Source organism: Corvus moneduloides, chromosome 6, assembly GCF_009650955.1.
Source record: "Corvus moneduloides isolate bCorMon1 chromosome 6, bCorMon1.pri, whole genome shotgun sequence".
Taxonomy (NCBI): domain Eukaryota; kingdom Metazoa; phylum Chordata; class Aves; order Passeriformes; family Corvidae; genus Corvus; species Corvus moneduloides.
This window is the reverse complement of record NC_045481.1, coordinates 56,427,126-56,571,304: the sequence shown is the minus strand read 5'-3', so window position 1 is coordinate 56,571,304 and position 144,179 is coordinate 56,427,126. Positions and strand designations below refer to the sequence as shown.

Below are 144,179 nucleotides of genomic sequence, written 5' to 3'. Positions count from 1 at the left end.
ACATTCCCTGCTACCCGTGTTCCCTAGTGCATTTTTCCTAATTCAGATTGTTCCTACCTCTCACTCCAGCTCTTCCTCAAAACTTTCTCATTTTTGCCCTGACTTCTCTTTTCTTTATTTAAAACACTGTGGCCAATACGATTTTCATGGACTTAACCCTTTGACTCTCTCTTGAATCTCTATGATTCTTTCTCCCTCACCTTAGGATGAATATTCAACCTTCAGCTTGTGCCTAATTGTCTCCTTGGTTGTTTAATCTCTTACCTGACACCCTTCACTCGTCCTTGGTCACACACTGAAATCCCACAGTGCCTAAACTTACCCTGGTTTGGAGCCCTCAGTCTGCTGGAGAATTGTGACTTGCACCAAGAACAGACATGGGTCTCTAGATCTGAATGTTCAGTGAACCAACAAGGCCTTGAGATGGGGAAAGGGGACATGACCTGGGCTTTTCTTCTGCAAAAGTTCTGGCCCCAGCTGTTGTGTCTGGGAGCATTTTGCTCTGGAAGATGGTCACATTTTAAGAATCCAAAATAATTTTCAACATCTTCTGGTTCATGGGTACACTCACAAGTAAATACTAAAAGAAGGCCATGTATGCAGTATTCACACCCATAGAACTCACATTCAAAAGGCTGTGGAAATGAAAAGCTTCTGAAAAATCAGGTGACCTTTCTATGGACCCCTTGACTCACCTATTTAGCTACACTTCTCTTGCCTCAGCTACTTTTCCTCAAAGGCATCAGAAGTTCTTCAACCTCTACATACCTCAGCAGAAGGCACGGATACTCGATGTCTTTTAATGATCAACCTATTAAGTTTGATACCATTGACCTCTGCAGCAGTGCTTACTAAGCACAAAATATGATAATATTAAACATTTTAAAGAGGTTTTTTTATGTTTCATTTCAAACCAAGTACTTCTGATTAAGGCAGTCAGTTCAATTCCTACCACAGTTTACATCTAAACCTTTTTGGGGTTTGTAATAATCTCCTACACCTAAAAAAAGATTAATGACTAACATTAATTGTGCAAGCAAATATTTTTAACCCCAGAGCACAACCAAAGGAGGGCAGGTAGGCTTTGCTGCTCTCAACTAAGCTACATATGGGATTTGTGATGTGATCATTCACATTTACGATGAGTGTCAATCCAACATCTGCTCTTACCATATTGGACTGTGAATATTTCAGATCAACAACTGAAATCCAGATGTGTTTGTGTCACGAGCTCTATGCACTCTACTTGAAATGATTTGTCTTTAAAAACAGAATTATGTATGCACTCACGCTTGCAACAGTATCCTGAAACATTCCTCCTGCACAGCAGAGCTTTTGTGGGAGAATTCAGCCACCTGGGTCCAAAGTCCCTGACATTCCAGCAAGAAGCGTGTGCAGATGGGGACTCCCTCCCTTCTCAGTGCAACAGCTGGAAGTAGAAGACAAAACCATCATCACATTCTACACCATTGTTTTCCCCACTTCTAATTTGATTCTTGCACTAAACCTGCCCACAAACTTTTACTATGCAGTCTCCCTTCTAAGGATAGCATAACACTTTATGTACAGTCACAAAATCCACAAAAGCCATACTTATTTTATCCCCATGTCTCTCTACACAGCTGAGTAATTTTAAAATGATTAGTACAAGCACTATGTGTGTGAGCTGCTACACTTTATCACTTACCCTGTCTTCTTTTTTTACTATTCAAGTTGAGAATTTCCATCCTGCCCCAAACACAGTGACTATCTCTGGTTATAACAGAGGAAAGTTGTTGTTAAGGTTTAACAGAATGTCTTAAGACCAATTATTAGCTTTTAATTTTGTTTTCTCCTTCCTCCAAGCCTGGGTTCTAGCTGGTGCTATAGATGGGGTGGACGTGCACATATGGAAGAGCCACACATCCAGATGTTCATCTGTATATGGAATCAAACATGGATGCCTGGACACTGGTCCTCAACTTTCAAGAAAAAAAATAGATATTAACAGATTTGACTAACGCCATTTGGAGCTCAATGTATTGCTGCTTTCAAAGGAATATGGAGGGAGCTCACTGCCCTGTGTGTGGTAAAACACACAGAATTGCTCTCTGTCTGCCATTAGCATGGTCCAGAGTAGCTCTCAAACTCCCTGTGACATGATGGGGAAGCACAGGAGTGAGCACAGAAATGAGCACAGGAGTGAGCACAGTTACACCATCTTCCCCAGCCACAGTCAGCTGTGCACAGCCCTGCCCAAGGCTGTGGATAAACCTGTGCCCAGAGGACACAGAGCACACTCCAGAACTGTGCCACAGAGCTTAAAAACACTGCACTGAGGAGAGGAAAAAGACAGGAAAGAGCTACAGGGAAGTGCTCACCACAGTCAGGGGACTTACAGTTACCCATCTGGGTTACTAATGCAGTTTATTTTCCTAATTCTGCTCATAACACATTTATTGGAATACCTTGTTCAGATGTATGTAACTTCAGAGGCATGTCCCTTGTTTGTTAAAGGTAAATGGCACTTCCCATATTCTAAGGAGAATTTATGTTTTTAGACATGAGCCTAAGCAAAAGTGCTCTTAAGAAAACAACTATAATCAATCAGGAGTATTATGAAAAAAAAAATCACTAGAAAATACTGACTCATGGAATCCTGCTCTCTTCTTTTTTTTTTTTTTTTGGTAAGAAGAAGGTCAAAGAAATATTTTTCAGAACTCTAACTTTTTGTAAGAAAAAAGCTATAGAGAATAAAGACATTACTGTATTCACCTGAGACACAGGAGACCCAGATTCAACTTGGAGCTTTACCTGATTTAATTTTGGCCTCAGCAAATCCCAGGTGAATGTCATGACCAACTGCATACATCTCAGCCTTTGGTATTGGCCCAGGGAATTCAAGGAGCCCAGGAATTAAAAATGTTCCTTGGAAGCTCATCAAGAAGTCAGGACAATGGCAGGAGTGGGACTCAAATCTGCACAAATAATGGGAAAGAAAAACAGGTGCAAAACGAAATTTGCGAAAATGAAATGAAAAAGATCTCATTTTACCACATGTCAGTCAGGAAATGCTCTAAAACAGTAAAAAGCTGAGTTCTGCTACTATAAAACCTGGTAAAACAGAATGTCTTCTATGAGGTCACTGCACTTACAGTGATAAATAAGCTTTAAACCATTCTCTTGAAAAAAAAAGTAAGGACCATTAAATTCTGATATCCCCAAGTCTGAGGAAAACTCTCAGTGACTTTACTGAGAATTTTGTCTTGATGAATAGAGATTTTGGAGTTCAGGAGGTGGCCCTGAAATTTTGGGGTCAGATCTCTTCAGTACTACAACTGAACACAAAACAACCAAGCTCAAAGGAATCACCCAGGACTCTGAAATTCTTCTCCTACCCCTAAGGCATCATGCAGCAATGTACAAGTCACAAATACCGTGTGAGATTTGCCTTCTATTTGCCAAGCTCTGGGCTCCTGTTCTGCTCCAGAATATTGTGCTATCACACTGAATGCCACTGCAGGCTCAGTAAATGCCATAAGACGCCAAAGTCCGTGGTTTCTCAGACTCTGCATTTCCCACGCTGCTTAGATTTGCTTGTCACTATTTTCCTGCTTGATAACTGCAGGGATGAGAATATTAGGAGTGGCAGTCTAATCAGTGACCACTCTGGGCATTCAACCTGTCAGAGCTGAAAACTCATGAATGGGCTGCAGTGGGTCAATGAGAAGCTAACTCATCAACCAGAGCAGGAGGCTCCCCTGCAACAGGGCCCTTCCTCCTCACACACCCAAGACAGAAATGGGAGCCATACAATAAAACAAATTTAAAAAATCTCAAGCCAAAACCAAGCAAGGATCAAAACCCACACAACAAAGATCTACTTTCGGCATACTGAAAATACGACAAAATATTTGCTAGCTCTTTAGACACAGTATCAGGCAGGTATTGCACTAAAGATATTTTTTTTTGCAGAGTCTTAGCAAGGATTTGACCCTTCCTCACACAGTGAATCCAAATATCAGATGTGCACAAATCCTTATAAATCTCATCAATAACTATTTAAAAATCTATAATCTATCTATCTATCTATCTCAAACCCTGCAAGTACCAGCAAATGAATTCAAATGTTCTCATTGCTCAATTAAATCTCATCCAGAGATGGGTCTGGGCAGCCATGGCCCCAGTTCAACAAACCACTTAAGCATATGCTTAAAACAAGCTCTGGATCAATTCCCAGTGAGGATTAATGCATATTCGTAAATGCTTCACTCCTTTGGAGACCACAAATGAAATATTGCTGGAAAAGCCTTAAAAAGTAAAAGCACAATTTTAGTCACTTGTTTTCAAATTAGCTTAAGCCACACTGAATATTCTATACTCAGCAAACTCTCCACAGACAAATGTTTATTTTCATTCTATAGCACCTTGTGCAATGAAATTAAAATTTCAGAATGTAGCATGGGGCGGCCAGAGAGAGAGATGAGGACAGAAGGTGGAGGTTAATGCAGAAGGACTGTCTGAGGTTTCCAAGTATATTGTAACAGAAAGCACATAAATAGGATGGCCAAGCCAGTAAATAATGATAGATCAATCTACTGCTGTTTCTGTGGCTCTGCAAGACGTACATGTCCTGACACTCCTGTTTATGTATTAAATTGAGAATGTGAATTGATACAAAGTGAAATGCTTTCTTTCCCTCAAGCTTCTTTTATGCCTAGATGGACGGATGTTCACACTCCACTTTTTTCCTTTGGTTAACCAGAGAAATAAACTCTTGATTAGACCCACATTATTCATGTTTTGCAGGGAATTTTTTACCTACACATACAAGTCCTGCTGGGGTAAGCCAGCAGAGACCTATTGACTTAGTGTCGTGGCAAATTACATGGCCCTATAGTCAGATGAAATATTAACTCAAGGGACTGATATTTTCACTGGATCAAAGACCCACTAATGAGAAACAGAACACTGGTTTTCAAAGAGGGTTTAAAAAGTTAGAACAAAACACAGATCATTTAATATACTGCAAAAGTTGCAGTAACTTCCTGACAGTTTGCTTGCCTACAAACCTCTTAGCCCTGATTTATTAACATGAGCTGCTGTGCCAAGTTCGTGTCATAAAGGATAGATGCTGTGTGCCCACGCTCTGCTTGGAACTGCATAAACATGATCATCAACTGCATTTGACATCATAATCAAAACAATGAAAATAAGATAAAGGTGGCAGGCAATATCCGAGAAAATGTATTAAGAAGCTCCTTCTACATTAGGAAAAATAAAATTTGTCTCCACTGATAGAGGGGAGGACCTGTTTTTTAAAGGAATTCAGGTGCTTAAAGGAGCAGATGGGTGCACAGTGGGATTTTTAGAAGCTCTTTGATGGCAACTCCCACTGAAATCACTGTGTATTAGACAGCTAGGTATTTCGGAAAATTCACATTACCTGCATCTTTAAGCACCTAAATACCTTTAAATATTTGGCCCAAAGACAGCTTACTGTAATGTCATCGGAAACAGAATAGTCCCTGCTCAAGGGAAAATAGTTTATTGTATGGTCAATTAATCTTCTAGCAAGAGAAATCCATATAAGCAATTTGTAAGAGAAATTAGGCCAGAACTCCTGAGCTATGACTTCTAAATAGTATTTTGTAACTGAAATAAGAGATCTGGTACACCAAGAAACCTTGGACGTTTATTTTTGCAAGACCATAACAGCGATGATACCCATACAGATAAGGTGGTCACCTTAAACTGGAGCACATCCGGAATCCACGGGCCTCAATCCCACCAAAGAGGGAAAGATAAATGTGGTACCTTGGTGTTTGTGAAGGGAGTCAGGGGCTGGTAAGTGCAAGGGCTACGGGAGGGACACACTCCCTGCAGAGGAGGCAGGCGAATGGTCGGAGGTGTCATTTGTCTCTTTGGTCTGGGAGAAAGACGTCAGCAGGTCCCGAGGAAGCTCTGGAATTCCAAAGGTGAATGTGTAAGATTTTGCAGGACATTTATGTCCACCACTGTGAAGGGAAGGGGGCATTGCAGGTGTCACAGAGGTGAGACACTGCTTCTAAAGTGGCTCACTGCCACTTAGTTTTCTAATTCTATATGTCCAAGGACAAACTGGAGACCTAAGATAGCAAATGCCACACAAATCCTTGGAGTCCTAATTCAGGAGTAGGAGTCAGAATTAAAGAAGCCCATCTACAGCCTGGCTTGCATCCAGGTGTTGCCCTGTTAGCCTGAGGTCCAGAAAATCAAACAAGTTTCTTGGCTTACCTTTTACAGAAAGGGCAAATATCAGTTCTAGTGCCCGCACCATGCCACCTTTCAGTTGCAGTAGATGATTTCTCCTGCATCACCAATCTGTGTAGCCCATCCAAGTCACTTCATTTAAAGTGGAAAAAAACAAGCAGTGACAGAACAGGGCCCTTAGAGTAAGGCTCCCAGCATAATGCAGCCACAAGAATTTAACAAGTGGGATTTACTTAACTGGTCACTAAGTGTTAGCATTGCTCTAAAGATATATGGCTGAAGGTGTTTCTCTGGCTATAAAGAAAGAGAACTGAGGGAGCAGAGAAAATTCCTGGCAAGCAAACTCTCTCCCTTTTGTTTAATAGCTCTCTTCAGACTTGTAAGCCCAGAAAAAGCTTCGTTAAAGTTAATGGACAAATCTTCCAGGAAAAAATTAAGCACTTAAATGTTACTAGTTTTGGTCTGAGCATGCAAAATTTCTCTTCCTTGCTGCGTTCACCCCAAGATAGCAATCTTCAGGCAGAATTACATAAATATTGTCAGCTCTCAGGCTGGCTTTGTGTCTCAGACCTGATGAGTGACTGGCAGAGTTCACGGGCCAGGTTCACCAGCCTTGTAATTGGGCACAGCTTCACTGAAGTCAGTGGGAGGCCTGAGCACATCACAGGAACCTTCCATAAATAGAACAGAGCTGTGTCCATTTGTACCAGAAATGACTGCAAATTGCTGCCAGCAACGTTGCAGAGAACATTTTTCACCCTGTAGACTTCAGGCAACCCATTCCTGAAGATACCATACAAAAAATACTGCCCCCAAGTCACCCAAGGGGTGCCATTAGCTGCTGCCACGGCATCCCTTCCCTTAACGTTTAAAATCCCTTTAACACTCCAATGCCAACCAGCCTTGCTATGCCTCCAGAGTGCTGCTATGCTTACTTTTCAATAGGTGACTCAGGCACAGACTGTGACCTTCACCAGGTCCCAGTGAGTCGATGGGGAGACACAGCAAGGTGTAAATATCATCCTTTATATAATGTATTTAACTCCCAGTCTTTACCCACACGGGGCATTTCACTGAAGAAATGCTTTAAATAACTTCTTTTTACATTCGCAGTACAGACAGAAAACTTGAATTTTAAAAAGTTCAGTTAATACATGCTGCCATTTTAGATCAGATTTTAAATGGGTGGCCAGATAAAAAAACCAGCAGAGCTTCCACCCTAAGCCAGGCAAAACTGCAGCTGAGGATGGGACTCTGCACAAAGACAACTGCACTCTAGTACCACACCTGAGGTGAGACATAGCAAACATAATCTGCAGCTCCCATTTGGGTGTTGCAAAGTGTAAAAACAGCATTTGAGATGTCCTGTTCTTGCCAGACATGAGAGATGCAATCAAAGATAAAGTGTCCTGCTGTGAAGTCTGAAGCTTATACAGGGAGCACAATGTAACCGAGACCACTTACACAACATGAGACTCCCGACTGCCCTTGGAACAAGGTTGGCAGAGACCCCTCTGGATGAACAAGGAGCAACAATTTCTCATTAATTGACTGTTTCTAAAATTTTACATATTCTCTTATTATTACTTACAATATCAGTATGAAACTGCTATCTGATGTTTGTTCAAACTAATACAGTTAAAAATAGAAGATTAGATGCATTTTGATCTATAAGTGACCTGTTTTGGCAATTTTCAACAGTACCTAAGAAAAGTGCATTGTGTCATGGCTTCTTTAAGCACTTTTTCCTCAAGTGCAATAGCAGAAAATTCAGTAAAATACTCCAAGAGAGATTTCAAAAATCTGAGAGGATTTAAGGGGTCTATTGGTGGCACTGTCAGGCTGCTCAGCAAAACACACAATATTTTAATACTGACTGTCAACTCTCCAGCTTATAAGCAGAAACCAAAAAATATGAGTCTGAGGATCCTCCTGTGAGGAGGCAGAACAGAAGGCTGAGCACTTTTGTAGCCACAAGGAAAACTGACTCTCTTTGACAGAAGAAAAAATTAAAATTTGGGGGGTGGTTCAGCTCAACAAACCTCATGTTTTTCCCATCAAAATTAAGGGGAAGATATCCAATACTTCACTGTGCAAACTTAGCAGTTCAGGCTGACAGCACTGTGTGCACTACAGGACAGAATCCAGTACACAGGGACCTGATGTTTGTGGCTTTCCACTTTGATCCTCAGCATCTGTTGAAGTTTCTGCAAAGTTATTCTAATTTACTCCCCAAAACACACTGACCCAAACAGGCTGTAGGAACCAAGGCTCTGACTGCTCTGGAGACCTACAAGTTCATGTCCTGATCGACCTCCTAAGAGAGTTGATTGAATACCTGCTTTTCAAAGTTGAGCTTCATGTTTTAGGCAGAATCTTGCCACAATGCATAATATAGTTTATGTAGACTCTAAAGGTTTCACACTTTGCTTTCAAATCCCAATATTTGTTAACACTGACAGTTACAAAATGTCCATGGTGGTGACATTGCAATCCTGGAAATAAAATGCCATAAGGCTTCAGAGCTCCCAACAGCCTTCAAATATGGAAATGAGTATGTATGAGCCCATGAAGCACAAGGAAAAGTTATTAGCTAATAACAGCTTTCATTCCCCATTCCAAACCAGGACTCTACTCCTTATGAACAGTTGTGGTCGCTGCAACTTTCATGTTGGATATTCCTGCACTTTGGGGCAGGGACAACAGGGACAGCTTTTTGTTCTGCTTGTACAGTGACTCCCACAAGGGCTTTCCTAATAGAAATAGTAAATGTTACCTCCATGTCATTAAAGAGAGTCACTGGCCAAAGGAGGGAATGAGTAAGTGCTAATACCCACCATGCTAATCTGTGCACTCTGCTTCTTCTTAACACCACAGTGAGCCAAAGGAATAATTAAAACTGATCGGTGTAATTGTTTCAACATTAGATGCAGAATTTCAGATCAGAAACTGAGCAGCTGCAGAGATCGCTGGAAAGTCAGTGTAAGTATCACCATCCATGCCTGTAGGTAAAGTGCTGAGAGAGAAGATAATATTCTGATTTATGGCGTGTTAAAAATAGTCCAGCATTTTCCAGTAGGCTTCTCTGCAAAGCTACCATGTCTAAAGTGAACTTGAAAAGGTGTTCTTCAAGATCTCCATAGTAAAAGTGAAGGGGGTAGGATTTTACTGCTTTTTTCCAAAGCATGCTAGCACCACCTGACAGTTTTTTGTCATATGGATTCAAATTCACTTTTTCCCCTGAGAAGTACAAGAATTCATCAGCTTTTCCTATCTGATTTGTGCTGTCAAACGCATCAGGAAGTATGTACTTCTCCGTAATTCAAATGCTTTCCTGCTCACCTTAATTGTGTGTCTCTTTTCTGGATGGAACATAGGAAGAATGGGCTGTCTCGAAGGGAGACTTCCCCTGGATGTCCTTATAAGGCAGGTGTACATGATCACTGAAGGGTAAGTCCTACACATAATTCTTCTGTCATCAATTTACTTTACATCTCCATGCCTCATGACAGCCATTTTAAAGGCCTTGTCTACAGGGAATATTGCCATGAACTTCCTTAGACTCTGCAAGGAGTGACAGGAAATCTATACCTCCAAGCGTAAGTAATCCCAGCTGTTTCAGGAGAAAACAAAATGGTAAATTCATGCTCTTCAGAAGCAATAAAACAAATCCTGATTTAGCTAATTGTCTTAACATAGGAGTTGAGAACAACTGCACATTTCTGTGGAAGCCAGTTACAATCTCACATATTTCCATTTGCCTTTAACAACTTCCAGTGAGCGGATAAGAAGCTCTGTTGATAACAAGAAGCTGGTGAGACAGACAGTAATTGCTAGAAAAGAGTAGATGTTCATCTCCGTGCTTCAAGTTTCATAGAGCTCTAATAGACTGTAGACCCTGGAATCTGGATGTGCGTGGATATTTGGTTTTTCTGACTCTGTCCCTAGTGTTATGCAGAAAGCATTATTTGTGCTACCTCTTCAGGGATTAGGACTCTGCAGCTCTGCATCCCTACCCTTTTAACTCCAAATGTCACACATTGCTAAAGAAAATCTTTAAAAATACCTAAAATTCAGTCTGCATCACTGGATTCCTTCTAGACAGCAGCTTTCTGAAATATCTTCACCCTGGTATGCTGCGTACCCACTGAAGATTGTAAACAGCAGTAGAGATAAGGACAAAAAAAATAAAAGAAGTGCCATAAAAATATTGAGCAAAAAAGAAAGGGAGAAGGATGTTAAGGGAAGTAAGACAAGCCAACTGTAATGAGGAAAGATGTTCTTACCCTGATATACTGGGGGCTTCTGATAAGAGTTCACAACTCAGTGGTGTGAAAATGTGTCAAGGTCATTGAACCCAAGGCATGCCTCTGCTAAATAACTGTTGCTTGCTTTGTTTGCCCAGCTTCCCCAGGACTGTGTAGAGTACAAAATGCATCCTGTGTGCTGGATGACCAGTGGGCCAAATTCCCATTGTTCACTGAGCAGCCAAAGAGCTGTCCCCTTGCTTTGCTCCCACATTTAAATCAAACCAACAGCCATCATTTCTAAACTTCATTATAAACATATGGGTGCCTCAGAATAAAGTTATGTACCGGTAGATGCACAAAGGAGGTGGTAAGCTTGTTTCTATCCATACAGGATAAACATGGCAGAGGGGAGGATGTGTGTGTGTGTGTGGTGGTGGGGAAACTACAAAGCTCGGCCATCAATTAAATTAAATGTCAATCCCATCAACAGAAAAAAAGGAAAGGAAAACGAAAAAGAAATAAGATGTTTTTCCATTCTTTTTCATATTCTCTCAGCATTCCAGAATTTCTTTAGTGGAGATTTACCCTCTCCTCTCTTAAAAGAAGAAACATCATAAGATATCGGATTCTATGAGAATTTTTCAGGCTTATAATTATTCAAGCAATTTCTCATTTAGTTAAACAACTGCATATTTTAGAAACCTGGCATTCAGTGCTGTACATTATTCCTTGATGCTCTCAGAATAAAAAGTTATGACTGTATGGAAAAAACCCACCACCCCCCCAAAAAAATCCCTCTCAAAACCTGAAACAAAGTAACTGTGCTTGAGAGATGCTACTTTTGCCTTTCTTTTCCTTGCCCTCTTTAGACAAATTCAACCTTGATATAATCCTGCCACTGCTGGCTGAAGCCCCTTTTGCTAAAGTCAGAGAGAATCAGAACAAGGTTTGAAAAAACCTGGGAATAAAAATAAAACAATCACCCAGCAAACAGAGTAAAAAGGAATTGCAAGCAAGTATTTGTATCAGTAAACTTGAAAACCATCATCTGCTGTCTTCACTTAATGTCAATAGTTACTCATGTCCACTTTCATAAATATCATCTTGTAACTGGCTTTTCATCCCTTTCCACACATGCCACCCCTCCCCCTCAACAAGCACTCAGTTGTAATATGTGGGAAAATTGAGCTTGGTAAGTAAATTCCAGACTGTATTGGCCAATCTTAAGAGATTTCCACACAGTGTTAGCTAATTTTACCATTACAGAAGTTATTCTGGTCAATGAATTAGTTTGTTTACAAGTAAAAGGAAGTAGTAACTGTGAACTAAAGTGCTATTTGAATATTCCTTATTTACAAACTCTGGTTCAGCAAAGCTTACACTGGTTACATTTGATTGGAACGGATTCTGTGGCGCAACTTGAGTACAGGTTATTTGTGAGTATCTAATTAAAATAACACACCTTACTAATAAACTGTAACACTGTACTCTTCTTCTTTTCCCCAAAATCTTTGAGAAAAAATATAAAATCCATAAATATACATACATTGTTGATATGCCTGAAGGCCAAGTGAATATACTTAGTGCTACTTGAAATAAGATAGTTCAATGTTGCTGAAATCTTACTGAAGTAGCTAGCAAAAGGCCTGAGGAGCAGAACACAATAAGTGTTCAAAACCATCTCACAATGTAATAATCAATGTGTAATATGAGCTAGGGGTTAGTTAAATAAAATGTGAAAGCTGTATTAATGAACCCTTTCGCTGTCCAACACAGCATTTCATTTTCTTTCATAGGCTGCATAATGCAGGGCTTGGGAATAAATTATAGATGAAACCCCCATCATATGTTTATAAATACACTAACATTAGCATTTTACTTCCTCATAAATCTGCACCAAACATTCAGGCACAAGATAGAAAGCCCTGTAAAACAATGATATATTCTCTGCTTGCAAGACTTGCCTAGTGGCCCATTCATTTTTACCGCTGTTCTTCAAACATTACTTTCTTCGCTCATGCCCCCTCATTTAAAATCCATTTTAATTTAAAGATGTTCGATGCAGTCCTAGTGGTACATTTACTCATCCTGGTTATACATCATGGAGCAGGGAAAAGAAAATTGTTTAATCTAGAGATACGGTTCACTGTGGTCACCACTGAACAGTGGAGTAATTACCAGATCAGCTCCGCTAAAAATGCACTCAGGGTGTTCTGTGACCTATCATCTTCTAATCTGCATAGTGAAGTATAGCTTCATAACTATAAATTGCTGACTTAATTAAAACCAGGACCTTTCTGTCATTTAATTACAGGGAGAAAGGTTATTGCTTAAATGCAATTTTCCAAATGTGATTTCTTAACAGTTATTAACTGCTTCACCATCATTTATTGTTTCAGATTTTTCAATTTGAAAATAGTCCCTGTGACAGAAGTAATGACTTCATGAAAAACTCAATCTAGATGGAGCTGAGCAGACCCATTTGTTTCTTGTAAGTGGAGCAGACAGAAAACTTGAAAATGTCACAGGAGGATCCTGTGATTGCTCCACTTTACAGGAGTAATTAAAAACCAAGAGGTTGTATTAAAGGTGAGGAGAGGAGGTTTATGACAATTTCAAGGTTTTTCCCCTTACCAAAATGTTGTCTGTGCCTTTTCAACTCTGTTAGGAAAGGTTTGGATTAATAATTAATAGTTTATCCCGATCCAATACATAATACTAGTACCAATGCACTAAGGTAAGCCTGTTAGCTCTGCAGTTTTCTATTCATCTGCCAAGAGACACCTTAATTTGAAGATAAACAAGTTCCATGTAATTTTCCTCTGCATATAAAGCTTTTCGTTTCCAAGAATTGTTGTTTCCATGAAGTGTGTAAGTGCATTTTAACTAAAATTTGAGTGGCTGCCCATTGTTTAAGACAGACCTTCTCATCCAAGAATGAAATTGATTCTGTGAGGCCACTTTTATACCAATCTGAGTCCCATGAGAAAAAAATCAGGATAAAAACCTCCCCTGCAGAGTGCTGCATGAAGTTCTACTTGAAGGACCAGCCTGACCATTACAACCCACAGGAACAGCTAAAGCCTGAAAGTCTTCTTGCAGGGTACTGCAAATACAAGGCAAGGTCCCTCTCCCAAAAAAAAGAAAAAAGGCAGAAAAAAGAGAGGGAAGAAAAAGAGGGAAAAAAAAGAAAAAGGAAGAGAAAAAAAAGCGACCAAAAAAAAAAAAAGAGAGAGAAAAAAGAGGGAAAAGCGAAAAACAAGAGGAAAAAAATTTAAAAAAAAAAGGAGAAAAACAGAGATGCTTGTTTTTGCCAGGACAACAATTTCTTGCTACCAATAAGAACACATTTTTAATCTGAATTTTTCTTCCATCCCTTTTGTTTAATTAACAGTCCTTCCAAGATATATGTGAATTTTACATGAAAAAGGTTTTGCAGATCAAGGGAAGCTTACTGTTCAAGAATACCATAGGAAGATAAGCTTTCTACCAGGCAGTCACACATCACTGATGGGGGCTTTAAGGTATCAGAAGAGGTGGCAGTGGATATGACAGGCAGCACTACAGATCCATCAATTTTAAACATCTCTGTGACCCCACAAGCATATTATAGTCTTCAATTCATTAATCCTTCACCACCTGCATTTGTGAGGAGAGAGCTGCTACCCCAGGACACTGGAGCTGAGGGATAGAGACCACATCCCCGTGGTCCAGAACCTTCAGCTCCAGGCTAGGGCCAGGAGAACAGAGAACTTCTTTCCTGAACAAACGAGTCATAAGGATTCCTTCTCTGCCCAATTTTCCAAAGCATTCCTCTGCATATGAACTAACTGTGAGACTGAAACTGAGTGGGAGCTGTTACTTAGTAGGCAAATTCTGTGAAGGAGTTTGGTGCAGATATTCATGGTAGGCACAGGGCTGGCTGCATTGCATGAGCCATGTGGTGATGTTTGCTCTCCCTGCAGCAACACAGCTGAGTATTACCCATTCAGAATTTGCTCTGCTTTTACTATTAACACAACTACCAAAATATTTTCAAACCACATGTCACCTCTGTTCCAAATTGCATTACTAAGTGGAATACAAGCTTTTGACTCTTCCCCCCCCCCCGCTTTCTTTTATTGTGAGAACAAATCACGTTTTTGGTTAGTCACCAAACATATGTGGTATTGGTTTTGTTCCCTCACTGGTAGACTTGCATAACTTAGCAATGGAATCAAAACTCTAAACAGACAACATATGTGCATGTACGATGTGCAGTTTGCTTTCAGCTAATGATCAAGCACTCTGGGTTACAGTTTGCCCTTGGCAAGCATCTGTACTAGCATAGCTTGAAGCCTTACATGTTTACACTCCACACTGGCAGGGGAGTGGCAGTGTGGCACAGGAAATAGCATGAGGGAACGCGAATTATCTATTTTTGGACTCTGGAGATGGCCTTCACAAGAATAAAAACTACAGGGAGAGAAAATCAAAGAGAGAGAGAGAGAAAGAAATGGAAGATTTTAATAGAAAAGGAGGAAAAATAAAATACAGCTACCATAGGAAGAGAACAGGAAAAGGGACAGTGGGATACAGCCACATTCCTTGGAACAAAAATGCAGCAGCTCTGAGCAGAAAGCACCAGGCACAGGCAGTCTTGACTAGGACTCAAAATCTGGACTTTCCTGCCAGGCCAAAACATCTTAGAGATACACACTGTGGCCCTGCCTGCTTGTTTAGAGAGCAGTGTTTTTGCCAGTTTCATGGAATTCTATGGTAGGGCTAATAAATTACATGATTTTGGTGACCTTTTCCTTATGTAGAGGAAAGTCTCCCTTCTTGCCAAGAGATCTGTCAGAGTGCAGGATTATGTCCTAAACAGAACAATACACCTTCCACCCCCACTTCAAATTAAGCTAGAAATTGTACTGCAAGGACACCAGTGCAATTAGGGGAGTTTAATAACAATTTTCCAGTCTCACTTCTACACTCAGAAAACTTCTGTGTCCTTCCCCAATGCCAACAGCTACTCTACAGGTGGAGGAAGGAAAGCCAGTGCCTGACACTGCAGACTTCCTGCTGAGTTGTGTCCTGTGCAAGTTGCAGCAATTTCCTTACTATCACAACAATGCTGGGTTTTCATAAAGCCCTTATATTTGCACTGAACTTCAAGGAAACTGACATTTTCTAAAAGGACCCAAAACATGCTTATAGAACATAATTATGGGTATCTTTTGTTTCCAACCCTTCTCAAATACTTTTTATCTCTGATGGCATTGTAGATGGGACTAATCTGAGAATCAGAGACCAAGCTCCTAGTATCAGAGGACAAGTCCCCTCCAAAGGAGAGAGAATTTTTCAGGCTTTGATCCCTCCTACCCAAGTTTAATTCACATGCAAAAGGAAGCAAACCTAATAAATTCCATGTGGCATTTTTTATTTCCTCTTGCAGCTGCCGAGGTTCACAAGGCAACAGGACACACAGCACAGTTCAAAGGATTAGAAGAATGAGGAGAGGAGAAGACAATGACAGTTACTTTACAAATACTTTAGGACTCAATTCAAGTCACTAACAACCCACTAACATCAAACCTGTCTCTTCTTTAACACCCAAGAGATTCTCACAGGTTTCTGCAAAGTAGATACTCTTTTAGTGAACACCAAAATAGTAAGGGATGCCCATAGGTCATTTAAATTCATCATTTTACCTTGGATAAGCTGGGGGGCACCAGTGACCCTCTCTGAAGCAAACTCCTCATGATCACATATTCAGAAATATGCAGTCCTGTTTCACAGACAGAATTGGCTTGATCACGTGAAATAAGACTCCCTTTAGGTGGAGTCTGCCAAAGCATGTGCTTACAAAAATCATCACGCCATGCTGTCTTATGAGCCTTCCATGTTTTCCTAAGAATATATACTCTCAGAGAAGCAACACATGGATTTTAAACCACACCATTATAAACAGGACATACTGGCCATGCAGGTTAATAGCCTGAAAATATAGAATGAGCCCTTTTTGTAATCTCCTACGGCTTGTTCTTTTGATTAATTGAGCCCATTCAATTTCCATTTAAGACTATTAAGAAGTCTGTAGCTTTAGCTATTTTTGTCTGCGAGACTCAGCCTGGAGATTTCAGAAGCTTAACATTCTAGCTGCATGTCACTGCAACCATTGTCTCTTGTCACAATTCTAATTCTATGTTCTGATAATAAAATTTCATTAGTGTCTGCACATCCTTTGCCTTACCTTTGAAGCACTGTCTTGTGCTGAAACGATTAGCAGTACTTTACGTCATATCACTTGACTGTTTGACAGCCATTGTGAGTGAGCTAAACGGGGAGAAATTAAAATTTCTGACAATTTCCATTACATCTAAATTGCTGAGAAATTAAGGGATATTTACTTTTACAAATATTAAAGGTTGTTTAAAATGTAAACTGACTTCATTTTATTAGTAGATTCCACAATGTGCTAATTCAAAATGACTACATGGCCTTATGTGAATAAATTACCAACTCATTTTCCAAAAGCGAAGGACATTTCCTCCAGGCTGCTTTTTGACTGTGTCAGTAGAAAAAGAAAACAAAAAAACTTATGAATATTTCAGAACAGAAGATATTCCTTGGTGCCTGTATTCCGTGCTTCATTTTAACAGAATGATGAGGTTATCCCTGTATGATATGATTTTTTAAACAACTTAACAAAAAACATGCCATGAAGCATTGAGTTTATCACATGACATTAATTTGTCTTGGGAGGGGCCCCTCCCTGATCAATGTCTTGAGCCCAGCTAATCCAGACCATCACAACCCACATGCCTGTCCATACAATGACTGAGCTTAATTTTGAAAGTAATTTAGATTTTTCTGTTCCTGAGGATTTACATATTTGGTGTCACAGTTTCTTCCACGATTTGGTGTTTCCTGAAACCTAAGTGGTCATTGTCCCTGCAGACTCCAAAGGGACATGAGCAACAGAGATGGTGAGATGTTTAGCACACCTGCACAGGCTTGTGTGGTGTCACCAGTCAGAGTTCAGACACAAATACATTGCTGAAGTCTTTTATTCCTTTAACCACCCAGAGCTGCAGCTCAGTTGTGGTGATTTAAAAGCTGAGTTAGCACAGCTGCCTAGAGTTATTTAGGTTTCAGGTTGGGAATGAGCATGGTTAACAATGTCATGACTTTTTTTATCTCAGCTGAAGTATTATGGGGTGACCAGATGCTCCTGTACAGTTTGAATTGCAGCCAAGAAAATCTAGTCATGGTTCCTCTACTCTAAAACCTTTCCTTTGATTCCCCAGACCATCTTCCACACTACCATTCTTTCCAGACTGATGGACCTTCATTTCATCATTTATTAGGGTTTTTCACCTTGAATTATTTCCGAGACTCTTCTTGGTGTCTAATCACAGTTTTCTTCACAATTTTTTTAAAAGCTCTCTGCACAAGGTCCAAAGACAAACACTGCTCCTGGAAGTCCCAGTGCTTTGCCTTGTAGATACCTCTTTTATAGACTCCATTGTAGACAGCATTCACATGATCATTCTGGGATGAAACCCCGAATGGCTGTTCACAGTGTGCTGGCATGTTGAATACAGCTTATTCTACAAAGTCCAGCCCCCACAAAAGGGGCATAATACTTACCTACCACATAGGATGTGGTAAGGCTTAATTTATTAGTGCTGTAAAGCATTTTAGACCTTTAGAAGAAGGGTGTTACGAAAACATAAAGCACTATTGCCATAAAACATTTGTCTGGCTGAAAGCTCTCACTGGTCTGCTTGAAAAACAAAGAGGGTTGTGGGGAATAAGTGTCTTACCAGGCATTTTCCATTAAGAAAAAAAGTACTGCTTTCATTTATTTGGTGTCAGCATACATATTCTAAGACTCTTGGTGATGGAGAAGGAGGAAGAGCTGTAAGTCTATTGCATGAAGCATTACTATTTTATTAAAAGATTACTAGGACATGGAAAAGCACACAAGCTATTTCCCATCACCTAAGCACATTTACCAAAAGAAGCAGATCTGCAAATGCAGGAACTTTAAAAACTTTAAGTCCTTCTGATTAAAGCAATTCATTATGAATAATGCAAACTGTGTAAGAAATGCTGTGCAAGGATGTGAAAATGAAGAAAGATTACAATATTTTTGATGGCTTCATTGTTGGCAACTGTTTTCTTTGGTTAGGATTTTTGAGAAGCAAGAATCCCAGCAGTAAATGCAATCATGTTCACTGGCTGCCACCAAAGCTCACTGTGTCTGAAATTATTTCTTACATGCTTTGCTGAATCAGGACTCCAGTACATGAAATATACTTTGATCTTGACAGTGGTTCAAGTCTTTTCCTTAAAGTCAAAGCCTATTTTGGTTTTTTTGCTTTGATGCACCATCAAGCTCATGCACATTCTTTGTCAAAATATATCCATATAATAGGGTTATAATAAATAGTTCTTTTAACAGTTCATTTAGGATTCCAAAATGATGAGGTTTGCAAAATGCAAAGAAAAATCACACAGATTTTTTTAATGCAAACAAACTGTAACTACCCCCAAATTAATACTACAACTGGAAGAAAATTAAATCTGAGATAAGTTTACGTGACCAAAAGGCTTTGGGGCAGCACACTGCAATATGCTAAAGACAGACTCATAACTCCAAAGCTGCATTTGGGACTCAAATCACATATGAGTGGCACATTTCAAATGTTCTTCTTCTTAAAATAGATATGTACTTACCAGATGCTAACAAATGGCTACTCTGTAAATGGCTAAAGAAAGATTTCTCTTTGTTCATATTTCATTTTCTTTTTCATTCTATGTCATGTCCAGCTCCTGCTCATTTGCTACTGAGTCAAAAATAGAGTTATTCCATGAGAAATGTTGATATTTTTGATCTGCCCAGAAGACAACACAGCATGTGACAGCACATATTTCATACAAGATTTTCATTGAGGTCACTAGAAACCCCCATATAGGTGTTCATAATTTGGGCACTACATTTCAATTCCAAGAATCAGAGGTTGTAAGTCTCAAACAGACCTTTAAGACCCTGGGCTGCCCTCCAGCAAAAAACCCCCATCACAATATTCCTCCAGCAAACTGGAAAGATTGAGAGGAACATCTCAACTTTTGGGAATATACTTAGATCAAACTTCCAAACCTCTTCCAACAATATAAGAACAGAAGTAAAACTGGCAGGTGCATCTTTTGCTATGTCCTATAACATAAAAATCATGGGCCACTTAATTGAAGTGATTGGAAGTCAAGAAGATAATCTAAATATATATATATACAGCCATTCTGTGAAGTCTGCTATTTGCAGCTGGATTTCCAAAAGTCTGCTAGGAAACTGGTAATAATATCTAAAACTAAAAAGCACAAAATGAGCTTTACTTTAAATTCTGATGACATTTAAGACCGGAATTGTATCCTAGAACACAGCTACAGGAACAAATTATTGCAATACTTAGGTGAACTCACTGTGCAAAGACCAGCTGCATAGCAACCTGTCTGTGCTCTGCTCCCCCTCACTGAAATTGTGCTGGTGCTGCTCTATAAATACACATAAATGTATAGATAAAGGTATACTAACTCCATACTTTTCCCTGCTGCACAGCAATGTGTAAGGGTGCCTGAAGAAGGGATTATCCTCATGATCACATCGACAGACATTGACCTCAGGGCACTTACACGGAGCTGCTCCTTGCCAGTAAAACCATGGCTTGCTCTAGGTTGAACATGGGATATTGCTACCAGGAAAATGGCAGCACTAAGCTCCCAGGGAAGCTGCAGAATTTGTGTCTGTGTGATACCGCTCAGCAAGTGTCTGCCTCAGTGATAGCAGATCTCTGACAAGTTTCTAAACCATGCAAGGGTGGGCAATTCTGCCCCCAGGGCACAGCCTTTCCCCTGAAAGTATTGTTTATATAAATAAATTTAGCCCCTCACTTGGCTGGAGTGCTGCCTGCCCCTTATCACCAGTCTTACAGTGTCATTTCTCTGTTTGTTTCACGTAGACTAACACATTTAAGAAACCTCCCCCTTTAATTGACTTTAGCCTTGAAAATTTCGATCTTAACAGAACATTTTCACTGATTGCATAGTGGCAAATGGGAGATTGTCACTTGTTTTTAAAGTGCTTGCTTTTTACAGTGAAGAGCATGAAGTGTACCAGCAATGTTAACCTTCTGGAAACACACAATATTTAAATTACACTGCTCAGAGCACAGTAATTGAGCCAAACAGACATAAGTTCACATCCACTGAGCTTTCAACACAGCAAATGCTGCCATCAATCCCTCTCAAGTGCCCAAAGGATGGTTCATATGCCCAGAATGCTGTGTATTTTTTTCCCAAATCTAGCTGTAGATTTAATAAACTAAAAACTTCCTGTTACAAATCTTACCTCAGCCATGTAATCTAGGGATAGTCAGATTATTGGCTAACTCAGACCTCTCTAACATGCCTAGCTAAAACCTTGGGTAAACAAGGTAAACTCAACACACTTTCTTTGCCACATTCTTGAGCGAGCAGACTGACAGGAGCCTGTGCATAGACATGATTGTACATTTGTTTAACTGCCATGTTTATAAAAAGTCTCCAACTTATTAACAAGCATTTGAAGAAGAGATTAATCAGTCACTTCAGAGTCCTCTATTTGGTTATGAGCTGTGCCTAGTAACAGAAACAAGACTTTCTACAAAGACTGTCATGATGCCTCATCCTTCAGAGGTCCAGATTCCTGCTTTTACTACATTACTTGGAAACAGAAGTATAGTAAAGGATGACCCACTTGCCTACTGAATTCCTCACAAAAATATACTTTTTTCACCCCTTTTGCAATTTTCCAAACATCTGAATCTACTTTGCACTCACATAGGAATATTACAGACACCAAAACACTGAGTTGCCACACAGCTGTTGCTGCCGGATGTCTCAGCCTGGGTGCTGCTGGATTCTAAGATAAATGAACCTAATATTCCTAGAAAGGGAAGGACTGTCCTGCCTGTAAGGTAAAGCCAGGGCACATTCTCACTTGTTACATACCATTGCAATGACTCTGGCATCAGAGGTGCCTACTAAGATGCTTTATACTAAGGAAACGATTCCAATTCCAGCTATTTAGTACTAAGTGAAACATCATATATATCTATATGGGTCTATCATAGGTAATTTCTAATGTGTAGATATGACCTATGCTCATATTTCAAAAGACATCAAGAAAAGCAGCGGCTACATTGTTCCCTCTCCTCTTCATTTTGTACATCTTGCACTGAGTTTCTGGACTTACTGCACTTTGTGGCAGTTGTGACATTTTAAGTTCTTGTGGGGTAAAGTGTAACCTCTGTGGAGAACCTGCATATGGCACACGAACCACTACTGTGCCTCCCTCATCTTCAAAGCAAGGTACATTCACCCTGTCTGAGAATATCAAAAAGTGCTGTGCTCTTCCAGCTGGGTTACACAGGCACAAAGCAGATCAGGCAGAGACACAGGCAAAAACATTTACTCATCTAAGAAATCCAAACACCCTTTTAAAAATTAAGGTCTAAACTATCTTTTGAGAGGAAGCATATTATATTAATGAATAAAATAAATACCTTTGCTATGTGTTCAGAACGCGTGGTTAAGCATTTTTTGGTTTAAAATATTTTAAAATCTTGCTTCACTGATGAATCCAACTCTCAATGTGCAGGAAATGAGCACATGCTCAACATTGTCTATTAACTGTCCTATCAGCCTATCAAAATGACATATGGAGGCTTAATAACAGATTTTTTATAAAAATTTTATAAGTCCAGGCGTAAAACAGATGCTATGTCACAAATACAAAGGGTTTCACAGTGTCAGCTGAAGCCTGCTTCACTGGCCTTTTGCAGAGCAGGTATCTTGGAGGAAGCTTCATCCATCTCAGATAATGCCTGAACTTTAATTCTACTTGCTTTGGAAACAAAGTGTATCAACTATCCCCACACTCCCCCAAACTAAATAACAGCACCTTTTCACTCTACTTCTACCTGTGCATACCATATCCTACAAGAAGGCATAACAACACATACATGCATGCACTCTCAATTTCACATTTCTAATGCATGAATCTAAAAAATCCTCACAAACAAAGTGTTTGGAATCTCATTTCAGAGGCAAGTTTTGCTGTTTTGAGTCCCTCCCTACTCCCAAATGCAATGCAATATGTCACACTGTAGGCTAACAAACTCTTCTAAAATAAGATACTTGGGGAGGTAGCGATCATTGCAACTGTAGAGGAAGAAAAGTTGATGGTCTAGATCCTGATTCAGCAACATCCACATCAACTAAAACAAAACTGTTGTTGAAAACAGGCATGAGCTGAAGTATCTTGCAGAATTTGTCCTTAAATATGTATAAATTATATATATATAAAGAAAGCCTTTAGACATAAACTCTTTTTCTGCTCCAAAAGCACCCTCATCTCAAAGTAATTCTGTGGTGTAAATAAGCCTTACTCCTGATCACTCTGCTCATCTCAAACTCATAAAAGCAGCAGCATAATTTAAGGAAAAGTACCTTAATACATCGGTTATCACCCTGTCCTTTTTACAAGCATTGTCAATTAAAAAATCTCATTTATTTTCATTCGTATTCTGGGCAGACTTGTATGTACTGTTCTCATTTCTAATGAGAAAAAAACCTTCAAAACACATAAAGTCACTCTCCTCAGTTTAGAATAAAACCATCTCAGGAACCTTAGTTATACCTTTGCCTTTGTAACTTTTTCTTCACTGAGAGCTCTTGAAATCAAATGCTAGTAAAAGCAAAAGATTAGTGCTGTTATTATTATCAAGCACCTACAGGGTGTGCAAATTTACTTAGCGCTTTACAAGCAGAGATAAGATATCCTTAGAGTCAACATAAGAGGTGACAAACACAAGGACCGCAAAGAAGTGAGCGTAAAAGGGAGCACGAGGTGCAAGAGGGCGGAGTGAGACGTGAAGCGGGTCCCGGTACGGCAGGGCCGGGGGTAGCCGCGTCCTGCCCGTCCGACAGCAGGTGGGGCTGCTGCAGTGCGGGCTCGGCGGGCTCCCAGGGAGGGAGGGAGGGAGGGAGGAGGCGGAGGGAGGCTCTGGAGCTCCCAACTCACCTGCGGGAACTGATGGCTCCAGCTCAGAACCGCAGGACAAACGGCCCGGCTTTCACATCACTTCTTTCATCGCTCCTGTTGGCCTCGGCAAGCTTTACCCGAATCCCGAGTGTTTTTCTGTGTGTGACTAAAACACTGACACAGAAAGATCCAGGCCAGACACCTGTCCCAAATCTGGATCACATCTCTTGTGGCAAAGCTCCACTGGCTAGTGACACACAGTCAGTCTACATCTATGGGGAGCACACTTGAAGGACTCCTGAAAAACTTCAGTGCAATCTCATTTAGAACACCTTGTAGACCAAAGCAAACTATTTTTAATACAAGGGCCATCTCCATGTGCAGGTCATTCCCATTGCCCTATCAAATTTAGGAGCATGTAAAAATGATGCTCAAAGTAGAATGCCAGTAAAAGTCCTGAGGACAAATCTTATTAGCTGAAAGACTGAGATTATTTTCAAGTCTAAAGGTCCAGTTATGCTGGACTGAACAGGAAGCTGAGCTCTTTTTCAGGAATGAGAATGGGCACAGAAAGGTGGTGCCTGGTTTAGCACCCCAAACCCACCTGCAAGGATGACAGAACCAAGCTCTAGGCTTCAGGAGGCAGGCAGAGCTCAGTGAGAAGCCCTGGCTGGCAGTGCCGAGCCCAGGCGCTCCGTTCAGCTCTGCGGGCCCTCATTAGCCTGACAGCTTACATAAGCCATGCCACGGGGTGAGCCAGGAGAGCCCCAGGGATCGCTCTGTGGCAGGTAACAGCCGCACATCGTCAGGCGGGCTTTGAGGCCCACTTTTCATGCTCTATTTCTACCACTTCTGAGCCCGTGGCAGGTTGTTCTGCAGCATGACACAGCCTCTGCCAGCACTTTGTCTCTTCCACAGTCAGGCACCGTGGGATGGTTTCAACAGTTCTGGTCATCATTTTTCTGGCATCAGCTCATACTTCCAGCACTGGAGTGGAACCACTGCTTTGTCCCCAGCCCTCCTCTGACATAAAGTTGCTTTAGATAGAGCCAGTCTTCTCTTTGTTTGCCTCATTTTCCATCTTTAGTCTCTTAGCATTGGTTCCATATGTGCTGAGGATGTGTCTGGATGAACATTCATATTGCTCATGCAAAACGCTATCCCTGTGTCCTGCTAGCTAAAACAAGTGCATCTCATCCACAGCAGCAGGGTACTCAGGACAAGCTGAAAAACCCACCCAAGGCACAGAATAAACCTGTGACAATTCTTGAACTCAGTCATTGCTAAGTAACCATTCATGTGAAATTATTAACAGCTATCTCAGGGTATCTCTGCAAGCAGCAGTTGCAGTGTCAACATACTTTGAGATATACACACAAGGTCTCTGGAGACTTTATAACTTGGTTGCTGGCCAGTGCTGCTGCCTCCTCACTGCTGCTATTACCTCTGACGGTTAAATTAAGACAGGCCAACGTGCTACAATCACACCTTCATTCTGTCGGGCAGACCTATGGAGATAAAGACAGACCCAAACAAAAAGAGTCTCTGATCACAGCGAGAGACAGATGCATAAAGACAGGCCAAACTGTAATTTTTCCAGAGAACCTAATAATTCCACTCTTTGAAGAGCAGCACACAGAATCAAAATATACAAGAGTGGGGCTGGCCATGTCTCAGACACCACTGAGGTAGTTACAGCTGCTTCTTAACAAGTGAGCCTCATCAGACCCAGGGTCCCTGCCTGCAAGCCACAGGACAGCAAGGGGATGCAGGGAACAAGAACAGTAAGAGGGCATGATGCCAAGTTAGGAACTCCTTGACTTTTTTTCCTTTTCACTGGATGATGCCACCTTTCCTCACCTTTCTACCACCTGTGCGATGCCCCTGTGCAGGGCCATGCACAACTCCCTGATGACCACAGGGTCTGAACTTGGAGACACAGCATGGTTTTCCACTCACACAGGAAGAAATGGTCAGACAGAAGCATGAGGGACAGCCAAAAGAAGAAATAAACAGTCACTTTCAGAAGGAAATCAGACAGAAGAAAGCACTGCTCTTTACCCAGCAATTTTTGCACTCCCAGTAAAATGCCTGGCTTCAGCAGAGCACTCCTCTGGGAGAGGAGGAAGAAGTTGCTGTCTGGAGGATGGTAAGCGCTAGAGACAGAGCTTCAGATTTGCATACACCCTCCTTTGACCAGTCTCTGCCTGGCAGCCTTAGCAAATGTGCTCCCTCCAATACATGGCCTATTTTCTCACTGACTTGTGTTGCACTAGGACTGCAAGAAGCCTCTGAAACCAGGGGGCCTACTTCTCCCCCACAACCATTTTTACACCAGGTTAGTTTCATTTTTCACAGCAGGCTTAGCCCCAGTTTGCACTTTGCTTGAGAGCAGCATCTTTGCAGATGCAGCAATGCTGAATCAGTGTCAACATTCTTTCCAGAAGCATCATTCCAAATAGACGCCTACCCCTCACAGCAGAAGGGCACACTCTTAAATGTGGTAATTAACAGGCAGGACTACAACAAATGCTGTAAACATTAATAACATGAAATCTTTAGTAGACTTCTTGCATCTGCTGGTAGAGGGTTTGTTTTTCATGGGAGACAAAGCAGTGACTGTGTGTAAATTATGCTCATGTCAAGTGTTAAAATGCAATAATGCACCACCCTAGAACACGCATAGAAATGACTGCTTTGCTAAGTATTTTGTACTAAAAGCAGTAACCTAATCATCAAAGTAAAGCTGAATGGGCTTTTACACACCCTCATCACAGGAGCTCTTACATGTTGTTATTTGGAATCAGCAATTCACATCTCCCACAGAAAGCCAAGACCAAAGGGCACAGAGAAATTTCCTCACTCACATCGGATGAATGCCTGCAATGAAGCCCAACTATACCACCTAGAATGAAGTCCACACTTAGTCCCTGCAGCAGTCAGGGCCACCAAACAACAGAAGTGGCTGTCCACTCTCGATCCAGCCTGGATATTGCTAGCTCTACCTGTGATGGACAAGGAGCCTCACCTGTGGACAAAATTCCTGTAGCATTACTGCCTCAGGACACTCCAAACTCCTTTGTGCACTACGTCAATACAGAAAGCTAAGATGAGGTCTTTGCAAACAGAATTTCTTCCTTCTCATCATTTGTGCTTTGAAGCAGTGAAGAAGAATGTCACAGTCTAAACCCAGTTTCTGGTGAAGAATCTGGTCTGGTGGAAGGTGTTCACACTAGGCTTTGGAGCTAGATGATCCCCTAGAGGTTCCTTTCAACTCAAACCATTCTATACTTCTATTGCTCCATGATTTGCCAATGCAACAGCTCTCTTCCTCCAGATGTTTTGTCCTATTTCTCTAACTCTGTCCTCTGGAGTTGCCAGCGCAGGGCAGAATTTCTGTCACTTACCTTCTGGGGAAACCCCTGCTGGGAAGGGTGAGGTATGGTTTGAAAACTGGCCCAGGCAGCATCTGACATTTCCTCACTGAGGTCACCCTCACAGGGGGAAGATGACTTTGGCTGGAGCACTGTGTGTTCTGGCTAACCCAACTGGCAGACAAATTCCCAGGGACTCCTGGCAGGGTGACCCAGAGCAGCCTGCGGCTGCACTCCCATATTCAGGAAAGTCTGGGGCAGAGACACTGAGTCCAGTGCAGAGCCCAGCCTTCAGTGCCCCCATAAAAGCCTGAGCCAGCTTACAGGGAGGTTGGTGCCAAGGCTCCTGTACAAAAAGGAATCCAGCTTGTTCAGAACAGCGTCTTCTGTGTCATTGCCAAACCCCACAGGATCTTGGGTCCAGTGTTAGTCATGCTGCTGGTAGTAGTACACATTTATGGGGCCTGTTGTCGAGGATCTGCCATTTACTGCTTTGTTCATTCAAGAAATTCAAGTTGGCTTAATCTTATCGTGTTAATAGATCTAAATATGGACATAAAGAACTTGAGCACACATAAGCACAATGAATATGAGTCTCTCATTCATTCCTACACAGTACACGGTAAATTGCCAGTGCACCCCTTTCAGCTTACCAACATCTTTAGACTTGGCCTCACAAAGATTACACTCCCCACTCAGCAATTCAACCTCCTTCTAACACTTTTAAAACAGAGGAAAGGCCAAGACCTCTAGAGAAGATGCCAAAGATTGAATGCTTGGCCCTGGAAGCAGACAAACTGCAACAGCCAGCAAAGCAAAGCAAAGAGGCCATGCCAACAGTGGTGCTCTCAAGGAAAGGAAGTACAGTTTCTGTTCTGGCATCCACAGCACCCAAACACTTACACACACAATGCAGGTCCCTGCAAGGCAACAGCGAGTATCTGCTTGGAAAGGGTCCTTGCTACTTGGAACTTTTTCAGGCTTTCTTTAAGCTGTGGCTTTTCTTAGGATTCCCTCACCCTTCTGGTCATTATGGAAAAAACAAAATCGCTGGAGCCCAGGCTCCTGCACTTACTGGGCCCCAGGAAGCTGAAACAGCTAAGAGCTGGAATATACAGGGTGATACTTTGTTTTCTTTCTAACAAGAAAGAACTTTCACTCCCCTCCAAACCACAGTAAGCCCACAGCAGGAAATGAGCATTTGCAAGGCTGAAATCTCAACATCGAGCATTATTTAAATTTGTAGGGCTATTTAATGTTCATCACACATTTGATCCTAACAGTGCAAGTGATTTTGTATCAGAACATTTTTTTTTCCACTTCAACAAGGAAAACTGCCCCTCCAAATATAAGCACTGCTTGTTATTTTGAGGCAGTGAGGCAAAACATACAGCACATAGACCACATTTGGCTTGCTTAGCAGATGTCTACAGATCACTTGATGTTAATTTCAACATAAAAGCTATTATATTTCTGGCCATGCCCTATTAGTTGTTAAATAATTATTTATGCTTGGCAGATAAATTCTAGGAACCTTGAATAAAGCCCATCAACCCTACTAAACTAACCATATTTGACACAACAGTTTTCACTCACAGAAGACCCAAGAGGTAATGTTTGTTGCCTGTATGATTCTGTTTCACAATCTAAAGGGTAATCCCATATTTACATTTAAATGTAGACTGCATATAGGATGTGTTCCAACACTACTTTACAGGCAAAGAATGAGCTTGTTTGGTTCACTGACATTTGCAACTATACTGTAGCCAGTTTCAGTTCATAACTCAGTTTATCTAAATCTCCACTTCACAATTCTGGCACTGGTTAATATGTTTTTCCATAGGTGTTTTGGCTTTGCCTATCTACTTTGCCTGTACCTGTCATTGGTTAAGCCCTGGTGTGCTGCAACCTTGATGGCTACAAAACGAAACAATAACTGGAAATGTAGACTTCCCTTAATTAATTACTTTAAGCAGTTAACCCAACTTACAGGAGCGCTATTTATACACATTCAAAACTGCAGTTGTTGTGTATCCTGCTTGAATGGTTTGTAAATTCCAAATAGCCAATCTACAACAAAACTTGGAAAAGATACTGAGTGCAAGGCCCTGTATGAAAGGCTTCCAACCAAGTCTTTGGACATTCATATGCTGTTGTCTGAAGAAATTTAGTTGATGTGTTGTCCTTTGAGAGCACATTTTAGTGTAATTGCAGTTTTTTTGTCCTTAACAGACAAGTTAGACTTATAAATTTGGAAAAAATAAGGAATTTGAACACTCCACTGAGGAGAACTCATTCAATATGTCTATTTCTATTTCATCTGTCTGGTTAAAGGAGCACAGCTTCTCTGTTATCATAGTAATGTACATTATGCCTGCATTTAAGTTTATGTGCAGTTTATGATTTTGTGTGATAAATAAAAATTAGTGATGCAAAAAGGAGCAAAAGCAATTCACATTGCTTCCCGTATACTGCACTTCCTGCCCTAAAAGCTGTGTGGCTTTGCTTTGCATCATTGACAAAATAGAGCTACTAAGATGCTTTCAGCTGATTTTGGTGGACATTGAACAGACCCCTTTTGCCCTAAGAAAGAGCTAGGAAAGAATTCCGAGTCCCTCCGTTCCCCTGGATACTGCCATTCCAGGCTGTGCTGCAGCTACAGCACTTTTGCATCTCTCAGCCCTGTGATGAGAAATCCTGCCTACACCCGACCTTTGCACCTGGAGATTTTAAGCCTGGGTTAAAAATGTCCAGCGAGAGCTGTGGGCTGCGTTTCACTGCTGCAGCCAGCAGGCAGAGGTCGTGACCAAAAGCAGGGTTTATTGTAGGGTTAGTTTTACAATTTTTATTAATGACAAGCCAATTTCTCTCCACTGATGTCTGTGATAATGCAATGTATCCTTGAACTTCATGTCATAAAGTAACAAAGGTGAGCAACTGGTGAGGCAGAAAAAGTGAGGAGAAAAGACTGTAAATAAAATCATGTATATCAAATAATACTTCACTGTTCAACAGTTGCCTTTTTGACATATGAATTTATGTTACTATTTCCTTTTCTTGTTGATAACACATACCTACTTGTCAAATAGAAACTGCCCAGCTGGCTAATACAGCAGGGCTTCACATGCTGGCAGGTTCCCTTAGTGTGGTTAGCTAGAAGCAAACCAAAAAATGTGGAGACTATGCAGCATGGAGGCAGGCAGCACCCTCACTAAAGCAGGGAACCAGAGCCACTAAATCCAACACTAGCCCTACATGTGGCATTAACCTAGACAGATCTTTTCTCATGCACGCTTTTTTCCCTGTGTTGGAATGGTATTGCAGCTCTGAGGGAAACTTTGCAATGTCAGCAGATTCTGGATGAACTTTTAAGATCTTCAATTGCTACAAGTTTCATTAACGGCTCACACCATTGCTCAGTCATTCCTAGGTTGCCTGCAGCCATTTCATTTTTAAATTTTAAACATTGTTAATCATACCTCACTCTGTGAATAATAGCAATAAATCAAAACAATAGAGAGATATACTTTCACAACCAAACCACCAGGAAACAAAAATTATGCTGGTGTTGATCCCCACTATCCCCTGGACTTACTTAGGAAGAGGTCAGCTCACTCCTGAAGAAGACACCCTAGCCATGGGAAGCAGAGCACTGGATAACTGCCATCAGGTGTTTTCTCTGACTCTGGTACTGGTTAGTCAATGAAACTGGCCTATGAGCAGGGTTCCAGTAGGTCTAGCAGTGCAGCTATTACAAATTTTATTTTGAAGAAGCATGTATTTAACTTGCCAGGGCCTTAGTTACGCTATCCCTGTAATTCCAAGGCACCTATTGTTCTCTTTGATGTGATTTGGGTTTTAAGGAGAGGCCATTCTCAGACAATCACATGCTGAAAATAGAAATGACAAAGAAATAGCCATTACATGCAAAGTAGGCAGACAGGCAAGACCTCCTGCAGATAATTAGGTTCAATAGTTTCTGTCAGATGATTAAAAAGCCTGACCTTATATAATTCTTTCTGGTACAGTTCGTTTTTCTTAGTCAGGCACCATAACAGGTGGTTTTCTCTGAAAGAAATACTCCAGTGTAAGTCAGGGGTGTCCATAACTTCAAGTGCTGTTGCAAGGTTTGACAACAAACTGGATTACCTGGACATGGGAACCTTTCAAATTCCGCTGCCATCAACAGCTGTGCTTGAGAGGCTGGCAAAGCTGAACAGTGCTGTTAGTGTTACCACCAGGCAAAGTACTGAATTGTTAATTCACTGGGAAATTAGAGGGGAAAAAATTAAACTTTACACTCTGGGATTTGCAGGCAGACCTGTAAGAGTGGCAAACCCTCCTGTGCAGGTATCAAGGGGTACAGAGTAGGAGAATTTTAATCTCCAGTTAATTAATACTCTCTATGTCTACCACCTCTAGTACAAATAAAACTTCTCAGTGACTTTAATAATTTTGTTTGCACTCCCCACCATGGTTCTGTTCGAGACAGACCATGTTTTTATGATGAAGACTATTCAGTGCTGGCCCATTGAAGAGCACAACCTGCTTTGGGGTCATGTACCTTACAAACTAGGATCTAGCTGTGCCTGTGGCTGCCTGCACCAGCCTTTCTGTAACTCTCAACAGATCTCCACTCCCTTTTATCAGGGTATTTCCTCATTTAAAGGCTGGGGCAGTGCAGCTTTCAGTAATCAGCAACTTCAGCACCGATTGCAGCACTAAAACCGCATTCTTGCTATTTAACTCCAAAGCAAAATGAATTCAGCAACAATTTCATTCTTCACCAAAAAAAAGCAAAACCTTATTTAACCAATTTCCTTGCGTGCTTGTTTTATATCTTTAACAAAAGACTCTAGTTACAGGTTAGAGGCGTATACCTTATTTTCATACCTCCAGGGCTCTAAGGTTACACAAGAACTAGCGTATAAGCAGATCAGCTCTCCTACAGATTTTTTTTTTTGTTGCTCTTGCTTATGACCAAACAAGGGATAACTGTTACCAGCTCCTTCTCTGCTATTTCCTCATTTCAGTAACAATGCATGGGCCCTGATAAGTATTCAGCTACAGCAGTGTCTGCTTTGAGCAACAAAGCTGCTCTCCCGTATCTTCCATAACTGATTTGAGGATGTTTACACCTCAGCCCAAACGTCTGTGGCTACAATTCCACCCCCACATGCTCCTACTCCATGTTTGCAAATGCAACAACTTGGGTTTAAGCACAACACGGCCCAGCAGTGTATCCAAGTCTCTAGACTTTTATGCCCTACATACACTGTGGAATTTCCACTGCGCATACAAAATTATTTATGACAGAAACACCGAAGGACCGTCCTCCCCCTCCCTCTGTGAATACCAATGAGAAACATAGCAAGAGGTTTTCTTTTGCTTCCCGATCATAGTGAGGAAAGGACATTTTAAACCAACATGTTTTGGGGGAGGGAAAGGGAAAGTCACTGCAAAATATTGAAGACCAGGGGTGCAAGTACATACTTGTATTAACATCTCCCATCCCTGGAGCTGCAGTAATTTGCATGACATTATCTACCTGGGATGTTGCTATGGTTATCACCATACATAAGTAATTACCAGGGCAAATTGCACATACAGCGCACAGATTCACGCTGTCAGAAGCAAAGGATCTTTTTATACACTTGAAAGTGTACATGTTCAAAAAAACACTAATCACAAAGATTCCTGATAAGAGAAAAACTTCAGGAGTGCTCCAAAACTGTTCTCAACTACACTTATTGACCCCTTAAGGACCAACTCAGACCATGTCCAAGTGAAGAAAGACACTGCACAGGCTCAGTAGAAAACCAGCAGAAACAGTCACCAGTAGTAGTAAGCAGAAACTAATCAGTAGGAATAGTAGAGTTTACAGGATAAGCAGATGAGAAAGGCAAAGAGAGGGAGAAGTGGTGTATCATACAAAGGAAACGAGATTGTCAGCCTCATAGATAGCACAGGCCATGTTTATTTTGGGTTGATTATGTCGTGAAGCTTTCTTCTGGCAACTAGGCACAAAAAGATGAATAGAAGAGAAGGAGGAGGGAGTGATGTAGACTGCACCCATGCTAGGAAAAAGACAATGCTATATGGTGCTGTGATGAAGCAGCTAGTCAGGACAAGCCAAAACCAAGTCTAATCAAAGTGGTTCTCTGAAAGTTCCCCTATTTCCTCTCCTACAAAGTTTCTGCTGCTATTTGCAGGCTGGCATCTGACTGTGCTCTGAGCTCTTTCCCACAGGAGCTGAGACAAAAGTTACAGTCCATCCACACTTGTATACCCAAGCTGAAGGGAGCAATTAACACCCAGCAGAATTTGGATGAAAGTACAAACACAGGCTATCTAACGCTAGGTCATACAAAGTAAATTAGACGTTAAAAGCTCATTTTGAAATACTGATACTGTTACATTTTCAATAAAATACAGCTGCACGGTAAACAAACAGCTTGAGCTGCAATCTATTGGTGTCAATGAAAACTTTCCAACAAGTTTGAAGAAGGCGCTCTGTGTCCTCAGGAAAAGACAAAGCTCTAAAAAATAGTGCTGATACTGTGACCTAAGTAAACCACATTAGGCTAACTGGAACATAAAATATAATTCTGGAAAGCACAAAATACGTTTCTATAATTTAATTTGAGGTGGCACACACAAGTCTCATGTCCATTCAGACCAACTATATTTTCTGTGTACAGAGAAATATTGCAACCAGTCCTGATTTAACAAGGTGTAGTAGAACTGAGGAGAAAAAAATGTTATATTTTCCATTTGTAGCTTCTCCTAAAAAAAAGCTCTTCTGTTCACTGAGAAATCATCTGCTTCTCTCAGACATGTATTTTTACTTCCTAGTAGTACCAGGATACTATAATGCCATCAAGTATTTTGACTATTTTAGCAGATACAACTAGAAAAACATACTGATAGAGGTATGCTCTGAGATGAGCTTTGCTACTGACAGCGTGACAAGAGCAGGTATTAGCCAGCAGGCAGTCAGAAAGCACAGCAGCCCTTAGGGATCATTCACAAGGCCTCAGGGAAGTCACAATTAATGATGTCCAGAAATACTGGCTAAAGATGCAAGACATGCGTACCCTCATTAGGCTGAAGATAGACTGAAGACAAAGACAGATGTGAAATAAGTCATCTCAGGCTTTCTGCCGGTGACTGGACACCCATGGTGACAGGAGTATTGTAACTTTGAGTATATTTCATACAAAATATGCATGTTGGCTTTAAATACATCAGTGAAAGGGAAAGTAAATATGAGAAGAGCAAAATGCAAGAAGGAAAAAGTGAGATAAATATTGTTAGATTCAGAGGAAAAAGGCTATAAACAGTAAGCAAAGCTCTTTGATTTGCACTGTTTTCTAGCCCATAAAACCCTAATATCTGCCAGCATTTCATTAAAAGCTTATAAAATACCCAGCATGCCTGCTCCTGCATAAATGTATTGTTGATGTTGCAGACCTGGTATTTTGCAACGTTTCAAAGAAACCTTATGTGTATAAAACTCAGATGCATTATTGAAAGAAGCATGGATGGTGAAAATAGCACTACAAACTCTAAAACTAATTAATATTCAAGAGCAGTAAGTTTCTCTCAGACATGTTCAAAATAATATCTCTAAACCAGAAAATACAAATATTTTAAGAAACAGGAATCGTGGATAAAGGACTGAAGAGAAAACTACCATTTTGTGAATTGAGTAAAAGGAGTCAAAGGCATGTCTTCACAGAGGATGGAGAGTTCAAGGTCACGACAACCCAACAGCAAAATCTGTAAATGTTAATCTGAATGATACAAAGATCTGGCAATGCTAAGACTGACCAGATCAACAACTGTTTTGACTGAATGTGCAGCCTATTCCCAGCATTACAATCTAGGACTTCAGCCCTCTAAGGATAAGTAATGGTAATATCATTCCTTTTCCACAAAAAGTCATATTGGATCAATCAAATCTTTATTGTTATTACCAGTGGTCCCAAACCAAGTCTGGAGGGATCAGAACATTCATGATTTCCCATCTTTCATAAGACCACTGCATTTCAGGGCTCGTTCTCACTGGAACCCAAACATAAAATGTTCCGATGGGCAGAACCCATAACCCTGAGGCAAACCCTCCCAGTGTCTGGAGGCTTTCCAGTGAACGACCATGTATGCACTTAGCCCATTCTGCATTGCTCTTACTGTAGCTTTCCTCACAGAAGTGCCTCCAAATTGTTCTGACAACAAAACATACAGATTCACTTCCCACATCCCTCAAATAACTTCATATCCCTCTGCAACTAAGATCAAGCATCAAGCTGATGTTTCATTACAACAATGATGGGGTGAATGGGCAGTAAAGCCTACCTGTTACCCATGCAAATAACTCATCTCTTAACTAGCAGCACACTCCAGCACTTGTGGATATGCAAGCTAAAAATTCAGCACCTCAGCACAAACCCACTTCTGGGATAATGTGAAAAACAATATTATAGATGTGGGGATCAGAGACAGGAATATTAGAAGACTGAGACACAAAAAAGAGCCATATCTGAATTGTTGCACAAATATGAGATTCCTGAATATGTTAATGAAAACTTTGTTTTGAAGGTATACACTTAATAACAAACAAACAAACAAACCCAAACACTGCAGAAGGATTACATTTCACTAGCTTTGGAAACTCAAACACAGCTGGTCTGATCAGCTGAGCCATTTTCAAGCTGCCACATGCATATCACAGCTCTCACCAAACAGCACTGAAGCAGTTGCTCAGCTGTGGATGCACAAACACCCCCAGAGGACAGACTGTCCAGGCCTACAGGGCAGCTCGTGTGACTGACCTCAAGGGGGTGCATTAGTGTTCCTCTCTGTTGAATTAAGTAACAAACCAGCACATTGGACTGTTTAAATGTTTGAAATCTGCTGTTGTTGCCAATGGTTCTGAGGCAAACCAGCACTAGCCCTGCATGGCTCTCATTTACTCTTTGCATGAGTCACAAAAGGCAGAAAACAGCACATGTGGAAATCTCCAACACCACATTTCTGCAGTCATTACAACCAAATCCTCTACCAGGCACAGCTCAGCTACACGAGGTTTAGGTCAAAAGTTCTGCCAGTGTAACAACAGCACAAGGGGAAGCTGTGGTCTGGTGCACCTCCGTGTTAGTGGTACACCCCAAGGCCGCATCAGACATGTGGTTTATATACCCTGTGGGCTGGGCTGACAAACCAGTTGCTGCAATCTGGAGCTAGTAACACCCTCAGGTCCAAACTAACAATGGACAGACCAGCCTTGGTGGTGGAGCACAGTTCACCACAGGACCCTTTAGCAACAGGGTCATGATGCTGCCATGTACTGCACACAGTGACAATCCTCTCTGTAAGCTCTTTCTCGAGTTGTGAATGATGTGTTTAACATAGGAAAAGGAATCACACTGGGGGCAAATTTCAATTACCTCTGCCTAGAGACTTTCACAACTGTGAACAAAATAAATTGCCATTTAAACAAAACAAACCAAAACCTTTTTCTTCGCTGTATGGCTTGGGATTCCCCTCTCCTACATTTTCAGGATCCCAAGTTCGACTCCCCTCACAGTGACGGTGACAGTGACCCCATCATGATAAATATCCTTTGTGAGAGTGCTGGCAGCCTTTTCTCCCCACATTTTTGGGTTATCAACACTCAAGACAGCATGGAGGGTTTGTTGTTGTTTGTGGGTTTTTTTATAGCCGTATTGTTACTTGGCACGAAAAGGAAAAAATTAGACTTTTGTCCTTTCCCGACCGATTTAGGATGACAGCACAAACCATCATCAACCTGGTGCACTGGATGAATGAACAGCAGCGACGGGACAGCCCCTAGCCGCTGTTTCGAGCTGCCCTGGTGTTGATGAGGCCGAGCTCGGGGAGCTCCGGCGATGCCGAGCGGACCGGCCCGTGCGCTGCCGCGGTGCCCCGCGCTGGCTCTGCCCGCGGCCCCGGCCCCGCCGCCTGGGCCCCTGTGCGGACGTGGCGCGGCCGGGCCGGGCGCGCTGCCAATGGCCGGCCCGGGGGCGGAGCGGGCCCGGGGCGGGGCGGTGCCGGGCCGGGCGGGCAGCGAAGCGGAGCGGGGCTGCGAGAGCCGGGCCGGCGGGGCATGGCGGGCGGCGGGGCGGTCTGGGTGCTGCCCGCGCTGCTGCTGGCGGCGGGCGCGCTGGGCAAGCCTACGGTGCGGCAGGAGCGGGCCCGGCCCGGAGCCGCGCAGCACGAGGACCGGCCCGGCTTCCAGTACGACCACGAGGCCTTCCTGGGCAAGGAGGAGGCGCGGAGCTTCGACCAGCTCAGCCCGGAGGAGAGCCGCGAGCGCCTGGGGTGAGCGCCCGGCCCGGGCGGGAGACGTGGCAGGGGGTGGGCCCGGGACGGAGGAGGCGGCCTGGGGCTGCCTCAGTGTCCGGGGGGTGCGGAACCCTTCCCAGCCGGAGGGGCTCGTGCAGCGGGACCCTGTACCCCAGCGTGGCCTGCGGGTCGAACCTCTGCGTTTCGACTTCTCTCACACCCCGCTGCTTTTGCAGAGGAGCAGCCAACAATTCATGGCTTTGGTGTTTTTCTCTCCTGCTTTTTCTGGCCCCACAGGAATAAGCCTCGCGGAGGGAGCTGCTGTACGTGGTGCTGTGCCCCGGTGTTGGACCTGCTGCAGCTCCCTGCCTCTGGAGCACTTGCCCACACCGTATCAGTGTTAATCGAGTTTAAACCATTCCTCCTTTACAGCTACGTTTAAAAGTCCACTTCAAGGATCTTCCCACAGCTTTTCCACTTGTGACTTCTTTGCTCAGTGTTTCAGTTGCTCTTACTTCCATGCTGCTCTTTATGCCAAGAACAGAGACCATGCCTTACTTCTCCCTCCCTTGCTTCTCCCTCCTTTACACCAACAGGAAGCCAGATCACTGAGAAGAACTAAATTTAACAGAAGTTAAAGAAAGATCCTTGGATGTAGTTACCACAAGGAAGATTAAAATATCTGCACGTTCTCACTAAGATTCCCCTTGCCTTCCCTTCCATAGGGAGTGGCACTTGCTAATTTTCTCTCTAGTCCCATCATAAGCAGTAGCACTGTAATCTCACCAAGTAACCTCTTTATCCTTCTGAAAGCTGTCACTACTATTTGTGTCTCAGCAAGTAAACAGATAAAGTGGTTACCAGAAGTGACCAACTTCATCCTCACTGTTTCAAGGAGGAGCAAAAGAAACCATGTTCTCAGCATTCATGATCTATTCTCGAGTTGTATCACCAAAATGGACATGCCCTCTTAATATTGGTCCGAACTTACTAGTACTGATAATGCAGTCAGGGTTATGATTTAACAATAGAGCTGGTTTTAAACAGTTTTTACAAATGTTAATTCAGCAAGGGAAGAAGTTTAACTTCCAGTGATCTCACTGATTGCCCTTTGGAGAGGTGACACAGGCACGTTCAAGTACAGCCACAGTCAATAACCTTTTAAATGGAGGTGACTGAGATATGGCCCCTGAGGACACACTGTGGGATGAGCACTGTGCATCAGAACATCAGGGATGTTCCTGGGGGGCCTTTGGGAAAGTTTCATAACTTTCAGCATTTCCCAAGCTTGTAATTTTGGATAGCATACTGGGAGGTAAGGAGAGGATTTAAAAAACATTTTGTGGCTTGATAATCAGATATACTGAACCACTTCCACCACAGTTTTGTTATGGGCAACTTCTGTAGTGGGTTACAAATAGAGTCACTTCTCAGCAAGTGATTTGCTTTTAGGAAGAAGGCAGATTTAATTAAAAGTTATTTTAAAATTATTTCTGGGAGAAAACAGAAACATGCAGTCTGCTGCTCTAACCAGTGCATGCTGCCATATTTATAAGCCATTTTACTTTGCTTAGGAAGTGTGGCAGCACATTGGTCATCCCAATAGTAACAACAGTAAAAAGAGAGGTCCACAGTCCATACAACAGCTTTTTACCTGTGCCTTTGGGAGCCTGTTGGCAAGACTGTTTCATTGACCCCATCTTCAGCTGAGAAGTGGGGTGGAGTAGTGCACATGGATGTAATGGACCTATAAAAACAGGTGAAAAGGAGGAGGCATGAAACATTTTCTGGTACACAGTCTGGCTTCTTTCATGTTATACATTGCCAAGAGCTACTAGCATAATCATTTAATACATTTAACAGTAGAAAGAAATACCAGATAAACAAATGAAATTAAATTCATTGTGGGGAAAATCTGGTGACAAATAAAAGGGACAATTGGCAACCAATTGATACAAAAGAGAAAAGGGTTTCTAGTCAGTTAATTCATACTTTACTAATTCAGAAAGGAAATTCAGCAGTCCCTTTTTTGCCCCGTAGCTCAGAAACAGCGTGTTTATGAATTCAGTCTGATGCTGTCGGACTCACACAAGATTGCTGGAAGTTCAGCAGAAGCTGCTGCTGTTATTTCAGCAACCACTTCTATAGCAAAGGCTTGGGAAGAGACATAGCTTTACTACTTGAGCAGTCCAGTTGGCCAGGTGTGGTTTCTTTGTGGAGAACCAAGATGTGGAATTGAAAAGAATGTTTAAAAGTGCAGATCTTTTCCCTGTGTCCTCTGGTTGCCTGGAGGAGCTCACCTATTGAATGTCAAGTCAGGATTTAGACAAGTCAGCTCCTGCTCTTACCCCATCATTCCAATGGCACGTCAGTATTCCATAGGCATGGTGTGAGCCGGCCACCAGATGAGGCGCAGGCCACCTGCAGACAGGCTGCCCCTGCACCTCATGAGCTGGGTGAAGGGTGCTGATGTCCCCAAAGCCAATCTGGATGTGCCAGAGAACCAAGGTGCCCCAATTCCAAGAGCAGGGACAGAAGCCAGTTTTAAAAGCTCAGCCCCAAAATGGCGGAGTTTATCTATTGCAGAGTGATTAATTGCAGAGAACATAAATGGTAGAGAGAGCATTGTCCTTTTTTTAAACTGCAGCTGTGTGCAGAATGTTTCAAAGATGGAGGTTCCCCTGGGAATACACCCGGACCTGTTATTCCTGCTGATTCCAACAGGGCTTAAGGCTGGCAGCTTTACACTGGACAGAGGTTTATAGCCCAGCTGCCAGCGATGGCTGGAGACCTGCTGCAGACTTGGTATTGCTTAAGTGAGTAATAGGCATTCCTGGCAACACCAGCAATACTGCTTTCCATTGGGAATGAAAGAAAAGAAACAAGGCATGGAAGGGGAGACTGTACCTGGTGTACATCCCCAGCATTACACAGTCATATAGCACACTTCACCCTGGGGTCAGTCTGCTGAAAAGCCAAAGGAGAAACTGCGGGTGTCCACCAAGTCCTGGATTTTTGCCCTGTTTGCCTCCAGGAAGTTTGAGTACAGGGCTTGTCCTGAAGTGAAATTGGTGTCTCCTGCTCTGAGCCAGCATGGCCACGCCCTATAGGCAGTGAAGAACAGGTCCCCCTAAGATAGCAGACACAACCTAAGAAAGCCAGGTGTTCTCTGTTCACTAATTTTGGTTGTGCAAGTTCCCTCTGAATTATTTGTAGCAATGTTGAAAAACGAATAGAGACATATTCCTTAAGATGATGTGTAAAATGCAGGAAAGCCTTAACCAGTAGGACAGCTTTATGAGTTTGGGACAGTCCGTCTTTGTGGAAAATCAGGGCCAGATAAAGATTACTAAAATTGGCCTGACATGCAGTTGGGTTTTCTGCCAGCTCTTAAAGATTCTCTTCCTCTTTTTACAGGAAGATTGTGGATAGAATAGATGACAACAAAGATGGCTATATCACAACAGAGGAATTAAAAACCTGGATTAAACGAGTACAGAAACGCTACATCTATGAAAACGTGGCTAAAGTTTGGAAAGACTATGATCTAAACAAGGATGATAAAATTGCCTGGGAAGAATACAAACAAGCCACATATGGTTATTATCTAGGTAAGAGAACATCTTCACATTGTATGAGCAAGGATTTTTGAGATTATAAAATATGATTTCTTGCCTTACAGTCAACAGGAGTTTGGTGTCACATTTAGGGCTCTTGAAGCTCACATTAAATTTTATAGATGCTCAGAGGTCAAAAGCACTTTTTAGTTATTTATTGCAGCCCTTTGCACATGGGTCATCAGCGCACAGAAGGTTTTGTAGAGGTATCATTAAATATACTGACACAGCTGAATTAAAGTCTCCTCCAGTTAGATATGTATTATTTTTAACATTAATAAGGGTACTTTAATTAAAAAATAATATATTGTCTAATTAACTGTATTTGTGAATTTAGTCTCTAAAAATCTTATGTCTAGATGTTAAAAATTTAGTCTATATCTAAACTATAGCAAAGTTATTGATTAAAATCATTCTTGCAGAATAACATGCTTCAGACTGATCAACTGCAAATGAAAATCCTTAACAAATCAGGCAAAAGAAACATTTATTTTAAAATATACCTGAATTCCCCCCGCCCCCCTCCATGTTCCCGTTGCTTTTATAAGTTAATGTAGGAAGAGGAGGAGAAGAGATCACTTAAGCTAAAGGGCAATACTGACAGAGCAACAAATCAGTATTAATTGACCATTTATACTTACCAGAAATGAGAAGACAATATTTACCTGCCACAGAGGCAGTTTCTAGAGCAAACTTCCTGTAGCAGTAATAATTCCAAAGTCTACCTTAGAGTTAAATGGAGCTTTTTGCATTTGTGGAAAGAAATATTTGACACACAGTCCCTGCAGCATTATCCCTGGAACCCTTCTCAGACCTTTGTCTTTGCTCTCTCTAAGCCCCAAGATTTGGAGAGCAGCATTGTGGGCTAGTGTTAATGAATACTTAAAATTGCCATCTCTAATTCCTGGCATAGTCTTTTTCACCTGTGTTTGTCTCTCAACATATGAATTGTGAAATTGTTAGAAGTATTTTTCATTTTAAAAGTCAGTTTAATGATCCTATTTTAAAAATTATATCAAATACCATTCCTTTTATGCCACTGAACACCCTGAAAAAATGTCATTGTTTTAAACTGAAAATAATTGTTAGGTTCCATGTAGCAGAGGCGTAGCACTGAGATAATTTCAGTCAGTCTGCCACCTTCTGAAACCACGTTTCCTTGGTTTGCTCTTCTTGAAACTGAAAAGTTGTATGGATTGTACTGATTCCTAAAGAAGAAGAAAACTTCTGTGAATGAAGTCTACCCCGACTACTGCCTAAGTGGTGCTTGTAAAGGCAGATAAAAAAAATTTGTGAGGGATAATAATACTGCAAAATCCATTAATCTGGATTGCAACAGAAGGCTTGCTCAGAAATTTACCTCTACTACTGTCGCCTTTAAAAATCAAACCAAGTACTTGACCCCTGAATTTAAAACTTCACAGGGAAGAGAAGTTCCATTTAGAACAACAGCTATTCTGGCAATAAACCCTTCTATTTGTAGACTCAAACAGCTTTGTTTCACAGTATGTTTTAAAGGAAAACACTTCTGAGATCATCTTGATTTATTTGCAGAAAATCCAGAGGAATTCCAAGATGCAACTGATCAGCACAGTTTTAAGAAAATGCTGCCCAGAGATGAAAGACGATTCAAAACTGCAGATCTGGATGGAGACTTGGCTGCCACTCGTGAAGAATTCACTGCTTTCCTTCACCCAGAGGAGTTTGAGCACATGAAAAACATCGTTGTCTTAGTAAGCAAAGCAAAATCAATGCCATTGTTTCTACTTTTATGGATGAACTTTGAAGTCTTCTCTAACCTTTCCAGGCAGGGTTTAGAAAGAGACACACACGTAATAGCTAAATGGGGAACAGAAAGGGATGCCTTTCATGATACTGACTTGATTTAGAACTCTCAATATAAGAAAGACTTGTTAAGTGCACTTAGACAGCTCCTGAATTGAATCAAGAAACAATCTTGGGGCACAGACTTAAACCAAAATAAAAGGAGGGTGTGCTGACATGCAGCAGCTGAGTATTCCATGCAAGCTTGTATCTGCCCCTAACTTAAGCAGTTCATTCATACACGGAATTCTTTCAACGTGAAAGGATATTTGTATATTCATTGTATAAACAACAGTCACCCTGGACTTAAGTGAGACTGCATTCAGTTGTGTACAGGGGCAGGTCAAGGCCTCAGAATATTAAATGATCAAAAGTAGACAGTCAGAACTGTCAGTTTTTTCTTGATCAGTTTAATGCAAAATTGTTTTCCAGGAAACCTTAGAAGACATAGACAAAAATGAGGATGGTTTTGTGGATCAAGATGAATACATTGGTAAGTGCTGTTACTTGTTTCTTATATAATCTCAGTCCATTTTTCCATCTTCTCTCAAATTTGCAGCAACATTAACAACTCAGAGATGAACAGTTCTGTGTTCCAGTTCAAGTATTTTACACCAGCCATCCAACCCAGAACGTTTAATTTCATTTTAGGTAGATAGCAACATGACCAGGAAAAGTTCCTCACACTTCACAGCACCAAATTCTCCTCTTGCTCTCATTTAACTCAGCTAAGAGTTAATATGAGAACAAAATAAGAGAACTTGGAATAATATTTTTCATGGCAGGGATATTCTCTGTATATTACACTATGTTAACTGCTGTTTGAAGGCTTTGTTTAGAAATGCAGGAGGATCAGAAAATGAATTCGTCTTTTGCCAAGGTTGGATGGTTCTCAAATATCCAAAACATCTGGGAAGCAAACATTGCAAAAAGAGAAAATTCACCTTGTTCCCACTAGTTTTTTTCCTAGTTTAATTAGTAAGTAAAACTCCTACTTCTGTAGTGATGATGCCATTACATTTTGATGAATTTTACATCCAGAAAGTAGCACTAAGAAAGCATTAGTGCAAAGTTGGATGAATCTTTCTGTTTCTGGTGGTGCTATAAAGATCACTTCACATAGAATCAGGAACAATATACACACACTAATTAATGGCAGGGGGGTTCTGTTCCTTGTAAATTATATTTAGCCCAGAAAGTGAATGCTATTCATCTATGACTGAAATAACAGAGCAGCATAATTTCCACAGTAATTTCAGTTCATTCAGTGACATTACCTACATATAATTATAAGGTAATTGTCAACATTTGTTACCATGTGAATGCTGGTTTTTCTTGTCTTCTATAGATAGGAACATAGAATGTTCTAGTCACGATCACCCCACATTGGCAAGGATGATAAAAATCAAATTGACAGGACATGTCAGTTGCTTCAAATAAACAATATAATTTGCACTTTAAAAAATGAAAAAAGAAAGTGAATGTGTTGTCTGAAGTTTTCTTCATGAGTTGAGAAAACTATGCTTAAAATATTCCTACTTTCCTTTTTCAGATGTAATTTTTTTAAATTTTGATGAAGTTGGGATTAAGAAACCAACAGAAAACTTAAATCTCTTCTTTGCTAGCTTATAAGGAACAACAAAAAGACATCCAAAAATTTCGGTCTCTAGATCTAGAGTATCTGTTGGGGAGATTTCATGAAGGTTATGGTATGATTCCACCCTCTTTTTCCTTCTTTCCTCCCATTTTGTCTTTTACAAAATTTGGTTTAGATTTACACAAGCAGCAGAGCAAAATACCTATAAAAATGTTGAGCAGAGAGAACTAAATTCTCACTGTGCATGGGCAGGTGACAGAGTATTTCAGGGACACTGTGACAAAGGAGAACCTCAGCCCAGTGTACACACTCACCCTGCAGGGTCGGGGGTTATTTCTGGCTTTGAATTCAGCATTTATGTCTCCCATAGATACCAGCCAGCCTCTGGCCCTCAGACCATCCGTGTGGGTACACTTCTTAGCACATCCTTGAAAACCAAACCCAAAAGGCACTGGAGAGGAGAGGAATAGTATCACAAAGCAGCTTTAATTCTAAATAGAAAAGTGGAAGGCTTGAGGAATAAGCAATCCTGATGAGCAGGAAAGGATTGGCCACAGTGACCAGAAGAATGACATGGACACACCACTCATCATATGGAAAGCCCTGTGACGTAAAGAACAGTTACAAGTCACTTGGTTTTAATAATCACTGCCACTCTCCTGTGTTTATGCAGAAAGCAGCTGCCACTGTGGTGTGGTCCTACCAATGCTTCCAAAATGCAGCACAGGACTGATGTACAGAGCAGCTCATGTGTGTAATCTCTGTGTCCTGTGTCACAAGTGGTGCTCCCTCCCCAGGTACCAATCTGTGACAAGTGCACTGTGCCTGTGGTTTCTCACAGAACGCACCATGATCCGTGCCTTCTCCAGGTCTGTCTTTGTGGAAGAGTGTCTTCTACTGCATGTGCTACAGAACTGCTTGGTTAAAAGAGAACTGATCTAGTAAGCTGAATGTCTCTTACACAGACTTCTCTAAGAGCAGTACAAAAGCATGCAAGTTCCATTTAGCAATTTTTGTTTGCCTAAATTCCCCCTGTACCTTTTTTCCTTTAATCACTCTCTGCTGGCTGGAGTCTGATCATTTGCTGGCAGGGACAAGATAAAATGGCTGAGTTCCTTTCTCCCCATGTGACTGAGCCTAGCACTAAAGCTTATGACTGCTATTTAACCAAAGATCGTTAGAGGATTTTGTTCATTCTGAAATTCAGCAGATGATGGCCTTTGAACACATTCACCTCTCCTGTTAGCCTCACCAGCAGCACACAGGTATGATACAGGGTAATGTGAGAATGGGCAGAATCACCAGCACTGAAGAAATAGGCCTGAGAGAAGGTACACACAGCTACTCTATTTACACCCCACATTTCTTTTTCTGTACAGAGACACTGTGCATAGAATGAAAAGTTTGGTCTTTCTCTGAGGAGCACTGTGCAAATATCTTTAGTTTGTGCATAATTTGCAAAGTAAATATGACTCAAGTAAGACCCTTATTTCCTCTCCAGCTGATATGTTTGCAAATGAAGAGGGTGGACCGGAGCCTGACTGGGTGATTACAGAGCGTGAGCAGTTTTCAGATTTTCGTGATCTCAACAAGGATGGAAAGATGGACAAAGATGAGATCCAGCACTGGATCCTCCCCCAAGACTATGATCATGCACTAGCTGAAGCCAGGCACTTAGTCTACGAATCTGATGTAGACAAGGTATGTAGTGTTCCAGTATAGTTTTTAAAAAAGTTATATGAGGTGGTGTGGGTTTTTTAAAATATCAGCTTGCAAGAATTTATTCCTAATATCTTTTCTTCAGAGGCTAGAATTGCTAGTAGATTAGTGTTTCCATGCCAGTTTCAGTTGGTAGTGTTAAAGTCACAAAGTAAAAGTAGTAAAATACCGTTTACCAGCTCTAGAAGTTCCCCTGGCTTTCATTAGGTGAGATAAGAAACTGGATGTTCAACACAGCAAAAATACTCTTTTTCCTTTAAGAGTGGTCTTGACTTTTGTATGTTAATATAGACTACAAGAGGAAAATAAAGCTACAATTAGATGGGGGGTAGCAAAACCACTTTCAGTTCTATAATCAAGCATGTTTCTTTCACTTAAACACCATTTCTGATGTGTGACAGTAGATTCCAGATGGTGATCTTCAGAAGCGTAATGCAAGGAAAGTTGGAACCTGAAAGCCAAAACACTCAACACAGAAAGTGTAAATTGCTAACATGAGCAACCGTCTTCCACAAAGCATACCAGAGGATTTTGATTTTTACTGTCAGGAAGATGAACCAAACCACAGGGCAAAACTGTGTACCAGATAATCCACTGTTAACCTACTGCTTGGCAGTGAGTTCATTACAAAGAACTTTCAATTAGCAGTTTGACCCAAGTGAAGTGTGTGGGACTTCTATCTTCCATTGAGGTCCAAATTTCACTCACTGTGACAGTTACAAATGATTGCTGACCCTGCAGTCTGCTGCTGTGAAGAACTGTCTGCTTCCCAGGGCTCTTGCAAGTCTGTGCTGGTGTGTCTTTGACTTAGCTTTGAAAATATTCTTACAGAGGTTTTGTTTTCCTCCTACCAGGATCAAAAACTAACAAAAGAGGAGGTTCTGGACAACTGGAATATGTTCGTTGGAAGTCAAGCTACTAATTATGGGGAGGACCTCACAAGAAACCATGATGAACTATGATACACTGTACCAACCAGCATGCCACACGTCTTTTCTCCACTTTACTGAAATCAGTGTCCATCCCCTCTTAGAGGAAGATGGGCAAGGGACACTCACAACTGAATGACCTGCGTTAATATTATTTTTAACATGCCAGATTATTACCTCAGAAACTGCATAGAAATAGCTTTTTTACTCTTTTCACATGGTTAAATACAGTATATAATTACTACAGTTTTGTTTTTGAAAAAATAAGAAGGTAACTTTTCTGTATAGGTTAGAGCCTGACACAGAAAAGGCACTTCTAAAAACGTAATTGCAAAAATATTTAATAGCCAAGTATTTTCTTCAAATACCCAGTTTTACCATGGTGAAATGCACCTAGGATTAGAAACCTAATGTTTAAACAGACTTAAGTTATTTAGTTGTCTTTTCTAATAGCGTGTAACAGTTTAGAGTTAACCCTTTGAGCCTCCTATCCAGAGAAGAGTTCAATACCAGCTTTGTCTCCACACAATTTCTGTGTCCCAGTTTGGGTCAGTGGTGCTGCAGGAGTGTCCAGCAGCCCCCTGGCTCCTGCTTTCCAAGTGCAAGGTGGTCCTTGTCCCTGGCCCCACGACAGTGCAGAGATAGCACTGGAGCCCAGCTCCAGCCTTGCCAGCCAGGGATGCAGAGTCCAGCGTGGCAGCTGCTCCTTCTGACAACAGGGTAAGGTTCAACTCTTTGTGGGCCCTCAGGTTTGCTGTTTCCTGGGAGGAGTTGTGCCACATGGAGCATAATTTATCTCCCGCTTTTCACACTTTACCCGAGCCATGCTCTTGTTCACACAGTGTGAATGGCAGCAGTTCTGTGATGGAGAAAGAATGAGACATATCACCCCTCTGGGCCTTCTGTCTCCTCTGCCACATAAGAGGACAGATTTTTGTGGCTGAAGTTTTGGGTTTGTGTGTATATATGTTTTAAGTACATGTTACTGATGCAACTCTAAAGACAGCTCTCCTTCTAAAAAAGGGGGGGAAGCTTTCCACACAGGTGCTTTCTTTTTTACTGTATAATGTGAGTTGTTACATGTATATTTTTATATACCCAACTTATCTAAGTTTGGTTGTTTGTAAATGTACTGGTTTTAAAATAAGCACAATAAAACCAATACCTTTTTGATACTGTGAAGGTGCAATAATGCTAACACAGATTAGCAGAGAGAGATGATGTGAAAGCACAAACCAAGCCTCTAAAGCCAGTAGTTCCCAAGGCATTGGGTGGTCATTTCCAAAAGCATCTGGCCATACAGCACCAACTGTTCTTCCTCACCTCATTAAAAAAAAGCAAAGCCAAAAAGGAGTGCAGTATACATCGTTGCTCTGGACACTAATACTGGGTGCTCAGGGCTCCACAGCAGCGTTCTCTGGGAGGTTCCTGGAAGGTTTGGTGTACCAGCCTCACACACTGGTCCCATAACCATCCAGAGGGGAGCTTTGAGACTCCCACGGTGTGAGACACTTCAGCAGTTCAACACATTTGTGAAAATCAGCAGGAGACAATGCAGAACTGTGACCTCCATAAACAGTGTCATTTTTATAAGGTCATAGAAGAACTGTGGTGTAATATTTTACATCTTGCAGTTGAAGATAATTAAATCTAGATTGCTGAGTCTGACAGAGATTACATGTGCTTGCTGGCACCACTACTAAGCTTTTGGGGTGCACTTATGACATTGCCAGCAATGTCTCTGAAAAATCCCTACCTCTTCCACTAACATACAGTAGGGCAAATGTCATAAAAGTGAACTGGTTCTGCTTTTACAGTACCCTCAAGTAAAATAAAAGCCTAAATGCAGTGTTATCTGAGAAGCAATAAAATTGTATCCTGGCACATGTAAATCATTATATATTTTGTTTATGGCTTGGATTTGGAAAGGTTTATTGTACTCAATAATCCTGACAATCTTTATCAAACTAACATATTTTCCTAACAGATTTTCAGTACTCTCTATGTACTCAGATTATCTTCTGTTTCAGGAAACAGTACCTTAAAAGACCTCAAAAAACCGCTTGTTTCCTACAAGTGAAACTGCAGCTCAGACTGGATACTAAGCCAAGGATTTTCACTGGAGCCCAGGGGAAGGTTGTTTGCTCACTCTTGTTGAAATTCAGTGGGAGTTGGGTGCTGAGACACTAAGCATTGTTGCCCTCAGCTAAACATGACACTTCCAAATGCACGGTGCACTGTCCCAACAAAAAAACACATCTGTGCTTTGACAAGCAATCACATTTTCTTCCACATTACTAAATGAATTTGGAACAGAATTAGCAGCACATAAGAGAAAAATTGTGTTCTCATATTTGTTCTTGATTCCTGTTACTGCTTGGAACACATTGATATTTTCCAGGATAAAACTATACTTAACGTGAGTAAGAATGCTGAAATCAGATGAGTTGTTCATGGAAACAGTAAGGGAAAATTTAGATCCATAAAAAGCTTTTCGTTTTTTCCCAAAAGAATAGTATTCGGGTAGCATATATCCAGCTAGGAAAAAGGCAAACATGCCAATTAGAATGAAGTTTAAAATAATGAAATTATTTATCAATAATGGGTAATGGGGTCATATTAAAAATTAGGACCTTTTTTAATAAAGCAGAATGTAGAAACACTTTTTTAGAGAACATAAGTATCCCTGATGTGATTTCATTTTAAAGGCTCTGCTGTTTCTGCAGTTCTTCATGGTGTTTCTCTTACCAACATTCAGTAATGGCACAGTACATTCTATGCACTAAATTTCCCTTTCAAGCTCAATGCACTATGGAAGAGTAACTCCAAAAGAGACTAGAGCTTCTGGGTTTAAATTTAACACTATTTAAAGAAAGCAAACCTTTGCTAGGGGATATAACTGTTAACATTGTGATTTTTCAAGCCTAAGGTTTCTAATGGGGTTTGACTGTTCCAGAGATAAATTCTTTTTCCTAGGTAACATATTTCAACTCATATTATGAGCAAACGTTACAAAATTTTAGTGTAATGTGAAATACTGTAATGTCAGATAGCATTATTTATCTGCTTAATATGACAAAAACCATTAATTGCTGGGAGCCATACTTCATCCCAGCAACATGAAAATCCATTTTGTGCCTATCTTGTCAGTTATTGCCGATTTTCTTAAACAGTTGTGACACAGTGAAATTCTGTTGGGAAGTGTGTTTATATATTTCCAAGTGCAGGTTCTTTATGGTAACTCTTATTACACAGATCCTCCATTAACTCAGAGTTTTCACTATGCCTGTGCCACAGTACATCAAAGGTGCATTTTTCTTACTTAGATATCTGGAAAAGCCATTATTATTGCCCGTGCAGTTTTAATTATTGGAATTTATGAAATGATCTAAGTGGCTAATGTTCATTATCTTATAATTCCATTTAATGATTCAGTCAGGTTGAATCTGTCTCCTATTCCAATAAAAAGTGCTGTGCATAACTCCCTGAGGAAAGGAGATCACAGCCCATCCTGATCTTGTTACACTTACATAGGTACCTTACAATAGTTGCATAATGCTTTACTATTTGCAGTGCAGAAGCTGATCTGGATCCAGTGAAGTTAACATGAACTAGATCCTAAGGAGTCTAAGAACTAGTCTAAGTCCTAGTCTAAGGGCCTTGGCCACCCAAAGGCAAGCAGAACAATGGGGTGGTGGGACTGGAGGTCAGAAATAACCTTACAACCATCAAATCCTGATCTCCTTACTACTACTGAGCACTAACATTTAGGAACTTAGACATTCATACTCCTGTGAGATAGTTAGGGTGTGAGTCTAGTTCATGGAAGACAGTGTGCAAAGTCTTAGTGGTCTGTTCAAGGAGCCTGAGGCATTTTATTGAGTCATAGTGGCATCACTCCTAGCAAATGAAGTGAGTTTTACAGTGACAGAAGGACCTACAAAAAAGATTTCATAGCTAAAAATTTTCCTAAACCTGGCTTGGCCTATAGTCAAGCATTTGGAAGCATCCACCACTTCTCTTTGCATCGCTCCAATTTAGTGTGTACTGTATTCCATTCAATATGTCCAGCAAGGAGCATTATTAACCATATTCACTAATTACAAAGGGAGAATTTAGGATTATTTTCCACTGAAGTTTCAGGCGCCATTAAGGCCGATGTCCCTGACACTCAAGTGCTGTATAGATTATCCCAGTCGTGATAAATTTCAAAGCAACCTCAGAAGAACAAGTTACCAGCTTTCCCCTAGTGTGAAGCTGTTATCAAGGGGCACGTGTGTATGTGACACAACAGGCAATTTCACACCTGCATTCTGCCTCTCCACAGGATAAAGGAAAATATCTCCAACAGATGGGAGCGTTTCTTCACTATGGCAGTGACAAGAATACAATTATCCTGTGTATGCATTACTATTCCTAAGTGAGGGATATCCATCCTCAGCACAAGTGTTGGCTCTGAGGGCAACACAGACAACAGAGCTCCGTTTCATATACTGCATATTAGTTATTTTCCCTGTGGAAGAATTTATTTCATAATCACAAATGGTCCAAATATGGTCTGTTTGGCTAGATTTTGAAGTTTTTTGTATTTTTAAGTGTTTCTTAGTTGACCTCGTTTGTAAAGTTGGCCACATTTGTGGTCTGAAACTACCACACACCTGAAATTCCAGAACAGCTGTACAGAACAAGTCATGACATGATCCTGAATGAGTACTAATTAAGGGTGACACATGCATTAGAAATGACAATGTTTCATCATATCAACAAGAATTAAGATATGCATCGAGACGCTTAGGAAATATTTTCTTTATATGGGAATAGCCTGACAGCCTTTAAAAAGGACCAGTGGGTGTACTAAAAATGAAAAATTAGTATATCTTTTGAAGACCTACTTTGAAGTAATTACTGTACTTACTGAACTCCCAAAAGCATGATGTTCTCAGGACTTCTCAGGACATGCCTTCTGTTTGGATAAAAGCCAGTGAATTTAATGTTTCAGGAAGAAAATAAAAGGGATGGGCTTTTATCATTAGATCAACTGTAAGATAACACAGACATACAAAACATAGTATTGACGAGATGGACAGGTTAGAGACATCCCCCCAAATTACTCCCAATGCCCCCCTCCATCTTTAAATTCAGCTGAAGTTCTGCTGACATGGCTTTCACTGCATCACAGAGGGCCTTGGTTGCTGGGACACAAAAGGAGGGAATGCTAGTTGAGAACCCATCAAATGACAAGAATTCAGATGGCTAAAACTTCCTGGAATCTTTACATGGTAACATGTAGGTGAGACATTTTAAAATCATACGGAGCATCTTTTTTAAAGGGTGAATTCACAAGGAACTTCCATGGGCAGCAGGAATGAAGCAAAAAGAGTGGCTGGAGAGGTATCCTAGAATATAACAAAACCAAAACCTTTCTTCATTCCTGCTTTTAGTTTAGAAGAATTTGCATGGATTCCTTTGCCTGTCTTTTTTATTTGTCCTTAAGTTTTAAATTCAGTTAACAGTACAGATGTAACATTTCTGGGGACCCCCAAACCTCCCCATATTGCTTTGAAATATTTTATGCCAAAGAAACGAGGTTTTAACAGCTATTACATCTGCTCCAAACTGGATACAGCAAAGTATAGTTAAACAATCAAAAAAAAAACCACAAATGCAAGAGACTAAAGAAAGTATTATTCCATTATTCCCATATATACTTATAAATTTATCTAACCTGAAACAGACATATTTAGGATTATACTAAGTTGAAATATTTAGTTTCCTGCAAAATAATTTAGAAGTTAGCTCTATACCAGAAAAGTGTTTGTATACTTGTAGGCTACAGAGTACTGTTTTCATGGAGAAAATAAATGCAGTAATTTACACTTGAGTTCAGTCAAACTAGCAAAGGTTTCTTGCATGGGTCTTTCTGTAGGGTAGCTGCATGACCTATTCTTGAGCTAACAGTCAAACCCCATGGCTTTGTGCCAAGGCTGCCTACTCAGCTTCTTAATAAAATTGTCTATGTTAGATCAGCTCTACGCATGCTGCGTGTTCTGGGTGCAGACTTCGGAAACTTTCAATCGTCACAAAACCATTATGAAATTATTTCAGTATAAAAAGGACCTTTCTAAAGCCCTGTTATCCACTTGCAGTAGGTTTACAGAACAATTCTGTAGACATCTGAATGGATGCAATAATTTATTTTTCCTCTTTTTGCAAGGAAATCCATTTTCTGCACTTGTTACCCCAAAGCTTGTGAAAAGTCAGCTTGCATACAAGATGTTAAAATAGGTCCTCTGGGATAAGGAACTTGGGGATAAGGTAGGTTTTTCCCTGAATCAGGGAATCAGACTGTGTTCATGGTCCTGCTTTGCTATACTTTCAGAGAATTTTCTAGGCATGTAACTGTGATGTAAATGAACATAAGTTTAATAGTGGGAACCTGTGTCCAAGATGCAGTCAACAGAGAGAAGTAGGGCCCTTCAACTGTGGCTTCAGAAGGTATAATTAAGGGTGCATAAAGCAGACAGTGCAGACATCCTTTCTTTATATTCCTGCATCCCTTCATAACATACACAAACACAGCTGAAATGAAACAGAAGAGATGAAGAGCGATGAGAAACGACATGAAATACTGGCTTTAAAATCTACTTTATTCAACTGGAAACAAAACATTTTAAAAGGTGATAATGCTCTAAAAGCTATTTAACTCACCAGCCAAATCAAACTGACCAAAATCTAATTTATTCCTTGTCTTGTTTAGCAGATGCTTAAAAGATCAATATAGTTGTCTCTGTAGATCGACATGAAATATTAAGCAGCCTGAGTGTTCTGAAGCTTTTTACAACATATTCAGCCTCATTAAACATTAAGCAGCCTTGAAATATAAATATAAAATAACTATCAGCTTCCTATCATTCAGACACAGAACAAAGGTAACTCAAATGTGGGAAGCACGAGGAAAATATATTAAATGAACTGGGAATTCACAGAGAAGTTAACTTAGGAAAGCTGTCAGTATAAATTGGCTCAATCAGATACACTTTACCATAAGGAAAGAAAATATTGCAGTATCAGAAGAATATCTGCTATGGAACAGAACAGTAGTGTGGCATATATATAATGACAAATTAATAGAAATAAACCTCTGACCACAACTATACTAATCTGAGGTCCAGTCATCGTTTATACTCCAGTTCCTTTCACCCCTCATATTTGCTGTAAGACCTCCTCCCCAGGTTCAGTGAGAACAGAGCCCTCTTTTCTCTGCTTTTTGTTACTGCCTGGTATGTTAAAAATATCTAGGCAATACAGCAGAAAGGAGTTTCAGGTTCACTAAAGGGAAATGTCAGCTTTGCAAATCACTGAAAGTAACCGGACATAAACTGTCAAAATAAGTCAGCGAGACAGCGTGGTTATTGTCAGCACGTAACTCAAGCCTGCAATCCGAGCTGTGGCTAAAGGTTAGAGACAATATAGCAAGACAGTCCTTCTAGGATGTACAGATCAACTAATTTAGCTTAAAATGCTGTTTAATTTTAATATAGGCAGTATGTTTAATACCTTTTTCTGCCACTTAGCTGCTTGCTTTACTATTACTGCACACTGATAGTGAAGAATAAAATCCAACCTCTCACAGTATCACCCTTACCACTGCTGAGCCTGCCAGGGTTTACAGAGAAGCTTTTCATGTTGCTTTCTTACTGCTACTTCTTGGCCGGTATTGGTGTCAGAGCAGACGTACCAGTGATAAAATTCATTGCAGCAACCTTCTCTCAATTTGGCAAAAAGTGAAATTGTGTGGGATTCATTCCACTGCAGAGAGACAAGATTTTGTAAACAGTATATGGAGTTATTAAGTTCTAATTCTCTTCTACAACATAAAGGTAGGAATGCCATGAATTAGTCAATGCAAAAACCATAAGGAGTTGAGAATGAAACCAAGAAACTAATTTGGTACACCTAGAGGCAAAAAACCAGTAAAATTTAATGTAGATATTTTTGAATTTTTGCAGCATAAGCAAGATAGCAGTGGGCTCACATAAAGAGTAAGTGTATCAGACACATTAAGAAGTGATATTCAAATAGCATTTGACATTGGGCTATTTTTGCTGCATTCTCAGAATACGACTGGAAAGATACTTTTTCATTCCACTGCATTACACCATATTTTTATACTTTCTCTACCTGTATGCCACACTGTTAACAAGCATTGATTTGAACAGCATCAAATCAAATGTTTTACACTCACCTGCATGCTGAAATTTCAGATGTGCTTTGTAGACAGGGTTACACTCTTTCCAAATATGTATTTTAAAATTAAATTTAAAATTATGTGTAATGAGAAAAGATTACACACTTTGTGAGCAAATTGTTAAGTCAAAGGGTCAAATCATAGCCAGCTGTGACAGGCTTGTGGAGGGCAAGCAAAGCATCAGATTTCCTGTACCCTCTTCAGTTCTGCACCATCCCTCCCTGCTTCAGCAAAACTCAGAACAATCCCAGATACAAGCCAGCCCTGCACCACCAGAACCATGCTCATCCCTTCTCTATGTTATGGCTTTTTTTTTGCTGCCTGGAGATTCTAGGAGCTGAGCTGCCTCCTCAGTTCCTCAGTTCCACTCAGCAGTGACGCAAGGAGTCGCTCACATTTCTTACAGCCACGAAGGAGCACAGTGAGGCTGTAACAAGGCACAGGAATGAGGCTGCACGGTGCAGGCAGGAATGCACAAAAGTCTCACAGCAACTTAAGGAGCAGTGTGGTGACTTGCTTGCTTCTTTAATCTGAGTCTTTGCCTAAATTGCAGGTACTGCAGGTTGCTTGGAAAGAAGGGTAATTTGACAGTTATGTCAAGCATTTCTTTGATACCGTGGTACAACACTGAGGCATCGAACAAGGAGGTTTTCTTGCTGAGATTGTCACAGCTCTTTTATCCAAAAATCCTCTTTTCTCAAGGGTGTGCTCATTCATGTGTCATCCTTGTATCTCACTGAGCTGCTGGCGTGTAGGAAACAAGCCAAAGACCACAGTTAGAAGGTCACCTAAGTGTTATGAAATTGGCATTGAAGCTTAGGGTAGAATAAGCAGGCACAAAGATAGGGATAGGTAGACAACAATAGTCTTGTGAAAGGAGAAGAATTTTCCCTGTCCAACTGCTCTCCAATCAAATCTGGAAATCAAGCCTCTGCACAGATGAAATCTGCTTTACTTTTGTGCTTTGCTCCCCTTGAAAATCTGAGCAACATTAAAACCAAAATGAATGCCAAGTTTACTGTAAATACTTGCTCAGACAAGGTATAACTGCTTGCTTTGATCGAGTTGCACTTGCACTTCTCTTAAACATCCATCCAAACCCAGTTTCTGGAATGCAATCTTTGAAGTCTTGCAGGTTCTTTTCATACAAGACCTCTCCTGTCCATGCACACAGCTAAGCCTTTTAGCCAGGCAGTCCCTCATTACTCATAACTTTATTAGTATAGTGGTTTTTTCCTGAATGCACAGCTCCAAGAAACACTGCAAAGCAGAGCAAATACTTTACTCCCTCCAGTTCATCCAACTCCATGGGACTCATCTTCACCTTCAAAACTCCTCACAGTCCCCCATATTGCTGATCTCTCAGCCACTGCTGAAAGTTTTATTTCTATTGTTCACCTACCTATTGTTCACCGTTATTTTTTTAAAGACCAAAGAGAAGCAAAAAAAAATGTGTGTATGGTCCCATGCTGCTCCTCATATTTCAGAGGGTTTTCTGAAGTTGTAGTTAGCTCCAAATGCTCTCATCAGTCACATCTTCTAAGAATATAACTGCCAACCAGCACATTATTATGCCTCCTCTATCCGCAAGACAAAACAGAGAGGAAGAAAGGAAGATCTAATAGAGCAATTGACATTTCAGAGAGTGGGGAGGAAGAAACTTCCTACGACTCCCACCAGTCCCATCCAGGGTGTTGAACTCAGGCTGTGCATTCTTTCTTTTGCCTCCACCCCCATGCTTTCCTTTTCCTTGTGTTGTAATTTCTTCAGCAATCTCTTTTGCTTCAGCACTGCTGCAGTGGTTAGGACAGTGAAATTATGCCTCATGACTTGGATTCCTAAGAATTACAGTAATACAAGTAATAAAACAACCACAGTTTTATCTTTATTTGACTAAAATTCATACCTCAAGAGCACCAAACCATGAAGAAACAGCATACAAGGGAGAAAGAAAATAATCACTGGGATCAGAATGGCACACCACAAATGCATCAACCCTCAGCTTGTATTAATTGTATGGTCCTAAAAATGATATTTTATCTCTCTTTCAATGTTCCTATTTAATGTGCTCATTTACATCCACAGGCACTGTTTAAAATAAATTCAAAATAAGTTTGTCTGTAAACAATCCTCCTAGAAAAAAATGACCACTGAATGAAACATCTCTGCACATGTCTTTTTGCTGTTGTAGAGGATATGTAATGGATGTATGTGCAGCAGCACATGAAAGACAGATGAGAAAGCAAATTATTCAGCTGCTTGGTTTAAAACAGAACAAAAATGTTAACATATATGCAAATTTCTTTCACTGAAAATTATAAAGCTATCTTGGTACAGCTCTGGCTTTCCATTATCTCTAGAAAAAATGAAAACCTGTTTTAAGATTAAGACAAACACAGGCACACACATATCTCTGGGCAGTTAGAAAGCCATCAAAACATGCCAGTAGGAATGTGTGCTGGTTTTGACTGGGCTAGACTGATTTTTTTCTATAATAGCTGGTATAGGGCTGTGCTTTGGATTCGTGCTGGAAATAGTGTTGGTAAGTCAGGGATGTTTTCAGTATTGCTGAGCAGAGATTACACAGGCCCAAGGCCTTTTCTGCCTCTCACCCCACCCCACTAGAGAGGGACCAGGGGTGCACAAGGAACTGGGAGAAGACACAGCTGGGACAGCTGACCCCAGCCAACCCAAGGGGTATTCCAGACCATATGTCCTCATGCTCAGTATATAGAGCTGGGGGAAAAAGGAGGAAGAGGGGTATGTTTGGAGAGGGGGCATTTGTCTCCCCAAGTCACTGTTATATGTGATGGAGCCTTGCTTCCCTGGGATGACTGGGCACCTTCCTGCCCATGGGAATAAATTTCTTGCTTTGCTTTGCTTATGTGGATTGCTTTGGCTTTCCCTATTGAACGGCCTTTATCTCAGTCCATGATTTTTCTCACTTTTCCTCTTCCAGCTCTCTACCCCACCCCAATGTGGTGGGGGTGAGTGGCTTTTTGGGCTCAACTGCCAACAGAACATGTGAGCTCTTTTAGAACACCCTAATAGAAATCTATGACTTACTCATAAGCCTTTGAAACTCTGCTTGCTATAGGTCACTGAAAAAATTAATTTCTGCAGCAGACCTTTAAATAGAATTAAATTTTTCCCTTAGGAGTTAAATGACTATAAGACATAGATATAATTGGGTACAAGTACACACTTGCACCCAGTTATAGATGAACTACCAGCAGCAAAGTCACTTGATCACTTATTTTCTTAAAATGTCTGATATTCTTCCGTAAGTTTGTTTTCAGAAGATATTGTGCTAGATTTGCAAACAGGCTGGAAAAAAACTATTAGAACTAACTATTGTTGGGAAATGTTAATGTGGAATGGAAGGCATTTAAAGAACAGTAACAGAGTTTAAAATATAAGTTCATTCCAGTAAATCAGTGTCAAAATGACAAGAGAAGCCAACATAGCTCAAGACAGATATATGGAACAATATGTAAGACAAACAAAAATGCTTTTGAACCCATCCATAGAATATCGGAAGTGAAAGATTTGATCAAGTATTAAAAGAAAAAGGCTAAACCAAATGAAATAAAAACTGTGAATCAGACAGTCAAAATCTCTCAGTATGAGGTTTTTTCCCTCATTTGTGTTTTTTAATATTTCTTTTTTTTTAAAATTGCATCAAACCCAAAGATTTAAGAATTCACTTTCCAGAATGAGAGTGAAAAGCATCAAAGTAAAATGCAATGACTACTTGGACTATTTAAAGAATTAATTTACAACTGTTCCAAGATATAACTGCATCTGATGCCTCCTACCTGAGTACTCCTATAAGCAGCTTTTAAGGCTGTTTCCAATCTTTACTACTTTCTTGTATCAATGCAAGTTATGCACTGACAGCCCTCACCAAGCAGGTAGTTTGGCTCACGTTCAGGCAAACTGAATAAGCAGCCCAGGTTATCACTGCCGGTGCATTAGCAACCTCAGCTCTTCAGCAGCAGCACTTGAGAGGCAATTTCTTCCCTTGATTTCTGCAGGAAGTGCACCACATCTTCATTCAGTGTGAGTGAAGGGAATGGCCCTTCTTCTCCCTGGCTGTTGGTATCGGTGCTGGGAGCAGTATGTGCTCCCTGGTTAAGGACCTTCAGAAGCTTTGGTGGAACATGGGGCTGTCACTCCTTGTACACACTGTCCTTGCCCAGCTCAGCCCCAGAGTGCCCCCAGCACATCACCTCTGGTTGACATGAGGCAGATGGCACAGACTGTGCCTGCCCTTCATGATGGTACTTTGCAGCAGGGTACTGGGGCAAAGTGGCTTTCTCAGTCCTGTCTGGCTCCTTATCCTGTCATAATGATCAAAACTGGAAAGGTGAAGTGTTTCATGGTAGCTGATCTTAGGTAAAAAGCTTATGATAGCATTGGGGTTTGCTTGCTTTTTCTAAATCAAAATAAACTGCTAAGAGAAACAATTTAAAATTACCATCATACTGGGTGTTGTATAGATCTTCCTTAATCTTTCCTACAAGGCTTCTCAAATGTTTGACTTTACATGTAAACCAGAGCTATACCTGAAAGCTTCACTGGTACTTTAGTCTGAGTTTTCTAACTTTGATAAGACAGCTAAGGATGCAAGTACCATATGGGCATATCCTGATATAAACAGTGAAAAGAACTCACAGCTTAATCCACTGCTATGGCACCAATGCCAACCTTTTCCTGGTACAACATAACTTCCCTATCGGTTCAGTGGCAGCCCATGCAAGGGAGCAAGGTAGTGACTTACACCCCTTTCTTCGCTCGCAAAGGGATGCACAGCTACTCTCAACTGAGCCCGAAGGAAGCCCACAGACTAGACACCAGATATCCAAGAGAAATAAAACTGGGAACAGAAACTGAGAGAAGTCTTCACTGACACTTTACAAGTTCATGTAGTTCAAGAGAGATCCCTGAAGACAGGAGACCATCATAATGCCATTAGTTAAGGGAAAGGCTAGGGAAACTGAAAATGTATGTAGGGAAAGCTTAAAAATCATTTTAGAAAGCCAAGCGAAGGAAACACTTTAAACAAGCACATAAGTGGTTCAATTAAGGGTTTCAGAGATGCCTGTAGGAGAAAATCTCAGAGGATATTACTGCTAGGATAGACAAAGGGACGCAATGGGAACCTGATGTGGAGATGTTCAGAACCATTTCCCCAAGTTTCATATTGGAAGCTAAATGCATTAAAAAATTTAGAACAGCAAATGTATTCCAGAAATGTGGACAAAGTGCATTCAACAAGCTATTCAATCATATATCAGCACAAACAGAGGGGCTGAAGCTATAATTTTATAAACAGAAACAGCATTGAAAAGCAAAGCAACAGAAGCGTTGATTAATAAGGTAGGCAGATATGAGAACAGATAATTTACTTTTCAATAAATAATTTGGACATTTGTTAAAGAGAAGATGCAAGTCCTCTTAGGAAGAACTCTGCTGGGATCTATCAAAGAATCCAAACTGAAGACAAAAAGGCAGAGAAAAAAGTCATAATGAAATCTGTTTTAAATTATTAATGAAGAATGACCAAGTACTTTCCAAAACAAAGAATACAACTCAGTGTAAATAATATAATGCAATTAGTATATTTTTACATAACAATAATTTCTTTTAAAAACAATGGCAAGGTTGTTTTCTTTTCTGGGAGCTGGGGGTTGGATGCGTGCTGGTGGTGAAGGTGGTGTTGGAATTTAACACTAAACCAGGGTACAGAATTAAAAAGATGAGCAAACTTTATCATTTATCCCTTTCTTTTCCAAAACAAGGTTACATTTCCCCTAGAAGCACAAACTGTACACAGGTATTTTCCATCCACTGATTAGTGTGCATTTTACAGCCCCAGTGTGAGCCCTACACTTAAGTGCCGACTTATTCAGCAGAGAAATGTAAGAGCTTTCTTCTCCTGCTCCACATACTCCCACATCCATTCTCCATGGTCACAGCTGCGTGGCCTTCATTTAAAAGTAGGTCTGCATTTGCTGTTGCCTTGTTCACAGGGAATGGGAGGTTTTCACTGGAACTACAAGCCTTTAGCTCTAGCCACAGCTTCATGCTTTTAGCTTGGAGGAATCCGGTTAGATTTCCCATGTGTTGAACAAATATCAGAGGTCACACAAAGAGAGAATATGTGACCCTATAAGAGCATAATGACTGGGGAGGAGGGAAGAAGAATCAACAACAGATACTACCTACCACCATAAACAGTAAATCAAAACAACTTATTTAATGGGATTTAAAAATACTGATGCAAAATCTAACTTTACCCTGTGTCAAGCAAGCTGAAATACTTAAAGGTGTAGTGCTCAGTTTTCTCAAAACAGTAAATATATAATAGACTTTTCCCAAAGATTGGCTTCTAAATAATTTGAGATCAGCATAGTTTGACTGATTTGCAACTGTAGCAGAACAATGTAGCACAAAACAATCCCCACACCTTTTCTCCTCTGCCTCTTCATTTCGGAGTCACATTCCTAAATGGAGCCCATCAGCTTGCCTCGTGTTGGCAGAGGTAGGAAGCATGAGGAACAGCAGAGGATGGTGCTCTGCATATTCCCCTGGCTGGAATGGTTATCCAGCACTCTCCTTGGTCCTTGGCAGTGACTGCAGCCTGCAAAATAATGGCCTCAACAGCTTCGTAGGCCACTTGCTGTTATAATCTGTATAATAAGTATTAGTTTAGCTTTTCATATGGAAAGTTAATCCCCTAATAACATTTCAAATTACTAAAGAGTGTTTGGAAAAAATCATACCTACTATTCAGAAACCTGTGCTGCAATCAGCTACACGAGATGGACAGCATTCTGTAATTAGTGCACACCTTTCAGACTTGGCTAATTACCTCTTATGAATTAAAAATGTTCACCCCCTCCCCCACCACTATACTTGAAAGGAAAAAAAAAAGTAAGAAAAGATAAGCTCTATACTTCTAAGTTAGCTGAAAATTCAGTAAGATAATGTCACTGATGTGGTTATTACCAGGTGAACATCAGGTTATTCAACCTAGGTGAATTTAATGACTCTGGACAGGTCGTGCAATGAATTTTCCTATAAATCACTTATAATTGCAAACATAAAAATTAAAAACCAGTCTGAAGAGAGAGATAACACAGTATAAATGATGGAAAGCAGTAATCTACAGATAGTGGTGCTGCTGTTTTAATTGAGGCCATTCTGATGTGAAGCTTCAGAACCTCACAGGGACAGCACTAGGATGAGGAGCCCAGGCTCTCTAACTTGCAAGAGCTTTTAAATGACTACACATATTAATAAACATGTTTTTAATATACTGACATAAAAACTTCAGAGTTTCTCCTCTCTAATACAATGTTCTTCTACATGTTTTAGAAAGACCAAGCTCGACTTGGCTGTCCACATTTTCTCCCCAGTATCCATTATCAGCTGGCTATTACTGCTGTGCTGAGCCATGCATTAGGATTAGGTTTGCTTGAGCTAGATTCCCAAATCAGTATTTTGAATGACGCAGAGCATTTCAGGTTCCAAATTCCCTAGGTAGAGTCCACCTCTTTTTACCTCTCTCAGTGCTGGTCAGACCAACAACACCGTGCCCTAATCATAAACAACCTGGATCAGTGGGAGACTTGTTCCCCAGCTTGACAGCAGCGCCAAAGTCTCCAGTTCAGTGATGGAGAGAGGGAGCCCACCACCCCTGCCTGCCCTTGCCATGCTTTGGAGCACAAAGGCCTATTTCATTTATAGGTGTTAAAACAAAAGAGCTGGCACAACACCTCCAGCCCTGCCCTGCAGCTCCACAGTGCTCCTGGAAGCCATCACTGCACAACCCACACAGGGCCAGGATGACAGACAGCAAAAGGACAAGGGGCTCCAGACCAGTCACAAGGGCACTGTTACTATTGAGAATAGCAACTGGAAAATACAACTGTTCTCTTCTCACTGGAAATGGGAGTGTGATGGGGTCTCCTCCCCTTACCTGCCAAGGGCCTGAAGCAAAGGGCTGAACATGCAGCAAGAAGGGTCCACAAGTCCTCTGACCTGGTGTAAATACGTTTCGTCACCTTCTAGCAGGGAACCCAGTCTTATTCATGGATGTCATCTAATGAAGCAATCATGCCCTTTTAAAAATAAGTCTGCTTTAATTTATCACCTCTTTGCAGTTTTGAAAGGTTTTGATCCCTTTTATTTTAGACCAAAGCCTTTAGGAATGTTAGCTGCATCAAAAAGGAAACATTGAAAACCACATTTCAGATTTTCAGAATTAGAGATGACTTGAATTTCATCTAGGAGCCAAACTCATCTGCTTTGTCTTGTATAAAGTTTGGTGCCAAGATTAAACCCAGGCTTTTTCTGGCCATAATTTAGATAAGACTGAACATTTCAAACATTATCCATTTTTATCAGATTTTGGCTCCAGATGAAAGAAACCTTGCAGGTACAATCATACAGCCAAATGACTAACTGCCACCCTTTGTGCCTGTTAATTATTTCTGGCCACAGTATTCTGTGCATAATGGAGCATGGACACAATATGATGGCTTTTCTTTTTCCTTTTTTTTCCCCTCCCCCATATATATATATATATATATATATATATATTTTTTTTTTTTTTTTTTTTTTTAAATTTGGCTTCTAAATCAACATTTTGAGAAGTCAACACTTGCTTTGTTGAAAGTAAAGGAATAATCAGCCTGGAACATCCTGGGTTGTTTTGTATAGGTATCCAGTATTTGCTGCTCCCAATGACTTCTAGTTAGAAATGGGAGAACAACCATAATTATGAAATCAAGCCCAAAGTGCTTCAAAATTAATCACTTCAAAAATCCAGAAACCATTAAACAAATATAGACATGATGTTGGGGATGGGGAGGGTGAGGGAAGGAGTTTCATCCCTGGGAAAAAAACTCCTTGTCCCAAGCCATTATATTTTATTTTATTTTTAACTTCTTCCTACTTGCCATGGGACAGAGGTATTGAAATCTTTCTATGGTATCACATTAATATAAAATAATTCTGCTTTTTTTCTCATGTGATAGTGAAGTGTAGTCACGTTAGCACATTTCATTGTAAGTTAGTAAAAACGAACGTTAATATGACCTGATACTAATCCACCATGACAGAAAATTCCTAATACGATAAAACTTTCATATCATATTAGTAGAAAAAAGTCAGTTCCTGCCTGTTCCAGGTCACTTTCAATGTTGCCTTTGAGCACAAAGTAATGACAAGCATTTGTCTATCTAAAAAAAAGGTCCCTAGCACTGTTCAATGGCAAAATAAAATTATATTCAAATGTCCCTTTTTTTTGGCTCTGTGTGATTTAGTCCATTGCAGGAGAGCCCTCAAACACATCCTCTGAATTTGCCTTCATTTCTAGGCTTTAATTTTGAGATGTTCAGAGTGCTTCTTGTATTGAAGAACAATCTCTCTCTGAATGGTTGTTTCTGTATATTGAAATTATACCAGCTGCAAAGATAAACTGTCAGTCCAGCTTGGCTCCTCTATGCATTTTCGTGACCAGTCTCTGGCAGGAAACAGTCACCCATGGGCAGCGTGGTCAGTGAGTCCCTCAAAGCCAGGTAGATAAATACATTTTTTTTCCTGCAAGAACTCAGTAGAGGTCTGGATGAAGCAGAGACAAGCCACAGCTGGCTCCAGAGCAGCTCTCCATGGGGCAGCTCCTGGAGGCTTTGTAGGCTAACCACCATACCAGTTAAACCTGCTGGTTTGAAAGCTGCCATCAGTTCTTCAACGTGCCTGTAGTTTGTAGTTACAAAAATTTAAACTCTGTTCCCACATGCTTGTCATCTCTGGGATACCTTTGCTTGTTTGGACCAGGATTTAATTGTTGCGGTGGCAAAGTCCACTTTACACCCCCCATGTTCCTTTGGAAGTGGTCTCTCCCTAAACCACTGCGCTAGAAAGTTCTCCCTTTACCGAGATTCCCCTGGTCACTGTCTCTCTCCCCCCTCCCATCCCTTCTCCCATTGGCTCCTGTTGTGTCACTCGCCCTTGCCTCTGCCCCCTAGCCCTCAGACCATTGGCTTCTGATGCTCTGCCCGCCTCTGGGACCCTTCAGATTAAAACCACACGCGCCTTTTTGGGGGGGTTCTTTGTCCTTGCTTCCTTGCAGTGTGTTGGCTTCATTAAACACCTTGGAGCTGCATACAGAAACCCCTCTCGCCCCTCTGTCTCCGGTTCGTGCACAGCCTGTGCGTGTGAGCGGCTGTTCGCAACCACCTGTGAAGGTGAGACTGTGTGCACGCGTGGGTGCTGGCAGAGCGCTGCCTGAGTGTGCCCACCAGGGACCCTGTGCAATAAACATCGATCCACCGAAGCCCTCTCTTCATATTTAATGAACAGTCATCCCTTCTGTAATACCAAAGTTGTAAATCTAATCTAAAATGTCTAAATAAGATGATAGGTGCCACCTTAATAAGATACCACACGCAAGTAAGAAAGTGCTTCCCAGGACTTGGGCATTTTCCAGAACCTGATACAAGACTTGGAAGAAACACCACCAACTTACTACAAAACTTTGCAAAATCTCTGTTGAGCTGAGTCCATCATTAAATCCATTGCCTTTGTCCCTGGTGACTCAAGTGAGTAGCACTTGGGTCATTCTGTCACGTGATGTAAATTCAGGAGGAGCTCAATTTAAATCCAGATCTCTATGGCCATTTCCAGCAAACTAAGGTCTGGTTTTCTTGCTGTAGTCATTTTTCCATTGCGCTCTCATTGCCCTGGACTGTAAGAATTACTGTATGACCAGGTAATCCCAAGAGCTGCAAATACTGAGCTTCCTTGCATAGGTTTCACAATTCACAAGTTAATGTTACAGAGAATTAAATTTTTCAACACAAAGGTTTAATTTTATCAACTGAAGTACATCCAAGCAACAAGAGCAAAACAATCTACTCATTTTACTTTTCCTCCAGAAAACGAGAGGAACAGAGTTCAATTATGCTGCAGTGGAACTGGACTGAAGACAGATGACACAGTGGATCAGCTTAGCCTACAGAACATCTCCCAAGTCAAACAGTGTAATACGTACTTCAATTTGTTCTTCAGCTCTGTTCTTCAATTCTGTGTTGAAGATGCAAAAAAAGCCCCAAAACTTTTGAGTAACTTCACTGCTCAACCTTAGAAAGAAAAAGAGAAGAAAGCTCTGGTTCTGGTGGGGAACGGCCAGGTTACTATAAGCAAAAAAAAAGAGTAATTTTCAGTTATATTCTTGCCTGTGAAACATTACAAGTGCAAAATGTAATTACCTTAATGCTATTTTTGATATCATATCAGCAAATTACACTGAGTCCCTACTGTGACACTTACATCAGGGTAAGAATTATCCTGTTGTGAGTGTCGATCCCAGGGGAAAATGAGGCAGCACAAATGGCTGTGATTCTTGAGCAATTAGCTGCTTCAAGGCTGCAGATACTCTTATTTAAAAGATACTCATGGAATGTTTAACCTGTAAACATCTTGAACATTTACCTCCTGTTTGTTTTTTCAGTAATTAAGCCTCCAGGGGATCACCCTATGGAACAAGCATTTCTTCCTTATTTTGCCACCCATTTTTCTTTTTAATCATGAGAAAATCCCTTTCTGCTATTAAGATACACACCGTGAAATTTGGAATTGTTTGTAATAACTATGTCTTTCCATTAGTACTAATACCCTAATGCCATGGGAGAACCATGTAATGTGCTGAAGGATTATATAACTTCACGTCGAGCAAAACAGAATTACAAGTTTCAATCACCTTTGGGAGTCAGTTTTTCAGTTTTCAAAGTTCTTTAAGATTTATTGAAGGAATTGATCATTGCAACTTATTTCAGATCTTAAGCCTTTACTCTGGAGCCAGAGGCACTGGCCTGAAAGAGCCAAAGTACAGAGCACTGCCTTAGGCAAAGGCTACCTTAATACATTCTGCAGTGGGCATCAAAAGTACACACACAGCTCTTCAAGGAAACTTGTATACACAGCAAGGGGAAAGGGATATAAACTTATGAATGGTACCATTTCAGTATCAAACTATACAATAATCTCTATATCCTTACTTCAAATTTTGAAGTTTAGAAATTTACATTCTGCAATAAAAATTCTGGATGAATGTGTACCTTGAAGTGTTCTGGTTAATCAGCACAGGCAAAAGCCAGCCAGCCCTTTAACAGAAAGTAAAAACATATGAAAATACACTTCATAATCAAAACCATTTTCACTTCTAAGCACAAAAGGAAAAATGAACATTCACAAAAGAATCCAAAAATCTCTCTTTAAGGCATAGGCAATAACTTTTTGTAACATTAATTTATAGACAAAACACAACTTCATAGAAACATCAACTTATAATTAGGTGCTTTTAAAAAAGTAAGTCTTTCTCCTTGTAAAAAAAAAAAAGTCTGGTTCATGACTTAAAAAACACCAGTTCAACATCTCCAAACTTCTGATTTAGGATAATTCTGCTAACAGCCATCCTTTTAAATTAAAAAAAAATCACAACTGTTATGACACTTTTGTTATTTTAATGTACCACTGAAGCAAGCTGAAAGCTTGTGCTTTGGGAAATGTGGAAATGATTGACTTGTTAAATGCTTTACATGCCACATGCAAGACTCACAATATCACCCATGTACATGCCAGCTTATTCTACCATCTTTTACCATGATTTCCTTCCTTCACTTACAGTTGCCACACAACTAGACTTTTTTCCTGTTTAGTAACTACTGATTTTTTCTTACATAATTAACTCCTTAGCCAATGCTATGCTCTGTTTGAAAATATCAACAAAAGGATTTTCTTTACAGTAGCTAGAGCCTTGAAATACATTGGCAAATGCAATATGATCTGCTCCACCTGTTGGGAATTTTAAATCCAGGCTTTGGGCTGTTGTTTATAACTACTTTTGTGTCACTGCAGCTGCCACAGAGCTCCATGCTGCTTGTGTAAAGCATGCCATGGAAGGACAAGGCTGCCTTGTAACATATAGGTGAATTTTGTACATACACATGAAACCCATTTGTTTTTTCTCTTGGCAGGACAAAGGTGTTGTTAAATGAAAAATATTTTAAAACAGCAGAAATACAAAACAATGCACAATTCTGACATCTGTTGAAACATTTCTGCGTTCATTCCTGCACTTGCTGATGGCATCAAACTCTCATGGGTCCTGTATAATACAATAAGGAGGTATGAAGCAGAAAAGATTTTTCTCAATACCAAGACCACCATGTAAACAGGAAGCTTTCACTGCACTTTATTTTTCCACTCAGTATATTAAAGACTTCATATTATTTCTTTCATATTAATTCTGACATCACTGGCAATAAAAATACAGCTTCAAATTCACATTTGGTGATTGGTAGAGTTAACTTAGCCTACACTGGCAGAGGAAAAAGGACGATTAAGTGAAAACTTCCTCATTATAACGCAATCCTTTGAAACAGTGCATACCTGCAAATATCAATAATACTGCCAATTACATTTAATGTACCAAGATTTGTGCAAGGCCATGTTTAATATGCACTTGAGGAGAAAAGGTAATAACAAATGCTTGAGAATTATCCAAACATTAACAGTATAATAAAAAACATGGAAAGCTATGACAAATAGGCATGAGATATGTAGATCTTGCAGTTTAAATTGCCTGAAAAGATCTGCAGTGATGACACGTGTTAACTTCCTTAAATTAGAAAGAAAACAGATCCATCACACGTGCATTTTCTGTATTACCCGGATTGCCAATGCCTCTTTCCTTGTGTGGAACAAGGAGCAGTCAAGTGAGCCTGTTTTGGTCACTAAGGCAATGTTCCTCACATTTAATCTGTGTTAATGAGATTTGTGACAGGGAGATTCACAATTCTGAAAATAAATTCACCAAAACCCCATTAATTTAAAATTCCATTATTCCGGAAACCTATAAAGCAGAAAGGATTAGGATGCGGTAACAAACAGCTGGATTTTAACTGTCAAGATTTTAGAGGGCAATGTCTTCATTTCCTCCATATTAGTGCTAAGTGCTACATGGATTTTTTTCTGGTCTTTCTCTTGCTGCTTGGTATTTCCTTTCTACGTATCATCTCATTATCTTCTATTACACTCTTCCGATATAGAATCTCTATTTTTAGATGAGACCAAAATTAAAATGGGAGAGTGCATTTCGTGTGAATCATCTGTCTAACAATCATCAATGTAAATGTAACAAAGCAGTAGAAGGAAACAATGCCCACATCAGAACTGGTCTCATCATTAATATTTGCTGTGAAAGAGGCTATAGTTTTAAAAGTAAGGAGATACAGGAGACCCACACACATCCTTCTGCAACTCAGCTCTCATGCTCATTTTCTTATCCCTAAAAATGACGAAGACATTACTATTTACAAGAAGTATTTTGGTGCAATTACTCCCCCAGATCAGCCAAACTTTCTCTGAAGAAAACACTGATAGATAGAGCTTTTTTTTCCTTTTGGGAACTTCATCATAAATCCAAGTGTAACCACAGTAATTAGTGGTAATGAATCTTGTGTGTTAGGGAAACATTCAAATAAAAATGGGAAAAATCCTGTAAGAAACAGACTTTTGAATATCTCATTATACCCCTTTTTATGATACAGTCTACTTGAAAACAAGATTAGTAATTAATGCTTAAGTAAAACAAGATCAGTAAGTAATGAAAGTATCATTATAATTTCATCACTAAGATATAGATAAAAGAAAACAAAATGCTTTGCAGCAGTCTGCAGTAGGTCTAAAGTAAAACTGAAAATTACCCTGGGTAAATAATGCTTCCTTTGTCCATAGCACATATTCCTAACAAACATAGAGAAGAAAAAACTTTCATGCAAAATACTGAGATGACCTTAAAAACAGCTTTATAATAGATAAAAAGAGAAAAAAGTCATATAAAGCAGTTGCAGTTGAGGGTAATTTAGAAAAGAGGAATATATTTCTATACAAAGCTGAGTATAAATATTTATCAGATGCATAGATGGTCTAAAGATATTAAGAAAAATAATGAAAAATTACTATTTCATTGTCATATACTTCTTGCAAATACATGCTGGGATAATGCTTCAACTATAATAAAACTGCTCATTATCTGGAGATGCAGTAACAGGAGAACAAACATCATTTATACCACTGAGAACAATTCTGTGGAGGCAGTGAAAGACTACAGGAACAGAGATTCCTTTTTGATATTTGTTGTTTATGTAGGTTAATTGAATTGGAATGATTAAAATCATTTAATTAGAAACTGTACAAGGAAGTTTTTTGCAAAAGAATAATGTATATATTTGTTCAAATTCACCATACCCAGGCTGGTAGTGGTACAAAATCATTTTGAGGGCAGAGGGAAAGGAAATCAGCAGAGGATAGTTGTGCTGCTCTGCAGCTGACCACAAGATATTTGATTTAGTGTTTGTCACATGAGCAGAATATTGGATGTACTGCTGAGGATGCATTGCTCTCCAGTTCTCACTGGAAATCCTAAAGGGATTCCTCTATTTTCACTACTCCATAGGTACCCACTGTGTGCAGTAGAGCCCACCTCTTAAGTCACACTCCAGGTTGTTAATGGCAGTCTAATGCTAAAACAATACCAGTCTAATTCCTCCAGAAGACAATGAGCATCATTTCTTAAGTAATGTGGATTTTTTTCCCCTGAAAATAGGACTTAAAACCAAGATGTCCATGATAGTAAAAAACCTACTTAGTAACAGTTTCTTCCCTTTAAAGACTAATAGAGGTTCTCTCTTATCCATAGTCATCTTACACAATCATGGGAAAGTATTGTTTTCTCTAAGTAATGAGGATAAGAGAAGCAATGTGAAGCAATTCACTTGAGGAGGGCTGGTAGCCAGTCTGAACCGAAAGCTCAGGCATTCCTGGATGCCATTAGTGCACTTCTCTCCATAATCTGGTGCTGCCTTTGCTGTAATAATTTCACAGCAGCATTTGTATTAATCATTTGGAAGCTGTAGGATCCAAAGAGCCCGCCAGGCCTGCTACAGCAGTTAATGTGCACACACAGTATCAACGTCAAGAATATCTTACACAACAAAATAGCTTGTTTTTAATTTAAAAAACAACAAAGGGAGAGAAAATAATCCAAAGTGCAAAATGAACAGTGACAAGGCTGACTGAATGTTACTTCCATTCTGTGACAAAATACACAGCACAAAAAGTGCTGGGTTTACTACACTAATATAAATTTACTTTAGGAAACTTTGCTAATTTAAAGTTCTTCCCTTTCTCTTTTTTTTTTTTTCTGCAATACAAAGTAATTTTAACATTATTCTATACAAAACTATAGGATTAAAAACAGTTGCATATTCTGTTTTGTATCAAATAGTGTTTTTCTTGTTTTGTATCAAATAGAATTTTTCTTGTTGCCTGGCAGTGCCATTCTGTTTGCTTTGTTTTCAGGAGATTTCAGTAGAACTTAACTTTTATAATATATTTATATATATATGTATAATAATTTGTAAGGTTAGTGTTCATATTCTTTGCAGTTTTTTCAGATACATCAGCATTATTTTCAGTCAGGACCATCACAATGTTTTGCTTTTGGACTCCCACAGGTTCACACTGAAAATTAAAGATAGACTGACACTATGTAAGACGGGTTATACTGGTTTTGGTTGGGGTAGGGTTACTTTTCTTCATAGTAACTGGTGTGAGCTACATTTTGGATTTGTGCTGAAAACAGGGATGTTTCCAGTGCTGCTGAGCTGTGCTTACACACAGAGTCAAGGCTTTTTCTGTCTTCACCCCACCATTGAGGAGGCTGGGGGTACACAACGACTTGGGAGGGGACAGAGCCAGGACAGCTGACCCCAACTGGCCCAAGGGATATCCCAGACCATCTGGTGTCATGCTGAGCATATAAAGCTGGGGGAAGGAAAAACTGGGATGTTTGGAGTGATGGACTCTTCCCAAGTAACATTACGCATGACGGAGCCCCGCTTTCCTGGGGAGGGCTGAGCACCTGCCTGCAATGGAGAGTGAGAAATTAATTCCTTGTCCCACTTTGTTTTGCTTATTAAATGGGCTTTATCACAATCCCTGAGTGTTCTCACTGTAGCTCTTCTGATTTTGTCCCCCGTCTTACCTTGAGGGAACAAGTGAGTGGCTGGCCTGGGGCTTGGTTGCTGGCTGGACTTCACATATAAACATTTTTTATACTTGTATATATAAATATATTTTTAGATAATATACAAAAATACGAATATATACAAGCTATATATAATTTTTTATATATAACATAGTAACATTATCTACTGTCAGCAGAACTACAGGTAGCATCTGTGAGCATTCCACAAGAGGGGAATGAAAAAGTGTGAAGGTCCTCCATGACAGCATTGTACAAAGGGAAAACTGCTAACTGTTCTTGTTCACTGAACCCAAAATTAGGCATGGAAGGCTAACAGGAGCATAGCAAACAACAGGTTAATTTTTAAGATTCTAATATTTTTCTGGCAGACAAAAAAAAACCCCAAAAACCAAAACATTCCTACCTGGAAAAATCCCTTACTTCTGCATCAATGACTATGGGGATCCGCCCAAAAATAAAGTCTGGGATTTTGGGGCATTGTAGATTTTCATATGCAACACACCAAGCTTGTGAGTGAGAAGAAAAATGTTTCATCTAGGAGGTCTTGCAGTCGTTATTTGCACGGACCTGAAAGAATTCGCATATAATACTAAGGCCACAGCCAGATCCAAGCATTCAAATCTAATCCAAGACTCAGCTCCTGGTTTCTCAGTACCACACACCTTGCTTGGCCAGAACTGGGGGAGGGAAGTGGCCCACAAAAAGCTCCAAGTCTGCCTCTGACACACACTCAGAACCAACTTACTCAGCCATGTAGCTCAGCCCAGAACTGGCAGATATTCTGACCCAAGCTGAGCAGAGTTCACTGAACACGGTTCTGCCTGGCACTGTCCGTTGTCAGGCTTCATTCTGCTTTCACCCCTTTCTGGGACATTTAAGAGTTGCAGGGAATTCCCCTCGGCAACAGCTGGGGAGAAGCTCTTCCTCCCAACACCCTGAGGAACAAGGGCCAAATTGGCTGCGTTTCACAGCTGAAAAAAGAAACAGCCCTTGGAGCAGATGGCAGGCAGCAAAGAGTGGTGTTGGAAATAATCTTTCAAGGCAATTTAATCCAAAAATCACAATTCCACACAGCTTTCAAGTGAGACCCCAGCTACCTGAAAAACCCTTAATGTCCTAGCAAAAATTTTTCTGACCCTTAAATAAAATAGTGATAAATAAATATATAACGTCTAGAATTATTAAAAGCAAAGGTATATCAATACAGATTACTGCCTGCATGCCATCAGCAAAGACACAACAGAAAGAGACAACCCCACACCACCAGTGCATTTTTTCCCTCTATATGGGTATCAAAGGCAGCACCAGGCTGATCTTCAGCAGCAGTATAAAACTTGCAGCAAATAAACTGTTCATTGAGATCACTCTGAGAGAACACATTTTGCTGTAGGACTGGAAGTATCACATCCTCCTTGATGACCAGACTACAATATTGTGTCAAAGAGTATATATAATAATATAACTATAAAAATAGGTACTAAACTGATTTGTTTTGTGCCATGATAAATTGGTTTATTCTGAAATTAAAATTCAAGAGGAGAATAGTATTCAAAGACTTTATTGCCCAGTTTTACTCAGCATAGCTCAGATAGCTCATGCTGCTATCTGTTAGATATCATCATCATCAGGGTGCCCCCTTGCCCATTCCGCCAATTAAAATCAACCGAAAAGTACAACATCAAAAAGATTATGTTTTCTTTAAGCTGACCTTTAAAACTGAAGTTTACAATGCCCTGGTAAGAACTTAACATCTTAATTTACATAATTTTCTTCTAAATTACAAGTCATGTTTTATCAGGACAGAGTAAGCCAGAGGACATGAGCATGCTATGACCCAGCAGCAAAACATTCAAAGCCCAGTGGGCCTAAAAGTTCTCACAGACAGGTTATACAATACAGGAAAACACAAAAAACCAAAACCTCATCTGCTATTGAATTACACATGCCCTCTTACCCTCGGGGGTTGCCAATCATCTTCTATTCTTTCTCAACACTTTAAACGATTACCCAAGTAAGATGGAAAATAAAAGTTAACAAGTGTTGAATTGCTAGGATTGTTCAAAACCATCTGGAATGATATGGCAGAACAACTTCTTGAATTAAGAAAGGTTGTTTCCTTCACTTGCTGCATGAAAGAACATATGAACTGAAAGTTGTTGAGTCCACTTCTAGCCCCAGCAGCATCACAGAAAATTAACATCAATCCAGAAGGAACAGAATGATGACAACTGGATTCAAAGTGCTCTGGCTGGAGGAAAGTTTCCCTCATCATGTGTTAACACCCAGCATCCATCAAATATATTATTGTTCCTTGACAAATGTGTGAAAATACAGAGTGGGGCCCCAGAATAGTCCAAATCTGGAAAGTACCTCATACATTAAAACAAGTTTGTAGACCAGGTTGTAATGGTGGTAGTCAAAGACCTGTATGCAAACATTAGGACATATTTTCAAGGCCAGGTGATAGACTTCAGTAACTTAAAATTATACCTCTGAGGGAAAACCCTTTTAAAATTCTTAGGCAGAAAATACATGGCTAGTGTCATATCCTCTGTGGGGCTGATTAGTCTCATTTAGAACACCTTTGCACGAAAACAAAATAGAAATGAGAACATGCTTGGCAGCCCTCCCAAAACACATTACACGTTGTGCTAAGAAACATTTTTTCTCCATATGAACCAGCCGATGATGAAAAAAATACACACAGCTATTACAATTTTTACATGTTTGATTCCTGAAGCAGACAAGGTCCTGCTATCATATCATGCATGCTTGGGAAACGTATATTCATCTGTCTTCTTAGCAGAGAAAGAGGTAGGTTTGCTGAGCAAATCCAAGTCAGCTGCTCTAGAGCAAGCTCTGCAAATCAGATTTCTACATTATGCCTTAATTAAATCTGCATGCGATACTCCAGCCCTTTGTTGGACAGCCCTTTATCAACTTAGACACAAAAACTCAAAGAAGGAGATTAAAAAAGATAAAATGTTTAAACTTAATCCTCTCTTTCCTTTTAAACACTATGATTCATTGAAAGAATTTAATATTAAAAAACACCCACTACAAACTCTTTTACTATTCCCACAGGCTAGAGTTCTCACCAGGATATTATTAAATCATTTCTCTGAAACCACCTAACCCCTGTTAAGTGTTAGGCTCTCACACCTTGACTAACTGCATGCATGAAGCAGCAGGTGACACCTCATGTCCATGCTGAGGCTTGTTGGCTTCTGTCAGCCAAAAGCACCAGAGCAGCCACAGATATCCCTGCAAGAACTGTCCTTCAGCATGGGAAAACCAGCAAAGGCACAGTTCTGCACCCAGTGAGCCTTCCAAGGATTATTTAGGTGGCATCTTCAAAATCCTCAAGCTCTTCTGGCAAATGGCTATCACTGGCAACCAAACTCATTTACATTACAAAGCTGCTCTCAAGGGATTACTGAAATCCCCCTGATTTCACTTATTTAATTTGGTAAGCAGATTGTGTTGTTGCAAAGTAGATTTGCAGATCTCTGGATGAACTGTCACTGTGTGCGAAACATGATACTGAATATAGGCTCACAGAACAAGTGAGTTTTTGTAGCTGGGCTGGTGCTGTCAAAGAGATGCACAAAGGAAAAAAATGCTGCAAAATTCTGACCTCATGGTTTGGTTATGGTGGGTAGAGCTGCAGAGCACCAAATCCTTGAGCACATAAGTAAAGCATCTGTGTACTTCATCTGTGCCAGTGCTATAGTACTGATTTCAAGAGGCACTACAGTAAGGGGAAAAAAGAAAATCACATTGTATATTAATATTTACACCTACTTTTTAGGTACTTGCATCATGTGCACAGCTACCCTGTTGGATAAAATCCCCACTGCAGATACAATCATATCTGAAGATATTGAAGAAATATAAACACTTAGCTGGTCCACGGCATTAGATCTTTCCTGCAGTCAGTCTAACCTCATCCAGAATTTTAAAGCACGTTTATCAGCCCTCTGAGTGCTCCTGTGAAAGCTTTCCGTGTAAAAATGTCATTTACCTTTTGTGGTGGTAGCTATAAATGTGAGCTATGAGTCTGAACAGGAAGTAGCATTTGATAGCACGACCAGACCTCTTCCTCTCTTGTCACCAGCCAGCACAAATGTGAGCTGCATTACTGGAGAGGACTGCTCTGCAAAAGGGTTCAGAAGGCAAGAAGTCATCTCTCAGCTTTCACCACAGAGGATACAATTGCAGTAGCCCAGCCTCTGACTTATCTGCCCAGCAGTAGATCCAACAGACCTAGCTGGCACAGATGGGGAAACATGAAATACATTTAAAAAACACTAGGAAACAGTTTACTGCAGAAAGGTAGAAATATGCCGCAACAGAGACAGTACTTTTCAGCCATGGCCTCGCAAAGGCAGGCTTTGACATTCTCTCAAATACTGTGCTCCTCCACAGCTCTGCACAGATGAGAACATTGAGGAGATCACCTATTTAACCTGTAGCTCAGACAGGAGTAACCCACTCTGCTCATCTTATGAAATCCAAGATAAGAAAATTTCACTCACATACACCAAGGTGCGCAGAAGGTACAATATCAACTCTCTTTTGGAAAGGTAAACAGAAGAACATGATAAATTACTAATGAATTACTACAAAGGCATGTGTTGGGATTTCACACCCTTTTTAACATTTGTAAAATAAGATATACTTATGGGTTCTTATTATACAGCCAAGATGAATTTTGAAAGCAAGCATTATACTTGACCAATACAAGTAACAGGGCTCAAGGACAGTCTACTTATTTTATAATATTATTTTATTTAGTCTGATACATCTTTGAGCCTCTTTCCATCACTCCTCTTCCCTCATAGAGCATTCCTGGTTTTGGAAGAGTGCAGAAACATTTCCTAGGTGCGGAAGGCCAGTACGAAAACAATAATTTTTGTCCTTTATGCTTGCAATGGGCATCTGACTGTGGTAATGTTGACCAGCCTCCCTGTAAGAATAACAGGGCAACATGTCGTTCTCTGTTGTTTAAACACAATGTGCAAGCAGTTAAACCAGGCATGGAGAAGGTTTTCAGCCTTTTTACACACTATAAAAAATGAGATCCCATCAGTGGCAAACTCAGCAGGAAGGGCTGAGTGGCCTCACCTCACCTGTCTGTGCCACACAGGAGTGGGGTCACTCGGCTATCCTCTGGCCAACTTGCCACACCTGTAGCCCACTGACAAGGATGTCAGGAGCTTCACCCACCACTGGCACAGCCACGTTAAACCTTCCCACATTGCAACACCTTCTTTCTTCTGCATAGATTATTCCTGTAAAGTACACTACAAAAGCTTTACTTTTTCCAAGAATGTGAAGCACCTGCAATCATGAGTTACAATCTGTGCTGGCCGTGCCAGGATGCCACGTAGCCCTCACTTTCAAGGGTGAAGTAAACAGCTTGAGGAAGAAGAAAGAGCTTTGAGGATTGTGTCATACAAGCATTAATATAATGCTCACATCAGCAGCACTGTGGCTTTTTAATTTAAAGCATGTATTCCTTTGAGAATTACCATTATCTCATTTTTTTGCACTCTACCTATTATACAATTCTTTTCGGAGATCTTAACGTGACTGTCATGGCTTCTGAAAAGCAGCAACCGCAACCCCCAGCCACCACCAGCCCTTTAAAAGGGCCCAGAGGGGAAAGCCAGCACATCAATTGTTACAGCTTTCAACGCGTCTTTTTTTAAAAAGGAAGAGTTAAGTGTTATTTTATGTATTTTTTCATGCATAATTTCAGTTATTTCTCAGTAAACATATATCCCTGGGCTCTAGCATTTCATCGCAGAAGTTTAATTGAAAAGGGAGTGGGGGGGAGAGGTTGGCAAGGGGCGGGGAGGGCAGTGCGGGAAGGTGGGAAGGGCGTGGGGAGGCGGGGAAGGCTGGGAAGGTGGGAGAGGCGTGGGAGGCTGGGAAGGTGGGAGAGGCGTGGGGAGGTGGGGAAGGCTGGGAAGGTGGGAAGGGCGTGGGGAGGTGGGGAAGGCTGGGAAGGTGGGAAAGGAGTGGGAATTGGGGAGTCTCGTTGACCGCCCCCCGCCGCTGCCTCAGGGCCGCCCCGAGCGCAGCGCCACGGCGCCCCCTGGCGGCGCCCTGGGCGCGCCGTGCGCGGGGCGCGGAGCGGGCGCGGAGGAGGCTCCGGCAAGGAGGGACCGGCGAGGGAGGGAAGCGCCGTCCTCGCTTGATGACTACACAATGAGTAGTGATATATTTTAATTTAAACGCCATAAACCTATTGAGTGCTTAATTAACTTTAACCGTCTTCAGTGGAATGAAGCCAATTTGAGGGGGTCAAAAGGAGTTGTTTCAATATCAAACAGTTTTACATAGTCAATCCATTCATTCGGCCTACAGCTACTGATTAACACACAAAATTAACATGTTAGTAAAAATTCATATTCAGGTCTCTGGGGAAATTAAGATGCACATGCACAGAGCATGATTAGCACAACTATTGTTTTCCCCCAACAATATAATTTAATGGGTTTTCAGAATTACAGAAAGAGAGACTGGGTGCTGGTTTGAATTGATTATTTACCACAAAGCTTTGAAATATAGAGAAGACGGAAAACATCCTGAGCCAAGAGGGCAGCGACAGAGGAAAACTGGAGCAGAGCAAGACCCCGCTGCAGAAGGGTATGGCTGGAGCAAAGATGCAGGCGGGCATCAGGCCCTCCCACGTCCCACAGAACCCAATCAGCCTCCCCAAGGACACTTCCCTCTGCCCTTGCCTACTGACGCCTTCCTCTCCGCCTCCCCTCCTTCCCTTTCATGTCCCGATGTTATTTTTCCATTGTGTCATTTGTTTTAGTAAGAGAACAAACAGCTCAAAGCTTCTTCCTATGCAGCAAAATATTGTACTTGCCAATTACTTTTCAGAAATAAGAGGATTAGGAAGGGTGCCAAACAGGCAAAGGAAAGACGAATAAAAGAAATTATGTTTTAAAAATTTACCACTGACAAGCCAAACAAAAGTGACTGCCTGGAGAACCTGGCTGAAGTAGTAACGAAAGAAAATGAGAAACCCTCAATGACTTCAGTAGTTTTTGGATCAGGCCCTCATACATGGGTGTTCCCCCCTACATGGTGTCCCACACATCCTACAGGGCAAATCATCATTTCCAGTACAGAGAGGCACCAGGAGAGTTACCTGTCACATGGGTACACACAGAGGTGCATCACAGGAAGCCTGAAAGCCAACAGCAAAGGAGGAAGGAAGAGAGAAGCAAATGTCTTCTTTCTTGCATCAAAAACTATCCACAGGCCTCTTGTGTTCACCAGGTTTAAAAAACTCCATGTAACAACTTATAGGGTTCAGATCAACCATTTAGTGTAAAAACAGACCCCTTCTACCTCTTACCTGAATAGTGTGACCAAGGTCTACACAAAGATAGATTAACTGTCAAATTACAAAGGTTTTGTGAGTGGCAAATGATCTCATGGCTTCCTAGGTTTAATGTATTAATTGTTTTATGAAGTCAAGACAGAGAGACAGGGAATTCTCTTATCATACATGCAGGTGGCCATACCTGCAGCTGGTTAGAGATCTCACTACTGCACTTCATCTACTGTGTTTGAGCTACCACACCTCAGCTCCCATAGCAGTCTGTGCAGTCTGTGGTGCAAGAGAAGCTACCTGAGGATACCACTAACACCCACAGTCATGGGAAGAGACTGGAGCTGGAATCAGTGAACTTTATGAGATAACCTGCACAGAACAGGTGCCCAAAAAGACTGTGCAATCTCCATACACGTAAATTTTTCTCAAAACTCAACTGCACAGAGTTGGATGGTGATGCAACTTTTATGTTAATTGAGCCTTCAGCAAGAGATTGGTTTAGGTGACTTCCAGAGATCCCTTCCCACCTGCAGTATTGTATTTCGTACATCAAGCATTCCAGTAGAGTGGTTCCTGATGTGCAGAAGTCAGTAGCCATAGCTCACACTGCACCAGGATATTGTGGAACAATGGCATCTAAACATGGTACAGCCAGCAGCACTTCATTGCCAGCTTGTGGAGCTCGGAGTTCAGGAAAAGCCAAGAGCACTGTTGAATACAACCTGGGAACATGCCCCTAAACTCAACATAATAAAATGCTGTCCACTGCCACAGTCCACAAAAATGACAAATTCAGGGCTATGATGAACCAGGAATCACTGAATCCTTTTGCAAAGTCTGTTAGAATTAGAATCCTAAATGCCAGAGCAAGGACACAGATATCTGCTTACCTGGTGTTGCAGATGTGTTTGGCAGAGGTAAAACGAAGCCTAATACAAATAAGCATTGAATTACTTGGGTCAGAATTTTCAGTTTAACCTTAAGAAGACTTACAGCTCTTCTGCCATTTTGGCATCTGGGCACACAATCCTGTGTGCCTCGGTGTCTTTGTACAGGTCAGATTTAAACACTTGGCAGAATTGAATCATTAGGATCACTAACAATGGGTTTGAATCTGTATTTAGGTGATCACTTTTGGAACAAGGACTAATGAGAACAATGACATACCCCATTCATTCTTGCATATGATTTCTATTCTGCATCTGATATTAGAGTAGTTGTATCTGTAGAAAATTTTAGGGACCAAAGGGTTTTATAGGCATCTGGAGTCTGTAGATCAGAAAACAGCATTAAAGCAAACTACTGGGGGTAGTGGAGCAGGAGAAAATGGGGAGAATTGACTGAATGTCTCATGACAGCATAGGTTAGGAAACTAATATTTGGTTCATCACCAGCTGATTTTTGCAAGAACTACGGTGAAGCACCTAAAAGTTGAAAGCTGAGAGTGATCTTGGACTCAGCCCTTAATCAAACACTAGAAGGACTGCAAGAGAATAAGCACAGTTCAGCAGTGATCATAGTTAAGGTTCACCTCCCTTCAGAATGTGATATGTAGTAGTAATCCACATAAGGTTTTAAGGAAGGGAAATTAATCATTTATTGCAAAGATGGAAGTCAGAAACAGCTCATAATAGGAAACTCCAAAGAAATAAAAGTGTATTTAAAGTGGTGGTAGTAAAAAATAATGGGAAAGCAAGACATAAATTTAGGATTGTGAAAAAATAAGAGGAACCTGCAGGACAGCCAAAGCTAGAGAAGCAGGGAGGATAACTAAATTTCAGAAGACTTCTCACTATTTAGTCTGTTTAACCACCAATACACAACTAGAAAAGGAGAATCAAGAGACTACAGAGACAGAAAAATATTTCTCCTAACCGGCATTAGCACAATAAAGCGGAGGAACTGTTCTGGTTTGATATATGCATGTTGCAGTATCCCCACTGCAACACAATAAGAGTCTTATTTCACAGATACTGGGGGAATGGTCTGCCCAAAGACCTATTCACATACAGTAAAATACTCCAAACCCAGAGACATCTAAGAAAATAATTGATTGTTTTTAGTGAATTTTCATTAAAAATTAGGATCAGACGAGGCTGACAAAGATTTCCAAGAGAAACAGACAATGTAGTTATTAAAGGAAATTTTGTTTGAATATCCATATACTTTTAAAAGGAATGGGAAAGGCCAAAGGATGATCATACTTAAAACCAGTTTAACAGACAGGTGTTATGGATTGGCCTGGAAATTGTGCATCACAGTCCATTTCACTGGATCTGTCTGAGTCAACAAGACAGACATCTAGATGTGTTCTGTTGATTGAGCAGGGCAAAGCAGCAGAGAGAAGGAGCTGAAAGTCTGACTCTGGCTGAGTCTTCTTTACATCACTATGAAGCCAAATAGTTAGAAACACATCAGCTGTTCTCCCAATGCAGCGTGAAGCTAAACAAGTACAGCATCTGGGAAGAGGAGTGAAAGGCTCCTGTCCTACTCACAGGAATTGTCAAAATTGCCAAACTAAGCACACATGGTTATTACTTAGGCAGTATTGAAGTCTTTTGATCAAAGTGCCGTCTGAGGATCTGCTAATGAAATAATCTTAATTGACTCGAAACACATCAGGATGGGTGTTGAGAGCAGGGAGTACTAAGTTACTGTCAAAACTAAAGTGCTTTTCAGGCCACACCTGGAACTCTGTTGAGTTTTGGTCCCCACTGTATAAAAGAGTTGTGGATGGCTTGGAAAAGGCCATAAAGACAGGGAAGCCTGACATACGAGAAAAGGCTGAGGGAACTGTGTTCAGCCTTGAAAGAAGAAGGCTTAGAGGAGACCTTGCCACAATATTCTGGTATTTAAAAGGTGTCTATACTAAGAAGGTGGAGACTCCCTTTCTACAAAGAGCTGAGGGGTACTTGGTGCAAGTGATCCTGGGGAGATTCCAGTTAGACACAAGAGGAAAGTTTTTCACAATGAGAACGTTCAGCCACTGTGATTATGTCCTCAGGGAAGTGGTAGTTTCCCCAACTTTGGGCACTTTTGAGGTTCCGCTGAACAGGCTGCTGTGCCATCTTGTCTAGACTTTTGCCAAGAAAGGTTCAACTAGGTGATCCTCAAGGTCACCTTCCAACCTGAAGTTCTGAGTAAGGCTCAGTAAACTGTCCAGCAAAAGGTGTCCCATGGGAAGAAGCAAAGTACTTGCTCCAAACCAATTTTGCATTTATTTTTGAATAGTTGGGAAAAAAGTGGGCACATAATGTTGTCTAGATGATAGAGGTCTGTACGTTCAAAATGGTATAACTTTGGAAAACCTCAGAGTTCCTCTGTGTATCTTTGCAAAGGGCAGTTTAGAAACACAAGGGCATTCAAATTTCAGGGAAAATAGGGCCAGAACATCCAGTAAATAAACTGCTTACCATTTTAACACTAGATACTAAAAAGTATGAAGGTTAATTTCTATGGCTCATGTTCAGGGAATCTAAATGTGTGGACAACATCTTCCCACTGTAGAAGCACTGTAAATAAAAAGCAACCATATGACCAAGAGGAATACCAGTACACATGGCCTTCAGGAAAGCAAGAAATAAAACCACTGCTATTACATCAATTACCTTTTTTCTCTAGCTTTGGCTGCTGCGAATCAAAGGATCCCACAAAATTTTATGGATAGAGATACTTTTCTCATGGAAAGAAATTAGGAAAAACAGGATGATTATCAGCAAAATTCTATAAATTACAGGAGATACCACACATGCAGCAAGAGAATTTTCCACTGGCCTTTCTCATAGTCAGTGAGACAGAAGTCCCAAGGAGAAATCAGAGTGTAACAGCAAAACACACTAGAGTCTAACACACAAGACGTAACAGAACCTCTTGTACAGAAATCAAAAATTTACATTAAAAAAATGAAAAAACTATTCAAAAATATGCCTAGAAAACATTAACACTTAGACAATCAAAAGATACTTTTATCACATCCATGGAAGCAAAAAATAAAATTTCAATCATGATAGAGCAGACCCATTCTGAGAAGCATCTCTCATAAAGAAATTCAGAAAAAAAAATGTATTTACTTCATTTATGTAAGACTAGTTCCTATCAAAAAGTAAATGATAAATAATGCTGAAGTAGCCTCAGCAGATATTTAGTTAAACCACATAATTATATTTCATCCTTATAATTTGTTTTTTTCACAACAGAATAAACCATAAGTAGGTGATTCACAGATCAATTCCATGCAAAGGCCAAAATGTATGGTTCCCATCTAAGAATATATGAGAAGATACGCTTTCAGTAACATAAATTATTTAGTCTAGCACAGACTGAGCAACACAAAGTTTGTAAACTCTGTGTGTAGATCCTCAAGCTCATACAATACTGTTAACTGGATATTCACCAATACATAAAATATATATGAGTTTAGGTAATATAACCCTCCACAAGTATGCAAAAAGTTCTGAAGCGTTTTTCACTAACTGGCATAAAATATGTTATTAAACCCCCACTGAATTTATTTCAGATCTTATTCTGTCTGGCAGTTGCTTTACTTTAAATAAATAAATGGTGAGGGAAAGAAAAACCCAAACAACCCTGGAGAAACCAAGTACATTAACAACTTGCATCAGTAATTCATCTTGAAGTGCACAAACTCACTTGACATCTACAACTGCAGTGTGTGTTTTCCACCAAAACCACACAGGCACTGACCAGTGGCCTATGACAAGACATAAGGACACACACATTTTACAGAAGTTTACCGCAATATCTTCTAGAAGGCTACATGGCAATCCTTTATTTTATGTATGTGGTGAAAATAGCACTTGATGCACCTGACATTTTTCCATGAATTTTTTCTATTGCACAAGTCATGGTCTCCATTTAAAAGTAGAAGAGCAAAATCATTTCCTATTATGATCTTTTCAAGCAGAATAAGTGAAGACTTATGGCAAGTTCATACCACTTCTAAGATGTTTAACACAAGTATCATAATTGTCACTTAATGGGTCAGGAAACAAAGACAGACTTGTCTCAGAGGTGTTGTCTCTTCTCTATAGATCACACTTATTTTCTTTTCATATTTAGGAAATGTAATTACATCTAATTCAAATTACAAGAGACAATAATTACACAAAGCCATTTTTTCTTTATAGTTAATGCTCTGAATATTTTATTTGCCAAGGCATACAATTTTCCAAAAAGAAAACATTAACTTATGTGGCCCGTATGGAATTTATTTAATTATATGATAATCCAATATGGTTCCCTGCAATTTATTATGTTAATTAGTTAGATTATGTGTGAAACATTTTGTAATGAGCCCATTCCTTTTCTTTATATGACTTTAAAAAAAAAAAAAAATCTTTCTAATGAACCATTTTTCTGCATTTATAAAAGGTATCTGGGCTTTGTAATTTAAATGATATGTTACAATGTATATCAAGGTAGACTTACTAAAGATTTTGAGAACCATAAACTGTATTTTGTGAGACTGCAATATTCTTACTATAACCAAACACAATAATTGGAGAATATTGTGTATTTGATATTATAACTGAATCCTGTACTACTTTGGCAGTAGGTGCAATATTACTGATTGCAAATGGAGGAGGGAAAAGAAACAAGAAAAAAAGGGAAAGACCTCCAGTAATTCTTCAACCAGGAGGGCAGAAGAGGATTAAAGAAAGCCTTTAATAGTCAGCATGTGCAAATCTCTTTTGGAAATGAGCCAACAACCTAGATCAACATGGATTTTTGCAAGAAAGCAAGTTACTGTTTGTTTCATACAAGTTAACTACAAGTTACTACTACTGTGTGAGCAGAGAAACAGATCATTAAATATAAAAACTCTTCCATGACATCTTCTTAAAAATATGTTTTCTAACAGTCCTGAGGTACTGTCTCTCTTGAAATTTCATTTTATATGTGCAATTTCCCTTTGCTTTCTAAAATGAGGAATGCACTCCACTTCCTTGCCTGAGTTTTCAATAGCAAAGGGTGAGCACCTTTAGGTTTGTGCCAGCACAGCCTTGTGTCAAGGCTGGAAGCGTTTCCAGAACCATGCTAGAACTCATACATTCTTCATTTAGCTGGGAATTTGTGTCTGATTCTTTACTCCCCAAATACACCCTACAGGAAGTGTACCTGATAGAGTACTGTGTGATAAAGTCCTGAAGGGAAGAGGGGCCCTAGAAAGCTGGTTGATCTTCAAGGATCATCTCCTCCAAGCTCAGGAATCGTGCGTCCCAACACAGTGGAAGTCAGGCAAAAAGGACAAGAGGCCTGTATGGATGAACAAGGAGCTCCTGAGCAAACTCAAACACGAAAAGGAAGCCTAAAGATGGTGGAAGCAAGGACAGGTAACATGTGAAGAATAAACAGTGATTGTCTGAGCAGCCAGATCAAGTGAGAAAAGCCAAAGCCGTGACAGGATTAAATCTGGACAGGAACATCAGGGCAACAAGAAAAGTTTCTGTAGTAAGTTGGTGATAAAAGGAAGACTAGAAGAAATGTGGAGCCTCTCCAGAAGGAAATGGGAGAGCCGATTACATGGGACAGGGAGAAGGTTGAGGTTCTCAAAGGCTCTTTTGCCTTGGTTTTCACTGGCAAGTGCTCCAAGCCACAATGCCAAGTTGCAGAAGGCAAAGCAGGGACTGGGAGAATGAAGGACCCACCACTGTAGGAGTCAGTCAGGTTTGAGACCATTTGAGGAACCCAAAAGTGCACAAGTCCATGGGCCCTGATGGGCATTCCTCAGGGATCCACACTGGGATCAGCACAGGTAACGTCTTTGTCAGTGACCTGGACAGTGGGATAGAGTGCAACCTCAGCAGGCTTGCTGACAAAACCAAGCTGTGTGTGCAGTTGCTGGAGGGAAGGGATGTCATCCAGAGGGGCTCTGACAGGCTGGAGAGGCTCATAAGAACCTCATGAAGTTCAACAGGGCCAAGTGTGAGGTCCTGCACCTGGGTCAGGGCAAACCCAAACACAGGCTGGGTCTTGGACTATTTCTTTACTGAAGGAAAAACCAGACCTAGAGGCCATGATAGGATTCATCTTTTACAAATTGTACAGATGTCATTAGTCTATAGGTGGTAGCAGGCAGAAATAAAGTTTAAAAAGCCTGCTGCTCAATGGTGATGCTCAACACAGAAAAATCCACAGAGAAATTCAAGTTGAATTAGCCTCTCTCCTTAGATCCTTAATGGTTTTTCCTATGTGCCATCTGAAAATATATTAATGCTGCAGAATCCTGATGTTGGCCCAAATGTCACCTTTAAGTCAGTTTCCAATTACTATCTTACCATTTATATTCATTTTCCCTAAATGGAGCACTGGTATAGCCCGATAAATAATTCTGCTGTGGTCACATATATTTCAAAAACTTGACAGGCCAGACAGCTGCAGAAGCCCTGTATGTATTTCAGATGACCTAAATTTTTTGGATCAACATATACTGATGTAATAATAATCAGTGGAGACAGAGGAGAAGGCTGTATTCCAAGCAAACTATGCTTGTGTAGATTTCCTCCGTTATTTCAATTCACATTTGCTTCCATGTATCCATATTCCTAAAATGCCTTTATACTTTGTGTGACATCTGTTGACTGTTGCTAACAAACTGAAAAGTATTGTTTATCCCTGTAAGAACAGTGGAAATATGCTGTATGTCAAAGTAAACGTTGTGCAACTAGTAACAGACCTTGCACCTCATGCAAATGCCATGAATTTTGGCTGCACTCGATACTTTGCTGACACTAGAATCACCAAACCTAACAGTAAATCATTACAAAATACCAATAGAACCCTCAAACCAAAAAAATCCATGAGAAATTTGAGTTGTATTTCATAATATATAAGCAAAATCCAACATAATTTCTCTCCAAGCTTGCAAGCAACTGATTCCTTAATACTGAATTTTGTGTGTCTCCATACTAAGACAGTACAAACCCAGAAAAATCTTTCCAAGGCTGGTTATTTAGATGTCTTCCTCAGTTAAGAAATATTGGAAACATAAAAAAATAAAATAACCAACACAGATGATTTTAAATGTTTACAATCTTTCACCTCAAAATTACTCACCTGCTGGCTTCTGAAAGACTGCACAGTGGAGGAACTCTCCACTGTATGTTCCTTTAGCAGATATCCTTGAAGAAAAATGTCACCATAAATTTGCTAGACTGAGAAGGTATGTAGTAGTCCAACCATGGTTTTGTTGTTGGTTTTTTTTTTTTCAAACAGCAATTTTACAGAATAAACATCCTAAATGTTCCTGTATAGCAAGCAGACTGTATTTAATTATCCCTTGGATATAACTGGGGCACTAGCCAGTAAGAGGAGGGAGGAGTGTCTAAATCACCACCATCACTTTCTCAGAGGTCTCCCACAAGGATGCTCCCTAGCAAGTCACAGCTGAGAGCACACCATGGACTAAGAGTTTAGTTCTCAGTACACATTCTTAGAATAGCATTAAAGGCTCTCTGACAGAGAGCCTTTAAAGCACCTTATCTTGCTTTAATGCTCATTAGAGAAGAATTAAGTAGGACTAATACACTCACAATGAAGTTTACATGAATGGTTCAAGAATGCCTGTGTTAAACTCCAGGTTTTTTTTCAGAGAGGAAAGTAGTGACCAAATATAGATCATATAAAACATATTCAGTTCCCACCACTACATATCACAACTTGTACCTCACAACTTCCCTCAACACTTTCTCATGACCTAACAATCAGCAGCTTCTCTGCGGCCTGTACTTTATTTGCTATTTCCCCATCAACACAGTGTGCACCATCAGAGCAGGGAATTAATCTGTGTCACGCTATGACTGGCAGGAGTTGAAACACTCCAGATCAGTTCTGTATAATCCTTGACAAGTCTTTCATGAAAAAAAACCCAAAAAACTCTGTGCACCAAGTCATGAGGTTCCTCAATTCTTAGCTCCAAGCCTTTCAATACTGCAATAGTTTTAATTTAAATGATTGGGGATGAACAAATATTCTTTCCACATGTATTGTACACTTCAACACACGACTGACAGTTTTAAAAACTCATGCATTAAAATAATTCTCTAGCTATGTATTTAAACAATTAAGTCATTATTAATTCAGTAAATACCATAATAGGCTTTTAGAAATTACAAAAGAATCCTTTCCCATGACATACATCGATATCATATTTGTCTAACTAGGTGATCTGCTTATTATTCACCAATTTAATTCTTTCTTGAATTATGTAGCAACAAAATGCACAAAGGAACAAAGTTACCCTCTGTAATTATCTGACAGGATAAGTTTCAAAATCCTGATATGCCAAACTAACTAAAAACACCTTAGTGACACCACAGGACCTCCCAACTCTCTTGGCACCACAGGGTTAATCTCACACATTTAATATCCTACCTCAAACAAGAATAATTGTAGCAAGAACCAAGGTCTTATGGAAGCTTTAGTATGATCGTGCTACTTCTTCAGAACACAACAGTAAAAAAGCCATGCAAATGGAGATGAATGGAGCACAAGCCACCGAGGTAATTAAAAATGTATTTTCCATCTTCTAGTAATTGAATTGTGTACAAGCTGCAAGTTAATGAGGTCATCTACCCTCAAGCACTGACAGGAAAGCAGGAATAATTATCTTTCAATTTTTTCTTATGTAGCAATTAATTTTAACCATTCGCCTCCACCCCACTCCCACTTCCTTCATTCCAGTCAGTCAAAGTCACGGCTAAGCCGAATTGACAAGCAATTGATATGGTGGCGGCACGGAGCCGCCGAGGCGGGCAAGGTAATCAAGGGGCTGCAGCTGTTGAGGGCTAAGCGCTTCCAGGTGAATGTCGCCTGAGATTTTGCATTCTGCCACTTGGAGGACTTGGGACACACAGTAATGCCTGACAGCACATCTGGTGCCAGGTGGGCAGGGAGGGGACATCGCTGACTCGGAAGGGAACAGAAGGATGGACAAGGATTGATGAATGGACAAGACTAGAAACAAAAATGTCTTTTTTGTTGTTGTTTTTCTTTCTGGGTTGGGTTTTTGGGTTGTTTTTTGGTTTTTTTTTGGGCTCATCTGCTGTCATTGAGTATTGCAAACTACAGCTGTATTTAAAAACAAAGTGTAATGCCTTGGCTTGTAACTCAAAATGCAAACACCAATTAGACTCCAACCCTTATGATGCCTCCTGTAACTATCTGACATGGACTTTCAGCAACTCTACACTTAAAAGGAACAAAACGTGCCAAATCAAATCTGTGAGAGTAGGACATGAAGAGGAGTTTGGCACTTTGACCTGTGGACCAAGGCCTCTCAAGCTCTGTGCAGATGTCCACATTTATAATTGAGCTGGCAATCTCTGTCCTCCCTTTGGCCTGCACTATCTTTCAACAGCTAAAATGAGCAGTTCTGTTCACAAAAAAGCAAGCAACACCACTAATGGAACAAATGGACTTAACCATTTCACTAAAAGGATCAAGATCAAAGGAAAGAGGCTTAAGCATTTGGTTATTAATACAACTCCTACCTTTCCTCCCTCAGTGAAGACTATTCATGTTGTTAGCACATGCTAAATGCCATGCACACGATGGCCATCTGAGCCCATACCAAAATGACAACATATCCCCATATGTCAGTGCACATCAACTTGTTCCAGCTGCACTCAAGCTAAACTTCTTCAGCAATTACTAATTTTTGGCTCACAGTTTTAGAAAGAAACCCTTTCCCAACAGCAAAAATTCTAACTCAAATATCTTAAATTGTGGATTATGACAACAATCAGGTCTTACTCACCTGCCTGAGCAGAGCAGCAAACCTGCCTGCCAAGGAAAAGTTTTTCACACTTGCAAGGTGTATTAAAATGTCTTTCCTACATGCACTACTACAGCTGGAGAGAAACCCCATAAAAACAGTAGAAATTATTCCGTGTCAGCAGTGGTGTAAAGAGAGAAGAAATCTTTGACTTTTGCCGTGGACTCCAAGTCCACAATCCATCTGCCTCCTCCTAATACACTTACAAGCCAATTCAAGGGGTAGTTCTGAAGTTGATTCTACTCATTTCAGAAGTTTCCAAAAAATGTGTTTCCTTTTAGATGAGCATAATTATCAAAGCAAAGCTCAGTAGAGAAGGTGCCAGAGGTTAGTCCCTGGTGCTTACCTCATTAGAAATGCAAACAATGGTTACTGTGTGGGTGAAACTAGAAAACACCTGGAAAAGTGGTACATATAAAGGTCACCTCAGCTTCAGTATAAAATTAGCATCAGGAATGAAATCAAAGGCAAGCAAATGCCAACATGTACACACTGTAGGGAAAAGGAGTCGTCGCTTTCTTTTGAGCAGATGAAGAATATAACAACATATGACAGTGCAGTAATAGCAGTAATTTCTATATATTTATTTTATCACCTAACTTTTGCAAGAGAGTCTTCTATTCTTCTTCCTATTGATGCTGCTTTTCACAATCTAAAAGCTGTCGAGGCAAATATAAATAGACCAGTAAGTGGAAAATAAGTTTGTTTCTCCTGAAATGAAGATCAATTTTTGCTTTGAGCAGGAGACTTCATGATCTCTATTTCTCATGTCATAGGAAGATGTTTGATGCAACTCTATAGCATATGTATAGAGCAACCGCTTCACAAATATCAGCAAAAGGAGTTCTTCCCAGAAAAATTGATGCCTTTTGCATTTTTCTTCAATGCTGAGAAGCACCCAAGAGACTAGAAATTAAATGGGTATCTACTCTGAGAAATCACAAATGAAAACAAGAGCACTGATTCACATTTAATCAACCAGAAATGAATATTCTTGGATAATCACAAAACAAAACCCAAAACGTTTGCTCAAAATTTAAACAACAAATAAATAAACAAACAAACAAGGCCAAAATCAGGACAAAACAAAAATTCAACTTTCCCTCCAAAGTCCCCCTAGTTTAACTAAGAGAAGGTAAGTGCAAACCTGGGACAGTTGTGAATACTGGTGACAAGTCCAGATGAACAGCAACCGGTTACAGTATTACAGAGGAAAGCACACCCACAAAGCTACTGTTCATCACTCATAATTAAACTCATTTGAAAACACTACACACACGGACATGATGGAAAGACATGAGTTGTACTACAAAGACAAAATCATTCTTAGTGGTTAGTTAAGTGTTGTCAGTCAATCCTAACCATTTCACAGTCAGCTCTCTCTCTCTGTAATGGCAGATTAAACTTGGCAGACTTGATGGGGCGTAATAAACTTCATGTAGCTACCATTGCTCCTCTTTTTGCAAACCTAGGGCATGTTCATCCCTTTAGGTTTACTCCAAAAAGCCCAGATTAAACAAGAAGATCAGTTTCCATGTCCTCTGGAGGTTCTGCATTAGAAGGGAAAGTTCAAATACATGTGCACAAAGTGAGGAACTTGCTTGATCCTCTCTCCTGCCTCTAAGGTGCAGAAGGCCAGGGGAGCGAAGCACTGACTCAAACAGTGCCAGGGAGCAAAGAGCAAAGACAAGGCTTCAATAGAAGGTCAGCATTACGTGGCTTCTTTTCTGAACACAGACAAGGTTTCTGGGCCAGATAAATGGTCCCTCCTGGGAAGCATCCTGTCTCACACAGGAAATAGGAGATGCTCCCTCATAAGAGAAGGTAACCTTGACCATTTTCTGTGGTTTGTTTTCCTTGCATCTCCCAGCATCCAAAAGTGTTGTCTCAGCATATTTCTAAGGCACAATCCTACTTAATCCTCTCAGTATCTGTTTACAAACCTGTCGCCCATCAATTTGACTACTCCCTCTTTGAACCTGCAGATACTGTGCCTCTGCAACTTTCTGTGGCACTTGATTTTAGAGTTTTGCTACCCACTGTGTTAATACTTTCTCTGCATGCTTGTCTTCTGATTTGTTTAAAATTCTCATATTATGCCAACAAAGAGTCTCTTTCCCTGATCTTCTGTCATGAACAGAGTAGAAACAAGAGGCAGCTACTCCTGAAGCTCAGTATAAATCACAGAAGGATTTCAAAAGGAGAGAGAGAAGAAAGAAAAAAAAAGAATAATTCTTGCCATCAGAAGCAAACATCTTGTCCTAATAGTCAAAGCATTTTAGCTGAAATCCAAGATGATACAATTTCCTTACATTCAGGGATTTTAAATATCCCATATTTACCACAGACTTATTTAGCACTCATGATAAAGTAACTTGAGTTATATGACATGAAAATGACATATTAAAAAAAAAAAGGAGAAAAAAAAACATTTAGAGTAGATTCTAATGAATAGAAGCTAAATTGTAATGATGCAAAAATGGACATTTTTTTATTTTTTTAATACTTAGTATTGTCAAATTTTCTTTTACATATTAATATCAAATCTATTATTTTTATCCTATATATATGTTGTATCTCCATATTAAATTGCTTTGGGGATGTTTCTCTTTTTTGTTACAACTACTTTTTGTGATACACTTCTATATGAATTTTATATGTCCAATTTCTGTAAATACAAGTCTTCAGATTTGGATTAATCCCCTTTTCTACCACTTTGCAATGTAGATCTGGTGGAGATGGACATATGAATCGTCACCCTTTAGCTCCAAAATAAAAAGCCTTTCTTGAATCAAACCAGGGTTAGCTGCTACTTGGGTTAACCTTTTTAAAAGGGAAGCATCCCTACCTTAACATACATCAGAGTGCATAACAGTGTTACCTGGTTGCCAAAAACCTCGATGATCAGGAGAATTCATGCAGCAAATGCAACTCAAAAAAGCAGGTTAAACAATTTCTCTTTAAAAATTAGAAGCCTAAAATTTACAAGCCATTCTGAAATAAACCACAGCCGGAATAAAAAGCAAGAAACATTAAGTGCTTTAGTCTAGAAAAGCACACAGAGTAATGTGATTGGTTTCCTCACAATCAAAAGCTTGTAGCGCGTGAAGTGGAATCACTGCTTGGATGCTGAAGTATAAAGGAATTTATGTTCCCACCACCTTGCAGCAAGACACATTGCCTCAGACACACTGGAATAACTACACCTCGATACAATTTTGTTTGAATACAACCTGTTCTTTTCAATAATGATCTGCACAGGAAAGCTGATATGATTTAATCCTATAGAAAAGGCATCAACACAAGCTGTCCTAAACACTGACATAAGACAAGTACGAAGTTCAATTTTGCTTAAATTTGATAACCAAAGTGCCACTATGAAAGGTAGAACTTCTCATACACACATCCCAGGCTCTTTTTAAGTGAAACTAAATTTGATATAGCATGTTTTACACCATGAACTGAGAAAATTGCTCACCATCCCTATTTGTCTGTACCACATTCCTTACAAGATATTCTTCCTATTATTTTGAGAACACTAAAAGAAGTAACCTGACAGAACCTATTCAGTTCATTACCTTCTCTTAGGGGAATATCTAAGAGCCCCAGACCTGCCTACAAATGTGCATCCCTAAACTGCCAGACTGTAAAAGAATATGGTCCCAATCCAGAGGCATGTCCAACCTAAGCTTTAAAATTCAACTTGGAGTTTCCATTTACAGTATTTAATTTCTGATAATTGTGGGTAACAACTTTTGACTTGAGACAGGTCAAATCACAGAATTGTCAGGGTTGGAAGGGACCTCTGGAGATCATCCAGTCCAACTCACCTGCTAAGGCAAGGCCACCTCAAGTGGGTTACTCAGGTGGATTCTGAATGTCTCCAGACAGGGAAACTCCATGACCTCCCTGCACCACCTGTTCCAGTGCTCTGCCACCCTCCATGTGAAGAAGTTCTTCCTTATGTTGAGGTGGAACTTCTTGTGTTTTAGTTTATGGCCATTGCTCCTCATCCTGTCACTGGGCACCACCAGCAAGAGTCTGGCACCATCCTCTTTTTGCCTGGCTTTGAGATGTTTATATGCATTGATGACATGCACTCTCAGTCTTCTCCAGACTAAGCTGGCCTAGCTCCTGCAGTCTCTCCCCTTAAGAGAGATGCTCCAGACCCCTCACCATCTTTGTAGCCAGGTGGATGGACCCACTGGACCCTCTCCAGCTGCTCCTTGTCTTCCTTGAACTGGGGAGACCAGAATTGAACACAATACTCCTGATGTAGCCTCACTAGGGCTGAGTAGAGGGGGGTGGATCACCTCCCTCGACCTGCTGGACACACTCTTCCCAATGCACCCCAGGATAACATTGGCCCTCCTGACTGCAAGGATGCACTGCTAGCTCGTGGTCAACCTGTCATCCACCAAAACTCACAGGTCCTTCTCAGCAGAGCTGCTCTCCAGCAGGTCAGCCCCCAACCTGTCCTGGTGCTTGGATTAATTCCTCCCCAGGTGCAGGACCCTACACTTGTCCTTGCTGAAACAGACGTATCAACACAGTTGAAAGGTTAATGCATCTCCTATAAGTGCTTACAGAACATAACTTTTTTTTAATGCTAAAATAGATGATTACAAACTTATGTACTCATGAAAGATTTTAGGCTGCACCATTAAATACTTCTGTTTTTCTAAATATCCCATCTACCCAACTGTTGCTTATCAGTCATCCATTTAATTATTGTACTCTCTTGCTTGATCTGCCTTTGCCACCCTGTGATAAGTTGTGCTCAGGTGTACTGCACACCCTGTTCCAGGCACTCTTTTCCCTGCCCTCTCCAACAGTCGCATAGGGCATCCACATGAAATATACCTTTACAAGAAATTTCGCACAAATAGGGAAATAATTGATTGTTTCTTTGGAAGAAAAAAAAAAAAGGCTGAGATCTGAAAAGAACTCTGACCCTATCCAGTAAACAGGATATCAATTTACCACACAAACTCACGCATATCGAGGGTCCGTGGCAGCCCAGACAGGGACTCGGGGAGATCCGGGCATGAAGAAAACTACATGAGGTATAAATCATAGCATTAAGGCTGCCTCCAGGGCAGGGGATCCACTTCAACGATCACAGTGACATTTACTGAAGGTCCTTGACCGTCCTGGGGGTTCTCTGCAGCTGTTTAACTATGAAATCAAGGTTATTCCATAGGATCTTCCTAAGCCTCACAGAACAGGTTGCTGACTGTGCTGGTCCATAATAATATCTTTTTAAGAAAACCCCAATTCATATTCTTTGTTGACAGTAGTATTTCATTTCAAAAGCACCTTCATTTCAAGGCATTTCCATTCACCAGCTGGTTCAATATTAATTTCTCATCCCCTCCTTCTAATCACACATGAAAATTATGAAAATTAGAGGATAGGCAGAAGAGAATAAAGCAAAAATGGAAGATTTCAATGGGTGTTCAGAGAGTAATCTATGAAAACAGCATGAATTTCTTCTCAAAGCAATGGGGAAATTCTGCTACCTCCACACACCATGAATAAAACACTGCATATTAGTTCCAGCTAAGTCAATTCTCTTAAATTGAAAACTCCAATGCAACTAAGTTTCATTAATTTTTTTTCATTTTTGTGAAGTTACATTGTTCCTACCTATCCAGAGATTTGATTAGAAGTCACATATGGTCAGTTACAGCCGGCTTAATATTCCCTCAATGATTCTACACACGTCAAGTTACTGTCTCTTGGCAACAATACTGATTTACTTGGATATTTTTTATTTTACTCTTTTCATTGAAAATGTTCTTCCTTCATTCCCACCTCAGAAGTGAAATACTTTATTCCTTAGGTATTGCCTGAGAGGAGAAAAGTGATTTTAATTTCTAATGTATCGGTGCAGATTACTTACTGAGTTAAAAAAACAGAACTTGTATCAGTGGTTGAGATATATGGCTCATCACAAATTATACTTTGCAATTCTGATCAGCAGAAATTATATATTTCATACTTTCATTCTGTTCACATTCAAGTAAGGCATTTAACAATCCAGTATTTAATTGAATAAAAGAAAAAAGGGTTCTAGAATTTTGAAGAAACATTTTCTGTGATATTTAGAGTATTCAGATGGTTTGCTCCCTTTCCAAAGCATGATTCTGTTGTATGACTGTTAAAAGGTAAACCTTGAATAACACATAGTGTACTTGAATTAGTGTTTACCATTATCTTCAAAAGAGAAGATAAAAACTCAAGGAAATGCTACTGGGCCAGCCCTGCCTCATAGCACATGTTACACTATTGACTGATGGCCTAAGACTGAGAAGAAAACAGAATTTAAAATTATCATCTTCCTTATTGAAAATCATATTTTTGATTATAGATGTTTTATGACAAATAACTTAAAGCCCTACTCAGAAAAAATGCATGATGCTTTCAATGCCCAGTCTGCATTTGTGCTGGACTGAACTTCAGCAAAGTAGTGCTGCCCTGCAGCACAGCATAGAATGAGTCCAATAAAGACAGACTGCAAGAAGATCAAAGTAGCAAGACATCCTTGCTTTTCTTCTGTTTCCTAGGATGCTTCTCTAGACCTGTGCTTCTTTCATTTCCATGTTTTACAACAGTCATAACAGTCATTTGGCATTTACACCTGGATTAATTAAGCTATAAATACTGCACACACACCCCCCCCCCTTTAATATATCCAGCTAGTTTTGGGATGTTAGCAACTCACAGTATCTATTTCACTAAGAACATTAGGCTATTAAGTGATAAATTATTAATTATCCTTTCAAGTAGAGTTTCTGAAGAGTAATAATGAAAATAAACAAATCCAGATTAAGCAGGTCTCTGCAGATTCTCTGTCCTTTCAAAACAGTTGTCTGTCCTTCTACAGTAGCACCCCTTGGTTCTTCAAAATGGTTACTCAGTAAACAGCTCTGAAATGCTGACTGAGAAGGTCAAGTATCAGAAACAAGTAGCTGATTTGCTTTCTCTCTGCACCTTTTAATCTCTCTAAGGGAATTTCCACTGTAAGTGACAATCACAACTCATCACAGTAGTGGCTTTTCTGACAGAAACACACACCCACAATGAGCTGGTCAATGACCCACTGGATCTGCCAGGACACTTCAACACCAGTTAAAACAGAATGCTTTTTCAGTTCTAGACTAAGTAAAAATTAAACATGCAACTTTTTCAACTTACTCCTAACAGCTGACCTCAAGGCAGTGAAGCAACTCTTCAAGTTCAAGATCAGCTAAACCCTCACCTTCCTCCAATAGTGATGGTTGCACGTGATTGCAAATGTATCTAGAAAAGAATGACCCTGTGACAAATTTGCTAGCTGAGGTGTTGGAGCAGTCTACCTGCATTCCTACACCTCTCCTCCTGCGCTCTGTAACAACAAAATTCACTATGTGCTAACAAAAATCCCAATCACCTCCATAAATCTTGATCTCCCCTACACTATGCCTTCTCTGACAGGCAACTTTACACCTTTTTCACCTAGAAGGCTTGCACTGTGAATTAAAATGTGACTTCCTTCCTTCCAGTAAAATAGAAAAGGAAATCAAAACTAATCTTCTCCTAGGTCATTCCCTTCCCCCCCAGTTTATGTGGCACAGACCAGCCTGCAATAATCAAACCAGAGCCATTTAGTGTATAGTCTAGTCTTGCTGTGACTAATAGGATGATTGGTTGTATAGCTTCTTTATGGTTGTTCATTATATCACCCTTACATAAAGTAATTTAATTTCAGTGGGATAATTAGGGTATTTCTAATCTAACTGATAGTCTGAATGAAATGAGATTCTCAGAGGGAGATTTGTGTACCAGGAGATTGGTGACCTCCGGCCCCAATTTTCACACAATGTATTAAGCTGACAGCCTTACTTCCAAGCCCTGCTGCACCGGCACCTCACCACTTGTGCAGATGTATGTGCTACAGACAGCAGCTCTGAATGAGGCTCTTCCACCCAAAATCCCATTATTAAGGGAAACGGTAATTTTTTATTTGGATTACAGAAAGATGATCCAGGCCATCATTCACTGGTTGAAAATACAGCCCTGTTATTTATCTGCCATGCAAAGCATGCATCTAAATTCTTGATTTTAGACTGTGCCTTACAGGGCAGAATTGAAGATATCCTACATTCACTTGATCAACACCTACACTTTTGTAAGTATTAAAAAGAAAATTTCCCTCTTTGTGTTTTCCAGAAACATATGCAAAAGTTGAAGAAAGCAGCTTCCAACAAATCGAATCAATGCCATATTTTATTTATGAACCAAAACCCTAAGTTTCTCTACATTTTGCTGTAACCTGTAGCTGTCAAGCAGACCAGACAACCTGGCTGCTTAACAGACAAGATGCTCCACTTCTTCACTGGCACTTTTGTACCAGCTCATTTCTTTCCATGTCTCTGTTCTCTGAAAACTGACCTATTCCTTTCCCACAGTACCATCCTGGCTCAGACCAGTCCAATTCTCTGCAAGCAGCAAAAGCCCTTTTCCTTCAGCTAAGTGTGGACTGAATCCCACTACTGTAACCAAACCCTCCTCATCATACCTGCAGCTTTGTCTCTGCGGTTGCACATTCCTCTGCTGATCCTTGGCTTTACAAAGGACGATACCCTTGAACACCAGAAGCCTTCACCCGCAGACCTTTGAAATTATTTCCCTGTGATTAGTAAACCTTTTTAACCTCAACAGCTTAGCCTTTAATCCTAAGAGCTAATAGAAGTAGAAAAGGCCTTACAAACCGAGGAAAACACTTTGCTCTGTCACATAATTTGGTTTTAGTGTTCCAATATTTGATTTAAAGACAGCAAATAAGTTATATGGGCTTTCAAGCTTCTTTGTCCCTGGCTAACATAAACAGCTCAAGCAAGAGACTGAAGACATCACTGAAAGTCTCTTTCCCAGACACAGTAACATCCTGTATACAGAGAAGTCAGGGTTCACACTAACTTCAAAAGCATCACAATTTCACCTAAAGCTCTAGTTACACACAAATAATCAACACACACTATCAAATATATATACTGTGTATCTATCAAATATGTAATTTCTGTATCTATGTACACCCATTTAGTACGTGTGTGTATATATGCACAGAAATAAATTAATATTTTTTTCTATTTCAGCATAATAAAGCATAATTTAATGAAAACAAAACCTCAACATTTATGCTTGAGCACAGATGAAAATATATGATCTATAGCATTTATACCTCTACACTTAAATCAATAGAGTTCATACAGGAGTAATTATTTTCAAGAAATTTTTCTGCAATTAGCACCTTTTAAACTGACCTATGTAATTTTAAAATATCAAAACCCAATGAACTGCTACATATTATAGCTACCTCTGCGTACATCCATATTTTAAACTCCTTGGTGGTGGGTATAAATCCAGCATAAGAGCCCACACCAAGCTTTATTTCACTCAATCTCTCACATTATCATTTTTCAGTAATGTTGATTTGTATTCTGTATTTTTCACCAAGCCTTGCACTTGTAGCTATGTTGGGAATTTGTGGTTGGAAAGTCACCAACCTGAAATACGGTAGTGGCTGTTTTACAGAAGTCATGGTCTTGTCAGGGCCTGTTTAGAGGACTCCTGAGTTCATGGTTCCTTGACCTTACAAAACAAAGAAGCTATTATAGTTTAATGGGCCAATATAGAGGTTTATACAAGAAGAAAAGAGTTACATACTAGAGATGACAAAGGGCTGTTTTCTACTTTTTGCAGATACCAACCTAATTTTAAATATATTTTCAAGAAAAGATAGTGTCAGTCAAAAGTAGCTTTAAAATAATATCATATTTTATAGCCTCTTCCTCAGATGGCTGCCTTAAAATTTCCCAAATTATTATTCCTGGTCAAAAGAAATGAAAACAAATTAACTCCTTACAACATTTGCAAATAATCTTACATCAAGTGATTGCCCAAAATAAAGAATACTTTCTAAGGTAAATCAATTTTACATCAAATCATAAAAGCTTGGAAGGGAAAAGTGAAAGCAAACACATTATTATTATTATTATTGTACTGGTGTATTTAAGTTAGTACCAGATTCTGCTCCATTTCTGCATCTGCCATCAAGTCAGTACAACTCAGTATTCATCTGCACTTTGGATGAGTCTTCAGAGATAGAGTATCACTGACTCTCCTTTACAATGTACTCTGACATCTCAGATGAAGAGTTACAGACACATTTCTACTTTAGGGATTTGATTTTCAAAAACTTCAAGTGTTAAGGAGTATATTTAATTTGAGCACTGAATGCTAATTTACACAACGTGAAAACTGTGTTTATGGTCAGCTGTGAACCTATTCATTTGCACGGGCTCATCGTTCTACACAAACAGAAACAACTGCTCTGAAGTTCTAGCAAAAATTTCCTCTCCTCCAGCCAATCCTTTCAACAAAACTCTCTTGCCTCAGTTTGCTTCTGTTCTGAACCCTTTCAACCCTGTCAGAACTTAATTTCTGGTGCTTTTAAGAGAAATCAAGACTGAGCAACTCTGTGCTAACCTGAAGATCAGTTATTTCTGTAGAAAGATAAGAGATAAGTAAGAGAGCACCAAGCTACAGTTCATTTCTATTCAATTAGCCTTCTGCTGGACTGACCTATGTTTTATGTACAAGTCAAGGTAGGCCTACAAGGATAATCTGAGTTGGAAGAAGGAAAACACAGTTAAATCAATAGCAGAAAATTATCTTTTTTGTGTGTAACTACTCAGTTGTGCCCTGATATCAAACTGAGAAAAAGCACACAAAAACTATCTCCCCTTCAGAAAAAATAGTAATAACATTACAACCCCCTTTATTCTTAGAACAGTTACTAGAGCAACAGATTGCTACGGTATAGCATAGAAAGAGTCAAGGAAAGAGAAGACACCTATAGGACACCTTTCACATATTTCAGCAATATTCAAACCATGCCAGCATTAACAAAGATACCCCTCAATCACAAGAAGCCTTACTAAAGTCCATTTTCAAAAGCTACAACTGCTATGAAGACATTATTAGAAAATAGCTTTATTTCTTACCCATTATATTACTGCCACCTAATAAAATACTTCAGCTAAAAAATCCAGACTGTTTCAGGAAAAGTCTTGAAGAAGCATCACTGTCAGCACTGTTCAGAGGTGGGAGACAAACAGAAGGGAAGGGGAAAAAAAACCAACAAAATTTTAGGTAAAAATCACTCTTACTCAAGTGTTATTAATAAAGTAATCTACTGATTTTTTAATTTAGCATTCTACCCCTTTTCCCCCTTGAATTTTTTTTAGGTGCAGGATTTGGATCTTGGCTTTAAGCACTACACAATATTAAAATACTCTGTAAAATTACTTCAGCATTGTTATGAATGAAGTCTCCCAAGAGAACTGCAAATCATACAATTCTTAGTGCAATTTGTTCAGTGCTTAAAACACTCGAGATTCTCCAGGAAGAGGTTATCTATATTGATGTGTTATATAAAACTCATTAATTACCATAACAAACTTTGCCACCACATTTCAGCAAAACCCATGTAACTAAATTAAGGGTAATTCTCCAACATTGCAATGAAATAAAAGTTTAAAAAAGTCAGATATACAGTCCACTAGAAAAATCATACATCGATCATACTTTGTGCTTTATCATGGTCTTGCTATTTTTTCCTGGGAACAGTGATTGCTTAGCTTGTTTCCTCCATTGTCTCCAGTGATTACTGGAATCACTTTTCTAGGGTAAACAAGGTGAAAAAACCCCTCTTTCCCATTGTCCCATTTTCTGTCAGGAAGGATTGAAGCAAAGTAGGCCTCCCAATAAGTTTTCTAATCCAGATAAGCAGGGCTAAGATATCTGACAGCTGTTTCACGCTCTTCATCATCATCTGAAACAATCAGTACGCATTAGAGAGTACTTTTCCCTTTACAAAGGTGATAATTAGATAACAAGCTGAGATTAAAGTAATTACAGTTAGACAGCTGGCAAGGCAGCACAGTCATGTTGAAATATTGTTGATACTTCAGCATCTGGTTCTAATAACAGCACAGGCTAAAAGATTTTACATTAATTACAGAACATAATTTAATATAAACATATTTAATTACAATTGATGAGCGATAAACTGTTCAAGAACGACTTAACCCCTTACACATGTCAAAATGATTGGAACTTCATATATATCTTTCTACTTCCAGAGCAAGCTACAGTCAGTATGAAAGGTGGATCTCCAATTTTAAGAAAGCTCTGTTACTGGAAAGGTGAATTGTTGATACATTTAAAAAATCTAATTTAAAAACAATTTAAACTGCCAGCATACTACAGAATTCAAGACTGGCTCTGTTTAGGCAGAATTGCAGCTAAGCCCAAAATTGCTATCTCAAAAATTCCATAGCAATTGCCACCCAAGCCTGAGGCATCTACAGCTCCCTGGTGCCTGTATAGTTTTCCCAAGGATGCTCTCAATTCCTCTGATCTTATCAATGCTAGGCAACACAGAGCCTTTGCTCCTTCCTAAACCACTTTGGATCCAGCTGCAAGGACCTGCTCCAAGAGTGCAAGGGATGCAAGGGCCCTCCTGTGTATTTGAAAAATTCATTGCATGAGACACCAAACTGTTCTAGTAGTGCTGACCCTGGAAGGTAGTGACCCTAATCATTAACTTTCTCCATCACTCTTGCTCTTGTATTCCTCTCTGGTCTGGTCAGCATTGCGGTTTCCTGTATGTACCCAGGCAAAACTATGTGGGGTTGGGAAGGGCCAAACAAGATCACTACAGCTTGAAAAATGACATTGGTGGCAAAGAAGGGTAGAAATGAGACAAGCTAATTCCTCTGACTAATAGGAAGAAAATGAAGATGGTTGCTTAAGCTATTAGAGAGCATCGAAAGAGGCCATAAGGATAGTGAAAGACCTTGAGGGGACAACACTTTGTTCAGCCTGGTGAAGAGGAGAGTGAGGGAAGACCTCATTGCAGTTACAACTTCCTCATGAGGGGAAGAGGAGGGGCAGGTACTGATCTCTTACTGCTCCTCACTCTCATGACCTGTGACAGGACTTGAGCAAATGGCATGAAGCTGAGTTGGGAGGTTTAGGTTCTTCACCCAGAGGGTGGTTGGGCACTGGAACAGTGAAGTGGTCACAGCACCAAGCCTGTCAGAGTTCAAGAAGTGTTTGGACAACACTCTCAGGCACATGGTGAGATTCTTGGGGTGTCCTGTGCAGGGCCAGGAGTTGGACTCAATGATTTTCATGGGTCCCTTCCAACTCAACATATTCTGTGGTCATGGTCTGGCCATGCAGGTGTATAAAGAAACTGTTGCCTTTGGTCTCCTGCCTGACAGTCCCCTGAGTCAGAGAACTCTTTGTGTCTTATGTCTCTCTTTGCAGGAATATTTTCATGTTTGCATCCAAAAAAGCCAAAGATTGGATCTGATCAACACCAACCTATTCAAAAATAAAAATCTTCTGATATCTGGGAGTTCTTCATTTGAAAGGATCAAAAATAACTCCCGACAGATAAGAGAGGCTGGGTATGCTGTGATCCTGAAGATGCTATGCAATATGAGCAAGAAAAACTGATAAATGTGCACTAAGCATGTTGCAGAACCCATTAAAGTACATATAAGGCCAAACATGTATTAACTTTGGCTTTCATTAGGCCAAACATGTATTTACTTTGGCTTTCATAAAGAAATAAAGTCAGAAAGGTGAAATTAAAATAATATCAAAATACAGCATATGTTCTCTAATATAATTTGGCCCTTTTTTTATGAAAATGTAACCTTTTTCCCTCCATCTTCAAACAGGCAAGAAAGAAATCAGCCTGCTGCTTTAGGAAAGAAATAGAAAAAGTAGACCTCAAGCAAAACTACAAACACACATAATTCTCTTTCCCAGGCCAACCATCATTACAGTTATTCACACAACACAGGATGTTTTTGTAGCACACCTTACCTACTACTGGCCCTGGACGTGCGTAGTGCACAGCCTACGCGGTGTTGAGACAGTTCTAGTTAGCATGGATCTTGCAGTATGTTCAGCCAGCTGTGATATTTCTGTTGAGACTGTAAAATCATCTTTTTATGAACCTAGTTCTCCAGTTCTCTCTCAAAATAGAACGGGCATCTAGTATATCACATAAGTATATACAGGGCTATTGAAAAACAAACAAGCAAAGAAATGTAGCAGAGGTCCTATGAGGTGGTCTATTACAAAAAAAAACCCCAAAACCCAAAAAAGCACATTGAAATATTAAACTTTAGAGAATGCCAGGGAGGATGCTCAGGGGTTTTAGTCCCTTGATTAAAAGAATTGTATGTCTCTTGTGGCTACTAGATCAGAAAAGGTAATTAACAGCTTTTGGAAATTGATGAGCAATTTCAATTTTTATTTAAAAGCTTCTATACAAATCTAGCCCTTTATTTCAACTAGCCTCAGATAATGATAACAGATTTCTTCAAAATAATCCCTGTTGATCTCTTTGCTCCAAACTTCTTTAGCAACATATATTACACTTCCCTGGGTAAAGATATATAGAAAAACTGTATCATTTATCTGTGCTGTAAATCAAACAGCTACCTTTGAAGAGATGCTCAAAATAACAAGCCCTTTGGAAAAGTTAGTCTAGGAACTCAGTATGCTTCAATAGAATTAATTCAAGAGAAATCATGAAGAGCTTAATTTCCCCCTCACCTCTTCCCTTACTTTCTAATCACTCTTTTTACAGTTGTGGACAAATGAGTCATCCCACAGATATGGCTAAATGATGGATAGTGAGCGCTACCTACTTGAACAGACTTTTCCTATCACAAGCACTGTTTTTCTGTGTTTCTTTTCTTCCAAAAAAAAACCCCTTCATTTTTGTCCTTGTCTGGGATTCCGCAGCATCAGTGATGTCAACAGAACTGTGACAGTAACTTGTTATTCCATCAACACAGTGCATTAAATAATTTTCTTTGCAAGGCCTCCTTTCTGCCCTACAAAAATAAGTTTTGAAAAAATTTTAAACAATTGAAGCTTTCATGAGGTAAAATTAATCCCAGGTAAACTAGAGTTGCACTTCCATTGGTGGAAAGCAACTTAGTGGAGGACAAATATTAAGTGATTATTTTATTATCTCTTCAAAGTTTCAATTTTTAGAACTTTAAACTGAGCAATAACAGAAAACCCAACATGTGTCAAAAGTGATTTCTAGATAACACTTCTACAGAAAGATTAAATATGTGGTCTGAACAAACTGACAACGTCAATGGGTGAGTCTTCAGGAACTGCTTTTAGTTACCTTCAGATTCTTGTCATTATGTGAATTTTGATGGTTTTTTTTAAATCTGGAAGGTCAAAACCCAATTATGCTGTTGGAGTTACAGCTTCTCTAAGTGTCTACTTACTCTTGTGAACTACCAAAATCAAATTCTACTTTATACACAGAGGAAACAGAATATATGTTGCTGGTACGTAGCAAGGACTTGACCTCATTACCCTGTGCAAGTGCACCAGCCATTCCCCGACAAGTGATAATTTGTTCCTAGCTTGCACAGTTAGCTTCTGTCAGCAAAAACACAAAAGGAAAGGGTAGATCTTTAGCCTAAAGTGATTGATGCAGAATATACAATAACTTCCTTCAGGTTTTCTGATCAATTTTCACTTAGAAGATTATGTAATCTCACGCTTCATCTTGATCCTATAGCAAGTGGAAACTGTGCTCGAAAAGAGAAAGGTTATCAGGACTGATGCATTATTCCATTTCAGCATTGCCTCTCATCAGTTAGAACCACTGTGGCCTTGCCCCTGACCTCAGGACAGACAAAGCAAAGGGGCTGAAATATAGAGAGAAGTTACAGTCATCTTCAGCTTGTGAAGGGAAACAGACATTAACTGGGGCAGGAGGAGGAAGAGGAGGTGGTGGGGAGAGAAGGGAAAAAGACAGCCACAGGTAACCTTTTTAGAAGAGGTTCTGGTTAAGGACTTAACATTCATTAACAAAAAGAGAAAAAAATAGAAGCAAAAAACTCAATTTACAAGCCAAGATCACTCACCTTAGCTCATCCAAGACCCTGGTCTTCCCAGTAGTTTCAGGGCAGAGAGGCATCTGAGGATGAAAAATCTGCATTGTGCTATTAATTGTGTTGTGCAGAATCACTGAGGTTCTTCAGCAGGCTTGGCTTTCTAAACACAAATATATAAAAAGAAATTTGGTGTGCAGTGGTATTTCATGGTAGGTGATCACATTTTGATAAAGGATGGTGCATGAAAAAAGAATTTGTCATACTATCTAGGTTTTACTTCCTACAAAATTTAATAGTCGTATAATAAAACAGAGGCAATGTTAATCAAGACAAGTTGGCTCAAACAGGCTATGTTTTTCTTTATGTCACCTCCTGGCAGTTAAAAGATGTTGAGAAATCCTCTTGTGGGGTAGGAAAAGGATAAGATAGGAAATCCTCTGTTTTTTAATGTGGGTCTTTGTAGCACATGAGACATAAGTTAATGCTAAGTATGGAAACCAGAACTGCTCCATGACCAAAGTCACTCATCTCAACCTTCATTCCTAAATCTTGTACAAACACGGGCAGGTCTGTCTGCATGGAGTGCCATATGCCCCAGACATCCTTTTAACAATCCATAAACTACCCTGAGTGTTTCTGTAAGAGCTGGATGAAGTTCCACACATAGGATACGATAATTCAAGTGCTTGTGGCCATATCTCAGGAAGATCTATCACATGAAACAATACAACATATTCAAAAGATTTTGCCTTTTTGGGTTGCTTTTAAACCAAGTAAACTAATTGAACCTCCTTAAACAGTGTACACAGACATCTGAGATTTAGCAACAGATGTATGTAACATCTAAGAAAGTAACACCACAATCTTCTCACACTTCAAGCTATACTGATGTCAGAACAACCTGAAAAGAAGAACATTCACCATCAGATGGTTTTAGGTTCTTGCCTCTGACACACCTACTGGCTCACATGCAAAATATTTTTCACCCCTCTCTTCTCACTCCTCCACATGCTTATTGACTTTATTCTGGCACTGTTCACTCCTGCTCTCATTCTGGCTCAGGAGGGACAATATTTGTTTTGCCATCCATTAGTTCTCATATCTCATGTGTCTAACTCTTGTATATAAAACCCAAAACACAACTATATACACAGAAAAAAGGCAGCCAAAGATCAAAGATTTGACCCTATATTTTGTCTTTTGGCTTTTTTGTTTATTAATCCATTTGTGTCTTCTGGTCATTAATATTTTACTTTGTATTCTTCACATACTGCTGTCTCCCATACAACCTCTGCTTCCAGAGAATTTAAGCACATAGTGAAAGCCAGTGTCTCAACTTCCTTCTCCTGCTCTTCTATTAAAAACAGAAAGCCTCATCCAAACAAACACAAACAAACAAAAAAGAAACCTGAGAACCACATCTGCTCCACGAAGCACTCCAGATGCAATGCCTATTGGCCATGCTGCAATTGTTCTGTGCCACTGCTCATGCCTCTGTAGAGGCTGACGTGCTTCAGGGCAGAAATTTCTTTGTCTGGCACATCTACCTTTTGTGAATCGCAGTGTACCCTTGCAGGTGAACACAGGGCACTTTGATGCAGGTAAAAAACCAACTAAACAAACAAACACAGACAAAAGCCACACAAACACAAACAAAAACCCCCCAACTCATACAAACCAGGTCATCAGTATAGATGTAAATAAAAGCCTGGGCTCTGGCAAATAAAATTGAAAGCTTCCCCTACACTGGAGAAATTTCAAATAGGCAAAGGCTATTATATTCACTAAATCCAACAAAATTGAGGGATAAGAGGCAACTTACAAGATTTGAGGAGAGAAGAGATTGAGTTTAGATCCAAATGTCCCCAAATTTTGAAGGAGTTCAACTCTAGATCAGTACCTTGCATTCCATGGTAACTCCAGTGCATGTAGTTTCCTCATTGGCTTTTTTCCTGTACAGAATGCACAAGTAATCAGGTCAATCTGCAAGAGAGAACTTTCATTTAATTCTTTAGCTTTTAAAACAGATTAGGACTCCAGGTGGGATTTTAAAAGAGGCAATAGTTAAAAATTAGCATATTTACCATAATAATTTTAAAGCAATTTACATCCATCTTACAGGTTACATACACACTAATGTCCATCCATGTGGACACATCACTGCACTAAAGAAAGAAAAACTGCATGTGTCTGAAGAGTAGTAGGCAGCTTTGATAGACAAGTGCTGCAAGGGCAGTGGGGCTACTTAATAAAAAGTAGCTAAAAAGACAAGCTGGTAGAAGCAGTTAGACTGTAGCACTGCGTGCTAGCACAGTTTGATCTTTTTCATTCTATTAGAGGTAAAAACCACAGCCCTCAAGAACCTAGAAATAGAGGCTGGAAAACAGATCCATGGCTTTGCTTTTTGCCTTCTTGAGAGAACTATGTTCTACTTTTACAAACAGAAATCCAGCAAGAAAAAGGAAGCTGAAAACACGTATTTGTTTTGATAAATTTATTCATAAGCTGAAATAGTACATTTAAAAAATGTTTTATTTAATTTAATGAAAAAGTATTCATCTTTTTCATAGGTGATAATTAATCATTATTCTGTCATAAACAGAAAAGAAAGATGTACTTATGTAGATTTAACTGAACATTGTGTTAATCACACTGCAGTGACTCAAAATACAAAACCAAAGCAGAGAAGTTTCTTATACTAAGTATTCCTTTTGCCTTAATACAGGAAAATACAGCCTTAATAAGAAAATACAGCCTTAACATTCCTGGAAGCCAACTCACAATCATATAAATAAACCTTCAATTCAGTTTTACCCAATCCATTTTGACTGAGTTTCACAGCCAGACAGAAGCTGATCAACTGTCATGATGACAGATTTAAATAATTTACACTTATGTTGAATACTAAGGCTTAAAAACTTCTCTGCATGTACAATTTCAGGAACTTGGGAGCAATCGTCCAAGTATCCCAGGCTTTAAGTTAGATAAAACTGTCTGTTGTTAAGTATATATCTTAGCAACAGATAAGGCACAGACCTTGAGCTCTACTCAGGCAAAACATCAGAATTAAAGTGGTGAGAAACAGCAGAGAAGGAGGGACACTGCCAGGGTGGGGAGTAGCTAACACATCTGTACATTTGCCCTCTCAGTAGGAAAAACATGCAGTTTACCTTTTCAAAAGAGCAGTAACCACACGTTTACCACCATATACATTGCTTTCTTCAAAGTGGCAGCCAAGACTTCCCACGAAGCAACTAAATCCAAGGCTAAGGATTACCAATCAAGTAAAACCTTCTACATATAACATTTCTACTTAAACATACTTAACACAGAAAATGTATGGGCTCAGATATACTACTGTAGGCAGTGTGAAGAAAAATAAAGTTTAGTCATAAAGATATTCCAGGTCCTCATACGCAAAGCTTAATTTTTTTTTTTTTATAAGATGTATTTTCCCACTTCTCTTCAATTACATGAATAGGAATTCTACATACCTTTCATAATGGAAAAGAGGCTGTGAAGGGCTTAAATACTGTACTTAAATGCCTTTGAGTGGGTACACTAGCATGGCTGATCCTATAGAAATCTATAAATTAATTTACAGGCCTTCAAGAGCCCAATAACGGCTCCAATTCAAGCAGTCATATGATTAATATCACCAATCCACTCCTAGATTTTATTTCCATCCTATTTAGGGAAAATATACAAGCCATCTGACCCAGTTCATTCTTGCTTGAAGCCTCCAGAGAATTATGCACAGATCTATGACATGAAAAAAACTAATTTAAAAAGAGATTAACATGCAAATCTGGTTTGAATTATTCACTTTATAGCATTTATATTTTTCAAAAAAAGTTGGGCAACACATAGGCTGTGTTTAGAAAAGGGCCTGTATGTCTGCCTTCGTGCATCTCAGAAACAACTACCGCAACATTTCCCATTTTCTTAAACTGAATGATGTATGAAAATCATACAAAAATTGTGGCAGATGGATTTTTCCCCAAAGGTAATGCCTCATTAAATAAAGGAAACAAGAGAAAAAAGAATTTGGGCTGAAGATCTCATTCTAGAAGTAGAATGGTGGTAGTTTGGCCTGGACACAACCCTAATGACTTCAGCAACTTCACCGTGTCCACTGCAGCCCAGTCACTTAAAGACAGTGGAAGAGACTGGCACTGGGTAGGAAGTATTCATTCAGTCAACATGTGCAATAAAAATGAGCACAAAGCCACAAAAAGAAAGTGGGAAAAGTGATTTTAAAAGAGTCCAAAATCATGGTCTCTATCAGCCTAAGTAAGTCTTGGTCTTTCTAAGATAGTCTACTTAGTCTGTATGAGACACTGAATGAATTGTAGTAAAATTAAGGTGCTTGGGGATAAAATATTACAGAGTGGATAAAACTATTATCAACTACAGCTGTGTGACTATTCTTTCAAAATTCTTATCCCTCCCCCAATATCTAACAGCAAAATGTCTAATTGAAATAAATAAATAAATAAATAAATACATACATACATTTGCTGGGGAACTGTTCTTCACCAATCTGTTGGTTGCCATCACTCTTTCTACATCTTCAGTCCTAAAGATGGTTTTGGACACCAAGACACCCAAATCCGATGTCTACTCCCACCCAAATCAGATAGAAAATCAAGTCTGTGTGTGTGTACGTATCTATATATATATTTATACCCACCCCCCACGTACCCCCAACGTATATATGTGTGTATATGCATATGTGCATATGCACATACATATGTGGCATATGTGTACATGTCTGTATATGTATACACACAGAAAATTTGCATGAGAGTATAGAGCAAGTAGAATTACCTGACAGGCTGAGGATGACAGTGCTGGATGATATTCTAGACACTGGATATATAAATTAAAATACTAGAAATCAAAAAGGAGCTCACTGATATTTTGTCCACTATTTCACCACCATTGACACAAATGTAGGAGAGAGCAGTCTCAGCCAACATCAGGCACAGTCCTGTTCTTGTTTCTTCGAGTTCTTTGCTCTCCGGACACTCAAGAGAGTAGCAACTTAACAGTGACTGCCTGGAACAGAACCAGGCAGTGAGAACCAGACTTTTGCTGAGATGGCCTTAACAATTTGAGCAAATGCTGTGTGAGTGTTGGTTGTGGTCTTCTCACTCTATACCTGAAAATCAGCAGCCTATGCGTATTACACCCTGAGAGCACAATACATTTGATTACTGAAACTGCAGAGCCTGACAAGATCCCAGAGCTGAGAATGGTGAATCTGACATAAGGATCACAAAATTGATGCCTGTCCCAAACCAGAATGTTTTTCAGAAAAAGTCACCTCCTTTGTTTCCTCAAGGACACAATTAAATCACCCTTCATTATCTGAAACCTAACCAAGTACTGCTCCCCCAAGCTGTGAAAATATAACAGAAGAGATGTTCTCATTGAAACTTAAAACCTAGGCTCAATGGGATAAAGAACCAGGAAAATAAAGATGGCACATAGCCCTAAACAGGCTTTGCCAGATAGAAAGCCACTACTAGCACATATTAGAGCTTGCATGAGTAGCTCAGATCAGGTGAAACTGAACCAAGGCAAGGCTAAGGAAAACATGCTGAGCAGTTCAGATCTACTTTGCTCAAGTGGTCTTGACCAAAGGTGCATCCACAGAGTTGGTTAAACTGGTTAACGACTGAGCTATGCGGTACTACTTTTGACTCAGGATGCCCACACAGTCTTAAGATGTCATTGTCCATAGATGCCACTGCCATTTCCAGTTGGCTAGAGGATCATAAACTAACGATCAGGCATCATGAGTAATTAGGATTGTGTTTGCATTGTACAGGAGCCAAGCTTAGCACACCCAGTACAACCAGTGAAAGGCTTCTCTAGAGCTGATCTGACTGCTCACAGAATATAAGGTAGCTACACAAAACTGGATCAAACCCCATTACTCATCTTCTTTCCAAGCTGTGCATCATACCAAAAGACTGAAGACTAAGTGGCATTTTCTGGAAAGAGTCAAACTTCAGATAGTCAAATTTCAAAATCTTTGTATTTTATTTTCTCTGTTAACTTCTAAATATAAGTATTAACATCAATTCAGTAAGATTTGCTGAAGTGAAAGAGAGTAAAGGTTTATTTTAAATCTATTTTGTGGCAGAGATAAAGTGGTAAATTTAGGATGGAATGTTTTCATAGAGACATTGGACTAGTGGAAAGGCAAGGGAGCATTGGGAGTGACCTTATCCTTGAAGCTGTGCTTTGGGAGCCTTGGAGCTGCAGAGCACAGCCTGGCAGTCCACAGAGGACCTGAGGAGGGCTCCATAGCAAGCTGCCAGGAAAAACAGGTAACTCCATGCCTGCCTCAGAGCACAAAGGGACTCGCTACATAGCTGTGAGCAATCCCTAAGGTATTAAATGTCTACCTGTGAGCAATTCCCCAGGTGCTAAATCCTTGTATTGGGCAACCTCGCATGTTTCTGACAGACCAAAGTGGCCTGAAAACAGAACTGAGACTCCAAGAATGAACAGTGCCACACACACAAAAAAAGTGTAGAGTTCTGATAAATGCCACTGCAGGCATGCAAATCCAAATAGATATTAATTACTCATTTTGTTAAGTTTAAGTGTATCTAGTGGAGACACAGCATTGTGAAATTAGGAATGATTAAGAATATAGGTTATTTCCAAAGATATGTCTGCCAATGGCCCACATGTTTTTCCTAAGTGTTTGTGTATATATATTAGCTGCATACATTTCCAAAATTATAATACCTACATTAAAATATTAATCACCTGAATAGACTTAAGCCACATACTCAGTAATTTATCTGCTAGAACAATTATACATCTAATACCTTTATTAGTGTAGTGAAAGGGGTTCCAAGTTAAAGGCTGAAACTCTTTATCTTTTCTGAAATATACAAAGCCAAAATGGAATGGCCTATTAATATTAAAGGACAGCTACTAGTAAAAGTCAGATAGTTCAAAGTTAAGTAGAATGATCTGTTGTCCCTAAGCACTGATACACATATTCCCAGTAACATCTAAGAACCTATCTGTTCTAACCTCCACTGAGCAGTATTGTTGCTAATTGAACATGGAGAGTGGGTTTGTTCCATCAGATGTGTTCATTTCTTCTAAGAACACCCTATGGAATATCAAATGTACTAAATATAGCTGTCAACATTAAAAGCCTGCAACTGGAAAGTGCTATTAAGAAGCTAAGTGTACTTCACTTGGCATTATAAAGCCAAAGCCCTCTTTAAAGATACATCATGTTATTAGAGACTATTCACGTTAATGCAAAAATCATCATTCTTAATATATTTTACAAGACATGTCTAGGGTACTTCCAGGCTCAAGAGTTCCTCAATTTCTCCCATTTACTGGTAATTATATAAATGAATCAATAGTGTTTCAAGGAGGACAAAGAGAGAACTGTAGCAAATCCATACACTCACTTTCCGCTGCACACCGGCTGTTTCCAGGTAAAGCTTCAAAAGCAGAAATGATACAACATCTGTAAATATCTGCCAACTTCTTTCACTATTGTATTTACCATTGCAGTGTCTAGGTAAATAAATTTTCAAAGTATTACAGGTTTTTTAAGAAACACTGAGAGATTCCTAGGAAAGCCTCTGCTCAGTAACTAGTAGAGGGTATTTGCCTTCCTCAATGCAAATACACAGGATTCATGGTGGGAAGGAAATAATGCAGAAATGGAAGCACAAGAGAATCTAGAAATAGCTAAGCCTGAGGAAAAGGCTAAAATCACAAGCACTGTCCCTATGGTATAAGCAAAAGTCTTGATTACTTTCAGAGGGTTCTTTGCTTCTACCTCTACAACTCCATCCAAATTAAAGCACTCCAGTGATACTGTTTGAGAGCAAAATTAAACATGTAGCTGGTACTTTGGTCTGTGTCAGAGAAGACTCACAAACATGGTGGAGGCTTTATTCATTTAAGAATACTGTAGTTAAGCACCCCTAGTAAATGTAATAACGTAGAATACTTCAGGCAAATTATATTCATTTACCACAACTCCTACTACATACCCCTCTGTTGGTCCTAAAACTGCAAGATTATTTTCAAAGACATATGATTTCTAGCAACATGTTGTTAAGCACAGCAAACATTTTGTGCATCTCCCTTAACTGACCCTTCCCTTTCGGTTTGTGGAAATTCGTATAATTTCAACCATTTTATTTCTACCCTACATAATGCAATGAGATCACTAGCTTATTCTAAAAGTAACTCCAATTAAACACAAAATGTGCTTCCAGAAAATCCACCCCCTTCAACAACTCTTTAATGAACAACAGGCAATCTTATCTTAGGTAACAGGATAGCTACTCAAATTAGAGAGTAAAATTAGCCCAGGTATAAAACAACATATAGATTGTGGTCAACAGTCTAAATTCAAGTACAGTCTGCACAAACCTGAGAAGTCTCAATTCTAACAAGCCAGATAGATAAATAAGTTACTAGATCACCTATTACAAATCAGTAACAAGAGTCTCTCAGAAAATAATATTTTCCACTCTATTTAAATTGGGTCAGTTTAAAATACCATGAGCACCAGAGAACACTAATGTCTTTTCTAGAGTTCAGAATACTGTTTGGCAGAGCACTAATAAAAAATTAACTAATTCTGGCCTTTACCATAGTAACAGAAACTTTCATGTTAATAATGTTAGGGTGGTCTAAAAGTGAAAACATACCCATAGCAAAACACAGTAAACTGACAGAAGGAAAACTAATTTGTTTCTCTAGATAAAGCCTGTGTAATATTCATGTCTGAAGTTAAACACCAATATTGTTCTTCTAACCAAGACTGATCCAAGAAAATCAAAATCATCATAATAAAGAATCAATGTGAAGGAAAGAACGAGCACTACAAAAGCATAAACTACCATCCAGAGAAGATTTCTCCGTTGTTTACTCTGCAAAGCGCACATTATGAGAGCCAAATCCCACAGGCCTTGTTTTTGTCAAAGTTCCTACCAAGTTCAGAAGCCATTTTGCCTACTTTTTGCTCATCCAGGAACAAGAAATGCAATCTTTTTGTGACACACAGCAGAACCCTCTTATGTAGCTCATAGTCTCTTCATTATTGCTAGCTGTCAGAGAGCAGTGACTTTTGTATGGCCGTGATTTTCCCATTGCAAGCACTCGCTGAGGAATAGTCAAACTCTGATTAGATATTACAAAACCTTCTCAGAAGGCTTTCTGAACCACAGCCAGTGGGATTCCCTGCAGCATTAAGGCCAGTCTTGCTCCCACTACGGTCTGTGGGACTTTTGCCAAGGATGTAAGTGGCATTATAACTGGTCTCCAACAGCAGATATTACCCATCACTCTCAAGACTTGATGAAGGACCTACCCACCTGCAAATATATAATAAATAAAGAGCTAATTGCATAATTAATTACAAAGGCTTTTAATCCACAATAGACAACACCATAGGTTTTAGGTAGCCCACATAAAGCAAACTATTCATTAGATCAGTATTTGCTTGATATCAGTTTACAGGGAGATTGCAGAGGGATTCATTCGAAAGACACATATTTTCAAGAACCAGAGAACACAACAGGAAGAAATAAAATAAAGTGAAATCAAAAGAATACCACCACAGCCTAGACCTACAGGCAGAAATAATTTCATACTGTGTACACAGCCTTCCAGCCAAGGTTTTTTTAACCATATATGCCTGATGGGCAGTGATTTTGAATAGTAAGTGCAGTGCTGCTACTAGACTTTTCTTTTTCCAAGGCACCAGGCGGAGATGTAGCAGTGTACACAAGTGGGGTGTAAAGTCAATGGGATAACATTTTCCTAATTATTTTCTGCTTGAGGTTTACATCACATACACAAAATGAGATCAGCCGGGACTTGCCTCTCTAACAAATCACTCAGACTTAAACATTGCTCAGATAAACAAAAGGGGGGGGGCAAGGCTGAGAAAAGGCAGAGAAGTGCTTCTTCAGTCACAGTTGCAAGGAACAAAAACCTGGAGGGGGAAAAAAGCTGTTGGACCGCCACCAAATCTCCCCCCACTAGAGACAAGAGCCCATCTGCTGAGCTCTGCAACTTAGCTTTAACTACCATTCAACTCGCGTCTCTGCAGAGATCAATCTACAGAGCTGGCAGATGGACCCCTGCTTCCCTGAGTCGCTGTGTTATTTGTTTAATAAATTTAATTAATATCCATACTGCACTGGATTGCTCCCAGAAAGGGGGCTGCCGCTCTCTCTTTCCCCGATAGCAACATGATGAGTGATTTCCCAGAAAAGACCAGATAACAGTACCCCCAGGCCATCGAAAAATTAAAAGTGCCATGTGCTTACATTACTTCGCATGTATTAATTTTTGCACTGCACTAATTTGTTCTTGAAGCCTATTTTAACTTTATAAAAGTATGGGATTTTGAGAAAGTCATAATTCATTTTGGTTTATATCAGTTACAAAATTAATTGGAAAGGAAAAAAGCATCAAATCTAATTGGATTTCCAAAAATTTTATCTATTTGCAAGAAAGAAACAAATTGTTAATGAGAGAGTCTCCTCAGGCAATATATATTGTCACAGTTTCTGCCAACAAGTTATAGGCATTCAGGGTCATGTTGGACATGCTTTCCTTTAATGCTTAGGAGCACACTTATTTTAACCAATAAAGACATATTCAGCCCACATAAAATAATTATTAAAAGTATGAAGGATGAAAGAAAATAAAACTACTAACAAATTTTTACAGCAAAAAGCACAACAAAACACATGCTATGATATTCCAGCAGCAAGAGGAAGCATAAAATATGCACAAGTGTTGGGAACAAAAATGTTGTCTTCAATATTAGCGTTTTATATTTCCTGCATTTAAAGTTTTTAGTTTTTCATCCTAAAAAATGAAACTGAGTCTTAATCAAGAAAATTATTTCAGTCAAGCCTATTTAACTCCTAAAGTTGTGTTAAATTGATACCTTCTCCTTGGACCCATTTCCTTATTAACTCACCTTATGGCTGGAATATTTCACCCTGGTGCTGATGAGCTCAGCTCCAACAGCAGGTGTCCTAGTGGACAGTCCAGGCTTGCCAATGTTATCTTCAGCATCTAACCTTTCCTAACACCTTTTTCCAGAAGTAGCTGTGGCAGGAAAGGTTAAGCACACCTAAACACTTGTCTCCACCTCTGGGGAGGGGAGGGTGAGAGGTACCCATCCCTCAGGTCAGCCAGCACACCTGCTCCTGGGACCAACTCTCTGGTCCATTCCATTTGAAGCCAGCCTTATTTATCCAAATAATGAGTTTCAGTATGAGGTCTTTGCTAGTTTAGGTGATTATGAATGAAGCAGGTTAAGCAACAATAAGACACAATTCTGCACACAAATCAAGAGAGGCATTTAACAGCTTTAGTTAACCACCGCTCTCTCCCCGGTCTCTTTCTGGTAGGCTATCCCCATACATTAACCTTCTCCACCACTGCTGCCATTTCTATAGTGAATGTCTGACTTTACCTTCAGAAAGCAACACAGCCAGAACAGTAGTGACCATGGGTGTTCTGTCACCATCAAAAACAGCAGTGAGAAAAGTCAGGAAATAAGGGCTGGTACACTTCAGTGGTGTCCAAAAAGCAATTGCCTTCTATCTCCAGGGTGACATTCACTTGTTGAGAGAGGATCCACGAAGGCAGCCCTGCATGGAAGGGGGAACAAGTGAAAATACCCACTAAACCCAGCTGAAGACCCTCTATGAACTCGGGCAATGCATTTGCAGCTCCTAGAGAAGTGGAGGCAGGGCCAGCCTCGGGACACAGAGCTAGGCAGTGTTCCCATCCACAACAAAAAAAGAGGTGTTAGAGAATTAGAGCTGCTCCAAGGGTAAGTTTGGGGAGTTCTTTTCCTTACAGACCTCACTGAGAGTTTCAAAGAGGTGTTTAATACAAAAATAACTTGTACAGCGCAAAAAAGGTTGGCACTAGTATTGATAGGGGGTTTTTTTGCAGCGCTGGGCCATCTGACTGAGTTCTGAAAGAAATTAAGTTTCCTCTTGAGTATAACATCTAACCAATCTTTTCTCTCATATCTCTAACTTTGTAAAAAAATTACAAAGTCAAGTGACAAGCAAATGACTGGCTACCAAATATTTACACAGCAGCTTTTATTCATTAACGATCCTGTAGTTTTTATAAAACTATTATTTATCAATCCTGTCCTGCAAGCAGGGAAGCTGAGATAGCAACTTGCCACAGTCACTCCCCTCCTCAAGGTCAGTGGTACAGCCAAGAGCAGAGCCCTCATTCACTCACTCATGCCCTGCAAAAGATCACAGTAAGTAGTTGGAGTCGTGAATATAGTGAAAATCAAAAATAAGGGAGGCTTTTTAATCAGAATCTGCATTTCAGATTTCATTTCAGAGATGGAAAGCAGGAAGTACTGCAGAGCAAGTCATCAATATGGTCTATTCTAGTAATTTCATGAACTTGAAAAACAGGTACTTTGTGTACACAGCATTGCATCGCCCAGAGTAACTGCCGCTCTTACACAGGGGCAGGTTTAATACCCCAAGGATTGGAAACCCTCCCTACAGCCACAAAGCAGTCATTGCACACTGTTAGTCAAAATTTCATGCACCACAGCCATGACTAGTGAAAGCCTGTGGAGTGAGGGCACAGTCTGTCCTTTGTACAGAAGACACCAGTGGCTTCTTTGCCAGGAAATGCTGGGAGGCTGCAGCCCCTGTCTATTAAGAGAGACATGCAATGGACTCCCCATTTCCCATAGGCTGTGAATGCCTCACCACTTGTGACTTGACTTCGAAGAGAAGTTTCCAGCTCTGTTTTTCACTGCCTTGGCAACCTCATTTCCTTACTATGATTCAGTTTTGTTTGCCAAAGGGAGGCTGGTCATTTGTTCTCTCATCATACTGAGCTGCCTTGATATGATTAACTTCTTTTTTTTAAGCCTCATTTCTCCCTCCATAACATTTTCTGTAAATTGTTATTTATCATCCTCTGATGAAAGCTGAAATGAAAAATGTACTGAATGATTTTAAATATTTTATTTCCCAAAATAAAATTAGAATAAGTTTTTAAACTCTGCAAGGAAAAGGGGAAGAAGAAAACTTTGTATTTGATGGAAAATTCCGATTGTGACCACATGACTGTTCTTTTGGGAGGGGTAGGATCCTTATGGAGAGGGATTTACATTTTTTTGGTTTTGTCAATGTGTCCCCGAAAACTATCAACAAATCAGCATTAAGGGTTTACTTGTAAAAAAAAAAATCAGAAGTTTCAGATGTCAGACCTTTCAGATGTCTGAAAAGGAAATTCATTTTAATGCAATATAAAGATCAATATTCTTTAAATGAGAATCATGCAGCTAGATCCAGGACAGATTTCTTGATCCAAATTTTGCCTACATTCGTAGCAGTACTAATTTTCACAACCTACCACATACTCATAATGGTATATGAGTTAATCAGACTACATCTGCCTAAATTTATTTTCAGGTTCTCAATGATATGTTATTAATTGAAAGACTAATTCATCTGACAGCCATTAAAGACACACAATAACATTATTCATATTCCCCTGTGAAGTTATGTGCATATAAAATATTGAAGTAAACACAGAAAAGCAGTCGCCTGTGTAACAGATATACTCTAAAACCCACATGAGCTGCTTATAAGACATTAAGACATAAATCTCTTTAACAGATTTATATGTGACCTTAGGTTTTTTCCCCCAACAAAAATTCAATGTGCTATTACATTCAGGAGTGCATAGTCCTTTCCAAGTTGTTTTCCTTTGCGAATCTCAAAACACTAAAATGACAAGAAAAGTAGGGTTACTATTAAAAAGGTGGAGCAAATGCTGAAAAGTGAAAGTGTAGCTAATGTGACTCTTCTATATAAAGCAAGCATGCAAGCCTGAAGCCTACCAGAAAACTTACATCAATATGCACTGCATTTTTCCTGTGAAAATTTGCCTTACATGAGCAAATGTAAGGCAAATTTGCCTTACATGAGCTATACAGACTAACAGGGAGGTATTATCCTCTTGGATTGTAATACACAAGCAAAAAGTTATTTGTAAAAGTAAATGGATAACACTCCTAACCTCCCCTCTCTCTTTTTCCAAATCAAACGCAAATTGAATTGATAATGCAGCTTCTAGAACAAAGAGAAAAGTACTTTTCTTTCAGTATACCCATGATGTTATGGTTTTTATGTTTTGTTGCTTAGTGGGCTTCATGTGTGTTTGTTGGCTTTTCAAGTATTTTTCTTTATTTTTACAATTTCCAAGTCAACAGAGGATTTCAAGTTAACTGTAATGTCATTCATCTGTTACTAAAACCTTATCTAAGTTTAATGATAAATTTCAGTCAAGTGAAGAAATGCTATCACTGCTTATCAGTTTACTGTATTAATGTATGTATTAAAAAACCCACTGCATGTCTGATTCCTGGGCAAAGTCAAGAAGATCATAAGAGGAGCTACTGCAAAGGCTCCAGGTCACAATGCACTTTAATAAAGAGAGGCAGAAATTGTGGGTCAGATTAGGGAGAAAACATGCAGCACTTCAGAACACAATCCAGCAGCCCTTTCCTTTGATCTCATTTTGAGCAGATCACCTGGAAGGTGTGTAAGAGCTGCCTCTCCTCAATCACCTGATGCTACCAGCTGCTAGAGGAAGAGGTGGTCCCATCATTACCATCTCTGAGTACATCTTTTATTTAGTTACTATTTTGGACAGCACTGCTAAACCAAGGAATATTTTCCAAAGGCTCACATAACACTTCCAATCTAAGGTCAATCGCCAATTCAAACAAAATAGCTAGTGGAAGGTCTTGCCAAGAAAAGGAAGCTCTGTCTATCCTCAGGGCAGGGAGGTATCACCAACATGAAAGGTTAGCAAAACATGAGTTTGAGATGGCAACTGAAGCTTCAAGCTGATCTCTCATCACACTATCAAAGATAGAGAATTAACTACTTTACCTAAAAAAGAAAAATAAAGGAGAGCTTCTAACACCCAGACACTGCAATTACAATATGATAACTGACAAACACAATGGGTATGCTTTGACAAGATGACAAATATATATTGATTGTTGTTTAAAATATCAGCTAGAAATTCTTTAGGTGTATCTTCCAGTGACAAACGGACTTTTAGAGATCAGAAATCATGGCAAAATTGATGAAATTGCTTTGTGTGGAGTCCAGCTGCTTAATTCTACCAAAATCAAAGGAAAACTAGCTAAAATTAAAAGCCTTAAAAGGCTGAAGAGGGTCCTTTGAGGTCATGCTCAAGCAACAAGGCATCTAAGGCTGACTTGGAATTCTGTTGCTTGGAGAGCTGCTAAGTGGGCACTTAATTACATGTTCAGAAGGGAACATATTACCTTAACTGCCTCAGTCACATAACAGGGGTGAGGAAACAAGCCAGTAAGAGCAATATTACTTTTCCTAGATGTTGTTGACCCCAGTTCTTTTTAAACTCGGATTCACTCCAAGTTAGACTCATCAATAAAGGGAGGAAAGAAGAGGTGAGAAAGAGAAGAAAAATCAATCCCATGTTCCAAAAGCTCCACACAGAGGCTGTAACTAGAAGTGAATAACCTGGAGCTTCTGAAATAGTCATTGACAGTTAATTTCTAGCACAGATATCAAGGAAAACTTTTGCTGAGGTCCAGTGAGTGGGCATTACACCACCTGGGAGACGAATCATCGTTTGTAGAACTCAAGTGCACTTAATAAGGATGAGCTCATTCTAATAATGCAATCTGACAGGCTGACGTTCCCTATTACTGACTTTTGAGGTCACTCAGTGAATTTCTACATAACTGGGTTTTCTCTTCCATGGTCTACTAATATACTGAACCACAAACTGAATTCTACTACTGAATTACACCAATGGTGCTAAGTGATCAAAAACTGTAGAAGAAGCTTCAGAAAGCACATGTTCCAAGACACAATTCTGTGGGAAAGCATCCTAATTCACAACTTTTATGAAGACAAGGGAGCATCAAAGTGCCCAAACAGAATACAAGATTCCCAAATTCTTTTCTGCCACAACCAGAAAAAGAACCCATGCAGCATTGTTGGTAGGCAAATATGATTCTGTGATATTATTTTGATTCATCCTCCTATCTGCAGATTATTCAAGCAGTTATGCTTCCAGAAGGCCTTCAATTAAACCTATATAACTATGCAAAACTTGTCATCATGATGCCAAGAAAATAATGCCCCACATTTTGGGCCTGAACATGACATCTGAATCTAACTCCAACAGTAGAGCAGCTCAGACATTTGGAAATCCAACTGCATTTCAGCTAAGCCTAAACTTTACTGAAGTATCTAAAAGAAGTTTAAAAATGCTGAGGTGTAACTACAGCTAATTGTTGCATGCCACTGTTGCTGAAAGAAAGAAGTAACACCTATACTTCAGTGAGTCAATCATGCAATGGAAGGAGAAAATATTCTTTGTGTGTGTAGGGGATGTATATTTTACATGCAGGAGAGAATGTCAACAGAAAGTCTAAAGGCCACCAGAGGTTTTTTTGCAGCTCTGTTGAGCAACTTACCCCACCATGTTTGGTGTGAATTAACACTATTCAAAAAATTTGAATCTAGTGCAAAAGATTTTCAGTCTGGGGCATTTCAGATTGCACAATTTTTGAAGTCAGTGACAAGTCATAATATTCCACATACACTTAAGAGCTCAAAGAGCACCATCACAACCCACTGTGTTAACTACAAAAAAATTGGTAATTTTATGTAAAGAAACTGATGCTTACAGTGGGTTTATTACAAACATTTTTTTATAAGTCAAGGTTTCTTTGTTCACAGTTCATGCTTGCAAGGACTCCTTCATCAGTTATTTAAGACTACAGCTCAAACAGAAGAAATACTGCAGAAGTAGCAGAACTGCCAATGAATTTCTACGTTGCCAACCAGGTAGTTATTACAGACTGCAAATCAACATGCCTCAACTTACCCTCTGCTGTAGTAAGATGTACATTCAGCCATGCTCCATTCTCCCTATTTATTTCTTTTTAAGAGGGAAACCTTGGTTTTTCTCCATCAGGTCCAGACTGAGTGAATAGTGGCTGTTCTTATGATTCAGAAACATCTATCTGGTCAGAAGTAGTTGAGACAGCTATGGTATTTTGTGTAAACCTTTGAAATACCAGCATGTGATAGTCTTCAGTCATACAAGGAACTAAAATGAATATTTTCTAGAGGAGAAAGACCCACCACCAACCTCTTCAGCAAATTCCCTGCCTTTCTGCTCTGAGTTTCCTTTCTTTTGGACAATGATATTGTGAAGACTGGAGCCTTGAAGGACTCCACAGCTTTCCCATGGGATATCTGGCCAAACAGTAACCTGAAGCTCAATATGACAACATGAATACTGTTGGTTTAAAAACATAATAATAGAAAGGGGCAGCTAAAACCGTAAGAAAACAGAATAAACCTTTTTGCAACAAAGCAGATATCATCACTCTTTTATTATTTGTAAGTGATACAGCATCAGGTAAACTGTTTCACACTGCCCAAAATTAATTTCACACTGAATAACCTGACTAAATGTTTCCTGTCAAAAACTAATTTTTGCAAAAGGCACTATGTGATCTACACCATTTTACTCAAACTTACAATAAAACAATATTATCATTCCTCGAAATGTAAGTTTTCCCATTTGAAATATTTACAGGTCATTACCGGGTGACCATTGAATACTTTATTTGGCAAGAACAAAGTAGTTGGATATCTTTTAAATGTTGGATGAAAACTAAACAATGGATTCCACTAATCTGAACAGTGACTGGGACAGAGGAGCAAAGTTAGCTTCAAAAAAAAAATCACTCTAAAGTCTCCAGTATTACTGTTTGGCACTCACATCACCATCACCCATATACCATCCATCATCCCATCTCCAGCTCACAACACTTCCATTCTAGAGAAAAAAACTGTAGTTTTATGCAACAAAGCTATACAAATCTTGTGTGTATTTGATAATATACTGCTATTATCAGGCAATAATTCCCTAAACTTGGACTACAACAAACAGACCAGGAAAAGTAGCACTAATCTTCATAAATTCAGCCTAGTTTTGTACAATCTGATGTTTTCTGAGCACTAAGCTTTTCTATTTGTGGAAGTGCCACAAATAATGAAGTGCATTTACTATTTACTCCAAGTTTCTATTTTCCCTTTAAACCAGAACACTTTCCTGATTTTAGTTGGTGGATGTATCCACTTTCATTCAACTGCTGATTCCTTCCTCGAGGTCCCATCTTCCTGACCACACTAGGACCCTGAATATAATTGTATAGGACCTGCTGTGCTCTGTAAGATGAACCAAAAAAAATATCCCAATGTACATCCCCAACAGGCAAAAGCAGTCAAAGAAATCCGGAGGTACCTGAAAAAAACGTGTAGGGATAGGCTGATATTTTCCCGTCACAGACATGGCCATTCTTGACACTGTATCTCTTTTAATGCATTTGCAGTGTTTTTCTCTCTGGAACCATTCCTCTCTTAGATTTAGGATAGCAGAATTTAGAAATAACTTGAAAGAATCCTAATAATTTAATAATCAAAGTTCACTTAAAGGTCAAGAAGCCTTCACTTTATTCTTAGGCCCTTATAAAATACAAAAAAGTTCCCATGCTTTCTTCAGCTTCCTCAGAAAACAGTATTTCTAAACCAAAGCTTTTCTAGCAGTCTCACATAACTTTGGTTCCAAGCACAGCATAAGATTTTCACTTTTAAAAGAAATGGGTTACAGGCTGACTCCTGCTTTAACAAGAACTTTCAACATTATAAACCCTGTGAGTGTGTGACAAATGTTCTAGAATGTGCATGAGTCACTTACTGGGAGAACTTAATATATTAATTATAAATATCTATTAACTTAATTGAAGGAAAGCCTTTTCTCCTCTTTGACTACCACTTCTACACTTGGTGGAGTGCATTTAAGAGACTCATCCTTAATAACTGGAGATCCCAAATATGCCTAGGACTCTGGTAATTTCAGACTAAGAGGATATGAAAGTTGTAAGTAGAAACCCTTTAAAGTCACCCAGTTTGATAGGTTTTGAGTACAATTTGAGACCCAATCATCTTCTGCAGATTGACTGCTGATAAATTACCACCTCTCTGAATAGCAAAGACTGCTGGCTTGTGAAGTTTATTTTTAACTGATAGTTAACTTTAACTTGCAGTTATATTTTAATTTATAGTTATTTAAAATTTAATTACCATCATGTCACTCAAAGCTTTGTACAGGTTTTCTTTTTTAAATGGTAGACATAAATCACTAAAATAAATTAAATGCCACTGACTGCTACATAGTTATACAGCAAATTAATGAAATCACTCAGGAGTACACAGGTAATATGGGCATAAATAATAGTGAATCCAACAAGTGGGGCAAATGTGCTATCAAACCTGTCATGCAGCCATGAGACCAGCTAGGTGGTACACCATGAAAGAAAGCTATCTATCTCCTTATTTTAAGTAGCAGCATCTACACCAACCTCAGTTATTAATCCACATCTTAGCAACTCTGCTGCACTTGCCGTGGCTCTTTTCTCCTAGTTTTTCAAGCAGGTCTTTTGATAGCCTGCCAGGTTTGTTCTATGTGATCTCTCTTTATGGCCTATTCCAATAAATTAAAAATCACCTTTGTACCTCCTGGACAGACACAGCTCTTCTGCAGCCATGGAGGTTACCATACTTCAAGGCTGAGTTTTGGAAAGCACACATTACTCTCTGAGGACTTCTTGAGGACTTTTCCTGGAGCTTACTCCCCTTTCTGGCTGCCGTTCCCAGCCCAAGCCTGTGTGAAACAACCTTTCTTTACAGGCATTCATTCACCCAACTCCACAATGCCACTATTTACATGCCAAACTAGCAGCTGTATCCTGAGAACTCTCAGAGTAACCCCAAAAGCCACAGTACACCGAGACTGTGATCCTGTAAAGCAAAATCCTTTCCTCCAAGTCTCTGCTGATCCAATTCACAAGCTATGTGAAAACATACTGAATTCCAAGAGTAATAAATTCCCAGAGGTGCTGGTTTCTGAATAAAATGTAATGCAGCCATTCTGTCCTCTTCTTGTGACCAAGGGTCTCTCTTTTGAAGCCCAGGGATATGAACTCTGATATCCTAACGCAGTCCTGAAATGGATATTGCAGCTAATTTCTGACTATGTAAATAGCCTGTACATTTTCAGGCTGATGGGATTTTTTTTTCCCCTACTAAAATTGTTATGTAGTCCTACTGCTCACTGTTAAACAGCTTCTGAGTTTCACTACTGAGGTGCTACATGTCAGGGGTGGATGAAGTGATCCTTTTATATCAATTAGCAATTACTGTAAAGTGCTTTGGGGTGAAATGCCACAAAGGATTAGAACTTCGAGGGAAGAATAAGCAGCAGGAGCACATGAACTCATAAATGGCATAGATCCTATTTTATGTAAATTGCCCTAGTAATAAAGAATGAGCAAAAGGTCAGATAAATACAGAAAATGACATATAAGCAGAGTAGTCTCTAAATAGAATATTTTTCCAAGCTTTCTCAAGTACCAGTGCGTCTCTAGGCCAATAGCTCCCTCATCTGAGCATCTGTAATATTCAGTAATACAATATTCTCCAGTTTTACCACCCTGTGAGTTAATTTCATTCCAGACCAACATAGTGTGAGCTCATAAAATCCATCAGAGGAGAATGAAAATCCCTCTCATATTTCGTAACTAAACAAAGCCAAAACTGAATAAACCTCTCTTCTCTTCCCAAGATGTGCACTAGGACTCCCTACACACATCTAATCCCAGGAAGATCACTATTCAAGGAACAATTTTACATATGAGTAATGAATCTAGACAGAATAAAGACAAAATCTAAACTACATATGAGGGCTGGAACACATCAATAAAGTAACATCATAATTCATAATACATATTTGAACAGCCTTCAATTCAAGATATTAAAGAAAACTCATATCCTATTTCTGCATTTTCATATCCTAACAAACAACCTTGCATTAGCTTTAAGAGACAAATTACAGTACTTTGTCCAAAACATATAAAAGGAAAATAAGAAAATTGATCATTGATAAAAATAATTAATTTGTTCCGCCACCAATACATCAGATCTACAGTTCATTAAATAGCAGCAAAAAGCTGAAGGGAAAAAACTTTTACTGTTCATACCTGGAATTTAAAAGCCATGGAAATCAAGAATCATCTGACTAAAACTTGACCAAGGAAAGCAGGAAAAAAAAATATACCTAACAAGGACACAGCAAGTCACATTCTTATCTTAGTAATGCATTCCATATTCTAAATAAAAATAATGTATCATATACAATTAGCAATATGACTTTTACAGCAGCAACAGTTCATGTAATAGCTCTTCTAGTTTGTGTTTATCCTAGTAAAACTTCTCACTTAACACCAAAAAATGACATATGAAGAACAAATTATACATAGTCCTTAGTGGAATATTTTAAAGTAGTCCCCAAGCATGCAACAAAAAACTTCATTAGTAGCATGCAAAAGACTTTTATTTTATTTAATTATTTACTAATGCTTTCTGAGATGCAATCACTACAGTTAACAAAATACCTACAAAATACCTCAAAATCTGGAAAATAAACTAATTTTCTCTCCATTTCTATGCAAAAAGGGACCCAATGCCATTTAGCCTGATTTTCAGGCAGTGCATATATACAATTTCTACATCATTAACTCGAAGTCCTATGTATCCAAATGTCTTGCAGTTCTGCTGGGTAAGCATTAGTTCATTCATGGTGTTAAAAATGCTACCTTTTATATATCAGATATTTTACTTGTTCGGTTATTAAATGCACAGATACTGCAGCTAAAAGAAAAAAGATAACCAGCATACAAAAAAGATCTTAAAACTCTTACTCCTGGGGATTCAAATTTACTCTTTCAAAATGTGTAGGTTCAAATTGATACCTAAAAATGCAATTATCTACTCGTGTTTATATTTATATTTTATAAATATTTATATTTAAATGTAATTCATAGATATACTTTTTATATATTACATTTTTATATTTTTAAATATATTGTATATTTATATATGATATATGGTATTTAATTCAACCTAACTATGAAATTGCAACACAGTCCTGCAATGTCCTGTATGGACGTGAAACAGGTATGAAAGCAAAGGCAGAAAGGGAAGAAAAAATCATAAATGAGAAAGAGCAATCTCTTGCTAAAGCAGAAAACTGTGAGTCAACAGATAAAAATTTCCCAATTCTTTCAGAGACTGACGATATTAGCACAAATTAGAAACTAGTCCTCCTATGAATTTTCTTAACTCTAAATCAATTGGTACTTCTCCCTGACCTCAGACATGCTTCATTTGTTAATATTTATAGGCATTCCTGTCTGGATATACCTGTGTAGATGGGGCAGCCACCGGATCTGGTGATAATGAAGCACTGAAGAAGCTTTCTACAGGCAATATTTCTCATTTTAAAACAAAAACCTGGAGCAGAAATCTCAAACACAGACCAATTTTTTTTTTCCTCAGTGGTTAACACTGGCTAGACCTAAAACTTGTTGAATGCCAAAGCAATGTTACCAAAGCATTACTACTCCATGGGATATTGGAAAGCATCTGTGCTAAATTGGAAGTTAGGTGTGACACACCATTCCCTGTCACCAGCATTGCTGCCCTGCTCTGTCCTCTACACCATCACCCAGCTTTTGTCTCCTGCAAATCTACTCAAAGCAGCAGGCAATGTGTTTTCCTGGGACAGAAGCCCAAGGAAGCCCTTCTGACAGATGGCCTGCGCAAAGGTTCTGTGTCCTCTTTCTCCATTGATTCTTAAAGTTTGAAATGTTCACACATTTTATGCAATCTCCAACAAAAAGAGCATGCCAAACCTCAATGAGTCATTGCTTAAGAAGCAAGGTGCACCAATTGAAAGCAAATTGCATTTTAAAAATATTCGTAATGCCTCCAGACTGCATTCTCTGCCCAGGTACAACTGAATAAAAAAAAATTAAGATATTTTTCAACACAAAGCTCACATAGAAGAGTATAAATAGCTCATCAGCATCACGTAATTCCTCCTTCAACTTCCTCTATGGATCTATGTTAATTATTATAAGTATTTAAATGTGTTAATCTTAGTTTGTATGCCAACCAGTAATTTATATTATTAAGTTATGAAGCCTTCGAATACACTTTTGAGTTTGCAAAAGCTTATTTAGACAAAATTGCTTTTGCTCACTTCCTAAAGTTCTGCTTTTGATAAAAAGTTAAACTGCTGTAAGAAAAGAAAGGAAATGCAGTCCAAAATATGACAGCATTTTATGAAAAAAATGCTGATTTATGATGTGGATTCTGTTAATTTCTGCAATTCTTAATAACCAATCCCACCTTTGAGTTACATATTTTCCATTAAATCTGTGGGAGCTCCTTAGCTGCAGCTGATATCAGCAGAACACCAGTAAAAATCCCGGATTCTGACTCCTTTCCTAACTGGCTGATTAAGGATAATACAAACGGTAAAACAAGCAAAGAGTTATACATGGAACAAACTAGGAAATTAAAGTCTGTACCACTGTTCAGGAAAACAATATAAAAAAAAGGCAGTAATTTTATTTACAGGAATGTTGCTCCATTATCTGAAGAGCAAAGAGACTCTTAAGTTTTCACATCACAGTTATATAATCAACCTTCAGAGGACCAAAAATCTGTACCACATACCACATAGTTGCTATGGCAATTCTTCTTTTATAAGGAAAAAAATAAGTGAACAACCAACACAGCCTCTGTGGTAAGCAAACAGCACACCTGTAGGCTTGGTAATTGGGGCTAGCATAACACGTCAGGCCACCAAAACCAGAGCTTGGCATTCCTCAAGTCTTCAGATACAGGTGCTCTTACCTCTGCTCCCGGACTCTGTTTAAGCCTTGTAAATCATTCCTAATAACCTATTCCAGGTGTGATCCCACCACATGCAGCATTTTGCAGAATTAACCCAAGCAACGCCCTGAGATTTGTCTTTCCAGATTAAAACCTTGTCCTTCTGTTATGTCACTGCACCCCACCTTCTGCTCTATCAAAGGCAGGCTAAAGCCTATCTCCTCCATTGCCAGCTTGCCTTTGTTACTGTTGGTACCCCCTGCCCTAAAGCCTTGCCATGCTGAAGCACAGTGCCCAGCTTCTGCCTTTATATCAAACAGCAGCGCACTGCATTGCAACTCCTTAGAAATATCCTCATTCATGGGCAGGGACACCAATTTCTTGACATTTCTCAGAGTATTATGGCTGGGTGTAGATTTTTGAGGTAGCAACTGTAGGCAACAGAGTCTTGGCACAGCAGTTTCACACCAAGTGCAGGCAACAGCTGCACCAGCACTCCCATTATGTCATCTGACCAAGAACTGCAGCAGCACTGACAAGGCATAAGTACAGCCAAAGTGCAACACCCCAACTATTTACTATTTCCCACCAACAAAGAAGTTGGAATAGTTGGAATTGCAAAAAAAAAAAAAAAAAAAAAAAAAGGGATGGAGATGGGGAAAGGTCTAAGACTGGGAAAAGCAGTAGAATAAGTCATGGAGCAGAGGCAAAGACAGAGCAACATCTTCATTTTCAGACACTCAGGGTGTTGTGGTGGTTTTACTTCAAACAACCAAACCTCAGAGAGTCACTTGCTCACTCCCCCCTTAGTGTGATGGGGAGAGAATTAAAAGAGTAAATGAGAAAACTGTTGAGATAAAAACAGTTTTATAGGTAAAGCAGAAGCCACACACACAAAAGCACAGTTAAACAAAGAACTCATTCGCCATTTCCCAGGGGCAGGCAGGTGTTCAACCATTCCCAGAAAACCAGGGCTCCATCACACATAAGGGTGACTTGGGAAGACAAATCCCATCACTCTGAATTTCTCCACACACACATTTCCTTCTTCTTTCTCTCACTTCATATACTGAGCATGAGGCCATAAGGTCTGGAATATCCCTGGGTTGGTTGGAGTCAGCTGTCCTAGCCGTGCCCCCTCCTAATTCCTTGTGCTCCCCCATCTCCTCGCTGGTGCAGGGAGTAAGAGGCAGAAAAGGCCTTGACTTTGTGTAAACTCTGCTCAGCAATACAAAAAATCCCCAGTATTATCAAAAGTACTTCCAACACCAATCCAAAGTACAGCCCCAAACCAGCCACTATGAAGAAAATTAACTCTATTCCAGCCAAGACCAGCACAGGTATATAGATCAAGACTCATCTTTGAATCAGACACACAACAAAAGCCTACACGACAGGAAAAGTTAAATCCAAAATAGAAAAATGTGGTGATATTTTTATATTTTCAGATGAGTCTAATGATTTTGTTTAAAAACCCAAAACTGAGAGTTTTCAAATATTCAAGACTGGCAGTACTGCCCCATTCACACATAGAACTGCTTCCTCATGATTGCCCAAGTGATACGTATCTCAGCAGAAAGACCAGATCCCAAACATCAGACTGAGCACCTTGCATGAGGCACTCACCTTTGAACCCATACACATCTTCATAAAGCAGTCCTAGGAAGCAGGATGGATCTTCTGCTGCAACTTGGCTCCAGCTTCAGCTTTACTTCTGTCACAGACTACTTGTACAACCACCTAAAAGTATCCACTGCACTTCTTCCTGCATCATCTCTTCAGCTATTACAACCCCAATTTGGTTAATGATAGCACTGGCACTAAATTCAACATGGGCACAAAAGCCTGCATGAAGTAAGGATGCACATCTCATCTAGTGAGTTCTTTCTGCCAAGATCCCAATGCTACATATCACACCCAGTGGAATCTAGATGCTCTTGGAATAGCTGTTCTGGCATTAGTTTCTGAAGCTATTGCACATACACACCAATAATGAAGAGGCAAAGTCCACAGTAATGCTGCCTGAAACTCTTTCAGGGCTCAAATTTGGAGCCAGGGGAATCAGCAGGAGGTAGTAGATCCCCAGCCACCTTCACTGAGAGACTGCTCAGAGTGTACTAAGTAGATACTCGAAACAATATGTGTGTGGTTACTTCTCTGATCATGGCTTCGTGTCTGCGGATCACACAGGTCCCTAGACTTTGCTAGAACTCTGTTTTTCATCTGTCCTGACTGGAAAATTGAGCTGGATTACGCCTTAGGACATCACAGAAAGTGAAACTCCAGAACATAGGGATTCTACTCTGCTTTCGTAAGTTCAATAGCAGCATGAAAAACAGCACAGCGAAGAAGAAACATCCCTTTGCAAGCACCACCTTCTTCAATTATTCTCAGTTCACAGGTCAGCAACTGAAGAGGATTTCAAAACTTATTGGGAAACTAGTTGGTATGATACATTGATTGATAGTAGACTTTTGCCCCTTGAACAGGACTCAATACCTGAAATTATTTCTAAAATATTAGAAATTTCAGGCAAACCAATCCCTATTTATGCAGTCAGCAAAACTGCCTGTTCTTCAGCCACATTAACAATGCCTGGGGAAGAATCACACTTGGGTATCTTCAAAGCAGTTCAGAAGCATGAGGAGAGCAGAGAAAGATTAGAAAAGTGTTTCTATCTCCCACAGATCACCCTAGCAATGGCTTTTAATTCCAACATTTATAAAATATTTATCTGTATCTTGAACTACATGCTTACATATAGAAATACATAACAGCACATAAATGTACACATGATGGTCCTGTAGATGTATATTTTATAAACAGAAGTTTGGCCTCAAAAGCTATTTATTCCTCTCAATATTCTCCCTCGGGATCCCTTTTGTCAGCTATTCCACTTACACTTTTTTTTCTTTTCCTGCATTCTGGACTGGTAAAGCTGGAAGGCAGCATAACAGGAAAAACATTAAAAATTCATTAGGAACATTCTAAGCATTTTAAAAATCCATCCCTTTTTTTAGGGGGGGAAAAAAAAAAAAAAAAACCAGAAAAAAGCACCCCAGTCTAGTTGATGCAGGGAAAAAGGGAGTGCAGGAGTTTAGTGTGCTTGGCGCTGCGGGCACCCGGAGGCACGGGAAGGTCCAGGCAGCGCCGTGGTGCCCAGCAGGGCTCATCAGCACGGCGAGCCCGGCGTACGAACGCGGCTGCTCCGCCCGAGGGTCGGAACGGATTTCTTTCAGAGACAGTCAAGCTGCATCTGTGTGGCACCGAGCGCAGCCCCAGTCAAGATGACCTGGTTTCCTTTTCGGTTTGCTCGATCACTGGGTGACATTCAGACAATGGCTGTCAGACATCCAGGCTCTCTCTCAACCTGCCAAGACATTTTCCTATCCACTCAGAATTTGGGGGAGGTCCGCTACCTGCTGCAGAGATTTCTCGTGTTTGCAGCTGATGTTTCTATCTCACAATTGAAAGTTACGATTTTAAAGCAGCGATTAAATTTTTTTGATAATTATTTTCCCTCCTTCCTAATATATTACTTCAGATTTTAAAGCCAAGAATATTTGGAAACAGTAATTCTTAATTTTTAAAGATTAGGACAAGAACAACCCAAACTTGTATATTTCTGTTTGGTTTTTTGGTTTGGTTGGGGTTTTTTGGTGGGGGTGCTTTTTTGGGGGGATGGTTTTGCTTGCTTGTTTAGGTTTTTATTTTAATTCTTGGATATATATACACATTTTTACCACCTTAGAGACGAACAGGGCTAAGGAAAAGAAACAAAGAGAATATCTAGTCAGATTTATAACTGTAAATTATACAGAGCATTAAATTTTCCTTTGTCCTTTTGCTGGTATTCACAGTGAAAAAAGTAATCTTTTTAATTTATACTGAAAATATCAAAAATAATCCAAAACACTATCTGAGAAAAATAATACTAAATTCAGAGAAGACAAGGTAACAACTCAGAAGTCTGGGGAATGAGAGACTAGACTGAATCAGTAACACAAGGAGTGGAAGAATCTCTTGGAAAATGGGAAAAATTGATGGGAAGCCTGGGGTGGAAAGATGCAAGCAGTAAAATTCTCTCCAAATTATCTGTAATATACAGGAGGGGGAGCTGAAATCTTTCACAGCAATTCTCATGTAGGTTGCAAAAACATGTGGAGGACCTTGTTCATGACCTGCCTTGAGTGTTGAAATGTTGCTACATGTTATGCAGATATATTTTGATGATGGGTAAAGCAATGCTATCACCTACTGCATATTAACTGCTCCCAGGAGACATCCCTCTCCTCATTTATAAACGAAATTACCCATTCTTCCTCAGTGCTATCAAAATGGTACTTGTTCCAAAATCTTCCACTTAACAAATCAATCACCCCAAAAACAGAGGCCATCAAGTTAGTGGCCATGTGTCTGTTATCACAATTCACAGTTAAAAGTTTTCTTTACAGAATCACAGAATAATTTAGGCTGAAAGGGGTCTCAAAAAGATACTTGGTCCAGTCCTCTGGCTTGTGCAGTCTAGTTTGGAGTCCTTCTTGGCACAGAAATCTTACATATTGTCCCTCCCTACATTCTAGTGAAAAGTCTTCTATTTTTTCAGGCATTTTATTCTGAGAAAGTGTTTCCTAAAATTCTTTAGGATCCTTCAGAATTTAATAAACTCCTATATGGTAAGAATAAAAGGTAATTTTACACTGTTTCACTAGTTTAACTAAAAATGTAGGAGTTTCTTAAAAATATATATATATATGTATATGTATACCTATACATATTTAGAGAGGGGAAACATCAACTTGTGAATAGAATATACATATCAGTACCTATTAGAGCTATCATGCTGCCCTGTTTTCAAATTATTAAAACTAATGATATTAAATGATGTCTCAAGCAGCATAATGATACCTTGTAAAAAACATCATTGTTTGATGCAAGATTCAAGTGAAAGGGAACAATAAACACCTAAAATTTACTCTTCACTTCATTTTCTCAAATTTATTTTGTTTCATTACAGTGGAGAAGTTATTAAGTCTGAATCACAAATATTTACAATTTTATATATTAAAAATTCAATCATAAAGCTCCACCAAGTGGAAATCCTTAAAACTACACTAAGCAAATTCATGAACAAAAATTCATGTTCTAATTACAACCAATGCTCACAAATCAAATTATATTCAATAAAAAACAAGTAGGCTAGCCATACCTATAGCTCATCATTTTTACCAGTGTACACTAGTCACATTATTGACTGGGGTTGGAGGGAATAATAACATCATCAAGATGTTTAGTTTTCCCTCTGGTTAGATCTGCTGCTTTGAAAACATTCATTTTGCTGTGTTCAGTGCAGACCGAAGTGATCTCTTAACACTGATTTGGTTTTCCAAAAAAGTCACCTTTCTGACTTGCTGAAGTTGCTTTGGGAAACCTTAATTTCCCCTTCTTAATAAGCAGTTTTGTTTATTTACACAAATTAACAGGCATTGCCATTTTAGGTAGCATAAGATTCTCGAACCAATGTAGTTTGTTAAATGGTTTGCTCTTTCTCACTATTGAAATATTCATCATCTGTGTAATTTTAACAACCTGATAAAAACTGTTAAAAGCATAGTTGTGCTGCCCAGCAGGTAGTGCCATTTTTAATGAAACCATAACTGCCATAAATAAATAATCAGCTCATAAAGTATTCAAGATGTACCTCAACTTCCATAAGAAAATTTGTTTTGGTATGGGATTGAAAAACATGCCACGACTATTCTCATCCAGTAAAAGGAATAAGAGAGAGATATTTCAAGCTAAAGTTCATTCTCAGAACATTTGAACTTGACTGTAAATCACAGAATAAGTGATTTTTTTACATACAGAATTCAGAGGGATCCAAACCCACTTGGTGTATTTGGTAACACAATGCCTCTCACACAGAAGAGCAGAAATGTGAACTGGTACCTTCCTTTTGAAGCAACTCCCTTCCTTCTGAATGCACCATGCCAGTATATCCGTGAGGACATTTAATACATGCCAGGAGACTGTTCTCCCAAGGCAATGTGGGTCACTGCCTGCATTCAGAGACCACTGCACAAAGATATCAGCATGGTAACTCAGCCATATTTTATACAGCAGAGAATCCAAAACCCACAGCCAGTTTGTGAAGGCCAAACACCATCATCCTGGAGTGTGTCTGTATTAACATTTCGTTCTGATCACATGAGGCCTTTGGAAGGGAATTGCAGCCACTCCATTTACTAATAAAGATATAGCTCTGGTTGTCTCAGTCCTTCAGCTCTGGTTTGGTTTTGCATTTCCTTGTTCTTAGTTCGTTTTCCAGCCCTTAGGTTCCCACAATCATAGATGTAGTGGAAAGAAATTAAATACTACTCCCTGACCATGAAGGGGAAATGCTTTCTACACTACCACTCACAAAGCAACATGTGAACCTTAAAATGGTGAGTAGTAGATGCTCCAATTAACTACAGGATAGACAGATAAACATCAGTGCAAAGCTAAATCATGACAAGATAGTCTGTGCACAGAGGACTAAAAAAGATAGCAGGGTAATTAACAATAACCAACACAGCTATGTGGAAAGTAGAGCTTGACAAACTTTTTAAAATACATGCTACAAACACAATTGATAAGGTAACGGGGCTGACACCAGCCATGGTCTGTAACAAATGGGACTGCACGACATTTTCTTTAAAGCATGGCATTTCTATAGTGACATTTGTCAGTCTACAAAAATTAATGAGGTTCACCACAAAGGCTGAAAACCAGTGAAGAGAGATCACAAAAAAATATGTTAATGTGGAATTATTTATGAGGGATATTTTCAGTAGTCTCAGAGACTTTGGGCCAGTGCTGCTATTTTTATCAATGACTGGAAAGAAAATAGATAGATATAATATCACTGGTAGCAAACTCTCTGTAACAGAAGTCATTGACTTGGGCCATATCAGTTACACAAGCCAGCTAATCCACTTGAATGCTAATATTATCAAATACAAATTAATGCCTAAGAACAAAAGATGCAGATCTCTTTCAAGACGGCAACCTCACCCACAGCCTAAAAAACACACAAATAATTACACTATTTGAATGTAATGATTAGTAAAAACCAGAAAATAAATTCCTAGAGCAAAACTTGTTCTATACAAACATCAAAAATCCTGAGGAGATACAGTGATGAGAGTGAATCAATGCAAAGCACTGAAATTACACCTTGTACAATGCAGCTTTAACAGATATTTAGCTAATAAAAACCCAGAAGAAGCTCCCAACAAGTTACCCACTGTGGGAAAGATGACTTCTGCCCATAAGCCTGGAAAGGCTCTAATCATTGTGCTGTTTCAGCTGGCAGTGAGGAAGAGAATTCATCAGAGATCAGCAGATATCTGCACAACGAAAAAGCTTCTAGTAAGCTGTAGACCCTTAATCCAAAACCAAAAGACCTAATCAGTATGCAATCTCCAAGAGACAAAGCTAGGAAAACTCTGACTAAAAGAGAAAAAAGACAGCAGCAGTAATTAATTATTAGCACCATATACTCAAGGTTCTTCTGCACCAGAAATATTTCTTTCAGAAACCAGCTTTTTTTCTAAATAGAGCTGCTATAGCTCAAGCAGGAATTACAAGTTCCATAATGATTTATTAATCAAAAATGCCTGTTCCAAGTAACACAGGTCAAGCCACTTGAACAGAAGGGTCCCACTGGTGTTTAAAAATCCAAACATCTATGACAGCACCCTGTTCAAGAACTGAATTTCTCACTTTTTAAACACACCTTTGTGCTATAAGCATTAGCAATACAGCAGCACCTTTGATGTGTTTTTCTAGGCTGATAATTGAAATTTCAGTTAAAATATGGTTTATTTATGCTCATTGATGCACTCAAAATAATTTTCAAAGAGCAAATGCATCAGGCTGAGTGAACAGAATAATGGCTCTGCATCCGTAGTGGTTTTGTACAGGTTCCTGTTATTCTTTTCACTCATTTGAATCAATCTGAGTCATTTCTGCTTACCTGAAAGGAATATTTTTTCCAAGCATTATACCCTGTTCTGTGGGAACATCTTCTCTTTATTTTGTTTCATGGGAATAGAGTGTTATGATCACAAATTAGCACTACGATCAAACAATAGCCTTCAAAGAAGCTGCAGTTGTTACATTCAAAACAGGAATTCTTTGTGGAGTGCAAGGTTTTAAAGCAAGTCTTTGTGACTGCCCTGGCCTTTTTTTTCAGCCTAATAAAATTTCTGACCATTAACAGTTCATGCAGTTGACGTGTATGCCAGTGGATGAAAAGATATCTTCTTACAGAGAGACTTACTAGTCAAGCACATGTCACCAGTGCTCCTCAAAACATTTTCAGCTTTGCCCAAGTGAAAGATTCGTGAAGGCCAAGCTGTTTGGAAGGCAGCATCACTTCTGTGGAATTCCTGAACTGCATTAATGTACAGAAGCCTTGTGTAATAAATAAATTGCTATTCTTTCCAGCACTTAAACTACCTTAATGCAGGATTCCAAATTTATCCCTTCCTCAGCTGTGCTTCTGTTTTGATTTGTTTATCCTGCCAGCAATCAAGGTGACCTGTACTTCCTGCCCACGTGGTATCAGACTGCCATTATTTTCTCTTTAACTGCATTAAGTGAAGCAAACCACAAGTTAAATACTCTTTTTTTTCATGTAATCATTTAGAATAATTGCAACAGAAAGTTATGCAGTTGTCTCATTACATGAATTATATCCTATTTCCTTTACCCTCTCAAGCTATCACCTACATTATGGTTATCCAACTGTTTTAGGAACATCAGAAGCATTTCAGGTAAATGAGGTTGTGGGCTGAGCTCCAATTTGACAGCAGCTGGTTTGTTGTTTCATGTAAATTCACAGGTGATTTTTCCAATCAGATAGAATGAAGGGCAATGCCCAGTTTATTATTGCTGTGCTCACACTGCAAAAGGCATTGTCAATAACCTTGCCAACCCCCTGTGGTTTTTCATTGGCAGTTAGCAAATGGCTAAGCATGACTGAACCTTGAGCACTGAGACATGCTGAGCACTTACCAGACATTTTGGAATTAAACATAATGTTATTTTTAAAAAGTCCCCGAACAGCATAACTCTAAAAATTTTATACAAACTAAGAACTGGAGAGAAAAAGAGAGTGAAAATTAGTCTACAGCAAGAAAGACAGTACCTTACAAACTACTCACCTTTTTCCAGTCAATTCAACTTCTGCAGAATGGAACTTTAGCAGAGAAATTCTTTTTTTTCTACCCTACCACATAGAATTTGGATATTTTAGGGAAAAACTTTACAATCAAGAAATGTAGGACATCTAAAGATCATGTTTAAAATCCAGCCCCAGTTTCCTAAGAAGGTCTGTTTCACGGAGCTATTGTAAACAAAGCCATTGAACCCATGAAAGAGAAGTGACTTTAGGAGTGCTCCAGTTGCACCTACTGAACTGTGTTTAGACTTTGTAGTTGACTCCAGGATTCCTGGCTGTGTGCTGCCCTCCTCCCAGCCAGCTAATCCCTGTCCCCCTCGCCCCATTATTCAGTGGGGTCTGTGCACAACGACCCCCCTGCCCTGGCAATCATCTCTGAGTGTTTACAAGAGGGCAAAACCCCTTCAATTCTCTTCCACAGGCCTTGAGGAGACAGGGATAGGCAACAGCTTCTTAATGTATTTCATTACATTCCTCATTAGACAAGGAAGTAATTCCACGGTTTTAAAATCAAATAATGTTTTTCATATATCTTTCACTTCCTCTCCCACTATCTCCGATACAGACTCTCAAGTTTATTATAAATCTGTCACTAAACAAAATACCCCATAGTATGTGAAGGCAAGATTCCTGAGCTCACTCCATGCAATAAGGCAAATATTTCCAGAAAAACTGAATAAAAGTTTGCTTCTGTCAGGTTAATGCAACATAGTAAATAAATTCCTTTATGCCAGCTACCAGCGAGGGTTGTGATTTTAGCTTATGGACACAGATTTCAGAAGACAAAAACAAGCAACAAGAGCAAATTGAAATATTCTTCAGGTGAATAACCTAGTAAATAACTCTACTCCAAGCATGAGACTGTCCCTTCGAGTCTAGATTTTTGAAAGCTTTGTTTATTCCACTTTGGATGTTCGGTCTTAGCCAAGTTATTCCTGATTTAATCTGATGAAAACATAAACTGAGCCCAGGACGTGAAGCAGGCAAGCAATTCTCTGTGTTCCACTCAGTGAATTTTATAGATGTTGCAATTCAAAAACATTTCATGTAAGAAAAGCCGAACAAACCCTTGCTGTTTGTCCATGCACCAAAGGGTTTAAGGAGCAGTGTACTCTGTACACGCGAGGTGTGAATGCCGTATCACATGCAGCTGTCCACCGTACAAGTAACCTACAAATAATGCTACAGACACTTGGCAAAATGCGTAACAAACTTGTTAGGTTTTCTTTATCTGTAAAGTCCAAGTCAGCTCATGTAACACAGTTTTTCTTCATCCAAAAAAGCTACATCATTGGAACACTTTTTGTGAGCAGGCTAATGGGAAGTGTACTTCAGGAGTAATCCTGGCTTTTAAAAGTCCCCCCTGAAAGAACACAACGAACCTGCTGTCTCTCTAGACAAGCCATAATACAATCTTGTGTGCTTTATATTTAAGTTCAGCACAATATTAAAAATATTTTGTTTCCCAGCAACTTTTTGAGGTATATTACTTGAATAAAGTGGCCGATCTGATTTTTCAGACATAATGTATCAAACAAAAATGTGTATTTTAAGCCTTTCCATCTCTCATGGTTTAACCCCAGACAGCAGCCAAGCTCCAGGCAGCCACTCGCTCACTTCCCCACCAGTGGGACTGGGGAGAGAATGGGAAGAATGAAAGGTAGAAAACTCATGGGCTAAGGACAGTTTAATAGGGAAAGGAAAAGACATACCCACAAAAAAAGTAAAACAAGGAATTAATTCCCTGCTTCCCAAGGGCAGGCAGGAGTTCAGCCATCCCCAGGAGAGCAGGGTCCCCTCACAGGTAAAGATGACTTGGGAAGATAAACACCATCACCCCAAATATCCCCCTTTTCCTCCTTCTTCCCTCTTCTACACTGAATGTGACATCACATGGTCTGGAACACCATGGTCATTTGGGGTCACCTGTCCTGGCCGTGTCTCCTCCCGCCCTCCCAGGCACCCCCAACTCCCTCACCAGCGTGGCTTTTCAAAAAGCAGAGAAGGCCTTGGCTCTGCGCAAGCCCTGCTCAGCAATAACAGAAACACCTCTGTGTTATCAACCCTGTGTTCAGCACAAATCCAAACACAGCCCCAAACCAGCCACTGCAAAGAAAATTTACTCCAGGTGAAACCCCCTCCCCAAAATTCCCCTTATCAGTTCATACTTTTGAAAATCTGATGGAAACACAAGTTTCTGCTACTTGCAGAACGTACAACATCCATAGTAAGTTAAGGAAAAGTTTATAGGTTCAAGGAATTCCAGTCACAAAAATACTGGTGTTTGTACTGCTGGCTTTTAAAGCAAAATGTCTGCCCTTTCACATTCAAAAGCCAACGTTGTTATTAAAAACAAACAAACAAAATTAAACAACAAAAAGTTGATCAGTCTCTTTCTAAAGAAAAATAAACAGTATAAATAAATAATTGAATATATCTTTAGTAAAATCTGCTTTTGTCTGAGGACTTTCAAGGTCCAATCCAAATTCTCAAAGTCTGAAATTCTTTGATTTACACATAAATTGCATCAGGCTCTCAACTATTTATTTTATTAAACTTGTATGATCAAAAGGATTAGCTGCAATGGCAACCTAAAGTTACACTTAGGTCTTGTACCAGGTTATACCAGTACAGAGCTTCATTTCAGTTTTCATTTTTTCTTAAATGTCACTCCACAGCATTCAGATTCCAAACTGACCTTTATCTTTACACTAATAGCTTTTCTTATCAACAGCAAAATCACTACATCTTCCACACAGCTGATCTGTCACTGGAATAATCCTCCGTTTGGAATAATCCTTTACCCTAACATTTGGTGCTGACTATTAATAAATTAAGAACTAACAGCCAAATAATTACCCTTTCACCTAGGAAAACACTGGTGGCCACCACAGAACGCTCCCTCAGTGACACAGTGTTGTGCTCTGTGTAATTGATGCAAATGCATGAGGGGATACTGGTATGTTCCCAGCACTGGCTGTCACTTCCACACACTCACTATTTGTCTCCATAGGATGGCAGAGGCAATAGCCTACTGCCAGGATTTCTTTGTTTGTTTATTAGAAACAACTCTACTTTAATGGCAAACTACTTCTTTAGTGTGACAAGATAAATCTTTTTCTCTTTTTTCTTTTCCCAAAGGCTACATATACGGGTGCTGCATAACTTTATCTTACATTTAATTTCCAGATAAATTTGAACCTTTCCACAAAAGCCAAAAAATATTTATTTCCAGCTTGGATATATAACCTGTATGACTGAAAATTGGCAAATCTTCCTTGTCTGTTAGTAGCAAATGCATCGTAAATTATGGTGCATAGAAAAATTCAGCATTTCACCTTGCATAAGCATATTATTCATAGAATACTGCAGATGAGGGAGCAGAGATCTCTTTCCTCCACTACCAATAAATTAACCTCCAACTTTGTTTTATACATCTGCCAGCACAGTGGTGAACTGAGGTGTTGCAGGCGCCATTGTGATGGACTAAGGAAATGCTAAGGTCTGGTGCTTTACCTCATCAATCTGGAACCCGAATGGAGCTTTCCCTGAAGGTTGCCTCCAAACACATTCCTGAGGAGCACTGACTGGTGACCAGAGCGTCTGGCTGGAAAAAACAAGTTCTGCAGCATAGAAACAGTGTTAACAGCTCTTCACCAAGACATGTTACCTCTTTAAGGATATCTTTTCACCAGTACTCAGTAAGGGGCTGACCTCTCCTTGAAGCAGATAAAATAGTCTGAAAGCAACGCTTGGGATTTCTTCTCTTTTCTAATTAACAGTGTGGTATTTTCACATGGCACATTTTCTCATTTCCCTCCCCCTCATTTTTTGGATTCTTATCAAAGTTACAGACTAGACACAGGATAACGCAACCACTGACTCTGCTTGCCCACTTTCTTAATGTATGCCGTAGAAAGTGCCATGAAAGGATATTCCTTCCACAGCATTTAAGGCACCATATGGAGCTACCTTGCACACATGGATTTTATTCTCAGCCTGTTCAGTGACCCTAGGGAATACCTTCCTGCTTCATTTTCTTTTTCCACAGCCTAGAAATGACAACACTTGCTTTTCTTTTTTCTTTCTCTTTTTTTTTTTTTTTTTTGTAAAACTACGATTTCTAGTAAGAAAAGAAGATGTTAAAGAGGACAGTATAAATGTCACTATAAGGAATTCTTTCACCAACAAAAAGATTTAGCTGAGTTCTATCTACAACAGAGGCTAATAATAACAAACATTATTTACAAAGGATAAATTAAACTATATAAACTGTCACTGAATTATCTAATTGGCATTTTCTCTCTCCCAAATGCACTCCAGATTAAGTATGTATTCATAACGTCTCTTAAGTCTTTAAACTATTTATAACTCCCCTAAACACTGAAATAATGTATTTACATCAGGATTAATCATCACTATAATTTAATTATCGTTTGACAAGAATTGATTTGGCAGAACTTTTTCCCTTAAAAATAGGAAATGGCCATAAACCAGGGGAATGACCATAAACTAAATACACTGTTTTTTCTTTCCATCTGCTTCTGGTAAGATGCATTCTTCAACTGCTAATTCAGTCAAGATCTCAGCT

The 144,179-nt window shown here is 39.6% G+C and overlaps 1 protein-coding gene and 1 long non-coding RNA gene across 3 annotated transcripts; one reads left to right on the top strand and one right to left on the bottom strand.

Moving 5' to 3' along the window:
- The first annotated feature begins 37,018 nt into the window (after positions 1–37,018).
- RCN1 (reticulocalbin 1) lies at positions 37,019–48,100 on the top strand. The gene is made up of 6 exons (XM_032112845.1): positions 37,019–37,268; positions 40,650–40,843; positions 42,404–42,582; positions 43,106–43,166; positions 45,772–45,971; positions 46,844–48,100. The coding sequence occupies exons 1-6, from the start codon at positions 37,054–37,056 to the stop codon at positions 46,949–46,951; spliced, it is 957 nt and encodes a 318-aa protein (XP_031968736.1). The 5' UTR covers positions 37,019–37,053; the 3' UTR covers positions 46,952–48,100.
- A 17,922-nt stretch (positions 48,101–66,022) lies between these two features.
- Positions 66,023–143,475, bottom strand: LOC116445942. Of its 2 annotated transcripts, XR_004240960.1 has the most exons (7): positions 143,105–143,475; positions 108,348–108,430; positions 106,478–106,607; positions 104,397–104,506; positions 101,498–101,586; positions 67,298–67,342; positions 66,023–66,373 (listed from the first exon to the last, which is right to left on the bottom strand). It is a non-coding gene; the product is annotated as an uncharacterized LOC116445942 (long non-coding RNA). The 2 variants fall into 2 exon arrangements; XR_004240959.1 differs by lacking the exon at positions 143,105–143,475 and having other exon boundaries at positions 108,348–111,110.
- Between the last annotated feature and the right edge of the window lie 704 nt (positions 143,476–144,179).

Excerpts from the sequence above, each read along its gene's own strand:
- RCN1 (XM_032112845.1), top strand. The coding sequence starts at position 37,054 with ATGGCGGGCGGCGGGGCGGTCTGGGTGCTGCCCGCGCTGCTGCTGGCG. Across the intron at positions 40,844-42,403 it reads CACATATGGTTATTATCTAG|AAAATCCAGAGGAATTCCAA; the intron begins GTAAGAGAACAT and ends ATTTATTTGCAG. Across the intron at positions 45,972-46,843 it reads ACGAATCTGATGTAGACAAG|GATCAAAAACTAACAAAAGA; the intron begins GTATGTAGTGTT and ends TCCTCCTACCAG.